This window comes from Trifolium pratense, linkage group LG2 (genome assembly GCF_020283565.1).
Source record: "Trifolium pratense cultivar HEN17-A07 linkage group LG2, ARS_RC_1.1, whole genome shotgun sequence".
NCBI classification, from domain to species: Eukaryota; Viridiplantae; Streptophyta; class Magnoliopsida; order Fabales; family Fabaceae; genus Trifolium; species Trifolium pratense.
This window is the reverse complement of record NC_060060.1, coordinates 8,005,237-8,128,024: the sequence shown is the minus strand read 5'-3', so window position 1 is coordinate 8,128,024 and position 122,788 is coordinate 8,005,237. Positions and strand designations below refer to the sequence as shown.

Genomic DNA, 122,788 nt, shown 5'->3' with positions numbered 1-122,788 from the left:
TTGTGTCAGAAAACCTATGAACCTAGCATATATGACAGTTGAAAATAAAAGAAATTAAACGGAAGATTACCTTAATATTGTGCTTCAAATCGCCTTCCAACCCTTAGCATACGTTCCAAACTTGATTTTAAGCAACGAATTGAGTGAAAAACGGATTGGATTTTCGGATCACTTTTGGTAGTGTGGGGATGAAGTATTGAAAGTGATGAAGAATGTGAGAGGTTGTTTTCTATATAAACAAACTTCGATTCGTAAATCCCGAACTAATAAGCGAGTGGTTTTTAGAACTCGAATTTTTAATTTTTTCGATTCGTAAAGCCCGAATTTGCTAACCGAAAATTTTGACATTTTGGAAGGGCAAACTGGGATTTAAGGGGGGTATAAAAGAAACGTGGGGGGTGGGAAGAGAAAATATCGAATAAAATATGGACTCTATCCAACCCCCCAAAACAGCTTCATCTGATATGGAGAATCCTCCATAAGGCCTTACCTACCAAAACAAATCTGATTACTAAAGGAATTCTTTGTGACTCACTTTGTCCTAGGTGTAATCAAGCACCTGAAACCATAGATCACGTATTCTTACATTGTGATTGGACTCAGCAAGTATGGTTTGCCTCACCTCTCACCATTTCTATCTCTAACTCTCAGACCCAATCCTACTCTGAATGGTTCAACTATATGCTCAACAATACAGATAAACAATGCATGCAAATTATATCAACTATCACCTACAGTATTTGGTTTGCTCGAAATAATAAAATCTTTCAACAAACTGACACACCTGTGACTGTAGCGGTTGAGCGTGCTTTGAAAATCCTCTATGAGTACCAGCATTCCATCACCATCGATCGCCTTGTTCCTTCAGCCACGAGCTCCCAAGTAATCCGTAACAACATCTGCTGGAGTCCGCCCCCTGAGAACTACCTAAAACTTAACGTGGATGCTCATCTTTCGGATGATGGCCGTTGGGGGATAGGTTTGGTCCTCAGAGGGATGGACGGCCGCTGCGTTGGAGCAGAGACGAGGGTGGCTACCGGCTCAAATGATGCGATTTTAGCATAAGCAAGGGGTTTACACGAAGCTTTAAGCATGGTGGATCGAATGAAAATTTCGAAGGTTATCATTGAAATGGACTCCGAACATATTGTAAAAGCTGTGAATTCAAAGTACTTTCCAAGAAAAGAATGGGGAAAAATAGTGCAGCAAAGTGCTAGGGCTATGGAAGGTTTCGCTGAAGTTTCTCTCTCATGGGTGAAACATGACGGCAATACAGTAGCACATTCTCTTGCTAGATGGGCAATGATAGAGCCCAATTGCTTTTGGGCCTCCGATTTCCCCCTTTGTATTATAAGCCTGCTCCAAAACGACATGGCTAGTGTACCCTGATTCTTTATAATATGCTTTGCTTCAAAAAAAAAAGTAAAATAATTCTCAGAAAGATATTGGAAAAGGGTGTTCATTGTTGCGGATTGAATAGTTTTGTCCGAAATTTATATTAAGATGTCTCACATCATTGCGAAATGGCCTAAATATTGTTTGTAAAGTAAAGATAATTCTCATCTTACGAGCCAGTTTTATAAGGATTTATACCCAACACTCAGTTCTAAATGGCATCAGAGTCTATCTACGATCCGCTGATCGCGATGAGGTGTGTTAAGAAGTCTCACACCGGTTGTGAAATGACATGAATATATGTTTATAAAGTAAAGACAATTCTCATCTTACAAACCGGTTTTGTAAGAACGAATTTTGTGAAACTCTCAATTCTAAGAGTTTATTTGATCTAACCAAATTTCAATTATTTGATAAAACGAATCGATGATATCAAATAATTTTATATTGTCTACCAACACCAACCAACCATGTTTTCCTCGAGACTTAAAAAAAAAAAAAAAATTCTGCCACATTACACCAACTTAAAAATAGACACTTCAAGATGATCAAGATAATGTTCGGATTGAAAAGTTGTGGCTAATATAGGTGGCTAGTATTTTCGTCACGTGTTTGTGAATGGCAAATTAAATTTTGTCAAAAACCATATATGTCACTCTCTTCAAAATGGCACACCATGCTAGCTTTTCTTCTTCCCTAATATATATAAAGAGACCTCATGATAATAATAAAAAAAAAATGCAATTAATAAACTTCAACCATAATAGTGGAAGTATGACGTATTTGTTGCAAAAACCACATGTTCACCAATCATTCATAATTAATAGTGCATTATTTAGACCTTCATATACTCCTCACAAGAATAGCAATTGGTTCTTGAAATCTTCTCTAACAAAAAAGGTTCACATAAGAAGGTGTTTAGTGTCTCCACCTTGCATGAGAGTAGTGATGGCAACAAGTACCAATAATTCTCATCATAATGTGAAAGCTTTAGTGACTGTGAAACAAAGTGATGATGGCCTCATCAAGAATATTGTTACTGGTATTGTTGGTAACAATCACTTGGTTTTGGAGCTTGTCAGCGCTGAACTTGATCCAAGTAAGTTTATGAACTCTATATTTCCATGTTTCGCTGCCTGCAACATTGCATCGTACGCCGATGCCTCTCTTCTGATTCCAAGCACTATATTTCTCTTATTCCTGATGACATAATTGGAGGGATTTAGGGATAAATTTCAGATATATTTCGACACATCATGATGAGTGTCTTGTACAACAATGATGCAATTAGCTACAAACGCCGTCATAGCTAATTCCAGATTTTCTTGTAGTGTATAGAGGTGGAAAAATCCAAAGAATTATAACATAGGGGTAAAATTCCGAATTTTAAAATAGAGGGGTAAAATTCCGATTTATTCAAAATAGATGGGATAAAACTGCATTTAAGACAAAATTAAAATATTATTGTGAGTCTTTTGACAATAATAAAGATTGTATATAAACAAATGTATACACATATTGTGTGGAAATATGATTAAAATTAATTTATAAAGTACTTAAATATACATTAATAAATGTTATTTTAATAAAGTTTTCGGGGACATAAGGAGTCTCCGCGGGGCAGGGGATAAAATCTCGTCCCTTTCCCCAAACCTCTCTCTTGGGGGGACTTTCTCCTCCATCTCCATCCCCACGAGGAAAAATATACCATCTTCAGATCCTCAAACAGGACAATCTCCGTGGGGATCTCCATTTACAGATAAAATTGACAACCCTAAATTTACCTTGTTTAGTTTCCTTTTATATATTTATTTATATTTATAAATCAATTTTGATGTCTTTTTATGTGTATTTCTCAATTTTAAGTATTACAATTGAAGTGTTAGATAAGTCACATAAGTGTGTAAGAGTTTAATGTTGTAACTAGGGTGGGATGAATAGTTCAACTAGTTAAGATAATTGAACTAAGGAGTTGGAGGTCCAAGGTTCAAGTCTTGACGATGAGAAAACTAACATAATAATATACTAAGTACTGAACTGTATACCTTCTCAACAATTGTAATGTGATAAATAAATTTTCCCTTCTCAACAATTGTAATGTGATAAATATCTTTTGTTTTAGTTAACTAGTATCCAGACCCGTGCCAAGCACGGGTAAAAATGCGTTTGTAGATTTATTGACTTATAAATAATATATTTTACATAAATATTTACAATTTTATATAATTTAATAATTAAAATAACACTATGTGATAAAAACTTACTATAAAATTAATGTATAGTGTCATAAATTTTCTTAGGGAAGATTCCTATAGTTCGTTTTTTTTTTTTATCAAATTTAAAATGTATCATAATTGTTGTTTCTATTATTCTCCACTAAAAAGAATTAAATAGTTGATGGAAAATAATTTTTCTATGAGATACAATATATGGAAGAGATTTTGAAGTTTCGTAAAAAGTCCTGGAGGTGGATATGAATTACAAAAAAAAAAAAATTGTTTGTGTATCGATATATGAATAGAAATATGCAAAATAAATAATAAAAAAATTATTCCCGTATTAATATTTAAGCATAAATACATGTTCCTATTAAAAAAAAATTTAAAAAAATTCACCCTAATTAGGTCTTCGTATTAATATATATGAGTACAATATAGATCTGAGTAGAAATCATAAATTGATTAAAAAAAAAGTAGAAATTATAAATAAGTAAAAAAAATAGAAATTTTAAAATAAAATAAAACATCCGTATTAATGCATAAGTAGAAATATATGTTCTCATTCTACCAAAAAAAAATATATATGTTCCCGTATAAATTACAATAAAAAATAGGCCCCGTGTTGATGTATGAGTTAAAATATAGATCTCGTTAAAAACAAAAGTAGATCTTCGTATTAACTTGAGTAGAAATATAAATTACAAAAATAAAAGAGATCATGTATTAATGTATGAATAGAAATATAGGTTCTCGATTAAATAGAAAATAATCCTTGTATGAGTTAAATATAGATTCCATAAAAACTACCAAAAAAATAAAACAAAAAGATAGCTTCGGTATTAATAAATGAGTACAAAATATATGTTCTTCTAGAAATCTTTTATTTATATTATAAGCTTGTATACACAAGCAAACCCTAAACCTTAATTTGTTTTCTCTGTTTTCCCTCCATTTTATCTTGCAATTTTTATTAAAAAATAATATAATTTTGTCTTTACTAGGATTCAAACCCGCAACCCTTCGATGCAAGACAATATTTCCAACCACTATGGCAAGTATACCAATTGTGATTAAAATTATGTGCAATAATTGATAAGCACCATCAATTTTAAAACTATATCATATTAAAATTATTGTTGACTATATTATTGGAATTTTTGAACACGATTTCTACGTCGGGACTTTCAAATCACAAGTTGAGACTTAAAGTTGGAGTTCTAGTTATGCTATTAAGGAATTTGAATAAAAAATTAGGATTATGCAATGGAACAAGACTTATTATTACGAGATTGGGAAAACGTGCTCTTGAAGGAAAAAATATTTCAGGAAGTAATATTGGTGATCAGGTTTTCATACCTAGATTTTCTCTGACACCATCTGACGTGAGAATTCCTTTTAAATTTCAACGGAGACAATTTCCTATAATGATTTCTTTTACGATGACTATTAATAAGAGTCAGGGACAATCTTTAAAGCATGTTGGGATATATCTTTCGTCGCCAGTGTTTTCACATGGTCAGTTGTATGTTGCAATTTCAAGAGTTACTTCTAGAAAAGGATTAAAAATATTGATCATCGATGATGACGATGAAGATACGACTAAGACTTCGAATGTGGTCTATAAGGAAGTCTTCCGTAATATAACATAATTTTCGATGTATGAATATTTTTCCAAAATTATTGTTGAACTATCGTTTAATGTTACTCAACTTTTTTCATATACCTTACATTATTAGAATTATCATATCTTATTTAATCATTATATATCTTACAGCTAATGAGACTCGTGCACCGCACGGGTCGATGTTCTAGTTGCAATAAATAGAAATATAAGTCATTTGTTCGATCTTCAGCTCATTGTAAACAAAAAAAAAAAAGAAATATAAGTCGCATATAAATTTTGAAAGAAATACATACAAATTTAATCAATTCAGATCATCTCCTTCCGAAGTCTCTACATCAGTCTATCAACCATATACACATCTCATTAAATATATCTGACGGATGATATAGAAAAGAAAATTCTAAACCATTTAAAATAACACCAAAATCCACATTAATAATTCATCAATAATTGTTGTTTTCTCAACTCCATGACATATCTCAAAGTATTTTTGAGGTTGAAAACGCACCTATAAATCTTCTATCGGTAATTTTATTTATGATCACATGCCTAAAAAATAGAAGAGAAAATAAGAATTAGAATAAAGAAGAAAAACTTTAAGGAATGATAAATTTTATCATACTAATTAATAAACTTGTAATAAATAAATTTTATATGTCAATAAAATTAGCCCTTTAAACAACTTTGTTGCGCCGATAAAATTAGCCTTCAAGTTAGTGGAATCATTTAGGCTTATATGCAGTTTTGGCCCCTCAAGTTTCACAATTGCTTGATTTTGGCCCCCCACATTTCAATTGCTTGATTTTTACCCTCTAAGTTTCACAATTGCTTGATTTTAGCCCTCCAAGTTTCAATTGCTCGATTTTGGCCCCCCAAGTTTACCCCATTTTGTATTTGCTAGCCCCCCGTTGACTTTTTTGACTATAAATTGCTAATGTGACATTTTAAAAAAATTAAAAATATGTTTTAATTAAAAAATAATAATATTTGCTTTTATAAAAATGTATTAAAAATTGTTTTTTTAATAAAAAGTTTAATAATTATTTTTTATTTAAAAAAAAGTTTACTAAGTTTTAAAAAATAATTCATAAAATGTTTTTTTTTACTTTTTTATATAACAAAATTATTTTACAAACTACATATAATAAAAAAAATTATAATTTAGTTTTTAAAAAACAATTTGTAATTTATTTATTTATTTTTAAATACTTATTTAATTTTAAAATGCCACATAACCAATTTTTAATCAAAATATTCAACGGGAGGCTAGAAAATGCAAAAGGGGGTAAACTTGGGGGGCCAAAATCGAGCAATTAAAACTTGGAGGGCTAAAATCAAGCAATTGTGAAACTTAGGGGGTTAAAATCAAGTAATTAAAATATGGGGGACCAAAATCAAGCAATTGTGAAACTTGGGGGCCAAAACTGCATTTAAGCCAATCATATATGAATAAGTGATTCTAAGTTAGCTATCTTATCCTCCAAGTAATTTCACATTATCGCTTGACAATTGAAGATTATTAGATGGATGAGTTGCCTATCTAGTTTAGTCTCCTCTGATTTTACTCCACTTTTATTTTATATATACTATATTATATAGTGTTTATTGTGTAAAAAAAAAAAAAAAAAGCAAAACTTTGTTGTGCCCATAAAGTCATGAGATAAAATAGTTATCTCATTAGATACTATGATGAATAATTTCAATTAAAACTTGAGTAGAAACTTGCACCCAGAAAAAAAATTTGCGTTGAAACATATATATATATATATATATATATATATATATATATAGGACAAAACTTACATGCATTTCCATACATGCATTTCTTACTTTTCCTCTCACAAAGAGGTAGTTTTTTTATTAAAAAATAATTTTCTTTCATTTTTTCAAAATGAAAAAACACAAATAACCACATCTTTGTGAGTGGAAAAGTAAGAAATGCATGTATGGAAATGCATGTAAGTTTTGTCCATATATATATATTACGGGTGTGGTTATGGTGCATAAGCCAAAACTTATGCACCATGCATAAACTTGCTTCCTATATCCAGCATATTTGCTTCCTACACCAAAAGTCAGCCCAAGCATAAAATTAGGCAACTCATTACTCGCGCCCCCCCATATACTACCACATTACTTGCGCGCCCCCCATTTGCTTAGTGCACCCCTCATTTTTTTTTTCCTTTTTCTCCTAGATTTCTTGTGAGCCCCCCAATTTTTTTTCCTCCCCCAGATTTCTAGCGCGCCCCCAATTTTTTTCCCTCCTCCAAACTTTTAGCGCACCCCCCCCCAAATTTCTAGCGCGCCCCTGTTTCCAATTAAATAATAACTTTTGTTCCTTTGAAGTATATATTATAAGGGCTCGTTTGGTGCGCAGGATAGGATAGAGACAGGATATGATAAGGAGCTGGATAGTGATAGGATAGTGGCAGGATAGACACTTATCCTGTCATATGTTTGGTGTATATATGATAAGAAAGGGGATAGTATTATTTTATTTTATCATGTGTTTGGTACACACTTATATTGACATGATAAGATACTTCATCCGGTCCTTAATATTAGAAAAATTTTACTTTTTAGATTCATGGAATGATTGATGTATTTGGTCTAAAAAATGGACCAAATCATTAATCATTCTATGTTTTCTTATGTAAGAACTAGAGGGAGTATATGAACAACAAAGCACCAACAAACAATCCAGTATTTTTTTTTAACAAAACAAACAATCCAGTATTAGAAAAAGTGAAAAGCACAAAATTTTCAAATTTCAATCATAGCAACACCAGGCAAAAAAGAAAATGTTATGATGTGTATTGTATTCTCTTTCAAATCACCACCATAGTAGCAATTTTAATGGGGATTTAAATATCAAAGAAATAAAAAGACGAACGAGTTGTACTGTAGCGATTAGGAATATAAACAACACCATAGCAATTTTAGAAGGAACAAATAGATGCGTAAAGAAAATGATTATGGTAGTAGCAATTCTTTGTAACGATTGAAATAAAACAGAGATTAAGAATTAGGAAAATTATTGAAAGAAGGAGAATGAAATAAACCCAATATATAACTAGCGGCGATTGAAATAGGAACAGAGTATAAAATTTAGGGAAATTATTGAAAGAAAAAAATTAGGAAAATTATTGAAACAAAGGATTTGTTGGGAATCGAAGAAGGGTTGCGTGAGAACAGAAATACACGCCTGATAGTTTTATGCTATCAGGTTGGTAACCCACCAAAAATTAAGGATTAAAATAATAAAGGAGCAATAGGATAGGATTAGAAATAGCTTTAATTTATCCTTTCCTATTGGTGCACCAAACAATGGATTGAAGTGTCTCACTATCCTGCGCACCAAACCGGCCCTAAGAATCCATTTTTAATTAATTTTCGTCATACACCCCCTCGAAGCCCAAAATAATAACCAATGGTTTATGTATATATAAAACATACTTGTCAAACATACAATTTAATTTTAAGTTTTATCAATCATAATCACAATATAAATAAAATCTCATACATTGATTACATATATATATATATGGATTTTTTTCTTTACAATAAAAAAATGATCGAATCAAATATCTCATGCATACTATCCAAATTGTTCTCAACTAAACTAACCATAATTGCTTTATATGATTTTTTGCTATAAGTAGCATGGTTTTGTAAAATGGTTATGTGATGTTTTACTTAATAACAATGGTTTCAGTGTATAACATCTTGACACTAATGCTCATATGAAACCATTTAACTAAAATAATGGTTTTAGTGTATAACGCTATGAAACCATTTAAATAGACTAATGATTTCAGTGTATAACATCTTGAAACCAAATAACAAGACTAATGGTTTCAGTGTATAACGCTATGAAACCATTTAACTAGAATAATGGTTTCAGTGTATAACGCTATGAAACCTTTTAACTAGACTAATGGTTTCAGTGTATAACAGTATGAAACCATTTAACTAGACAAATGGTTTCAGTGTATAACATCTTGAAACCAATTAACAAGACTAATGGTTTCAGTATATAACCAAAATAAGCAAAATAAACGGTTGGAAAAGCTTCAGGACATGATTTGGAACATGAATCAATTTGAAACTTACTTAGTTTGTCTTTAAATCGAGCTAACCAAATAAGTTTTCTCTTAACTATTTTTGAACTTTGGGTATGCTTTTCTATTGGTTTTTCTTCGTGTTTCTTGGTATATTTCGATTTCTGGAAGTGTTTGGAAGCTTTTGGATGAAAGAAATTAAAGGTTTATGGTGTTTGAATGACTTTCAATTTTTCACAAAAATGGTGAAAAAAAATAGTCTTGTTAAATGGTTTCAATATGTTATACACTGAAACCATTAGTCTTTTAAATGGTTTCCGTTTTGTTAACCCATTAATATTGTTAAACGGTTTCAGTTTTGTTAACCCATTAATATTGACTAATGTTATACACTGAAACAATTAGCCTTGTTAAATGGTTTCAATAAGTTATACACTGAAACCATTAGTCTTGTTAAATGGTTTCAGTTTTGTTAACTCATTAATATTGAGTAATGTTATACACTGAAACCATTAATCTTGTTAAATGGTTTCAATAAGTTATACACTGAAATCATTAGTCTTTTAAATGGTTTTCGTTTTGTTAACTCATTAATATTGTTAAACGGTTTTAGTTTTGTTAACCCATTAATATTGACTAATGTTATACACTGAAACCATTAGTCTTGTTAAATTGTTTCAATAAGTTATACACTGAAACCATTAGTCTTGTTAAATGGTTTCAGTTTTGTTAACCCATTAATATCTACTAATGTTATACACTGAAACCATTAAGCTTGTTAAATGGTTTCAATAAGTTATACACTGAAATTATTAGTCTTGTTAAACGGTTTCAGTTTTGTTAACCCATTAATATTGACTAATGTTATATACTGAAACCATTAGTCTTGTTAAATGGTTTCAATATGTTAATTCATTAATATTGACTATGAGGGTAAAATAGATTTTTTGAATCCTTAAATTTCAGCAACAAGAGATGCTTCTTGCCATGTTTCCCTGGACTCAAGTGCTTATAAAAGCACTTGTTCAAGTAAGCACTTATTTGATTAAGCTAAAAATAAAAACATAAAAATTAAGCAAGTAGAGGGGGTGCAGAACGTAAGTCAGGGGGGTGCAGAAAACAAATACAGAAGTCCAGGCCCAAGCCCAGTCCATTTTAAAAAAAAAAGTAGAAAGGAAGAAACGATTCAGTGCGCGCCAGTCCATGGCGCGTGATACAGATCTCAGATGTCGGCCTTCTGATCCATCTGATGGCTAGGATTTAACAAATCAAAATAGATCTGAGCCTTTGAATCATTTTATAATAATCTAACGGTCATGACTTAAAACTGGAGGGAGTCAATGACGCGTCGCCACATCATCGTCTTCAACCTCCACCTTCTTCTTCCTCATGAAGAACATGAAGGGAAGCCATGAAAGCTTCAAAAAACCTTCACGACCACAACAACAACAACACCAAATCTCAACTGAAAATTACGAGTGGGTATACCATTTTACTCAAAATTTAACGCTGATCATGAAGTTAATTATTTTTATCTATATACAAATTTTTAAATTTGCAATAATCTATTATATATATAGATAAATTCAAATTTATCTATATACAATTTTTTTTTTAAGAATTTTAATGTATTATCTTAATATATTATTGCAAGAATCTTCGAATTTGTATTACTAAGAAGTCACATATATAACAGATTATTGCAAGTTTTAATATATATAACAGATTATTGCATATTAGAAAATTTTGTATTACTTTCAATTTATCTATATTCATCTTAATATATCCTCACTCCGTCCCAAATTATAAGGAAAAATAAAAAAAATCACACTTATTAAGAAAAAGTAAAACATGAGAATTTGAAGTATGTTTTCGTGGGTTTTCCTTGGAATAAGTTGCATATGAAGATGTAAAAACAATTTTTATTGGTTGTTGTTTATTGAGAAAATGAGAGAGAGAAGAAATTAAATGCATTTTGCATTTAATTTTATGAAAATAAAGAAAAAAATTTCTTGAAAATGAATTTTTCTCTTATAATTTGGGACAAAAAAAATTTTCCCTTATAATTTGGGACGGAGAGTATATTCATCATTGTTTTCAATTTTTTCATGACCGGTGACTGATTATTAAGAATATATTATATAGTATAGAGATAGAGATTGTTGGTAAATATAAATCAATATAAAAATATTATTAGAGTGTTTATGCTTTAATGTTAAGATGTTATTTATTTTACAGGCATGAATGATCTTCAAAAAAATTATTAGATATATATATTGAATCTAAAATATAAATTAATATTAAAAAATTATTGACTAAGTATATCATTATTTTTATTGTGTTGGATTTTGTTATTGACTAAATATAAAATGGAGAAAATGTAACTGATACAGGAAAGTGTGAAGAGCATGATATGTTATAATAAGCACTTACACACCCAAATCTAAAAGAAAAAAGAAAAGACGCAAATAATAAGTTGCATAAATAATAGGATAATATAAAAAAATAGAAAATTACTTTCGTGTAGAGTAAACTATCAAATATCCCGCTGAAATTTTAAAATTTGTCAAATACCCTATGAAATTTGGAAATAGGCAAATACCCCCTGAAATTTTAAAAAGTCAATCAAATTGCCTACTGGCGTGGACTCTGACTGGTAGTGTCATGAGGTAATTTGATTGACTTTTGAAAATTTCAGAGGATATTTGCCTATTTCCAAATTTCAAGGCATATTTGACAGTTTACTCGAAGAATTTACATAAGATCCAAAATTAATTTTGGATCCAATATTATTATTTTAGAAGAATAACTAACATTTATAGGCATAATTTTGAAGGAGGTACGTCATTGACTCATTGGCGTGTACTTCTTTCTTGTAGTTCTTAACCATGTTTGCCCGATTAATTATGATTGCAAGAAAAATAGAAGAATAAATAATTGCACAAAATAATTATGAATGTTGCATATATTGTTCCATGGATCTCAACTTTATCTCCACAAATCAATCTCCATGGAAATCCATGTAAATCAAAACATGTATATTTACATCAAATTAGCAATAAGAACCATAACAAAAAATCCAACCAACGCAGAACCACATAAAAGATATAAAAGGTATATTTTATAAATTAAAAGTAAAAATATTAAAAAACATATACATAAAAATCAACAAAAGCACAATGTAGGATAATAAATTAGTTCAAATTTCAAACATCTCATCCGTCATCATGTATAGTTTTCCTTCACAAATAATATATAGGAATTTTTCTTCTACTGCCAAGAAAAATACGTATTTTTACCATAATTAGAAATAAATGTATTACTGAATTTATATCACACTTATTGCTCCGTGAAAATTAAGGAAATACTTTTTAAATTCAAAACGTGAGAAAATGAGTATTAAAACTTATAATTGTATTAAATGTCAAATGAACCACAGAGAAGAATGCATGAAAGACAAGTATTTCATAGGAAAGAGAAATCGTTCTGACTTTATTCATGTTATATATATATATATATATATATATATATATATATATATATATATATATATATATATATATATATATATATATATATATATATATATATATATATATATATATATATATCCTAGATAGTTGTCCAATTGTCTATCTAAACCCTAATCCACAAACCAATCAAAACCTTTCATTTAGCCACATCACTTACATCCATTTAATGTGTGGTACTAATTATAATTATAATTATTATTATTATTGTTGTTGTTTTGGGTTATTATCCATTTTAATTTTTTTTAAAATTTTATTATTTTGTGTATTTTATTGTTTTTTTTTAAAATAGTTAATGTTTTTGCTAATAATCTTTTGTCCATTCTTTGTGTATATAAGGAGTTGATCGATTGTTAGGACTACTTCCTAATGTTAGTAAAAAAAAAAATTACTAATGGTTGGTATGCCCCGCATGATTTTTATCATATTCGATTTTGAGTATGAGTTAAGTTGGTTTATCTTTGCTACAATGAGTTTCAAATTAATATAAATGACAAATTCGATAATGAAGTAGTTTATCCAACTCAGAATCATGCATTATTCAACGTCAATTATTTTTCATGGTCAATTATATGTTGTCATTTCCAAAGTTATTTTAAAGAATGAGTTAAAGATATTGCTAACTAATGTTAATGAAGAAAATACCAAAGTAACTTCAAATGTGATGTATAAATAAATAAGTTTTTTAAATGTATAAACACATATTTAACATCTATATCACATTTAGATAACTTTTATTGTTACAATTATTTTGATAATACCTATTATTTCAATTTTAAATTACTACTTATACAAATAATTTTTTGACATTATAATATAAAATAGAGCATAAAACCCGTACATCGCACGGGTAAGCGTCTGGTAGATGTTAAGTATTATTACTAACAAGTAACAATTGAGGCAGGGGCTATTGAAGAGACAGAGGGTTTCAATCCTATATTCTAATCTAAGCTTCTCCACGTGTGTGAATCTAGTAGTTACTGTGTTATTGGACGAAAAACGAAAAAAGAAACAATTGAGTAATTCTGACTATTTTTTTCCTTAACCTTATTTATTGAGGTGTGTTATTTGAACAACAATTTTGGAACAACTTTTGCGATAACTTTCTTTTCACTTATTTTTATTAGACAATAACAATAGAGAGATAGATTTGAGTATCCCTTTATACCCCTTATAATAAAATTTTGATTATAGAAAAAAAAAAACAAACAATAGAGATAGAGAAAAGAAGAGAGAGAATAAGAACGTAAAGTTGTCAAATATTGTTCAAAAATTGTTGTAAAAATATAATTTCTCTATTTATATGTATGAAGGAGCAAACTCCGAAAGAGAAACAATAAAAGGAAAAGCACACGAAACAGAGAAAACAGAGAACAATGTGCAATATGAAGCAACATTTGAGCTACCAACAAATTTTGGAAATGTGGGTGCTGTTTTGGTTGAAAATGAACACAGCAAAGAGATATTTCTAAAGAACATAGTCCTTGATGGTTTCCCTGATGGACCTATCCACCTTAATTGTCAATCATGGATTCAGCCCAAGGATGATACTTCTACAAAGAGAGTCTTTTTCACCAACAAGGTAAAACTTTCAATTAAATATATCACTATCATGCTATATGTAAATTTAATTTGTATTATATTTTGATGCATAGAATTAATTAATATTTAATAGGTGTATTTGCCATTACAAACACCAAGTGGATTAAGAAAGTTTAGAGAAAATGAGCTCATAGAATTAAGAGGGAATGGAGAAGGAGAAAGAAAAAAGTCAGACAGAGTTTATGACTATGATGTCTACAATGATCTGGGTGATCCTGACATCAACATTGAACTCAAAAGATCTGTTCTTGGTGGAACCAAACAATTTCCATATCCACGACGCTGTCGTACCGGTCGGAAGCATTCTGATGCAGGTTATCTATATCTTTCATGGTATAATTTGTTGAGATATGATCAAGATATATATGTGTTTGTGAGTTGTGACACAAATGTTTTTTATGCAGACAAACTGTATGAAGAAAGGAGTACTTTAGATTTCTATGTTCCTCGTGACGAGTCATTTTCTGAAACAAAGCAGACACAATTCAATAAGTCTACCATATCATTAGGCTTGACTACAATTCTTCAATCCTTGGACACACTCCTCACTGATACAAATCTTGGGTTTGCAAACTTTGATGACCTAGATGCAATTTACAAAGAAGGATTTCAAATACCAACTCTTGAATCCAATGACTTAACATTTCTTCAAAAACTCATTCCAAAGTTCTTCAAGGATGCTGACGATAGCCAAAATCTTTTGCGCTTTGATATCCCGGAATCATACAAAAGTAAGTTTAATCATAAAACATGAAATGTGAAAGATTTTCATAGGTTCTTATTGATTTGACAATGTGCTTTTGGAATTGTAGGGGATAGATTCTTTTGGTTTTCAGATGTGGAGTTTGCTAGAGAGACTTTGGCAGGTGCCAACCCATATAGCATCCAATTGGTTAAGGTCTGGAGTTTGCTAGTGATGCTTACTTTATTCCTTTCACAATATTTATATATGTGCAATAACTTTAAATAGTTTTTTTCTTTTTTTGTTCAATTTGATAGGAATGGCCTTTGAAAAGTAAATTGGATGTCCAAATCTATGGTCCATCAGAATCATCAATTTCTAGAGAAATCATTGAGTCACAAATCACATACAGCACAGTTGAAGAGGTACCCAAAGCAACGATTATTTGTTACTAAATTTACAATGTGTAGTACTGAAAAAATTAATTAATTCAATACTACAGGCTATTGAAGAGAAGAAGCTGTTCATGCTAGACTATCATGATTTATACTTACCATATGTAAGTAGAGTGAGAGAGATTAAGGAAACAACACTATATGGATCAAGAACACTATTCTTCCTCAATAGTGAAGGCATATTGAAGCCATTAGCTATTGAGCTCACTAGACCACCTATTGATGGAAAGGCACAATGGACACAAGTTTTCAAACCTGATTCTGATTCCACCAATCTATGGCTTTGGAGGCTTGCCAAAGCTCATGTTCTTGCTCATGATTCTGGTCATCATGAACTTATAAGCCATTGGTGAGTACCATAATGTCATTCTCTTTTGTCAAGCTTAACTAGGACTAACTTAGTAACATGTTAAATGTGTTTGCAGGCTAAGAACTCATTGTGTTGTGGAACCTATTATAATTGCAACGCACAGACAACTCAGTTCCATGCATCCAATTTATAGATTATTGCATCCGCATCTGAGATATACCATGGAGATCAATAAGGTTGCTCGTGAGGTTCTCATTAATGCAGATGGGATCCTCGAAATATCATTCACACCTAAAAAGTATACAATGGAATTAAGCTCTGTGGCATATGATAAGCTTTGGCAATTTGATTTGCAAGCACTTCCAAATGACCTTATCCATAGGTAATGTTTATTGAGATGCCAAATAGTATTCTATAAAGCAATGACACCAGACACCGCAATGATATTTACATGTCAACACTTGTAGTATTTAATTTGAGAAAATAGAAGTAATTGAATGTAATCACATGCGTCGGTGTCGGACACTAACACGTGTCGGGACGCCTTCAATATGAATTGTCAGTGATACTCATATCAATAGATTATGTTTGTTTGTGTTTCTTTTTGAAAACCACATTGAATGATACTTTACTCATGTAAATTGTCATTTTTTAAGAGGAATGGCTGTGGAAGATCTTAATGCACGGCATGGAATAAAGCTAACAATCAAAGACTACCCTTTTGCCAATGATGGCCTTCTCATATGGGAAGCAATCAAACAATGGGTCACAGAGTATGTCAACCATTACTATCCAAGCTCAAGCACTGTCGAATCTGATCAAGAGCTTCAAGCATGGTGGACAGAAATTCGAACAAAGGGTCATGCTGACAAATCCGAAGAACCATGGTGGCCAAAACTCAAAACACAAAATGATCTTATTAACATCATTACCACTATAGCTTGGGTAGCATCTGCTCATCATTCAGCTGTGAACTTTACACAATATACATATGGAGGCTATTTCCCTAATAGACCAACAATTGCTAGAAACAAAATGCCTACAGAAGACCCTACAAAGGAAGAATGGGAAAAATTTATGAACAATCCCGAGCAAACACTTTTGGAGTGCTTTCCATCACAAATTCAAGCAACCTTATTTATGGTGGTTTTAGGCTTATTATCAGAACATTCACCAGATGAAGAGTACATTGGGGAAATAATGGAGCCATCTTGGGGTGAGAATCCAAATATAAAGGAAGCTTTTGAAAGGTTTCAAAAGAGATTGAAGGAGATTGAAGGTATTGTAGACTCAAGGAATGAAGATAGGAATTTGAAGAATAGACATGGAGCTGGAATAGTGCCTTATGAGACACTAAAGCCATTTTCAGGGCCCGGAGTCACCGGAAAAGGAGTCCCATACAGCATATCCATTTAAATTTAGTTTGGTACCTTAAGCCTCAATATGAATACTCAAATGCTGTACTATTCTATGATTAAATTAGAGAAATGATATTTGGACAATGATTTTGTTGTCCGACAACATATTTTATATATAGTGTAGATACAATGTTTCTTTATTAGTTTTTTCTGTCTTTGAGTCAAATCGATAGTTAGAAGTGATATATTTTTATCCGATGTCAAATATATTGTCAAGTTTTAATGTTCAAATGACATCCCTCTAAAATTAACTCATGTCAATTTGTTGTTCATGTTTTTCTTGTGACAAAACCATATCAATTTGTTGTTCATTTAATAAGGAATAAAAATGCAAGCTATATACTAACACTGTTGGGACTGCTGGTAGAAGGGGCTGGATTTTGTAACAGGAAATGTCTCAGATTTTGACAACATGCAAGGCGTACCAAAATTCGAATAGGAGAGCTCTTTCAAACAGCGTATGTCGCTTTTAGTGGACGGGCACACCGTATTCTTTAGTAAAAGGCAAAAGAATAGTTCTCTATGTGCTCATCACACGACTCCATGGTTTGTAACTGAAGACGTACTTTCATTTTATAATATCAACAACTTGCTTTTAGTTATAATCTAATCAATGTGGGCTTTACTCAAGAAACATAGACATATACTATAATATCAACCCTTCTACTTGATGTCTTGATAGTTATTCCCATCACAGTTATTAACAAACCATTCATCATATCACACAACAAAAGTAATTGTGCAAAAGTAATATATAGGACTTATTGTTGTAGTAAAATTAATGAAACATGTGATGCATGATTACTAAATAGATATGCTATATGGAACTCCCTTTCCAGTGACTCCAGGTCCTGAAAATGGTTTCATAAGCTCATATGGCACTATCCCAGCTCCATTCCTATTTTTCAAATCACTATTTGCATTCCTTGAGTCTATTATACCTTCAATTTCCTTCAATCTCCCATTAAACTTTTTAAATGCTACCTTTATTGTTGGATTCTCAGTCCATGATGGTTCAATGAGTTGTCCTAAGTACTCTTCATCTGGTGAATGATATGACAATAAGTTCAAAATTGTCATCACTAAGGTTGCTTGAATTTGTGATGGAAAACATTCCAAAAGTGTTTGCTCAGGTTTGTTCACAAATTTTTCCCATTCTTCCTTTGTAGGGTCTTCTGTAGGCATATTGTTTCTAGCAATTGTAGGTCTATTAGGAAAATAGCCTCCATATGCATATTGTGCAAAGTTTGTAGCTGAATGATGAGCAGATGCTATCCAAGCTATAGTTGTGATGATATCAACAAGATCTTTTTGTGTTTTGAGATTTGGCCACCATGGTTCTTCAGATTTGTCGCTGTGACCCTTTGTTCGAACTTCTGTCCACCATGCTTGAAGCTCTTGATCAGATTCTATGATACTTGGACTTGGATAGTAATGGTTGACATAATCTGTCACCCATTGTTTAATAGCATCCCATATGAGAAGACCATCATTGGCAAAAGGGTAGTCTTCAATTGCTAGCTTAAGGCCATGTTGTGCATTAGAATCTTCCACAGCCATTCCTCTAAAAAAAATGAACATTTTATATGAAGAAGTTAATATTTAATGTGGTTTTAAAGAAAGAAAAAAACACATCAGATTGAAAGTGTGTCTGGTGTCTGACACATGTCAGTGTTTGGCATCAACATGTAAGTATTTGTGTCTGACGTACGTGTATGTATTAGTGCTTCATAGCATAATATTTAGCATACATATAAACATTACCTATGGATAAGATCATTTGGTAGTCCTTGCAAATCAAATTGCCAAAGCTTATCATATGCCACAGAACTTAATTCCATTGAATACTTTTTAGTAAAGAATGTGTCTTCAATGACACCATAAGCACTAGTAAGAATCTGACGACCAAGTGAATTGATCTCCAAGGTATATCTGAGATGTGGATGAAGTAACTTGTAGATTGGATGCATGGTGCTAAGTTGTCTATTTGTTGCAATGACAAAAGGTTCTACAACACAATGAGTTCTTAACCTATAAATATCAATATACAAAGTTAGCACTATGAATTGTCATATCTTAAATGCATGAGAAAAGAGAATATTATGATTGTAATTACCAATGGCTTATAATTTCATGGTAACCGGTATCATGAGCAAGAACATGTGTTTTGGCAAGCCTCCAAAGCCAAAGATTGGTAGAATCAGAAGCAGGTGTGAAAATTTGTTTCCATTGTGGTTTATCACCAATAATTGGTCTAGTGAGCTCAATAACTAGTGGCTTTAATGTGCCTTGTTTTGTGAGGAAGAACAATGTTCTTGATCCATACAGTGTAGTATTCTTCAATTCCCTCACTTTGCTTACATATGGTAAATACAAATCATGGTAGTCTAACATAAACAATTTCTTCTCTTGAATGGCCTGCAAAAACAATTTTTAAACATAAAAATTGAACATAATCTAAATGTAATAAAATCATTAATGATGTTTAGTACCTCTTCAACTGTTGTATAACCAATTATCTGCGACTCGACGACTTCTCTTGTGATAGCTGATTCTGGTGAACCATAAATTTGTGATTCTAGTTTACTTCTTAGAGGCCATTCCTATATAACAAATACACCAAGAAAAAATACATCAAAAAATTTCATAATCATAGATGATATTATTACACAAGTAATACAAAAATAATTGTAAAACAATTATTGCCTTGACTAATTGGATGCTATTTGGGTTGGCCCCTGCCAAAGTCTCCCTTGCAAATTCCTCATCTGATAGCCAAAAGAATTTGTCTCCTGCAATTCAAAAAGTTCCTAACTCAAATAACTTATAAACCAAGTAATAATGTAATAAATATTTGGTTGGTTTTTACAAATTTAAAATAATTTATGAAGTAATTAATCAATCATAAATGTGCTTACTTTTAAGTGCTTCTGGTGTATCGAAGCGCAAAAAGTTTTGGCTATCATTAGTAGCCTTGATCAACTTGGGAATGACTTTTTGGAGCAATGTTAACTTATTGGAGTCTAGAGATGATGGTAATTGAAATCCTTCTTTGTAAAGTGTGTCTATGTCTTCAAAGCTAACAAATCCAAGATCTATGTCAGTTAGAATTGTATCCAAGGATTCCAGAATTGTTTTTACTCCCGAGGACGCTGTGGTTGTGTCAAATTGTATCTCCTTTATCTCGGCAAAAGCCTCATCGCGAGGAACATAAAAACTACTCGAGTCTCGCGTTTCATATGATGGATCTATATATCATTAAAAATAACAAAACACAATGTTATGGTTATATGCTTAGTCTCTTACATGTTCAAAATACAAAAAATTTCTTCTAGTACACAACATGCATACTATGAAAAAATCAGTAGCAATTAAATTAAGTTATTACTAATGAACTAATTAATAACCTGTATTTGAATGTTTTCGACCAGTGCGACAGCGTCTTGGATAAGGATATTGTTTAGAGCCACCAAGAACAGGTCTTTTGAGGGCAATGTTGGTGTCAGGATCACCAAGATCATTATAGACATCATAGTCATAGATTCTGTCTGAACTTTTTCTTTCTCCTTCACCATTTCCTCTTAGTTCTATTAACTCATTTTCTCTCAGCTTTCTTAATCCACTTGGTGTTTGTGATGGCAAATACATCTATTCCATGCATCAAATAAAAATAACATACAAAATATGGTCATATAAATAAAAGTGGATTATTAATTCACCTTTTTATATATAAAAATGATCATGAAACACCATAGTTCGACGTGATAGCATGTAACACGAAGGAAAATATTTATTATTACGAGAGAAATTTGACGAGAAACACCAGAATTCCTCGTGATAACACGTAACACTTAAAAATGATAACCAGCCAAAACCTGATCAGTGAAATATACTGTTTTTTTTTTTTTTCTTGTATAAATCATTCTTAACAAATATCATCGTTTTAAAACTAAAAGCAACTTTTTTTTTTTATTACAAACTAAAAGCAACTTAGTAATTTCCAAAAAATGAATAAAATAAAACAACTTATTATTATATATAACATGATGATGAATTTAATTGTCCTTATTACCTTGTTAGTGAAGAAAACTCTCTTTGTAGGAGTATCATGCTTGGGCTGAATCCATGATTTACAACTAAGGTGGACAGGCCCATCAGGGAAACCATCAAGGACTATGTTCTTTAGAAATATCTCTTTGCTGTGTTCATTTTCAACCAAAACAGCACCCACATTTCCAAAATTTGTTGGTAACTCAAATGTTGCTTCATATTGAACTTCGTTCTCATTTTTCTCTGTTTCATGTGCTTTTCCTTTTATTGTCTCAATCTCCGAGTTCGTTTCTTCATTTATTTATACAAAAAATAAAAGGTTAAGGGTATTAAAAAAGGAATAATTCTTAAGTAAAAACAACAATTTTGACATATATATCTTTTGGTCACACAAAACAAAAGGATAAATATTTTTTTTTTAAATAATTATATATTTTTTAGTTTTTTAAGTGTGCGATCAAAAGAGATGAATAAATACTTGTGTCCACTACTCTTAAAAAAATTAAGGACCGATACAGAGGAAACCTTGTAATCTTTTTATGATTTTTTTTTACTATACCACAAGATCTGCCAAACACATACACATATGACTATTTGACCAACCACTTATATAAGGACAAATCAGCATTCTTATTTTTGTTAAATATTCCTTCGTACTAGTTAAGCATCATTTATTTACTATGGAGGACTACGGTTCGATCCCCACAACTGTAATCGAGAGTGGACTAGTACCATTTGTTGTCAGAACTGACCTTCAAACCAGATTAGAGGGTCCAGTGGGTCGGATACTGATAGTGAAACCCAAAAACAAAAATTTTAAAAAAATATATATAGTTGTTTAACAAAAATAAAAAATTCAGCATACAACCTTAAATTAATTGTAACTCTATATTATAATTTTCTTAGAGGTTTCAATAACAAGCATTATAAAAGCATTATAACCAATTGTTAGTTGGCTCAATGGTGATTGACGCTGAACTTGATAAGGAGGATCACGGTTCGATCCTCATAGCTGCGATTGGGAGGGGCTGCAACCACTTGATGCTTAAACAGACCCTCAAAACTAGATTAAACTGGTGGTAAAAGCCAAAAAAATAAAAATAAATAACAAGCATTATAACTGCGTCGGTCCTATAAGAATAACTCAGTTAATAGCTAAAAATATTATTAGAGGAGTTGAGATTTCAACAACATATTATGGAAGCAATGAAATGAAACTTACTTGGATCAAGTTCAGAGCTGACCAGCTCCAAAACCAAGTGATTATTACCAACAATACCAGTAACAAGATTCTTTAGGAGACCATCATCACTTTTCTTCACACTCACTAAAGCTTTGACATTATGATGAGATTTGGTTGTTGCCATCACAATGCAAGGAGAAATAACTTTCTTACTTAGAGGCAGAGAAGATTTCAAGAACAAATTATAAGTACTATTGTTTTTGTGGAAACTATAGGTGTCTAATTTCCTCCATATATAGGAAGAGGAAGATGCATTGTTAGTGATAAATGATGAATGGACATGTAATGGTTTCTTCAACAAAAATGTCTTCATGGTTTCGTATTTGGTATTCCAATTCCAATATCTTATGGTTGGTAATAAAATTTCAATATATTAAATTGCATTTATCACGAGTTTGGATTGGGTAAGTACATCTAGTGTACAGCTAGCACAATGTTCCCAATTTAGAAGAGAGTTGGTTTCTTGTTTTACTTTGACAATTTTTGTTTTTGGTACAACTTTGACAATTTTTACTTATGACAAAAAAAACTTCACTATCATGCAAGCTACCTAGTTGGCTCAATTATTCAATTTTGTAGTAAGTCATCGAGTTCTTTCAACTTGGGCGGAATCTAAATGACTTCTAAGATGAAAATTATCTTCACTTATAAATAAATATATATTCATGTTATATATATATATATATATATATATATATATATATATATATATATATATATATATATATATATATATATATATATCTCATTTTTAATGTGAAACTTCAATTCCAACAAAAAAAAGTTCACACTCAATATTGAACATCTTTTAACACAAATAGACTCTGATTTTAGGGACGGAGCTAGGAATTAAATTTATGGGGCCAAATTTAAAAATATAATTTAGTAAAGAAAAAACTAAAATTTTAAAAGCATAACATATCCAAAAAATTGTAAAATAAATCTAAAGTTAATATTATGATTATGCATTTTATGCGCCACTTTTTTTAAGTCAATTTTTTTGGCATGGCCGTTCTATTTTCACATTTATTGTCATTTTGGTCTTGCATAAGAAAATGTGAGTTTTAGTCTTAGAATAGATATTTTGTCATTAAATTTAATATTTGTGCAATAAACCCAAAAAGTTAAATTAAAGAATGAGAACCATTTTTATGAATTTAACAGAATAGAGAAAACCAAAAGTAAAATTAAACCGATAATATAAAAGCATATTAATACAAAAAAAAAATAAAAAGTTAGAGGGAATCGTGACCTCTATTAATCCCCGTTTTAAGTTAGTCCCTATCTGATTTGATCTATATCAAATTTTTGTAAACCTAACCAACCGGCCTGTTTGAAAGAGCCAGCTAATTTAACTATTTAAGTTTATCTTACAAATCATTTAATTTCTTTTTTTTTTGTGCATAAATCATTTAATTTCTAATTATGCATTTTGGTACCACACAATATATAAAGTAGTGCATTTATTTTATAGTTGGGGACCTGCCAAGGTGCCGGGACTTTTTTGGTATTCTATTTGAGTTTTACTTACTTACTGATTAAACTTTTTTAAGTTATCGATCATAACTCATTCACATGGAAGCAGAAAGAAAGGGTTAACATAAATAGTTGTATTCAAAAGTAATCATAATTTGGTGAAACCTCATTGTCATATTTAATTTGGAGCTTTCTTACTACAAGAAAATTATTCTTTATTACTCATTAAGGATTCACATCTCTTAAGTAAAAGCCAGCGTTGAGTGTAGGCATGGTAATAGGGCGGGGCGGGGACGGGTTTTGCCCTTCCCAAACCCAAACTCATAAAGTTCGGGTTTCCCCAAACTCATCCCAAATTCGAGCGGGGATAAAAATAATAACATCAAACCCATACCTAAGGGGGAACGGGTATCCCCATCGGGTTTCGGGTATCCCCATTACGCCTCTTTCCACATGAATTTAGATTATATTTTAGTATTTTTTTATTAAAAAAAAGTTAAATGTCCAAAATTATTTTCTCTCAACAATATTTTCTTAAATAAAGAAAAAAAATAGAGAAAATGGTTTGTTTAATACTCAAATTAAAATAAAAAATCAATATATGAACGTAATTTAAGAGATTGTTTAAGCGTTTCTAATTTAAAAGAGGTGAAATCTAATTTTTAGTATAAGCGGGGCGGGTTCGGGGACGGGTTCGGGGTGGATATCAATGTACCCATTACCCGCCCCAAACTCATCTTTTGAAATCGGGGAAAACTTAAACCCGAACTCAAATTCAGTCAACTCGGGTTTTCCCCGTCAAAGCGGGTATGATTTGGGTGGATACCCGCGAGTCTGAGTTTTATTGTCATGCCTAGTTGAGTGTTGCTATTTTGAGGATCGACATTTTTACACGTTGCAGTCAACATGCTTTTGAAAACACGATAGAATGTGAGGTCCGAATTAATGTTTAACATATATTTCATAAAAAGAAAAAGTACAAATCATTTCTATATACACGTATATACGTTAATAAGTTTGAATAAAAGTTCTTACCAAATAAAAAAAATTGAATAAAAGTATTTTTTTACTAAAGTTTGAATAAAAGTTCTTGAACGTGGCTCATTAAATACAAATAATTGAAATATCCATTTATTTAATATGTGGATATCCATTAAACTATTCGTTCCGTGCCCGTGACAGATTTTAACTGCTTATATCCGCAGGTTTGGATATTTTTGTCATCCCTACCTCTCTGACGTGTATCATAATCAATTATCACATGTGACGTGACGTCACGGTTGACATGTGTCACATATGCAGTTAACGGTCATATCATTAAAATAGTCTTCATAAACGGAGCAGCAACAATTTAATTGCCGTTTTACAATTTCGGAATTATTTGTTTTTTTTAAAATTTCATGAGTATATGATGAATTTTAAAATTTGAGAGGTATTTAGCATTTCACTCTAGACTATTTGACCATAAAAAAAATCCAACTGTTAGCAGAACGCGCGCACAGTTTTCTGCCCTAAACCGTTGAAGGAGAAACCGTCTCTCGACGGTCATGAACAGGGGCAGAGCTCCTTATGGGCTAGGCAGGGCCACGGCCCGCCCCAGTTTTTTTTTATTCATAGGTATACTATTTAGCGGCGTTTTTAAACCCCGCTAAATAGTCTGTGTAGTTTGTCATCTTTTTGGTTTCAGGGGTTTCTAACCTCTGTTTTTGGACGACCCACAATTCTGTAACAGCTTTCCAATTTGTGGGTATAAACCCCCTGTATTTGGAAGTGTACATTCTATCTCCTTTCTAATTTACTTTTGTAACGACCCGATTTTTAGTAAATCGATATTTTATATATTTGCATATATTTTGGGTTAGTGTTAAATATTTATTTACGCGACCTATTATTATTTATCGCGAACATAAGTTTGTGAGCGAAACCTTTGTCGTGTTAGTGGGCTTGGGCGTGTGTTTGAGCTTAGTGGGCTTAGGCAATTGGGCTTGAACCAAGAGAATTGGAGAGTAGTATAAGTACCAAGTCAAACCAAGGAATAGTCTCATAACTTGTTTTCATGAGAAGTTGAGGTTTGTAAGCTTAGAGCAAAGCAAGAACCCTAGGAGAGCTTGTAGAAGAACACGAGCAAGGAGAAGAGTTAGAGGCCAAGAATCATCGTTCAATCTAAGGTGAGAGTGGTTAAGCATAAGCTTGGGTGATCCAAGAGAGGGGAGGTGTCTAGCCTCCATTCCTGAACTCTCTCATCCAATTTCTTTGGGTTTTGGGTGGAGTTTCTTTATCATAAACATGTCTTTTCATCTTAGTATGCTTAATGAACATCTAGGAGGGAATATGTTTATGTTTGGTGATGATTTTGCATGTTTTTGCAACTTTGCTTATTTTGCAAGAAATTGACATGATTTTGCATGTGTGATGTGTTTTGGTGTTTTTGATTGTTGATACATGTATATATGTATGGTATATACATGATTGATCACTTGTTATGCATTTATAACATGTCTAGATGTATTTTTGAGTTGATTTGAGGTTAAACCGCCTTAGATAACTCAAGAACAGATATTTATCTGGTGTAGTTCGCTAAGCGACCAAGAGTTCGCTGCAGCGAACAGGTTCGCTGAAGCTCGCCAAAGCTCGCCATGAGCAGGTGACTTCCGGGTATGGTTCGCTATGTCTCGCTAAGCCCTCGCTTAGCGAAGGCCTCTGTGACAGCAATTTTTGCTGATGTTTGTAAAGTGTGTGTATCCATGTATTTGGTTTCGTTTTGGTTTGGAATTATTATATGTTTAATAATTGTGTTGTGTAATGGCATTTATATAAAATGTCAAAGAAGTATATGTATGTTTGTATATCGGATTGTCCGATAAAGAAGAATATCAGTTTGCCTGATAAAGAAGTTTAATGGATTATGTTATCCATGTAGTGAGCAGTAGCTTCGTGCTAAGTGATTATCATATGTTTGGTAAATGCATGGCATTCATAAACTCATGCATTATTTAGGGATATCAGACTTGTCTGATAAAGAAGGATATTGGACTTGTCCAATAAAGAAGAATATCAATGGTAAGTTCCTTGATAAAGAAGATGGTACCACATGCATTAGTCGTGTCTAGGTTGGCATGACATTGAATGTTTGGCATTAGTCGCATTTGAGTAAATGTGCAATTATGTGTTATGTGTTATGTGAGTTCTTGGTGTGGTCCGAAACGACGCGAAACTATCTGGTTGTGTATTTGTGAGTATGTGTTATCTGGTGTGTTGCTTATGGAAGCATGTGTGTGAGTTAGTAATACGTGATAGGTTGAATATAGGTGCGTTTCTATATTCGTATGTATGTGATTATGTTTACTAACTCTCTACCTATTTGTTATGTGCTGGACCTTTGGGGGTTCAGGTATTCAGGTCGAGGTTTTCGATCGAGCTTTAGCTGTAGATCGTTTTGGTGTGGAGCACTTTTGGTGAGGAGCTAGTGTAGGCTACCTTTGTATAGTTTTGTTAAGTTAGTTTGGTTGTGATGTATATTAGTGCTCTGGTATGTTGTAACATCGAGTCGGGGATCGTTTGTATTCCGTCGTATATCGATGTGAACATCTTAACTTATGTTTTATGTAGATGAATTATCTTTTGAACTATTTTGTTCATTGCTTTGAAAATCCTTTATGTTTAATGTTTTCCGCTGCGACGTTTCGTGTCGTGTGCACGATCGTTTTATAAAATGTTTTTCCGTAGCGCTCCGGCTACTTATCTTTAAAAAGTTTTTAAGATCACGTCTTTTAAGGGTAGTTAGTTCGGGGTGTTACAATAGTTGGTATCAGAGCCTGGTCGGTTCATGTGAGCCATTAGGATTTTCTTTCTCTTGTATGAAGCATGTGTTGGGTACACTGTTAATACATTCTAACGTCGAGTTGTGATTCGTTCAGGAATCATGGCTGCTGCTAGGACCAACGCTCAGATTGCACAAGCTTTGACCGCTTTGACTACATTGGTGGTAAGGGATAATGACCCAGGAAGGGATAGTGAGAAAAGATTGGAAAGGTTTATGTCGCATAAACCAACTCTGTTTACCGGAGGCTATAACCCGGAGGGAGCTATCAAGTGGTTAGATGAGGTTGAGATCATCTTTGAAGCAATGTGTTGTTCTGAGGAGAACAAGACTACTTTGGGAACTTATGCCCTTAGAGAGGAGGCAATCGTTTGGTGGAGGAATGTGAGACTCAGGATAGGAGTGGACGGTGTTGCCATTGTTTGGGAAACTTTCAAAAGGGAATTTTTAAGGAAGTACTTTCCGGCTGATGTGAAGAACAAGAAAGTGATCGAGTTCATGGAGCTCAAGCAAGGAAATTTATCGGTCGCCGAGTATACGGCTAAGTTTGAAGCTTTGTGTGTGTTTAGTCCACACTACAACACGGTGGAAGCTGAAGAGGATAAGTGTGTCAAGTTCGAGAGTGGACTTCGTCCGGATATCAAGCTTTTGATTGGATTTTCTGAAATTAGGGATTTTCCGACCCTTATGACCAAGGCAAGGATTTGTGATGAGGATAGCAAAGCCAAGACCAACTACTATAAGGTTCTGAATGATAGGAAAGGAAAAGGTTTGGATCGTGGTAAGCCGTATGAGAACAAGGGTAATGGAAGTGGAAAGAAGAAGCAAGGAAGTGGAAGTTGTTACAAATGTGGAGAGCGGGGTCATATGTCATATGATTGCCCGAGGAAAAGCGACAAGTGTTTCAATTGTGGACAGTTTGGGCACAAGGCCGATGCTTGTCGGGTGAAAGTGTTTTGTTTCAATTGTGGCGAGGAAGGTCACAAGAGTCCGGTATGCAATAAACCGAAGATGCCGCGTTGAGGGTTCGTTCTTCGCTTTATCTCTTAGGTAATTTCGAGGGCGAAATTCTTTTAAGGGGGGTAGAGTTGTAACGACCCGATTTTTAGTAAATCGATATTTTATATATTTGCATATATTTTGGGTTAGTGTTAAATATTTATTTACGCGACCTATTATTATTTATCGCGAACATAAGTTTGTGAGCGAAACCTTTGTCGTGTTAGTGGGCTTGGGCGTGTGTTTGAGCTTAGTGGGCTTAGGCAATTGGGCTTGAACCAAGAGAATTGGAGAGTAGTATAAGTACCAAGTCAAACCAAGGAATAGTCTCATAACTTGTTTTCATGAGAAGTTGAGGTTTGTAAGCTTAGAGCAAAGCAAGAACCCTAGGAGAGCTTGTAGAAGAACACGAGCAAGGAGAAGAGTTAGAGGCCAAGAATCATCGTTCAATCTAAGGTGAGAGTGGTTAAGCATAAGCTTGGGTGATCCAAGAGAGGGGAGGTGTCTAGCCTCCATTCCTGAACTCTCTCATCCAATTTCTTTGGGTTTTGGGTGGAGTTTCTTTATCATAAACATGTCTTTTCATCTTAGTATGCTTAATGAACATCTAGGAGGGAATATGTTTATGTTTGGTGATGATTTTGCATGTTTTTGCAACTTTGCTTATTTTGCAAGAAATTGACATGATTTTGCATGTGTGATGTGTTTTGGTGTTTTTGATTGTTGATACATGTATATATGTATGGTATATACATGATTGATCACTTGTTATGCATTTATAACATGTCTAGATGTATTTTTGAGTTGATTTGAGGTTAAACCGCCTTAGATAACTCAAGAACAGATATTTATCTGGTGTAGTTCGCTAAGCGACCAAGAGTTCGCTGCAGCGAACAGGTTCGCTGAAGCTCGCCAAAGCTCGCCATGAGCAGGTGACTTCCGGGTATGGTTCGCTATGTCTCGCTAAGCCCTCGCTTAGCGAAGGCCTCTGTGACAGCAATTTTTGCTGATGTTTGTAAAGTGTGTGTATCCATGTATTTGGTTTCGTTTTGGTTTGGAATTATTATATGTTTAATAATTGTGTTGTGTAATGGCATTTATATAAAATGTCAAAGAAGTATATGTATGTTTGTATATCGGATTGTCCGATAAAGAAGAATATCAGTTTGCCTGATAAAGAAGTTTAATGGATTATGTTATCCATGTAGTGAGCAGTAGCTTCGTGCTAAGTGATTATCATATGTTTGGTAAATGCATGGCATTCATAAACTCATGCATTATTTAGGGATATCAGACTTGTCTGATAAAGAAGGATATTGGACTTGTCCAATAAAGAAGAATATCAATGGTAAGTTCCTTGATAAAGAAGATGGTACCACATGCATTAGTCGTGTCTAGGTTGGCATGACATTGAATGTTTGGCATTAGTCGCATTTGAGTAAATGTGCAATTATGTGTTATGTGTTATGTGAGTTCTTGGTGTGGTCCGAAACGACGCGAAACTATCTGGTTGTGTATTTGTGAGTATGTGTTATCTGGTGTGTTGCTTATGGAAGCATGTGTGTGAGTTAGTAATACGTGATAGGTTGAATATAGGTGCGTTTCTATATTCGTATGTATGTGATTATGTTTACTAACTCTCTACCTATTTGTTATGTGCTGGACCTTTGGGGGTTCAGGTATTCAGGTCGAGGTTTTCGATCGAGCTTTAGCTGTAGATCGTTTTGGTGTGGAGCACTTTTGGTGAGGAGCTAGTGTAGGCTACCTTTGTATAGTTTTGTTAAGTTAGTTTGGTTGTGATGTATATTAGTGCTCTGGTATGTTGTAACATCGAGTCGGGGATCGTTTGTATTCCGTCGTATATCGATGTGAACATCTTAACTTATGTTTTATGTAGATGAATTATCTTTTGAACTATTTTGTTCATTGCTTTGAAAATCCTTTATGTTTAATGTTTTCCGCTGCGACGTTTCGTGTCGTGTGCACGATCGTTTTATAAAATGTTTTTCCGTAGCGCTCCGGCTACTTATCTTTAAAAAGTTTTTAAGATCACGTCTTTTAAGGGTAGTTAGTTCGGGGTGTTACAACTTTTTTGAAGGTTCCCTTCAAATGTTTTGTTATTTAATAATTTATAGATGTTTTAAAATGTACAATTTATTTTGTCAAAGTATTCAAAAAAAAAACTTTGAGAAAAAAGTACTCAAATTTTTATTGAAAATAGAATTTTAGTGTATAAAAATTCATGTTTGGTCAATTCGTTTGTTAAATAATTTGAATTTTTTGTTAGAGAGGTTCATATATTATAAATATAAATACAAAAACTAATTAAAAAGTATCAAGTTTACACATGAATTGACATAAATTTTATTTTAAAATTTTATTTATTAAAATTGGTAATGTCCATCTTTTAACTATTTTAAGATATTCATATTAGATACCCTCAATGTAACATGCTGTTTTTTTTAGTAATTTCTTTCAGGGTATTTATTTATATTTATAGCGGTCCTCCCCATTTTTTGGCCAGCTCGCCACAAGTCACGAACAAAGCTCCCCACCGTTGCTTATCAACAAAATCTGCTTTCGAGTCATAATTTCAAAATTTTGCACAGAATTCCATTTGGATCCATAATTCACCAAACTGGTACCGAAATGACCGCAATCAGGTTAGTTTTCCACAGAATCAAACTCCACTAAATTTGGAGTTACAGAGAGAGAGCTTAATTATCATTTTAGTGAAGGTCTGTCCAAATCTTAATGTATGGAACCACTACTGGTATTTTTGTCACGTCTCTCACCCTGTAACTCATTTTTCAATAGTATTTACATGTCCGGAAAACTAACAAAATTACCCTTGTTGTCATTTAAATTTCGTCAAATTTGGAGTTACGATGTGTTTGGTAGATGATGTTGAATTTGAAGGTCATAAGTAGATTTCTGCAAAATTAGTAATTAGACAAACCTTCACTAAAACTGTAATTAATCTCTCTTTGTAACTCCAAATTTAGTGGGGTTTGATTATGTGAAAAGCTTACTCGATTATGGTCATTTCGGTATCCTTTTGGTGAATTATTGATCCAAATTGAGTTGTGTGCGAAGCTTTGAAGTTTTGACTCGAAAGCAGATTTTGTGCAGAATTTTAGGGGACATACCTTCACTAAAACGGTAATTAATCTCTCTTTGTCACTCCAAATTTAGTGGGGTTTGATTTTGTGGAAAGATAACTCGATTGGCCATTTCGATATCCTTTTGGTGAATTATTGATCTAAATTGAGTTGTGTGCGAAGCTTTGAAGTTGTGACTCGAAAACTGCATTTAAGCAACAAAAAAAAAAGCTCCTCACCGTCACGAAAAGCAACTTGCACAATCACGAACGACGGAACACGCCACCGTCGTGAACGAACTCTCCCCATCGCTCACCGCTCGCGACTTCTCGTCATTAATTTTTTTTCTTTCCCCTTTCTCCATTGATCACAATCAAGAATTGTGAATTTGTAAATTATCGATTACAGAGTGCGATTGAAATAGTTTTATGTTTTCTGTGATTAGAAATTAGAATGCTTCTAGTTTATTGATTTAGACGTAAAAGAAAACGAAACATAGAAGAGAATTTAGACTAGTTACAATGGTGTTGAATCCATTGTGTTGAATCCCCCATTTAATGTTGAAGCCATTGCAATGGTGTGTTTAATGTGAACTGGCGGAGAGTAGATGAAAGAATTAAACAAAGTTGAAACATGACGGGAAGGACACGTGGCGCGTTTTTATTTGCGCTGCCTGGCGCGTGCGCAACACGCGCGGACATGACGCGTGCAGCAGCTGGACACGCGGAGAGAGAAGACGGTTTGGATAAAAGGCAGCCACGTGGCTGCTGCTGATTGGTCCGGTGGATTTTTATGATTTTTATCCTTTGAACTCAATTATCTCATTGCAAATTAATTTTTTATTTTTTTATTTTTTTACCAAAATTCGTGATTTTTTTTCTCTATAAATAGAGACTTGGTTCATTTCATTTGGACACATAAAAAAAACCAAGTTTTTCACTATCTTAATCTATTATTATCTTTCTAATTAGTCTTTCTAATTAGTCTTTCTTTTGAAGTTTTAATCTTTTTTTAGTGAAATGGATCCCAATAATTCTTCTAATTATCCCAACAATTATCAAAACCCCAACAATTTGAAAAATCCCAACAATTTTCAAAACTCCAACAATTATCAAAATCCAAATCCATTTTTCAACCAATTTCCTCAAAACATGCCTAACTTCCATCCATATTATGGATCTATGATGAGAAATTCATCTCAAACACCCCCGTTTAATGGTTATATGCCGAGTCGTAGTGCACCTGAATTTCCCGAATTTTCAACACAAATAACAATTGCTAATGAAGTCACTCCAAATTTAGAGAATTCAACTCCTAAGAGCAAGAAACACCCGCAACCAACATGGAACACTGAACAAAATTTGGTGTTAATTAGTGGGTGGATTAAATTTTCAACAAGCAGTGTTGTCGGTAGAAACCAGAAACGTGAAACGTATTGGAATAATATTGCTGACTATTGTACCGAGCATTGCAAATTCGATCCTCCTCGTGATGACGTTGCATGCCGAAACCGCTTTAATTATATTAACAAATTACTGGGTAAATGGATTGGCGCTTATGATGGCGCTAAGCGTTTGCAAGGAAGCGGTTGGTCGGAGAATGACGTTTTGGCAAAAGCGCATGAAATATACGCATGTGGTTAGAATGTTAAATTCAATTTAATGGCGGAATGGCATGCTCTCCGTGATCAACCACGTTTTAGAAGTCTAGTTGGAGGAAATATTGACTCAGGAAGTAGTGGATCTAAGAGATCTCACGAGGATGCATGTGGCTCAAACTCTGTAGGATCTAGTGCTCGTCCTATAGGTAGGGATGCAGCCAAAAAGAAGGGAAAAAAGAAAGCTTCCACACCCATAGAGGTGGTGGACAAAGAATGAGATAATTACATGAAAATGAAGGAGAAAGAGATGGAACAATTGACAATCATAGTTTCCAATCAACAAGAGAAAAACAAACTTAAGAAAATGAAAATGTATCTGAAGTTAAGTTCTGATGAGAATCTCGATGACCGGAAGAAAGTCATGTTGGACACATTGGCCCAAGAACTGTTTCCATAATTAATTTCAATCAATGTAGTGTTTGCTTTAAATATTTGTCTGTAGTGTTTGCTTCAATTATTGTGATTGAATAAGTCAGTGTAGTCTTTGCTTTAATTATTGTGATATGTCAGTGTAATGTTTGTTTTAAGTATTTATACTACATGTTTGCTTTAATTATTGTGTCCACCACCCAATTTACTTTAATTATTGTGTCCACCACTCAATCCTTATCTGATAATTAACTCTATACAATAATTATTTGAAATCCGTCAGGGGACCAAATTGAATCTATATATAGGGACTCATCCATTTATGTATCAATATCCTAAATCTCACCCAATCTACTTCCAATATCACAAACAATGGATCCATCAACCGGTGATTTTGATGTCGCAGCCTACTTGCAAAATCGTGAAGTTGAAGAAACTTATGTACTCAACCGATTTAGAGAGCGTAAAAAAAAAATATTGGAAGATGGTGCACCTCGTAGTAGAAAATATGTCAATAGAGATCATACAGCTGCAAACCAAAGACTAATTGACGACTACTTTGCCAATGAGCCTACATATGACGATGCAATGTTTCGTCGTCGGTACCGCATGCAAAAACATCTTTTCCTTCGAATCGTTGGGGACCTTTCAAGTAGTGATAACTACTTCACCCAGCGAGCTGATGCTGCCAAGAAAGAAGGTATATCACCTTTAGCAAAATGTACCACAACAATGCGAATGTTAGCATACAGTATGGCAGCAGATGCGGTCGATGAGTACATCAAAATAGGAGGTACTACTGCATTAGAGTGCTTACGTAGATTTTGTAAAGGAATCATACGATTGTATGAGCAAGTGTATCTCAGAGCACCAACCCAAGATGACCTGCAAAAAATACTACATGTAAGTGAACTACGGGGGTTCCCAGGGATGATTGAGAGTATTGACTGCATGCACTGGGAGTGGAAAAATTGTCCTAAAGCATGGGAAGGTCAATTTACTAGGGGGGATAAGAGAACCACCACAGTTATTCTTGAAGCAGTTGCATCTCATGATCTACGGATCTGGCATGCCTTTTTTGGATGTCCGGGAACGTTGAACGACATAAACGTTCTAGACCGTTCACCTGTTTTTGATGACGTGGAACAAGGAAACACTCCAAGTGTGAATTTCTATGTGAATCAACGTCCCTATGATATGACATACTATCTAGCCGATGGTATCTACCCTTCTTATCCAACTTTCGTCAAATCTATTATACTTCCTCAAAGTGAACCCGATAAGTTATTTGCAAAATATCAGGAGGGATGTCGGAAGGACATCGAACGTGCATTTGGAGTGCTTCAAGCTCGATTTAAAATCATCCGTGAACCAGCTCGCTTGTGGGACATAGCCGATCTGAGTATCATCATGAGGTCTTGCATCATATTACATAATATGATTGTTGAGGATGAACGAGATTCATATGCTCAACGTTGGACCGATTTTGAGCAGTCTGAGGAAAGTGGATCTAGTGCACCGCAACCATATTCAACCGAGGTATTACCCGCTTTTGCAAATCATGTGCGTGCTAGATCCGAGTTCCGTGATAAAAAAGCTCATCACGAATTGCAAGCAGATCTAGTGAAGCACATATGGACAAAATTTGGAATGTTTCAGGATTAAAGATGATTTGTTTCGTACTACACGTTATTTGTGTGTTGTTTCGTATTTTAAGTTAATTTGCATCGTATTAATTACGTAACTTGTGTGTTGTATTGCATTTTAAGTTAATTTGTATCGTACTAATTACGTTATTTGTGTGATGTATTGCATTTTAAATTAAGAAAATAAAAAAATATTTAAATAAATTTTGTTAAGTATTATTTTAATTTAATTTTAATCGATAATTATAATTTTATTTAATCATAAAAACAAAAGTTAAAATTTAAATAAGAATATGAAATAGAAAGTGGTGGGGTAGAGAAAGTGGTGGGGTAGGGTGTTGAATAGAAAAATCATTGGAGAGGGTAAAAGTTGAATGTGTGTTGAATAATTAGGTGGAAGAAAGAGAAAATGATGTAGAGTGAAAAAGTGGGTGTTGAAGGTGTTGAATGCTTAAAACCATTGTAAGTAGTCTTAGAAGTTTTGGCCGTCATTGTCCCCTCATTCAAGTTAATCAAAGATTCAAAGCCAGCCCTATAAAGAATTTCTTGATGACTTTGTAATAATCCCATTTCTCTCAATAATCATAAGCATTATCTTGTAATGGATTAGGTGCATAAGATTCAAGGTAAATTATTGTATTACTTTGACTAATTCAAATGGATTAAAAAAATTGTAAATTTATTGCTTTATATAGGATTATTGAAGTAAATTTGATGGTTTTTGTTTTCAGATACTTGGTTTCATGCTGGGCTGGTGCTCAATCGGTTTGGTTTAATTAGGAATCTTGAAGATGTTATAGTTTTGTCTGAATTGGGAATTTTTTTCTTCAAAAGATAAATCTCAGTAAGGTGCCACTGCTGCTACTCTTGTTGTATTGTTGTTGTTCTTCATATAATCTTGAAGAATATTTTAGTTTGATTTGTATATCCTATAATCAAAGAACAGATCTCCACTGATTTTTTTCTTTCGGAATCTGGTGTTGCAAACTTTGTGATATACAACTTCGATTGTTATAGTTTTATTTTTGTATCTGTGCATGTAAGCTCAACTTCCATCTATATAATTTGCTTTTATTTTCGGCATAGGTCCCAAATCTCAGTCATTGGCCGATTTTATCATTTCAGCAGTAGCATTGTTTGAACCTTAAGTTGGAACTTAGAACTAAAGTAACACTCTTGTTGTTATGTTCACATGCATTCTGAGATATGATGATAACAAATACACAAATTGCTATATGATTGGAGAATTTTGAAGAACTTCCTATAATTATCAAATATTTAGTGTGAATAACTTATATTCTTGTCATAATCCTCAGGAGTGATTCTGAAACAAATGGCATACCTACTTTGAAGTAGTACTTATTTCTTTTCAGCAGTTTGAGATTGGTTTAGAGCTTTCATTAGCGCATCTGAAAGTTCTTGCAAAACATGCCTCTGAATGAGATTGGCTCAGGTATGATGCTTTGGCAGTGAAAATAGGCTTATAAAGGGAATTTCCTAAGTAATTTTGCTCAATTTACTCATTGTGTAACATAAGATGTTTGCTCAATTTACATTAGTGCAGTCCAATCATAGGTGCTCGATAGATCCAAGAAAACTTATTTAAGTGTAATTAACTGGAGGATATGTAACCTTAATTTTTATTTGATTTGCTTTACAACTAATGCATATAAGTTTTACATTATTTTCACTGGATTAGGAATCATTTCAAGAGAAGCTGAACCATACCTTCCCAAGTAGGGGAGGCATCTGCTTGCAGTACCAAGCATTACAGGCCATGTTTCAACTCATTTCTCTGCTAACATAGCTGCATAAATAGAAGCAATTAAGCAGGGAGAAAATGCTGCAAAGGATGATGTATAAGTTACACGGGAGGAAAGTCGTAGAGCAATCAATGCACAAAGCATTTGGAGATCACTGTTGGTAATTTTTACCACGGCCAAAAACTCATTGCCTTAAACTTACAAAAAGTTGAATTGACGGCAACAATTGTTGGAATGACAAATTTTTGGTTGACCAGTCGTTAAATATGTAGCTCACTCAAGGTATGCTACGATGCTTTGTAACTTTTCTTAATTCGACTCTTTAATCACTATTACATCTTTCTCTTTCCATTTTTTGAGAGCCTAAAATGAATGCATAGTCCTTTCAATTTAGCTGATATCATGTACGAATTTGATTTCTTTTAGAGTATCAGTTTTTCATCTCTATATTTTTATTATCGATCGATTTTCGCTAAAAAATAGTGCAATGGTTGAACTGATGCATCGTTAATCTTTAAAACAAGTCCAATGAATTTCCTGATGTGATGTGTCCCGAAATTTAATCCGCAGTTGGACTTTTTATCTAAATGTTGGCTTGATTTTATTCATATGAAATTAGTATGATATGAATGCAAATTGATGGTTTATAATATTGATGTTTAATATAATATTTATTAATTAGTTAAAATGTTTTTCTTGATGTCCTTTTCTGGTATGAGTATTGAAAACTTTATCTTTGAATATAAAGTTGAAATTGATGGTGTTGTGGCTCGATAACTTTTGATGCTATTCTAAATTTGATATACGAGCTTAGATTATCTAAATTTGATAAATTGGGATGAATATATTGTGGCTCAATGACCATGGACAAAATGGGAAAATACGATCACCGTGAATGGTTGTCTTATGTTGAGAAACATTGTTATGGTGACCCTTAATCGAATTAGAATAGAAAGTCTACATGGATTTAAATTCAATAAAATAGTATGACGGAAAATATGATATTTGAACCTATATGGTTCGATAAAATGGGAGTATGATGGTATTGTGTCCGAATGAGATGTTTTTTTTGAACAAGCCAAAATGAGATATATTAACTGAATCAGCCACCCTGGCACAAGACGTACCGAGGTAGACTACAAAAGTTTACAAAAAGAGTCAAAACAATAAAAAATATAACAAAAATCATACAAGGCCCAAACAAAGTAAAGGACTAGACCACTAACTATGGTAGTTTAAAGCTAACGTAATACTCGTCGACTTCAACCACCTAAATGAAAATAGCTTGATCTTGTCCAACAAAATATGGGGCATATCTGCTGAGCCTCTGAACAATCGGTCCAAACAACCCAAACACAAGCTAGCCAAATGAGCTGTAGAAAATATCGACGTGCTCGAGTAACCAGATTCACTCTCGTGGGCAACCTGTCTCACAATAAACGCCACGCAAGGATGGAAACCTTCAAAGGAACCTGAGAGTGCCAAATGAGGTTTTCCGCAGCATTCATAGTAACCAAAGCATCAGATATCAGGAGCTGGTAAGCCCCCCTAACAGTATAACCAGTATCAAGATCAGGATACCACTGCCACCTGTCCAAAGAAAGAGCCTGCAAGGAAATGTTAGAAAGTAAAGACTGACACTCCCCCAACAACTCCTCCTCCCATGCCCTCAACTGCCTCTGCCACTCCCACGCTTCTCCATCCGCACCCCACCCTAACGCAAACATCTCTGCCACCGTACAAGATTTGTTCGCTGACAACTCAAACAGGCGCCCAAACCGCTCACACAAAGGAGTACCATCCACCCAAGGATCGGTCCAGAAAAAAGTCTCTGTCTCGTCCCCCACCCTCCTCACAACATGCTCCCTAAACCACCTACCCCCTGGCTCGCCACCTCCCTCCCTAATACGCACTATCTCCCTCCACCACAAGGACCCCCTCCGACCTCCATCCCGATCTCTACCTCTCTCAACCCCATACCTAGCTTCCAACACTCTATACCACAACCCCCCTCTGTCCACCAACATCCTCCAACACCACTTCCCCAAAAGGACCTGGTTAAACTCTCGCAACCGCCTGACCCCCAAACCTCCATTCTCCTTAGGTAAGCTAACAGATTTCCAACCAACCCAAGAAATTTTCCTAGAATCCTCACACCCCCCCAAAAAAATTTAATGAAAATAGATTCAATAGAGGAAATAATACATGAGGGAGCTTTGAAGAAAGAAAGGGCATAGACAGGTAGAGAAGTCAAAACAGATCTCAACAGAACCAGACGACCACCAAAAGACAGGAAGCGACTCTTCCACCCCGACAATCTATTCTTTATACGATTCAACACCGATTCCCAAAATCTCAGACGCCTCGGATCACCCCCAATCTGAAGACCCAAATAAAGGAAAGGGATCTTTCCCACCTTACAGCACAAGACAGACGCAGCTTCACCCTACCATGAATCAGAAATATTAACCCCAACCAACATGCTTTTATTAAAATTAACTTTCAGACCTGACATAGTCTCAAACAACACAAGAACAACTCTCAAAGCCCGAACATTTGCCCAACTTTTAACCCCTAACAGGAGAGTGTCATCCGCAAACTGAAGGTGCGATACCGAAATCGAACCCTGCGCACTAATGTACCCTGTAAACAAATTTCGCGCTACCATAGCCTCCATTAACACATTGAGACCCTCAGCAGCCAAGAGAAAAGGAGACAACGGGCCGCCTTGCCTAAGACCACGCCTAAGAGGGAATTCATCAGTCGGACTACCGTTGACTAAAACAGACGTCGTAGCCGTACAAACACACTCTCTAATCCACTTCCTCCACAAAGCAGGAAAAGACATTCTCCCCATAACATCATCCAGATATCCCCAGTCCACCGAATCATAAGCTTTCTCAAAATCTACCTTGAACAACATAAGTTCCTTTTTAGACCTCCGTGCCTCATCCACCACCTCATTAGCAACGAGAATACCATCAAGGATTTGCCTATCCTTTATGAACGCAGTCTGAGCCTCTGAAATCACGCTCCCAATTACAAGACGCAACCTATTCGCTAAAACTTTTGCCAAAATTTTATAAAGACAACCCATGTAACGCCCTAAACTATTTACGCGCTATTTATCAAACTAAAATAAATAAACGGCAAACATTTAAAGCATCACATTCAATTAAACACATGAAACATGTCTGCATAAATTTATTTCACAAGCAGCGGAATTAGAAACCTGTCCTAATCATCTAAAACATGTACTTCAATATTTATATTTCACCATTATATATACTTAAAATAGTGTATCATCATAATAACTTAAGTAAGTTTAAGTACCAACCAACATATCCATATCATGATCACATCATTCATGATATGAACAAAACAACATAAGTCTCAACGATAAAAGTCATAACATCAAAATATAACCATTTAGGTAATACAAGCTAGCGAGGTCCTAGACATAGTGGTATATACATCAGAGCACTACTCTAGACTCGAGCTAAACATAAGCAACTGAGATGAAGTAGCATAGCTACACTCCTCACCAAAAAGCTAGATTCGAGCAACAAAAGGCACGCGACTACTCCTGGGATATATGATCCTCAACCTGAGTATCTGGACCCCCCAAAGGTCCAGCACAAACACAAAACAGAGGGTTAGATAACATAATCATAATTAGTGACTAGTATATTGAATATCAGACACTAAATAACATAGAACAGTTGAATAAATTCAATTCATACAACTCACATATGTATTAAGAACATATAGACATTCTCAAACATATTCATTTATTAAGTACTCAATAATTTGAGGAATACAAACATCCACAAATAAGGAAATACACAATGATAAGCATCATTTAACAATTAAGAATATCACATAATTCCTAATTGATTCTAATGTCACATAGATATGATGTCACCTAGACATATCTATATGCATGTGGTACCAATTCATCATAATTTTGGATAACTTAATCCGAATGTTTTTGATAATTTCTCAATAGTTAGTTTTTTTACATTTATTTTAAGTCATTTTTTAGTTATGTTGAATCAATTCAGAGTATTTTTAAAGTCAAACTGAGCAAAAGAAAAGAGGATTTTGAACATATTCAGTTGTGTTGGTCAGTCTTGTAACTCTTGTTTATAATTCTCTCTAACCAAACAAATTCTTGGAGTTTTTGTTAGCTATTCATTTTTGATAGGTTGAGTTGACAAAATAAGCTTATGCATGAGAAACCAAGAACAAGGTTCACGCACAAACCAAAGCAGGGACCTATTTCCATAAGAAAATTGCAAAACAAATTTCTCTACAATAATGCTTTTGGAGAATTCAACTAGCTTAATGTGGTCCCCACACGTTAAATTACAGCCCAAAGTTACTCACCTCTTATTAAATCCAACGTGGCACATCATGAAGGAATTAAAGCACATGATTGGATCAAGGGATATAATTGGATTCTAAAGAGGGTTATATAAGTGGAGAGAGAGGAAGAACAAGGGGGTTGAAAAACGGAGGAGTAAAAGACGATACGGAAAATACACAGTGACGGCTGCAACTTGGGAGACCAATTGGAGGGTGATTCAACTGGCTTTGATCATCATTCAACGGCAATTCTATGTGTAATCCTCAATTCCTTTTTAGTTTTTTGACAAATATTATGAGTAGCTAAATTTCCAATTGTTAGGGATGAGTTATATTGGCAAGAACCTTGTATGATGATTTGATTATTTTAATCTGAATGAATTCTTCCATGTTATTTATTTAATCTCTGTTCTTAATGCTTTTTATTGTTTGACCTACTTTGAATTGATGTATGATTTACAATTTGAAACGAGAGTGGAATTTGTGAATGCTTGAGATTAAATATTCTTGCCTTCGTAGTCTAGAGATAGATGCGAACCCTTGAAATCATTATAATTTCTGATATTTATATGCTTAATTTTGATTTTAAATTCACTAAGAGATTAGGGATTATCTCAAGGTTAAAGGGTTAGTCACTAAGAGATTAGGATTAAACAATCTAAGAAATTGGTAATAACATGAAGAATGAATTTGGTTTATAGAATCAGATTAATAATGCAAAGTTAGTGATCAAATTATACTCATCCCTGACACATTTTTATTATAATTAACTTTTATTCCAATTTTGTAGTTGCTAAAATTATAAACAACAAGCTCGTACCTTTTTGTTCAATTAAGTTTTAAAGATACAGTTCGACAGTATAACGCAGTCCTTGAGTTCGACACTCGGTCTTACCGTTTCAAATATATTACTTGCACGATTTCGTACACTTGCGAAAATCGCCATCAGTTTTAGATCATCGTCTCTAAAACAACAGTAAACTAGATCATCGTCTCTAGAATACTCATCAATAGACACAACTTATGAATGCATGAATGTGCATATATCCATCATATGGTTTTATTTCAACATCAACATAATACGGATATCATAATCCAAATATTCTAAATCATCGTCTTTAGAATATACCTCATCATAATAAATCATCGATTATTATCATCCATAATTCAGTCACAAGACACTAAAATCATACACCATCGTGAGTTTACCAAATTCAAATGAATTAAAACGCGAAAATTAATTTAAAGTTAAAGTAGTGCCAAATATAAGCAAACTCCATTAACTAAGAATAATTTCAGAAAACGGATTCCGGAATCGAAATCTAGGCAAAAAAACTGAGAAAAATAGATTCGGGTGAATAAGTCAACAAAAGTCAAAGTCAACAGTCCACCAAAAGTCAGCAAAAGCTTTGCGACGACTAGCGACAGCAAGGTGCGTCGCTTCGCGCACTGTTCATCCTGCAGAATATATTTTCTGCACTTTTTATCCCAAAAACCCATTTTTTTTCTTCCGAAATTCATCCCAAAAATCCCTGAAAATTCACAATCGTGATTCCTATGTTTATGGTGTAATTAAGACTACTCATAACATCTTAAAGCATCAAAAGAACAACACTAAGTACCATTTATTCATAAACACATCAATATTTTCACCAATTTGATGAAAACTCTCAAACAACAACAACAACACATCAAGAACATATTTTTTTCATATGAATTTCATCTCTAATCATGAATAAACACATAAAGAAACATAATAAACACATTCCCATCAATTTCCACCCAAACCCTTATGAGATGAATGAGAGAAAGGGATGGAGAAAAGGGTTTTCTCCTCTCTCAATGATTTCACTCTAAATCATGAAAACTAACCCCCATACCTTAGCTCAAGTTGAAATCTTTGTTCTTTTTCTTGATTTTGTTCTACCTTCTTAGACCTTCCCCTCTCTTCTTTCCTCTTCTACGTTCTTCTTGTTTTTCTTATTTTTGACCAAAAATGAATTTTTGTTTCTATATATTTTTTTTTATACTCAATGTTACTATTTACTTTCTACACCCCCCTCTTTACTTATTTTTACTTAAGTAATATAACTCAATAACATATTCTACTTAATAGGTATTCTAATTACCAACTTAGTCTAAGTTCCCAATTAAAATTCAATTATAACTATTAATTCCCCATAATAGAAATAAACACAATCAATCGTACAATTAAAATAATAGCATAATTAAATAATTACTAATACTCCAAAACGGATGTTACAACTCTACCCCCCTAAAAGAATTTTCGCCCTCGAAAATTTACCTGAAGGAAACAACTCTGGATATGACTCCTTCATCTTACTCTCCAATTCCCACGTCGCATGCTCTCCAGCTGGTCCTCCCCAAACAACTTTCACTGATACAACTTTCCTTGTTCCTCAAACGTTTCACTTGCTTATCCTCAATCCTCAAAGGCACGGTCTCCACAGTCAGATTCTCTCTCAATTGAATATCATCAGCTTCTATCACATGAGATGGATCCGGTACATACTTTCTCAATTGAGATACATGAAACACATTATGCAGATTCGACAATGACGGTGGTAAGGCAATCCGATATGCAACATTTCCAACTCTTCCAAGAATTTGATATGATCCAATAAAACGCGGTGTCAATTTCTTAGATCTCAAAGCACGTCCAATACCAGTAGTAGGAGAAACTCTCAAGAAAACATGATCTCCCTCTTTAAATTCTACATCTTTCCTTTTCTTGTCATGATAACTCTTTTGTCTACTCTGAGATGCTTTCATTTTCTCTTTAATCATCTTAATCTTCTCAGTCTTTTGCTGAACAATCTCAGGTCCAAGTACCACATTCTCACCCGATTCATACCAACACAACGGTGTCCGACATCTCCTTCCATACAAAGCTTCAAACGGTGCCATACCAATACTTGAGTGAAAACTATTGTTGTAAGTAAACTCAATCAAAGACAACCAAGAGTCCCAATTACCTCCATGTTCTAACACACAAGCCCTTAACAAATCTTCTAAAGACTGAATCGTCCTCTCCGACTGTCCATCTGTCTGCGGGTGGTAGGCAGAACTCATCCTTAACTTGGTTCCAACCGCTTCTTGCAAACTTTCCCAAAATCTCGAAGTAAATCTAGGATCTCTATCTGACACAATACTTGAAGGAATACCATGAAGTCTCATAATCTGATCAACATAAATCTCTGCTAACTTGGGTATCAAGGTTCCCGTCTTAAAAGCAATAAAATGTGCGGACTTAGTTAATCTATCCACAATCACCCAAATACAATCATTCCCTTTTACAGTCTTAGGTAATCCACTGACAAAGTCCATAGAAATACTATCCCACTTCCACTCGGGTACAAACATTGGTTGCAATAAACCAGACGGTTTCTGATGTTCCACTTTAGACTTCTGACAAATCAAACAAGCATATACAAACTCCGCAACCTCTTTCTTCATTCCAGGCCACCAAAATAATTTCTTAAGATCTTGATACATCTTTGTAGCTCCCGGATGAATACTTAAACCACTTCGATGTCCTTCCTCAAGGATTCTCTTCTTAAGTTCAGGTACATTAGGTACACAAACCCTATCCCGAAACCTTATAACTCCATTCTCATCCACTTTGAAATCAACTTCTTTACCTTGATTAATCAATACTAAACGATCCACTAAACTCAAATCTTCCTTTTGAACCTTCTTAACTTCTTCAAGAAAATCATTAGTCAATTTTAACATCCCCAACTTCACACTCCTCGGTGTTATCTCACAAACCAAACTTAAATCTCTAAACTGTTCAATTAACTCCAACTCTCTTGACATAAGAGTCGCCATATGTAGCGATTTTCTACTCAAAGCATCCGCTACAACATTAGCTTTTCCAGGATGATAACTTAACGCAAAGTCATAATCCTTCAAAAATTCTATCCATCTTCTTTGCCTCATGTTCAACTCCTTCTGATCAAACAAATATTTCAAACTCTTGTGATCACTAAACACCTCAAATATCGAACCGTACAAGTAGTGCCTCCAAATTTTCAAAACAAACACAACAGCGGCCAACTCTAAATCATGCGTCGAATAATTCCTTTCATGAACTTTCAACTATCTTGAAGCATAAGCAACCACTTGACCTTTCTGCATAAGCACACCTCCCAAACCCAACTTGGATGCATCACAATACACTACAAAAGATTCACTGGGATTTGGCAAAATTAAAACAGGTGCAGATGTTAACTTTTTCTTGAGTTCTTGGAAACTTGTCTCACACTGAACATCCCACACAAAAGCTTGACCCTTTCTAGTTAATTGAGTTAATGGTAGCGCCAACTTGGAAAAACCTTCAATGAACCTCCGATAATAACCAGCCAATCCAAGAAAACTTCTAATCTCAGTAACTGACTCAGGAGTTTTCCACTGTAACACTGCATCCACCTTTGCAGGATCAACTGCTATTCCTCCACTGGATATCACATGTCCCAAAAAGTTAACTTCCTTCAACCAGAATTCACACTTAGTCAACTTAGCATACAACTTTTTCTCCTTCAAGGTTTGCAAAACAATTCTCAAATGTTCTTCATGTTCTTCTTCTGACTTCGAATACACCAAAATATCATCTATGAATACTACAACAAACCGATCCAAATATGAATGAAAAATTCGATTCATGTACTCCATAAACACACCAGGTGCATTGGTCACACCAAAAGGCATAACAGAATATTCATAATGTCCATAACGTGTTCTGAATGCTGTCTTCGGTATATCCTCTGCCTTAACTCTTATCTGATGATAACCCGACCTCAAATCAATCTTGCTAAACACACAAGCACCAACCAATTGATCCATCAAATCATCTATCCTCGGAAGTGGATACTTATTCTTAATTGTCACTTTGTTCAACTTGCGGTAATCAATACACAACCTCATACTTCCATCCTTCTTCTTGACTAACAACACCGGTGCTCCCCATGGTGAAACACTTGGTCTAATAAACTTCTTTTCCAACAAATCTTCAATCTGTTTCTTCAACTCTTCAAGCTCTGAAGCTGACATCCGATAAGGTGCCATAGATATTGGACTAGTACCTGGTACTAAGTCGATAGTGAACTCCACTTCTCTTTCAGGTGGTAAATTCGAAACATCATCAGGAAATACTTCCGCAAACTCACATACAACAGGCAATTCGCTAACTTCAGATTTTCCTTCTAACTTCAACGAAGCAAACATAACAAACAACTCTGCATGCTCCTTCAAAGATCTTACTACTTCTCCACTATTCATAAGATTCGAACTCATATTCTCTTCCGGTCTCGGAAATGTTATCGTTTTCGCACAACAATTAATGTGAACACGATTATACATCAACCAGTTCATACCAAAAATAACATCTATATTACTTAAGGGAATACAAACAAGATCCATTCCAAAATCTTTACCAAAAGCAGTCACAGGGCAATTAACACAAACTAACTTAGTAATCACAGAATCACTAGCAGGTGTCTCTATGGTCATGCATCCCGACATAACAGTAGTAGCAAGATTAAGACGTTTCACACATTTAAGAGATATAAAGGAATGTGTAGCTCCGGTATCTATAATAGCATTCAAAGGAGTATTGAGAATGAAACATGTACCTCGGATCAAGTTGTCATTCCCTCCCGCATCATCACCACTCAAAGCAAATACTTTACCACTCGTCTTCTTTGGCTTCTTACAAACGGTGCTAATGTGGCCTTCCTCGTTGCAATTAAAGCAAACAATCAGATTCTTACACTCCTCGGATTTGTGTCCAAACCTTCCACACCTGTAGCACTTAAAACCTTCAGCCTTACACTCACCAATCTTATGTCCCACTATTCCACACTTAAAGCATTTCACTTCTTTCTTACCACCACTTCCCTCAGCCTTCTTTTTCCCTTTATTATCATATGGTTTGCCACGGTCTTGTCCTTTTCCTCTTTTATCCTTCATCATCTTATAATGAGCTGACTTAGCTTTTCCATCATCATCACATATCTTACTTTTGTTCACAAGAGTCGCAAAATCCCTAATCTCAGAAAAACCAATCAGTTGTTTGATATCCGGCCTCAAACCACTCTTAAACTTGACACACTTGTCATATTCCGCCTCTATGGTGTTGTAATGAGGACAAAACCTACTGAGCTCTTCAAACTTTACAGAATACTCGGCAACTTATAAATTCCCTTGCTTAAGTTCCATGAATTCGATAGCTTTCCGGTTCCTTACATATGCAGGAAAGTACTTCACCAAAAATTCTCTCTTGAAATTCTCCCAAGTAATCACCACGGTGCCAGCTCCCATCCTCTGATAAGCATTCTTCCACCAATAGCCCGCTTCCTCATGCAGAACATAGGTTCCCAAGACCACCTTTTGTTCCTCGGAACATTTCATAGCATTAAAGATTCTCTCAACTCCTTCAATCCAATTTTGAGCTCCTTCAGGATCATGACCTCCTTTGAAAATTGGTGGTTTGTTGTTCATAAACCTCTGAAGTCTTAGTTCATCATCATTCGCCCTCCGATTCTCTTGTGCTTCTCTTTCCGCAGTCCGGTTGGCGGTATCCTGCGCAAAGGCATTGGCCATAGTAGCCAAGGCATTCGCCATCTTCCTCTTTGACATCTTCCTGTACAATCAACCATCCAATCGACCATTAGAACTAAAAGCATGAACAGTGTTTCCTACACTTGTTACATACGAGGATATTCTAAGCCTATTTGATCCGAGATGGATCGACCTTGCTCTGATACCAACTATGTAACGCCCTAAACTATTTACGCGCTATTTATCAAACTAAAATAAATAAACGGCAAACATTTAAAGCATCACATTCAATTAAACACATGAAACATGTCTGCATAAATTTATTTCACAAGCAGCGGAATTAGAAACCTGTCCTAATCATCTAAAACATGTACTTCAATATTTATATTTCACCATTATACTTAAAATAGTGTATCATCATAATAACTTAAGTAAGTTTAAGTACCAACATATCCATATCATGATCACATCATTCATGATATGAACAAAACAACATAAGTCTCAACGATAAAAGTCATAACATCAAAATATAACCATTTAGGTAATACAAGCTAGCGAGGTCCTAGACATAGTGGTATATACATCAGAGCACTACTCTAGACTCGAGCTAAACATAAGCAACTGAGATGAAGTAGCATAGCTACATTCCTCACCAAAAAGCTAGATTCGAGCAACAAAAGGCACGCGACTACTCCTGGGATATATGATCCTCAACCTGAGTATCTGGACCCCCAAAGATCCAGCACAAACACAAAACAGAGGGTTAGATAACATAATCATAATTAGTGACTAGTATATTGAATATCAGACACTAAATAACATAGAACAGTTGAATAAATTCAATTCATACAACTCACATATGTATTAAGAACATATAGACATTCTCAAACATATTCATTTATTAAGTACTCAATAATTTGAGGAATACAAACATCCACAAATAAGGAAATACACAATGATAAGCATCATTTAACAATTAAGAATATCACATAATTCCTAATTGATTCTAATGTCACATAGATATGATGTCACCTAGACATATCTATATGCATGTGGTACCAATTCATCATAATTTTGGATAACTTAATCCGAATGTTTTAGATCATCGTCTCTAAAACAACAGTAAACTAGATCATCGTCTCTAGAATACTCATCAATAGACACAACTTATGAATGCATGAATGTGCATATATCCATCATATGGTTTTATTTCAACATCAACATAATACGGATATCATAATCCAAATATTCTAAATCATCGTCTTTAGAATATACCTCATCATAATAAATCATCGATTATTATCATCCATAATTCAGTCACAAGACACTAAAATCATACACCATCGTGAGTTTACCAAATTCAAATGAATTAAAACGCGAAAATTAATTTAAAGTTAAAGTAGTGCCAAATATAAGCAAACTCCATTAACTAAGAATAATTTCAGAAAACGGATTCCGGAATCGAAATCTAGGCAAAAAAACTGAGAAAAATAGATTCGGGTGAATAAGTCAACAAAAGTCAAAGTCAACAGTCCACCAAAAGTCAGCAAAAGCTTTGCGACGACTAGCGACAGCATGGTGCGTCGCTTCGCGCACTGTTCATCCTGCAGAATATATTTTCTGCACTTTTTATCCCAAAAACCCATTTTTTTCTTCCGAAATTCATCCCAAAAATCCCTGAAAATTCACAATCGTGATTCCTATGTTTATGGTGTAATTAAGACTACTCATAACATCTTAAAGCATCAAAAGAACAACATTAAGTACCATTTATTCATAAACACATCAATATTTTCACCAATTTGATGAAAACTCTCAAACAACAACAACAACACATCAAGAACATATTTTTTTCATATGAATTTCATCTCTAATCATGAATAAACACATAAAGAAACATAATAAACACATTCCCATCAATTTCCACCCAAACCCTTATGAGATGAATGAGAGAAAGGGATGGAGAAAAGGGTTTTCTCCTCTCTCAATGATTTCACTCTAAATCATGAAAACTAACCCCCATACCTTAGCTCAAGTTGAAATCTTTGTTCTTTTTCTTGATTTTGTTCTACCTTCTTAGACCTTCCCCTCTCTTCTTTCCTCTTCTACGTTCTTCTTGTTTTTCTTATTTTGACCAAAAATGAATTTTTGTTTCTATATATTTTTTTTTTATACTCAATGTTACTATTTACTTTCTACACGCCCCCTCTTTACTTATTTTTACTTAAGTAATATAACTCAATAACATATTCTACTTAATAGGTATTCTAATTACCAACTTAATCTAAGTTCCCAATTAAAATTCAATTATAACTATTAATTCCCCATAATAGAAATAAACACAATCAATCGTACAATTAAAATAATAGCATAATTAAATAATTACTAATACTCCAAAACGGATGTTACAACCCACAAGCGAAATAGGCCGAAAATCATTCAACCTTTGGGGGCTATCGACTTTAGGAATCAGAGCTATGAAAGTGGAATTTATACCCTTAGTAAGCTTTCCATTTCGATGGAATTCGGAGTTAAAACGCATAATGTCACCCCGCAACCCAGTCCAGAAATCTTTAATGAAACCAAAATTAATCCCGTCAGGACCAGGACTTTTAGAACTATCACAATCCCACACAGCAGATTTCACTTCTGCCTCCGTGAAAGGCTTAATTAAACTACCATTCTCCACATGGTTCAATCTTTTAAACTGGAGATCATCCACCCCGGGACGATCCACATTAGAAGCCTTAAAGTGAGACTCGAAATGCGAAAACACTGCCTGCCTTATCGGTTCCACACCCTCAATAGTAACCCCATCCACCTGAATAGCTGACATAGCATTCCTTCGGTGGCGACTCGCCAAAACCGAATGAAAATACTTCGAATTAGCATCTCCATCCTTAAGCCACACCGAACGAGATTGTTGCCAACTGATGCTTGCGTGCAACCGCGAAAGCGAGTGAATATCCAACGAAACCCCATGAAATTCCACTAACTCCTCCCTAGAAAGAGCCTCTTCCTCACCCTTCTCATCGAGGGCCGAAAGCCTAGCTTTCAAACTGTCAATTCGACTATGAAGGTTTTGAGTGTGAACCTTATGCCACTCTTTCAGCCCTGCCTTAATCAACTTAAGTTTTTCTTTAAGCACATAACCACCCCAACCATCAACCTGAAGCGAATTCCACTTCTCTCTTACGAACAAGTGATAGCCAGACACATCCTTCCAACACTTAAGCATCCTAGACGGACGAGGTCCCCACTCTTCCTCATTCGTAGATAAGACCAGGGGACAGTGGTCAGATAACCCTCTCAGCCTAGCTACTTGCCTACAGTTAGGCCAGACCAAGCACCATTCCTTAGAAAGGAGGAATCTATCTAGGCGACTCATTGATAACCCATCCCCTTTGAACCAAGTAAACTTACGACCAATCATGGGAAGATCAACCAAGGTGTTATCTTCGATGAACCGACTAAAAGGAACGTGATCAAGGGAACGATGACCACCCTGAACCGATCGTCGTTCTTCCACATGTTTCACGACATTAAAATCCCCACAAACACACACTCTCTTCCCCGCTAACGAGTGAAGCCGCTCCGAAATAGTCTCCCACGACCGTTGCTTAGCCATATCATCACAAGGGGCATAAATGTTCGCCACACAAAACTCCTCTCCAGACTTAGTGAAACGACCATAACACCACAAGACATATTCACGACTCTCTGTCCACCACATCTCCACCTCAGAAGAATCCCACAGAGTTAAAATCCCACCCGAAGCCCCCACCAACGGGCGAAAGGAAAACCCGTGAGAAGAGCTACCCCAAAGATTAGAACAAAGGAAAACATCGCAGTTTTGTAATTTCGTCTCCTGCAGGCAGAGGATAAAGGGTTTCAGATCCCCCACCAATTTGCCAACTTCCTTCCTCTTCTCTAACCCACCCAACCCTCTTATATTCCAAGAAACGATCTTCATCCACAAACACTCTCCCCCCGGGCATACAGAGATCCACACACTAGTTCCCGCGCATACTCTGAGGTCCTCCCACCGAACCCCGACTTGAGATTGCCTTCTTGCCTTTGCCCGCCCTAGACAAAATATTAAACATGTTTACGTTGTCTCCCTTAAACTTAATCTCAATCGCTTTCCCTATACCCCAAACATCGTCCACCGCCATTTGGTCGTTACCTTGAACGACCACCCAGTTCTTCCAATCATTATTAATGGAACCGGAAGAAGAAGACTCCCCCCGGAGACTTGACGACTCACTGTACAAGAGCGATTAAAATCATCCCCACCCCGTCGCCAACGGACACTCTTTTTTAAAACTTTTAGAACCTCACTCCGATCTTTGGTTGACATCCTAGCGACTTTTTTAATACTATGAAGCGGATGTCGAAGGACCCCGCTAGCCTTCCTTTTCATAGGATCTTGTTGCCCTTTCGCATTAATACTCAGAACAGGATGATTCCCCTTCCTACCTTTTTTGCTCGCTGAAAAAATCACACCAGCATCCCCGTGATTCTGGTCATTTAACCATTCCAAACTCCAAGGCCCCGAGATGACAGAACGTCTCGACACATGCGAGCAAGAATTCGTACATTTATTATGAGGTGCCCGGATAGGGGAACGAACTTGTGCCTCCACTACGACCGATGGCCTGTCTGACCTAACAGCTTGAATCAAAGGCGCTCCCTGAGAGCACGGTCTCGCATTAGACGAAGTCTCGACACTAATAAAGACAGGATTTAGACTTACGGGTCTCTGCTCCAGCTCTACCTCATAATCCTTTTCATTAAGCTTAACTAAAGATTCTTCCTCTCGCAAACCACGGTCAACATCACAAGCCGCCTCCTCTAGCCCTTCTGAGATATTGTTAATCAACATGTCAACTTCGCGGCAGGCTTCCGGATCCACGTGTCCCTCGCCACACTCCGATTGAGCCGCCTCCGACTCGCTTTCCTCCTCAACAAGACAACAGTCTTCTCCCATAGCATACCCCCACTCCTCCACGATCTTAACCTCCACCTGACCACCATCCACCAGAACCCTCTCAACTCTATTAATGATGTTCAGGTCTGGTGTAGCTATCAAAACCCGAGCAAAATCAAGTCTATCCTTTTCAGCTGAACAACAATCCGTTCGCATAAAACGACCACAATAAAAAACACAGAGCTTGAAAAAATCCTCGTTCGAAGCGTGAAGTGGAATCCCATATAAACGAACCCACGCACCTCTCCGATAAGGCTGCGCATCTGTTTCCCAACGAGACCAATTCGAAAAGCATAGTTGAAAAAACTCTTTGGCGTTATTCACCGTCCACATAGCATCTGCACCCGCCGAGCTACGCAAGAAAACTTTGTCAGCCCCCATAGGAATGAGAACCAGATCATTAAAACCTGCATCCACTATTCTATCCTGCACCAAAGGAACCGCCTCTCCGTTGATAATAGTAGCCACTACGCCATTGCTAGCCCACTTCGCATCAGCAGGTTTAGTGCGGTAGCTCTTCATTAAGCATCTGCGATCCTTCACGGTGTCTGCTTGTGGCTCAATCTTCTCAGGAGGCAGTTTGTTCCCCTCTTTTTGGGCTTTCTTTTGGGATGATTTGACCTTCCTTGCCCCGAGCTCAACAATTATGTTCCCCACTCGTACTCCTTCCTTAGGGGCGCTAATTTCCATCTTCACTCTTGGATCACTGACCCCTTCGCGATGAGAGTGTCGCTCCGACAGCTTGATGCCTTCCGCCTTAATTTTGGACATTTCAAGCCTGATGGATTCTTGCTTCCCATCCTTCGAAAAAGGAACATTAAATTGTTCCATTTCGGCCTTTTGTATCTCCATTCTCCTACCCACCCTCGAAACGTTACGATCGAACAAGGCCACGCTTGCTTTAACGCGAAAATTGCCGAACCAGACATTGTTCAAGGCTTTCGTCATTTTAGAAACATTCTTAACATTAGAGAATTTGACGAATCCATAGGGTTGACCATACTTATTCCTCTTTTTAGCGACGTACACATCCTCCAAAATGCCACAAACTTCAAAACTTTTTCTAAGATAAAATTTTGGTAGTTGCGCCGGAAAATTTGAAAAGTAAAAAGAGATGTACCGCTTAAGGTTCGAACCCGGAATGGTTACTTCACAGTGCTTGAGTTCAGCCTGCACTCCATCACCTACCTTTTTCCCCTTGCAACGACCATCATCCACACCACCAACAATGGCCTTGCCGCCTTCATACCTGCCACCACCACCCTCAAGCTTCGCCAAACTGTCATCACTGCATCCACCATGCTGCTGCGCTCGTTCCTTAGCCTTCACATCCTCCATAACCCTTCAATCACCTTGATTACGCTTCCGCCGGCGCCGATGAGAAGAATTAGAGTGATTGAAACACGCAAGATCACGTTGCCCTCTCAGTCTGCGATTTTCCTCCTCAAAGTCACGCTGATTCAGCCGCCGTTCAAGTGAAGAAGAATGTCGCGATCTGAAGCTTCTAATTCCTGAAGCATATCGACTGGTTTTCTGATTTCCATGTCGCGCAAAGCCACGTTGATCATCACTGTAAAAATTCTGAAGCCTCCCAGGAAGGTTGCGATCCTGCGTACTGTAATAAGGAAAAGGGTGTTGATCGTTAAATCTTAGATTTCTAGATGTTGAAGACGATCGTGACCGATAGTATTGTCTGGTCTGCCTTGAAAAGTATCGATCCCTGCCATCCTCTCTACGCCCATTCCGACCTCGCCGTCTCACCTCGGTCCATTCACCGCTATCTATCGAAGCACCCCCCGTTTCTGCCTTACTTCCGGTGAAGGCGATGACCGTGACGGCTGCCCTAGGTAAACCCTAGAGGCAGCGCCTCTCTCTCTCTCTACCTCTCTCTCTCATTGAAAGAATTTCATTGACCGTATAAAATAGATGGATTGTATTGTGTCTCGGTGACCCTACCAGAAACTATGATATTTGAACCTATTTGGTTCTAAATTGGAAAAAAATGAAAGGATTAGAATTGGAAATGAAATTTATATTTGGATCAAGTTGCCTTAAACTTTCAAAAAGTGAATTGACGGTATCGTTTGTTGGAATGATGAATTTTTGGTCGGCCAGTCGTTAAATATGCAGCTCACCTAAGGTATGCTACTATGCTTTGTAACTATTATTAATTTGACTCTTTAATCACTACTACATCTTTCTCTTGTTATGATTGAGAGCTTAAAATTAATGCGTAGTCCTTTCAATTTACCTAATAACATGTGTGAATTTGATTTCTTTTATCAGTTGTTCATCTTTATATTTTTATTGTCGATCGATTGTCCCTAAAAAATAGTGTAAAAGTTGAATGGGTGCATCGTTAATCTTTAAGACAAGTCAATGTTTTCTGATCTGATGTGTCCCGAAATTTAATCCGCAGTTGGAATTTTTATCTAAATGTTGGCTTGATTTTATTCATGTGAAACTAGTATGATATGAATGCAAATTGACGGTTTATATGCATGTTTAATATGAATATTTATTCATTAGTTAAATTGTTTGTCTTGATGTCCCTTTCTGATATGAGAATTGAAAACTTTATCTTTGAATATAAAGTTAAAATTGATGGTGTTGTGACTCGATAACTTTTGATGCTATGCTAATTAATTTGATAAATGAGCTTATATGATCTAAATTTGAAATTTGATAAATTGAGATGAATATATTATGGCTCAATTACTGTTGATGAAATGGGAATAGAAAGCATGTTTTGATGAAATGGTTGTCTGTTGTTGAGAAACATTTTTTGACGACCCTTTAAGCGAATGAGAATAGAAAGCATATATGGTTTTAAATTCAATAAAATAGGATGGCCTTTCGATAAAATGGGAGTATGATGGTACTGTGCCCCCAATGAGATGTTAAATTTGGTAAATTGAATTGACGGTATAAAATAGATGGATTGTATTGTGTCTCGGTGACCCTACCAGAAATTATGATATTTGAACCTATTCGCTTCTAAATTGAGAAGAAAAAAAAAATGAAAGGATGATGGTATTTTGCCGAATAGAACTGGAAATGAAATTTGATATTTGGATTAAGTTGCCTTAAACTTACAAAAAATTGAATTGACGTTATTGGTTATTGGAATGACAAATTTTTGGTCGGTCAGTCGTTAAATATGCAGCTCACTCAAGGAATGCTATTATGCTTTGTAACTATTCTTAAATTGACTCTTTAATCACTACCACATCTTTCTCTTTCCATTTTTTGATATTTTTCTTATGGATTTATAAAATTGTGTTATAGTTGTTCTTGAAGGTTTTCTATTTGTTCTTGCTATTGATTTGATTATTCAATCAATTTGTGTATGATAAGCATGATCATGCGTGAGTAGTCACCCTTATCTTAGGGTGGCAGGAAGTCCCTATGGTTGAGGTAATTCTCTCCCTTACTTTAGTTATGGTTTCCTTTGTATCTAATCTAATTTTGTGATTTAATCGTCTTATGAGTATATAGGCCAATATAATTATATTTATGTAGATAGTGACCGAAGTATCGAAAGGTGAAGGTCACTATCGGGTAAATAGGATTAGAGTAATTACCAAAAGCATGAGAATAACCTAGGTAATTTTGGGGCTTTGGGAGAAAGGATTTAAGAATTTAGGCTTAATAAGGTTCATTATCCCTCTAACTGAAGGATTGATTTAAGATATGCACTACACAGAGCGTTCTGTTAATTGACTCCAGAGGGTACGTATAGTTACAAATCTGTACCCCATTCTTAGATACAATTGAAGTCTTTAGGGTAAGGAAGGGAAATAGAATTATCGACACCTCGGCGACGAACTGTTAATCTAAGGTGCCTTAGTTATTATTATAATCATCAAAACTCTCAATTACATTATTTTCCATCGAAACAAACCAATATTCCTCAAAATCAATCAAACTATGTTTCCGATATAATAAACTTTAGAACTTATAAATTTGATAACTTATAAATTTAATAAACTTTGTGGATTCGATACTCTTTATTACGCCGATATACTCGTGCACTTGCGAGCGTATCAGGTTGTGACCTTCATATCAAATCTCTTAGGTAATGATCTAAGGATTTTTCTGGCCAACTTTTCTTCAGACATCTTTTCTCCCGGAGCAAAAGATGAATTGGCTATGCCTATAAGCCTTGTGATGAACTCTTACATGGACTCATCTTCATCCATCTTTAAGTTCTGAAACTTTGTTGTGAGAAGTTGCAGCTTTGACATACGAACTTTGGATGTCCCTTCATGGGCAATTTGCAAGATTTCCCAAGCTTCTTTGGTCTCTGACTGTACAAGCTTTTGAGTTGCCAAGAGCTTCAACCTTTAAGCTTGTAGTCCCTTCTTCAATTGTAACTATGGGATCGGTCAAACCTTTGATGACTGCCTTCCATGAACTGTTGTCCATGGATTTGAGAAAGGCAATTCCAATAATCATAATTTGACCCATCCAGGACTAGTGGTCTGTTGACTGATCCTCCATCCTTCATGTTGTCCATCTTGGACCAAATTAACCTCCCTGGAGCTCACCCTTACAGAGTAGGGCGTCTGCTCTTATACCGATTGAAATTATGTTCTTCAGAGGACGAACTTCTTACACGTTGTCTGGGACAATTGTGCACTTTGTATGATGTCTGAGACAACGTGTAGAACAATTGTGATGCAGGAATATAACTAGGAAAGGAATAAAGAACACAAGAATTGTTAACTCAGTTCAGAATCCAAGAAAGGAAATCCACTACTTCGAATTCATACTTAGTCTTACAAGTAACAACAAGTCCCTATGTTGTTCCCAACACCTATTGCTAATTCTAGCTTCCTTCTACTTAAGGGGGGTCACTCCCCCTAAATATAAGAGCCCACTCACTTTCTACTAATCACTCACCTGAGTGATTATAAAACAAACTCTGGAGAGATACGCCCATATAAGATAATTTGTTGTACAAGATGTCCTACTAAAGCTGAGTCATCTTGTCCAACATGTTAGTTCTGAGACAAGATGTCCTACATGTTTTTTTTTTTTTTTTTGTTTTTTTTTTTTTGCAGAATACCTTCCTTTTTTTTTTGTATTTGTTTGTTATAACTTAAATGCTTATTAGGTGGGAGCTTGGAGGGAAGTTAGGCAACCCTAATTAGGGTTTAGGAGGAATCAAAACTTTTCTTTTATAATAAAGATAAAGATAAAAAGATATAGTGGATGTGGGATTTATTCAAAAAATATAGACATACACTATAGTATCAATCAACCCTTCTCCTTGATGTCTTGATAGCTATTGCCATCACAATTATTAACGAACCATTCATTAAACAATACAACAAATGTAATTGTGCAAAAGCTATATATAAGAGTTATTGTTGTAGTAAAATTAATGAAACATGTGATGCATGATTACTATATAGATATACTATATGGAACTCCCTTTCCAGTGATTCCAGGTCCTGAAAATGGTTTCATTAGCTCATAAGGCACTATCCCTGCTCCATTCCTATTTTTCAAATTACTATTCGCATTCCTTGAATCTATAATACCTTCAATTTCCTTCAATCTCCCATTAAACTTTTCAAAGGCTACCTTTATAGTTGGATTCTCAGCCCATGATGGCTCAATGAGTTGCCCTAAGTACTCTTCATCTGGTGAATGATATGACAATATGTTCAAAATTGTCATCACTAAGGTTGCTTGAATTTGAGAAGGAAAACACTCCAAAAGTGTTTGCTCAGGTTTGTTCACAAATTTTTCCCATTCTTCCTTTGTAGGGTCTTCTGTAGGCATATTGTTTCTAGCAATTGTTGGTCTATTAGGAAAATAGCCTCCATATGCATATTGTGCAAAGTTTGTAGCTGAATGGTGAGCAGATGCTATCCAAGCTATAGTTGTGATGATATCAACAAGATCTTTTTGTGTTTTGAGATTTGGCCACCATGGTTCTTCAGATTTGTCGCTGTGACCCTTTGTTCGAACTTCTGTCCACCATGCTTGAAGCTCTTGATCAGATTCTATGATACTTGGACTTGGATAGTAATGGTTGACATAATCTGTCACCCATTGTTTAATAGCATCCCATATGAGAAGACCATCATTGGCAAAAGGGTAGTCTTCAATTGCTAGCTTAAGGCCATGTTGTGCATTAGAATCTTCCACAGCCATTCCTCTAAAAAAAATGAACAATTTATATGAACAACTGTTAATATTCAACGTGGTTTTCAAAAAAGAAGGAAACACATCAGATTGAAAGTGTGTTTGGTGTCTCACACCTGTTAACGTCCGACATCGACACATATGATTACATTCAATTACTCCCATTTTCTCAAATTTTTACTAGCATCGACATGTTAGTGTTATATCTCGTATACGTGTATGTATCAGTGCTTAATAGCATAATATTTAGCATACATATAAACATTACCTATTGATAAGATCATTTGGTAGTCCCTGCAAATCAAATTGCCAAAGCTTATCATATGCCACAGAGCTTAATTCCATTGAATACTTTTTAGGAAAGAACGTGTCTTCAATGACACCATTAGCACTAATAAGAATCTCACGTGCTAGTGAATTAATCTCCAAGGTATATCTGAGATGTGGATGAAGTAATTTATAAATTGGATGCATGGTGCTAAGTTGTCTATTTGTGGCAATGACAAAAGGTTCTACAACACAATGAGTCCTTAACCTATAAATATCAATATACAAAGTTAGCACTATGAATAACCATATCTTAAATGCATGACAAAAGAGAATAATATGATTGTAATCACCAATGGTTTATAAGTTCATGGTAACCAATATCATGGGCAAGAACATGTGTTTTGGCAAGCCTCCAAAGCCAAAGATTGGTAGAATCAGAAGCAGCAGGTGTGAAGATTTGTTTCCATTGTGGTTTGTCACCAATAATTGGTCTAGTGAGCTCAATAACTAGTGGCTTTAATGTGCCTTGTTTTGTGAGGAAGAACAATGTTCTTGATCCATACAGTGTAGTATTCTTCAATTCCCTCACTTTGCTTACATATGGTAAATACAAATCATGGTAGTCTAACATAAATAATTTCTTTTCTTGAATGACCTGCATGTACTCAAATTAAAAACTTTTTATATAAACAAAAATTAACATAATCTAAATATAACAAAATCATTAGTGATGCTTAGTACCTCTTCAACTGTTGTATAACCAATTATCTGCGACTCGACGACTTCTCTTGTGATAGCTGATTCTGGTGAACCATAAATTTGTGATTCTAGTTTACTTCTTAGAGGCCATTCCTATATAACAAATACACCAAGAAAAAATACATCAAAAAATTTCATAATCATAGATGATATTATTACACAAGTAATACAAAAATAATTGTAAAACAATTATTGCCTTGACTAATTGGATGCTATTTGGGTTGGCCCCTGCCAAAGTCTCCCTTGCAAATTCCTCATCTGATAGCCAAAAGAATTTGTCTCCTGCAATTCAAAAAGTTTCTAACTCAAATAACTTAAAAAAAAAAAAGTAATATAATAAATATTTAGTCGGTTTTAACAAAGAAGCACCCATAATGTAATTAATCATAAATGTGTTTACTTTTAAGTGCTTCTGGTGTATCGAAGCGCAAAAGGTTTTGGCTGTCATTAGCAACCTTGATCAACATGGGAATGACTTTTTGGAGCAATGTTAAATTATTGGAGTCAAGGGATGATGGTAATTGAAATCCTTCTTTGTAAAGTGTGTCTATGTCTTCAAAGCTAACAAATCCAAGATCTATGTCAGTTAGAATTGTATCCAAGGATTCTAGAATTGTTTTTACTCCCGAGGATGCTGTGGTTGTGTCGAATTGTGTCTCCTTTATCTCAGCAAAAGCCTCATCGCGAGGAACATAGAAACTACTCAACTCTCGCTTTTCATATGATGATTCTATATAACATTAAAAATAACAAAACACGGTGTTATGGTTATATGCTTAGTCTCTTACATGTTCAAAATACAAAAAATTTCTTCTAGTACACAACATACATACTATGAAAAAATCAGTAGCAATTAAATTAAGTTATTACTAATGAACTAATTAATAACCTGTATTTGAATGTTTTCGACCAGTGCGACAGCGTCTTGGATAAGGATATTGTTTAGAGCCACCAAGAACAGGTCTTTTGAGGGCAATGTTGGTGTCAGGATCACCAAGATCATTATAGACATCATAGTCATAGATTCTGTCTGAACTTTTTCTTTCTCCTTCACCATTTCCTCTTAGTTCTATTAACTCATTTTCTCTCAGCTTTCTTAATCCACTTGGTGTTTGTGATGGCAAATACATCTATTCCATGCAACAAATCAAATTTGGTCATGTAAATAGAATTGTATTATTAACTCACTCATGTATATGAAACTAAGGAAAACATTTATTATTACGGAAGAAGTTTAACCAGAAACACCAAAATTTTACATGACAACATGTAACACTTAAAAATGATAATCAGCCAAAATCTGATCCTTCAAATATACTATTTTTACATTTATTTTTTCTTTCTATTATAATTTATTCATGACAAATATTATTGCTCTAAAACTAAAAACAACTTATTAATTTCCACAAAAATAAATTAAAATCAACTTACTAGTATTATATATAACATGATGATGAAAGTTTCCTCATTACCTTATTAGTGAAGAAGACTCTCTTTGTATGAGTATCATGCTTGGGTTGAATCCATGATTGACAATTAAGGTGGACAGGTCCATCAGGGAAACCATCAAGGACTATGTTCTTTAGAAATATCTCTTTATTGTGTTCATTTTCAACCAAAACAGCACCCACGTTTCCGAAATTTGTTGGTAACTCAAATGTTGCTTCATATAGCACATTGTCCTTTGTTTTCTCTATTTCGTGTGCTTTTCCTTTTATTGTTTCTCCCTTTGAGTCTGCTTCTTCATTTATATATATAAATTAATGGTTAGGGGTAGTAAAATTATTTTTAGTATACGACAAGATCACAACAGGAATATTTTCAGCCAATTACCTACACATATGACTATTTGACCAACCTCTTATCTCTATCTCTATAACTACCATAATACCCGTGCGTATGCCCAGGTCGCGGCGTTGCCGCAATATTTTTTATTGTTATAGCGAATATTGTATAGTACGAAATTATTCCCGTTATAAAATTATTTGTCATTAATTTTACCATTACTTTTTTATGGAAAACAAAGGGGCCTAAGCCCAAACAAGGAAACACAAACAAAACAACAATAACTTTAGGGGTATAAATTCCCATAGTATCCGCTATTAACAAGTTATTCAAACTAACAGGACACTGCTCAATGCTCATATACTCAAAGTCCAGGACCATGATCACAAACCATGTTGGCAAGAGCGTCGGCAGAAGCATTTGCTTCTTTTTACCCTTACTTTATTAAGAAAGAGAAAATTAATTCAATTAATGTTTTAGTTTTTACTATGGTACAATAAATGGTAAAATGTCATTAATTGTGCATTTGTTTCTTAAAAGGACTAAAGATTTGGGACAAAACTAAAAAGTTAAAAGGACGAAAGATTTGGGATGGAGTGGGAAATTTTACTAAATATTAAAATCGACAAATTTGATTAAGAAATAGGATAAAATATAGGATAAAATAGACATGTGTATATGATTAGAAATAAATGTCATCATAGAAATTATAAAAAAATAGACATACATATTAATATATGAGTAGAATTATAACTCCGTGTAAAAATTACTACTATAACCGTCTTGAGATTTTTTTTATCCCTTTTTGATTAGAAGACCCCTTTCAAATTTTCAATGATATTAATTTTTGCGAAAAAATTATAAGAAAATAGACACACGTATTACTATATGATTTGAAATATAGGTCCTCATAAAAATTATAAAAAAAAAATAGAAACGCATATTAATATATGAGTAATTTATATTAGGCATTGATAAATATATGTCGCTATTTTTTATATATTTTCTTCGTAAATATTTGTTTCATTGTATTTATCGATGATAAGTAGGCCAGGGGTCAAAAATTCGGCCATAGTAGGAATTACTAATGGGTGAGATTTTTCTTTGTCCATTATTATAAGACATCTTTCAAATTTCTAAGAATATTAATTTCCCCGTAGAAATTATAAGAAAACATACACATGTATTACTATATGATTAGAAATATAGATCCCCATGAAAGTTATAAAAAAAATACACATATATTAATATATGAGTTGAATTATAGGTCGTCCCCATAAAATTACTATTATAACCCTCTTGATATTTTTCTTTGTCCCTCTTTAAAAGATTTCTTTCAAATTTTCAAAGACACATGTATTAATATATGAATAGAAATATAAATTCCCAAAAATTTACTACTCTAAAAAAAATAGGCAATACTTTTTAAAGTAAAATTACTATTTTGTCCATTAAACTAATTAGTTGTATTTTTAAGTGAAATTACTATTTTTAAGTCAAAATTTTAAATGAGGTTAGTATTGATATTTCAATAGTATCTTCTTTTATTAAATTTACATGATAGAGATTTTCACAAGCTATCTCATCCATTCTCAATAGAAATTGTTTAGGCGACAATCAATTAGAAAAAACGCAGCAAACACAAAAAAAAAAAACAACAACACACGCATTCCATCTTCATGTAACAGGGTTTCAAATTTCTTCCATTGTTGCTGGTTTATTCAAGTTGCTTGCATCTATTTCAATTCAATTTCTTGTACTAGAATCAAAGTTTCAATTGAGCTTTTTACTCTATTCAATTTAATTGCAATTTCCAGTTTCAATTTTTTACTTTACTGTTTGTTTCTACTGCATATGTTTTGTTTGTGTTTCCGTCGTTTGTTTTCCCCAATCACTATCATCTCCATCTTTCTCCTCTCCTCTGCAATCGAAGCTTCAATTTTTTTTAGATTGTAAAACCCTTCAATCAACAAATAAAAAACAAAAGGAGCAGAACCACAATCTCGATAAGAATTAACAAGAATCTCAAAAAGCTTCAACGGCGTGGAACAATTTTGTTCGTCGTTTTGATTAAGGGCGGTTCTGATGGTGTTGTAAGCGTGTGAGTAGAGTCGACTGACTACGTGCGAGGATGTGGATCATGGTGGAATATGGATTAAGAAGCGAGATTCTGGTGACAACATTTAATAAAATTACCTATTAACCCTCACTTTTCTAGATAAAATAACTAACTAAATATTAAGGATTTTTTTATCCAAAGTAAAAAGGTGCACCTTGTTAATTTAGACTTTCATGTTTTTAGATGGGGTTTAAATATATATATATATATATATATATATATATATATATATTAGAAACTCTCTAATATTTTTTTTTTAAAAACTCTCCCAAATGTTTTTTTTTTTTTGTAAAAACTCGTTTTTTTAGAATCTCTCAAATATTGTATATATTTTTACCTTACCAACAAAAAAAATTATATATATTTATATTTTTTTAGAAACTCTTCTTTTTTTCTTTTTTTGATAGAAGTTTATTTTGTAGAAACTCTAATATTTTTTATGCGATACACTTATATTTGAATTACTACGAATCAAGATAGCAGTTTGTTAATAATAAACACGATTTTGTTCAATTAGATATGTACTCTTTTTTGTTTCCATCCTAGCTATATATATACAAAACTCATTGTGCTACTTCGTTGCACTCCACATCTTTATAATCTTTATAATATACATTACGAGATTTATACGGAGCTCTATCAATCAAAAGAGTTTTTTTTTTTAAGAAGCTAAATTATTCTATCCAAATTCGCATTAGAGAGAATCGAACCTAAAACCTAATAAAGGAGGAGCACACTCTCAGGTCCCAAGTCAATACCACCAGACCAACTCAAGTGGGTTTCAACCATAAGAGTTATATTTTCTTTTGACATAAAAGCATTTTATTATATTTTGAAGAAACAATTATGTTCATTAGGGACAAAAAAGTGAAAAAAACAAAATAGAAGATTTTGATAGGACGAAAACATCTCATTTTTATTATAAGGGAATCAATTCAAAATTCCTAATATTTTTAAGGACGACAAACTTATTTGATAAGTAATTAAATAATATATTTTCTATATAAAAATTAGGTAAATATTTCGGCTAAAATTTGTTTGGACATCTATCTATTATCCAATCATTCAATTACTACCTTTGTTCCTTTTTAAGCGTCGAATTTAGCGTTCCTATTTAACTGTTGTTTTGATATTTTAAAGGTATCATTTGCCAATTATACTCTTTGTCAATTACTCTTATCTTTTTTAATAAAACTAACTATATATTTGGAAAAGTAAAGTTTTTTTTTATTTTTTTTAAAAATTGTTACATAACATATTAATTGTTTTTTTTTAAAAAATACATATTAATTGTTTTTTTGTGTATAATAATATATTAAATTTATTGGAAAGAGAAAGTACGTGCAAAACAATATAAATTTATTGGTGGATTAAAAGAAAAAGTACATGTCATATTTTCATTGTTGATTTATTGAAAAATAAATTCACTTCATATATTTCATCATGAGGATCACTTGTTCAAAATTTTATCTAGCACGATGAAAAGTGATCCCCATGATGAAAATGGTTAGTAGATGATAGTGAGAACTAATCACGAGAATTTTATTGATATTCATTAAAAAATAATAAAGTTAATAACTATTTTTTGTTCATGGAGCAATTAAGAGTCCTGTAACATAGACAAAAGAGAGATAGAAATTGATATATATATATATATATATATATATATATATATATATATATATATATATATAGAGAGAGAGAGAGAGAGAGAGAGAGAGAGAGAGAGAGAGAGAGAGAGAGAGAGAGAGAGAGAGAGAGAGAGAGAGAGAGAGAGAGTGTCAATGATGTAAAATGGAAAATTGAGAGCATTTTCCACCCCACTATTAAAAAAAATACACATTGAATAATATTAAAATTTGAATTTCGACCGCGAGAATTATTCATATTTTCATTTTTTATCATCGGGATCACTTATTCAAAATTTTATCTAGCACAATGGAAGCAACATATTATACTGTATGGAAGCAATGAAATGAAACTTACTTGGATCAAGTTCAGAGCTGACCAGCTCCAAAACCAAGTGATTGTTACCAACAATACCAGTAACAAGATTCTTTAGGAGACCATCATCACTTTTCTTCACACTCACTAAAGCTTTCACATTATGATGAGATTTGGTTGTTGCCATCACAATGCAAGGAGAAATAACTTTCTTACTTAGAGGCAGAGAAGATTTCAAGAACAAATTATAAGTACTATTGTTTTTGTGGAAACTATAGGTGTCTAATTTCCTCCATATATAGGAAGAGGAAGATGCATTGTTAGTGATGAATAATGAATGGACATCTAGTGGTTTCTTTAATAATAATGTCTTCATAGTCACTAAAGCTTTCACATTATGATGAGATTTGGTTGTTGTCATCACAATGCAAGGAGAAACCACTTTTGTACTAATTAGAGGCAGAGAAGATTTCATGAACAAGTACTATTGTTATTGTGGAAACTATACGTGTCTAATTTCCTCTATATATAGGAAGATAAGTTGCACTGTTAATGATGAATAATGACGGAACATGTAGTGGTTTCTTTAATAATAACGTCTTCATAGTTTCGCATTTTTACTCCAATTCCAATATCTTGCTCCGACTTTAATTATAAGCAAATTTCCATTTTTTAATTCATTAGATAACTAATGTATCTAGTATATAATTAAGGTCAGATATACATTAGTTATCCAATTAATTTGAAAAGTGAAAATTTGCATATAACTAATTGCACATTTGATCTTTTATGTTGTAAAAGTTTCAAGTTAGTCCTTTAAAACATGTTTCAAGTTGGTCTCTTAAGTTTCTAAAATTTGAATTAGCTCGTCTCTATTTAATCATCTTTATATCATTAACTAATTCAAATTTTAGAAACTTGAGCGACCAACGTGAAACTTTTAAAATATAAGCGATCAACTGAAAATAAAATAAATATAATAGATCAACTTAAAACCTAAAATAAACATATGAAAATAAATATGCAATTAAGTAGAAAAAAAAACTATCAATATAAATTGCATGTATCACGAGTTTCTTATTGGGTAAGTACAATGTGCCCAATTTTGAAATGAGTTGTTTCCTTAAAGGACATAGTGTGGTTTTGATTTGACGATTCTTCCTCAAGACAAAATTAACTTCACTGTCATGCAAGCTAGTTGGCTCAATTATTCAATTTTGTAGTAAGTCATTGAGGTTCTTTCAATTTGAGGTGGGTGTAACAATATTTTTTTCCACGGTTCTAGATTGGACTAAAACACATAATATTAAAAACCTTAACGAATCTAAGGTTCAATACAGTTGTCATACACAAATTGAGAATGTATCTGACCTATTTTAATAACGGTCTTATCGAACACCTAGTTTTTATAAAAAGGTCGTGAAATTTGACTAAAATTACCAATTTTGATCAAAGATTACAGATTTTATCAAACTGATATCACATAATATTGGACTCACAAACAAATGAAAATAAATTTTTTTACAATTGAACTTTGAAAATATAGGATAAATATGTTTAAGATACATATATTAAAATAAAAATTAATGAGTAATTGAAAATATAAGATACAATATGTTTAAGATACATATATTTAAAATAAAAATTAATGAGTAATTGAAAATGTCACTAATGTACATATCAGACACATGTCGACGCTATATTGCAGCGAGTCGTCACCGTATTAGATGTTTTTAATTATTTATTTAAAAAATAAAATCGAACATCGTTTTATACGTATCGACGACGTTCCAAAGGGTATCGGCGAATCGATACTTTAGAACTCAAAGTAACCTCCAAAATTCTCATGAGTATTTTTTGCGTAAGAAAATTAAAAAAATTGTGTAACGTTTTCTTTTTTTAATTAATAGAAGGATTTTTTCTTATAAGGATTTTTTTTATTGCAGAGAAGGATTAATTAACTGAACAAGTTATATTAAACATGGAAGGATTGATTTTTTTTTGTCAAAAAAAATAAAACTGAACAAGTTTTTTTTTGGTCAAGAAAAAAAAACTGAACAAGTTATAATTATATTAAACATTTATAGCAAAATGTCTCAAAAAAAAAACAGTTATAGCAAAATAATATCTTCCCTTCAGTATTTTATTTGGGCTCAAAAAAATATTTGGCCCAAACATCCAGCCCAAAACACACAAATAAATAACATAAACTTATATGATTTAAAATATTCATTTGGTGGGGTCACGGTTTTATTTTTTATGTATGACCAATAAGTCATAAAAAGTTAACAAGTCAACGATCAAAATTAATCTCAACCACTACAATATTATATATTATATCCAATGACTCACATTGAAACAAACAAATTTGTGCACCCATGCACAAATTCTACAATTTGTGCATACTAAACCCCACCCTTATCCTATCATGAGCCACCTATGACCCCGCATAGAAGCGCGGGCTCTAGCTAAGAAGATGTTGCGTGCATGATGTTCACTACTAGAAAAAAGATATTTGGTTAAAGGATTTCACTATTGTTTTTGATATATAACTAAAGTGAAATACAATTAGGCAAAGTATTCTACTACTGTTTTTTGCATACCAGAAGTGAAAAACAAAAACTTATGGGCAATGAATTTTACTACTGATTTTGCTAAAATTGAAGTGAAAAATCAACGCGGTGGTATTATTGTAATTATGTTGAAGTTTAATTTTTAATTGAGGGTCCGTTTGTTACTGATTAAAAAAATAATGATTTTGATATAAAATAATTTAGAGATTAGTTTTTAGAGATTTTTAGAAAAGTTGAATTTACTTTGTGTTTGTTTATTATAATAAAAATCACTTTTTTTTAAATAAAATAATCTTTAGTTTGTTTGGATACAACTTATTAAAGTGATTTTTTAATTACAAATAACTTTCTTCTTTTAACATTTATTTTCTCTCTCCTCTAAAAAAAATTATTATTTTATAAGCTACTCTTAGTAACTTATCATTTTTAACTGTTTTCTGATTATTTTTACCTTCTGATTATTTTAAAAATCTATAACAAATAAATAAAAAATAATTAAAAGTGATTATTTTTATAAAAAAAAAAAATGATTCATTTCTAAAATAAGCTATAACAAACGGCCTCTGAATTTAGAAAGGTTTTCTTTCCCTCTGATTTCCTTGAAAATTTAGAAAGGTTTTCTTTCCCTCTCCCACATACATTCGCGCAGAACACACATTAAACCCTAACTCTCCAAATCTTGTCTTCCTTATTCGATGAAACCCTAACTCATTGAATCCAATCGTGTTATTCATTCTTCGTTGAAACCCTAACTCACTGAATCCAATCGTGTTATTCCTTCTTCGTTGAAACCCTAACTCACTGAATCTAATCGTGTTCTACAATTTCATTCTTCTTCGTTCTGCAATTTCGTTCTTTTTCATTCTGCAATTTCGGTTTGGTTCTTCGTTGACCAGTAGAAGGTTTGGTTCTTCGTTGGTTGCAATTTCGGTTTGGATCTTCGTTGTTGCCAGGGGCGGAGCCCCTCATGGGCTGGACAGGGCCATGGCCCGCCCCAACATTTTTAATTTTTTTTTTCATATACATGTGTTCTAGCGGCGGTTTTCAACCCCCGCTAAATAGTACTTGTAGTTTGTTTTCCTCCAGTTTTGAGGGAGTTTCTATCTCCATTTATGGACAACCCAAAATTATTTAACAGTTTGCGGGGGGTTATAAACCCCCTCTATTTGGAATTGTTAGATAATTTATATATGTTTTAAAAAATGTGTAATTTATTTTGTAATAAAGTTCTTAAATTTTTATTTAAAATAGAGTTTTAGTGTATAAAAATTCATGTTTGATCAATTTTTTGTTAAACTTTTTTTTAAAGAGATTCATATAATACTATAAACATAAATACAAGAATTAATTAAAAAGAATCAATTTTACACATGAATTGACATAAAATATATTTCATAATATATTTTTAAAATTTATTTATTAAAAATTGTAATGGTTCATCTTTTGACTATGTTTAGATATTCAAATTAGATACACCCTTAAATATGATTATATATATATATATATATATATATATATATATATATATATATATATATATATATATATATATATATATACTGTTTTTTTTAGTAATTTTTTTTTGGATATTCGATTTATATTTATAGCGGCCCGCCCCGATTTTTTAAGCTAGCTCCGCCACTGGTTGTTGCATCAATTTTGGTTTGCAATTTCGATTCCCTTCTTGGATTTATTAAATCTTAAACTAGGGTTAATGAAGGGTTCTTAGGGTTATGGTATTGTGTGTTCTGTTCCATTTTTCTCATGTTAATTCTTTTGCTTTGTTACGCTGTGTGAAATATGTTTGATTTTGAAGGCGATTAGAAGAAGAAAAGATGAGGCCTGTTTTTCGGTGGGAATTTGGAGTATGATACTCGCGAATCAAACGGTGAAAAGATGATGTAGAGCCCTGGTATTGCTTTCGAAGAGAATATACAGGTATAAGTGTTACCTTGTTTATGGCTTAGACTAATAGACTATTAAGATTTTGAATTCTTTGTTTTGAGTTTCATGCATCACTCCCAATCTTATCTTATGAATAAAGCAATGGATTGTGGATGTTGAACTCTGAAAGTTCTGTTTCTAACTTGTTGGATCAGGCTACTATCCGGGAGCTTGAAGAAGAAGTTAAGCTTCTCAAGAATCTTAAGCATCCAAATATTGTTGTGAGTTTGTGGATTCTTATTATGTTAGTTTGACTGAGTGGTTTTGTGATCGCGATATTTATCAACTTAACTGCAAGTATACAGTTGTGTCGCGTAGTTTTAAAAGATTATCGAACCCAAAGGACCAAAAATCGACCTACCGTTATCTAGTGTTGCTTTGTAAATCTAAGGCTAATGATTTAAAGGGTTTTGAATGATTGAATAATTAAAATAAGAAAAATAAATATATTTTTTTTAGATTTTTAATATGTAAATAAAATATTGCTAGGACGTGCTATTAGTTGTTTCATAGGGTTCAATGCTTAATTCGAGCTAGACAAACTGTTAAATTTTTGAAACTATATTGATTTAAAAATACCAATCTCAGCTCTCGCAAATCTTGACCAGCATTATATAATATAAAGGTGATGCTTAACTCTCGTTCTCACATCCGCTAATAAAATACTCTTTGAAAAGCAATATAATTTAATTAACTCTAATCTCAACTCTCGTTGCGAATTAGAGTTAATGTTCAGTTTTTACTATCTAGTAGAAATCTCACGCTCTCGCTCTATTGATTTTTACTTTAATTAATTCTCACTCTCGTGACGAATTATAATCAATGTTTAATTAAAAACTGCTTAAGAAAATAAAACAGTCGCCAGTTTTCAAGAATTATATTTGATTTAAAAACACTAATCTCAGCTCTCGCAAATCTTGACTAGCGTTATACGTAGATAAAATAAATGCTCTGCTCTCACGCGCTCACTTACCTATATAAGTACCTTTGAAAATCAATATAAAACTCATCAATCCTAAATAGCTCTCGCGGACTTTAGAACTAACGGTCAGTTTTAACTATCCGGCCCTAAACCTCAACTCTCGTCAATGTTGGTTTATTGCCTTTAAAACAATCCTCACTCTCGTGACAAATTATTTGAAAACGTATTATTTAAAACTGGTGGTTGAAAAACTAATAGCACGAATTAACTACTAAACCCCTATTATCTACTAATTGCACATCCTAGCAATGCTAAATTTAGCTAGACATAACAAAAAATAAAGACATAAAATAAATAAATAAAAATAAAGACATTAAATAAAAACAGAAAAATAAAATAAATAAAATAAACATAAAAATAAAGAAAAGAAAATAAAATAAAGAACCTGAATTAATAAAAGAAATCTTGAGTACGGACACCGACAGCGCAACAGCAGGAAATAAAAATATTAAACTAAGAGAAGAAACCAAGAATAAATCTAGTCTCAATTCTCTTCCTCAACTGTTACAAGTTGGTGTGTGTCTAAAGTGTAAGAAAGGACACATATTTATACTAGTAGCTAGGGGAACAAAACAACAAAAATAACCGATGTGGGACTTGAGTTAAAATCGCGCCTGGCCGTGTGATCAAATGGATGGCCATGTGGGACTTAAAGATGTGTGGCGAAAGCCACACGATTGAAATTATTTGGACGGCCAGGATGAAGAAAGTGGCGACCGCCACTTGGAACAGATTGGCGAGGGGCATCAAGGCATGGCTGGCGAGCGGCATGTTGGGCTGCTGGGCTGGGCTGCACGTGGCTTTGGCTGCACTTGTGTGGCTTGGCTGCACTTGTGTGGCCCATTTTGTCCATTCTTGCTCCTTTTTAGTCCATTTTCGCTCCTTTCTTCAACTTGTACACTTTTTATCTGTTTATTTAAAATATTAGAAATAAGTAACTATTTATATAGTAAAACTTCGGAATCGAAATAAAAACATATAAAATATAATAGTAAATTAACTAAATAAATAACATCTTTTTAGGTGTATCAAACTCCCCTAAACTTGAACCATTGCTTGTCCTCAAGCAATTTAGCTTGTATATAGAAAACATTTGAAATGCGAAGCAACTCACACGCACAGACTCAGAGAAAAATAACATCACAAATACTCATACGTGGTCAGAAATTCAGATCGGCTAAGATTAATTAGTTAGGTTCTTACACAATCAAGAAGGGTATTTCAACGACACACAAAGTTCTCCCTCTTATACATACCGAATTTGGATCATGCCATTGTACTAAAATCTAAATCTTCTCCTTTGTTTCATCCTTTTTCATTCTAGACAGTCACATTAAGACCCTTTATCTATGTCACACACATGGTAAGAAAGCCGGTTAGCGTCTTTATTCATCTTTTTCAACTCGCAATTAGCTTGATGATACAAATTTTTGTATGAGCAATCATATAAATATTTTTTTCCAAGGTTTAACCGTATTACCACAGTATGACCTTATATTATTATTTTTTTCTTTAAGGTTTAACCGTATTACCACAGTATGACCTTAAGAATTTGCTTAGATGATTCGCTTCGACAAACCTACTTAATGTGTGACTTTATAGATGGTGTCCGACTGGATAGATAAACTACTAAAGGATTCCACAAATTTAAATCAGGAGATTTTGGCACAATGGTTATTCAAATTGATATCTATACTAGGGAGACTTCTGGGTGTTGGAAAAATACCGATTTTGTTGTAAAATTCCCTAATTTCCTTAACTTAGCCTCTCCTCTTTTCTTAACCTATATACTTTCTAAGTGAGCTATTATCCTAAGACTTTGGAAAAATTTTAATTTGGCTCAAGAAAAGGAAAAATTTTAATTTGGCTCAAGAAAAGGAAAAATTTAGAAAACCAAAGAATATACTATAAATTCAATTTTTTTATTATGCGGAAGGAAAAATAAACTAATAAAAATTCAAATAACTAAAAACTAAAAATAAATAAAGATAGTAGAATACTCCCCTAAACTTAAATCCAACAGTGTCCTCACTGTTGTGACTCAAGAGTAGAATTGGAGCGTAAAACCTGTGGTAGATCATGGGGGAGGCTGTTGATAATTTTGGAAATTGTTGAACTGAAGCCTCAAACCGCCTAGCTCTTGTATGACGATGTCGAGCTGTTGCTGACGGTGCTCTTCTAAGCTCTCCCATCTATGATAATAGCCCTGCATCTCCTGTTGGTTTTGAAGAATTTGGTTTTGTTGGGCTTGCATGAATGTCATTTGTTCCATCATCTCCTCTTGTTGTTGGTGCATGGCATAAAATAATCCATCGTGCTCTTGATTTAATGCATTTTGGGCGCGTATCTCATGGAGTACATCATTGATGGTGCTTTGCCTTGATGAGGAGGAACTACCTGCAAAAGTGTTAGAAAAAATGTGTAGTGTGTGCAGGTGGAACAATGCTTGCGCCCCCACCAGCAGCAACATTTGGAGAAATGTGCGTGGGAGCTCTATTAGTCGTAGAATTATTAGTATAGCAAAGATTTCTTGGGTCACGTACATCCGTTAGCCATTGGTTAGGAAGGGTGATATTATTAAAAACACGATTTTGAATCATTAAGTCATATCTACCATCTTCTCTTAACCTTACTAGGTTCATACTCCTTACCATATCCTCATTGATTAACCGAGGTGGAGTATGTTCTAAATTTTCTAATCGAGGTCCTAGTCCTATGGCTTTAGCTATGGTCGTCATTAGGCCTCAAAAAATTATCGCTCCTCCCCGACTTGTATTAACTTGTGAAAGCATATGTGAAAATAAAAACGGGACGGTGTTAATTTTCATTTTTCTAATTGCAGCAAACATGTAAAACATTTCTTTGGAGTTAACTTTGCTTAAATAGGCTCGGCCAAAGATGGTATGTGCCAATAAGTGGCGAAAATAGCGTAAGGCCGGATTATGGATGGATGAGGCCTTATTTCCTTCATGACTATTAATTGGTTTACCGGTGATAGTCATCCAAAAGTGGCTAAAACTGTTTTTCCACTGTTCATTATCATGGACTTCACATGTTACATTTTGTCCATGGGGGAAATGCAAAAGGTCAGCCATATCATTCAAAGAAAATTCATACTCAGTATTAAACATTCTAAAATAAACAGCGCCATGCGAACTCCTAGTTTCAGGAACAGTGTTAACAATTAAAGAGCTTAGGAATTCTAGCGTTAGTTGAGTATAAACGGGATTTTGTTGAGATAGGAAATGTCGAAGATTTAAATTATCAAGCAAATAATTTACGCTATCTAACAATCCTAATTTTCTCAAGATAGAATTGTCGGCATACCTTGTAGCTTGTATTTCCCTTCTTCTCAAATCCTCATAAATTTGAGATTGATTTGAACTTTTTCTAAAAACTAACTCATAAACCATTTTGTGATTTGGAAATAGATAGAGAATGTATGCTTTAGAAAGAATGTTGTAGAAATGGTGAGTTTAGTTTGTGTTGGAAAGACATGTATTTATAACCATGAAAAAGAATCTCCTTATGAAACACAAGGTCCTGCCAATTAATTTTCATTGATTGTTTTGTAAAGTGAAAAGGAAATTGTGTAAGGGAATCAAAATTTGCATGCCATGAACTTCCAAAAACATTTTCCCTATGGAATCTATAGCATGGTCACGCCATGCTTCATTTTAAGAGTGTGGGAAATTGAATTTTGTTTGCTTTGAAAAATGCTTTTTGACCAAAGACTACTCTTTTGATTGAATGCACATTTAATTTATGTTTGAGCAATTAAATAGACATTTGTAAATGCATATACTAATCGACTAATAGACGGTTACGAAAATCATTGAAAATAATTTCGCAATAATGACTAAAATAAATACTAATGAAAATATTTAAGAACGTATTGAAATGGAAAAGAAAACGTCTGAATGAAAATACTAAAATATGCAGAAATAAAATCACACGGAAAAACAGGGAAATAACTAAAAGAAAAAGAAAGCAAAAATAAAAGAAAGTGATTAAAAGTCATGGGTTGCCTCCCACGTAGCGCTTTTGTTTAACGTCGTTGGCTCGACTGTTTAGAAGTGTAAGCACTAAGTGTGTTTTAAAAATGAATCTCCAATTAAACTTCTAATTAATCTTGGTTTCCATCGCCACCTTTCAACCCATCTCCCATACCCTTCACTCTTTATTTTCTTTTTCCTATAGGGAGATTCAGAGGTCTGAACGTGTGGTGGTGGTTCTGGATCAATTTTTATTATTAGTTTTTCGGGTCTGAGTTTAGTTTCTTCATTCGCCACCTCAAAGTCTACTCTCCCCTTTTTAACACTAATAATTTCCCTATTGTCCTCTAAATTTCTCTTTTTATACGGGATTTCATACAAAGGGGCATTAGTGTTTATGTTTTTCAACTCTTCTACATCCCTTTTAGATTGGGATTCTCCCTTGGCTTCCACAAGCCTTTGGGTGAAAGGGGTCGGTGGATTGTAAGGGGGAGGGAGGATGTAAGTTGGTTTCTTCTCTACCTCTTTGACAACCTCCTCTTTAGGTGGCGTCGGTGGAACCTTCGTAATCTCTACTCTTTTCTCATTAGATTTCTCATTGATTTCATTATCACTCTCTTTACGATTTTCAATTTGACTTTCATTAGTTGTTATGACGTCTACATGACTCTTAGTGAACGTTCCTAGAGATGTTTGTGCAAGCAAGGAGATTTGAGTCTCTATTGCATTGTTACCAGCCTCGAGGGACTCGACTTTAGTGTTTATCTGTATGAATGCTTCATTTACTTCTTTATTTATGCGAGTTTGTGCTTCCACAAACCCGTCCATCATAAACTTTAGCCTAGAGAGTGTTTGAGTCTCAGTGAAATCCTCCATTAATATTTCGAGATTGGATTTATAGTGATTTTGTGGTTCCTCATAATATTGGGGGTGGTGGTCGTAGAGGAAATATGAGTAATCCATTTTAAAAATTTAAAATAAAAATGCCTTAGTCTCTACGGTGCAACATTGGAGTTACGATATCAACTAAATTGGTCCCCGGCAACGGCGCCAAAAACTTGATCGCGATATTTATTGATGAAAAAATTAACAAGTGTACTAACTTATCGTTAAGTAATAAAATTTATAAAGTTCGTATCCGCAGGGATTGTTCCAATCTCGACAAAACAATTGTATCGTATTTAGGACGTAAATAAAAAGGGGGTATGCTGGGCATATATTTGGTTTTCAAATAATAAACTAAAGAGATGATTTTTAATAAAGATTAACGGATGATTAGAATTTTCGATTCACTTCCTCTTCATGATTTGGTAAATGCGGTCCTAAGCTACCTTTTCACTCTTATTGTCACGATGAATTAACTAAATAGTTCAGACCGGTGTTAATGACTAAGAACCCTTTTCCATAAAAATAATTCCCTAATGTCTTAGGTCAATTCAAATTCATAGAAAGATTTATGCACGTTAATTCTATTTATCATAGTTCAATAATCCGATATTTCTAAAACGACTATTGACCAAACAATTATTTCATATTCATGTTTCAAAAGTTATGGTTAGTAATCATTCGATTCCTAAATTCAATTCATAAATTCGTCAATTCATAAAAAGCATTACACACAGAAATAACTGAATAACAATAATATTAAAAAGATCCCAAGAATCCTCAACAATTTACATGGTTCAAATCAATTCAAGGAAGATCATCTACTAGTTCTAATCAAATAGAGATTTAGCTACTCATAATTAAATTAATAAGCAACAAATAGTAATAAAATAGAGAAGAAATAAAACCAGGAGGCTATGTGATGTACCACTGCCGTCAATCGCTTCTCTGCCCTTTTTTCTCAAGTCTGCGTTATGTCCTTAGGTTAAAAGAAAGTTGCTATTTATATGCTTTGCTTCCTCCAACGTGTTACTCCTATTTTCCTCCAAAGATTGTGTGACACATCATTCAAGTGGAAAGGCCAAGCTCAGCATGTTTTGTTGTCAACGTGGCTGATGTCATGATCTTGTAAGTGGCAAATCGCGCCACTATGGAGCATGTATCGCGTTGCGAGAAATACAGACAATGGAGGCTTGTTTGAGCTTCAAACTTGGAATTTTTTCTAAGTACCTTTTTTTTCTCCATTTTGCCTTTAGTCTTCAAACTTCTTGCTATTGTAATTTCTTCAAATAATCTCCTTTTTGACCATGTATTACTCCTAAAAATCACTAAAATACTATAAAATAATAATTAAAAATACTCAAATGACTGACTGTCATCACAACCCCAAGTTTGAACTGTTACTTGTCCTCAAGTGATATGCCTATCAAAACAAAACTGTCAGGGAATTAACAAATTAATTTGAATGATAAAAATCTCATAAACCTTATTCTCTTCATCCGGCAATAGAACCACCGGTCTTAACTTCAGTGATTCTGCTCAATTAGCACTCTGGCTTCTAAGACTTCAATCAGATTTAGTCCAATGACTGTTCCACACGATGTTCAAGGTTCAACCTTATCTCTCACTCTCCAATTCACTCAATTTGACAGGGTATTCACTCCATCAACATGCAAATGCTATTTTACCATAAGCTTGAAAAAATTCTAAACGTCAATCAAAGTAAATACATCACACACATTTTTGAGGTCTTGAGGGTTATAACTTGGCTTGGGTAAATGGTGGGATAATTTTGGGAAAAGTAGGCTAAATTGGAGTTAGGTATCTACTACTATTCCTTATTGACAAATTACCATTATTGGGACTCAATTCATTGTTAATTAGGTACTTAGAGAACTTATCCTTCAATTTTTTTTTCTTTCTTTTTGAAGATGCCAATATTTTTCATGTTTAATGGCTCTTTGTTTTTTTTTTTCTAAGAAACTTCATTATTTTTGTGAGTCTTTATTATTCTCTTTTTTTTTTCTTTTTTTTTTTCAAGTTCTCTAGTACCTCTACCCCAAACTTAAGATGTTGCTAATTTCAGAAGCAACCCCAAACTTAAAATGATGCCATGACAAGAAAATTTAAAGCTTCTACCTAACTCCAAGGAGGGCAAACAGATAAAAAAATTTCAAGTCTAAAAGGCTTATAATTTGGTATGTCACCGAAAGAAAAGGGATTTTTTTTAGGCTCAAAATGGTTTAGCAACGGATAAATAATAAACAGGGTAGCTTGAAAAAGGCTCAAAGTACCAAACAATTGTGCCTCTATGTGTGAAAATGTAAAACCAATCAACAGTAGAGAATAGTTGCAAGTTCTAGAAAATATACAAAGCATGGATACACTCATAAGATGTGAAAGAAATAGTATACCGTGGAATTTATTTGGCTCAATATGCTCACCAGCTGAGGTATCTGAAAGTTGAACTAGTACACCGTGCAAAACTCCATCTTTCCAATTCATCTCTTTGTCTCTTTAACCATCGCACTTTCATGAGCAGTCACACATCTGTTATTCTTTTATGTGCAAGTCTAAGAGATTTTCATCATGCAAATTCAGGTATTAACACACTGACAATTCTGAAAAGACATAAAAACATTAAACTTGATAATAAACAAAGTAACATAAGGATGAAACATAGGGGATTGTCAGCAAACAACAACCATGACTGACTCTTTTTTTTTTTTTTTGAAAAATTAAAGACTGAAAAAAAATAAAAACATATCTGATGGGTTGCCTCCCATTAAGCGCTTATTTACAGTCATTAGCTTGACTCATCACCAATCGTTAGGGTGGCATATATGACAAAAATAACACATCATCCTTCTTCTTCCTCTTGTTTGGTAGGAATTCCATGAACTTGACATAAAGAGTCAAGTGCTCCCATCCTCTAACAGCCAAGCCTTGGTAATATGTGCTCTTCCACTTTAGAGAAGAATAATGCTCCTTTTTCAAGTGACATTTCTTTTTACTTTCCACTGGTGGAGACTCATATGTCGCATAGAGATCAACATTCTTCACTCTTGAATTCTCTTTCATGCCATTGTTTTTGTTTTTCGAATTTTCTTCTTCTACCACAATGGCATCATGTTTCATCTCCATCTCAACCAACTTCTCACACTTATTTGCCTTTTCAACAAGATTACCACATTCAACTTCAAATCCATCAAATGAACCTTGATTTGACCTCAAAAATTCATCCAAAATATTTTCGAGTTGAGAGTTGAAATCAACCTTAATCTCTTGATGTTCTTTTTCCTTTAAACAAGTTTTCTCACAATAGTCATTGTGATTATTCTCCCCGCAAAAGTCACTTCTCGCCTTCAATCTTGAAATCCTTGCATCCAGTCTCTCTTGCTCATAAGATAGTAAACATAGTTGATAACAAATGATACCTATTTCTTCACTATCAACCAATCTATTATCAATCCATTTCATTGCTACAAAACTTGGAGAAAATTTTCAGTAGCAAAACAAAAAAACTAAAGAAGACATAAAGAGAAAATTTTATATATACAAGAATAAAATGAAAATAACAAGAAAAAAAAAACCTAAGTAAAATAAATTGCCTTGTCAAAATTAATCAACAATCCCCGACAACGGCGCCAAAAACTTGATGACAAAATTAGCAAGTGTACTAACTTATCGTTAAGTAATAAAATTTATAAAGTTCGTCTCCGCAGGGATTGTTCCAATCTCGCCAACACAATTGTATCGTATTTAGGACGTAAATAAAAAGGGGTATGCTGGGCATATATTTGGTTTTCAAATAGTAAACTAAAGAGATAATTTTTAATAAAGATTAACGGATGATTAGAATTTTCGATTCACTTCCTCTTCATGATTTGGTAAATGCGGTCCTAAGCTACCTTTTCACTCTTATTGTCACGATGAATTAACTAAATAGTTCAGACCGGTGTTAATGACTAAGAACCCTTTTCCATAAAAATAATTCCCTAATATCTTAGGTCAATTCAAATTCATAGAAAGATTTATGCACGTTAATTCTATTTATCATAGTTCAATAATCCGATATTTCTAAAACGACTATTGACCAAACAATTATTTCATATTCATGTTTCAAAAGTTATGGTTAGTAATCATTCGATTCCTAAATTCAATTCATAAATTCGTCAATTCATAAAAAGCATTACACACAGAAATAACTGAATAACAATAATATTAAAAAGGTCCCAAGAATCCTCAACAATTTACATGGTTCAAATTAATTCAAGGAAGATCATCTACTAGTTCTAATCAAATAGAGATTTAGCTACTCATAATTAAATTAATAAGCAACATAGAGTAATAAAAAAGAGAAGAAATAAAACCAGGAGGCTATGTGATGTACCACTGCCGTCAATCGCTTCTCTGCCCTTTTTTCTCAAGTCTGCGTTATGTCCTTAGGTTAAAAGAAAGTTGCTATTTATATGCTTTGCTTCCTCCAACGTGTTACTCCTATTTTCCTCCAAAGATTGTGTGACACATCATTCAAGTGGAAAGGCCAAGCTCAGCATGTTTTGTTGTCAACGTGGCTGATGTCATGATCTTGTTGACAATGGAGGCTTGTTTGAGCTTCAAACTTGGAATTTTTTCTAAGTACCTTTTTTTTCTCCATTTTGCCTTTAGTCTTCAAACTTCTTGCTATTGTAATTTCTTCAAATAATTTCCTTTTTGACCATGTATTACTCCTAAAAATCACTAAAATACTATAAAATAATAATTAAAAATACTCAAATGACTGACTGTCATCATTTATCAACTTAACTGCAAGTATACAGTTGTGTCGCGTAGGTTTAAAAGATTATCGAACCCAAAGGACCAAAAATCGACCTACCGTTATCTAGTGTTGCTTTGTAAATCTAAGGCTAATGATTTAAAGGGTTTTGAATGATTGAATAATTAAAATAAGAAAAATAAATATATTTTTTTTAGATTTTTAATATGTAAATAAAATATTGCTAGGACGTGCTATTAGTTGCTTCAGAGGGTTCAATGCTTAATTCGTGCTAGACAAACTGTTAAATTTTCGAAACTATATTGATTTAAAAATACCAATCTCAGCTCTCGCAAATCTTGACCAGCATTATATAATATAAAGGTGATGCTTAACTCACGTTCTCACATCCGCTAATAAAATACTCTTTGAAAAACAATATAATTTAATTAACTCTAATCCCATCACTCGTTGCGAATTAGAGTTAATGTTCAGTTTTTACTATCTAGTAGAAATCTCACGCTCTCGCTCTATTGATTTTTACTTTAATTAATTCTCACTCTCGTGACGAATTATAATCAATGTTTAATTAAAAACTGCTTAAGAAAATAAAACAATCGCTAGTTTTCAAGAATTATATTTGATTTAAAAACACTAATCTCAGCTCTCGCAAATCTTGACTAGCGTTATACTTAGATAAAATAAATGCTCTGCTCTCACGCGCTCACTTACCTATATAAGTACCTTTGAAAATCAATATAAAACTCATCAATCCTAAATAACTCTCGCGGACTTTAGAACTAACGGTCAGTTTTAACTATCCGGCCCTAAACCTCAACTCTCGTCAATGTTGGTTTATTGCCTTTAAAACAATCCTCACTCTCGTGACAAATTATTTGAAAACGTATTATTTAAAACTGGTGGTTGAAAAACTAATAGCACGAATTAACTACTAAACCCCTATTATCTACTAATTGCACATCCTAGCAATGCTAAATTTAGCTAGACATAACAAAAAATAAAGACATAAAATAAATAAATAAAAATAAAGACATTAAATAAAAACAGAAAAATAAAATAAATAAAATAAACATAAAAATAAAGAAAAGAAAATAAAATAAAGAACCTGAATTAATAAAAGAAATCTTGAGTACAGACACCGACAGCGAAACAGCAGGAAATAAAGATATTAAACTAAGAGAAGAAACCAAGAATAAATCTAGTCTCAATTCTCTTCCTCAACTGTTACAAGTTGGTGTGTGTCTAAAGTGTAAGAAAGGACACATATTTATACTAGTAGCTAGGGGAACAAAACAACAAAAATAACCGATGTGGGACTTGAGTTAAAATCGCGCCTGGCCGTGTGATCAAATGGATGGCCATGTGGGACTTAAAGATGTGTGGCGAAAGCCACACGATTGAAATTATTTGGACGGCCAGGATGAAGAAAGTGGCGACCGCCACTTGGAACAGGCTGGCGAGGGGCATCAAGGCATGGCTGGCGAGCGGCATGTTTGGCTGTTGGGCTGGGCTGCACGTGGTTTGGGCTGCACTTGTGTGGCGTGGCTGTACTTGTGTGGCTTGGCTGCACTTGTGTGGCCCATTTTGTCCATTTCTTGCTCTTTTTTAGTCCATTTTCGCTCCTTTCTTCAACTCGTACACTTTTTATCTGTTTATTTAAAATATGAGAAATAAGTAACTATTTATATAGTAAAACTTCGGAATCGAAATAAAAACATATAAAATATAATAGTAAATTAACTAAATAAATAACATCTTTTTAGGTGTATCATTTTGATTGCTTGATGTGGAATATGGTAATTTTATTTTATCCTTTTTGGTTATTTTTTATAATAGAGATACTTAGGAACTGCTAGAGAGGAAGATTCCTTAAATATTCTGCTTGAGTTTGTACCTGTTGGATCTATCTCATCACTATTGGGGAAATTCGGATCCTTTCCTGAGTCAGTGAGTGGTTTATACTTTATCAACTGCGTAGAGAATATGATAGGTTGTGCTTTGTTGTTGCTTCACAATAAAGGAATTAACGTGGAACTGTATGGACTGTGAAATGAGAGACATGATTGTGTATTCTTGGTGCTTTTCTGAGAGAATCAGCTTAGTTTTTATCTATTTGTAGATTTTGAAGTTGTAAAGTCTATGGAATAATTTTGATTCAAATGTCATTTGTGGGGACATATTGTGGATGAAGAACAATAATTTGTGGGGGCATGGATAAGACTATTCTTGCCAAACTCAGCAAAAAAAAGACCTCAAATCTGTCCAATGACGCCCGTTATTCCTTGAAATAATGAGGTCTCCTCCTGCTATATATTGAAGCTTACTATTCTTTTGATCTTCACAAGATGTTTATTTGTAAATCCAATTGACCCACTTATACATGCTTTAAATTTAGGGAGGATTATCCAATTGACCCACTTATACGTGCTTTAAATTTAGTTTGTGCAATGTTCCATTTTTTTGACAGGTTATAAGAGTGTATACAAAGCAGCTTTTACTGGGGCTTGAATACCTTCATAATAACGGAATTATTCACAGGGATATTAAGGTACATGGTCCATGCTTTTAATTTTAGACGACTCTTCCATGTTTCCTCTCTCTCTCTCTCTCTCTCTCTCTCTCTCTCTCTCTCTCTCTCTCTCTCTCTCTCTCTCTCTCATATTTTGTAGATATGTTGGAATTGGATATAGGGTGAAACATTCTAGTTGATAACAAAGGGTGTATTAAACTCGCAGACTTTGGTGCATCCAGGAAAGTCGTGGAATTGGTATGACAGTTGATATTATTAATTCATTATGCTATTACAAGCTTCTTGTGTAACTTTGTGGCCATGACATCTGAAGTTTGTGAATTTTGTTTGATATAGGCTACCATGAATGGAACAAAGTCTATGAAGGGTACCCCACACTTTGCTTCTGAATAAGATGAGGTCGAGGTTTCAGCTATGGTAACCTCTGCTTGAAACTTGCTAAAACTAGTATGGAAAAGGGTGTTGACTATCCGAAGAACGAGATTCAACGTCTTGAGGGCATGCTTTGAAAGGTAATTTATTAATATTATAAATATAGCCGTAACAACTCATATGAATATCATATTATGCAGTCTTTAATTTTGCTTCCGACTTGCAATAACTAACATCAAACTGATGAAGGGAAGATACAATGGAAATAACATTGATACAATGGAAATATCATATTAGGTTTTGTTTTTCCTTGTAAACGTGTTTATTTTTTTCTCTCTATATCTATCTATTATGTTATTTTAGCTTGTCATTCTTCCATTTGTTGCACGTGAAAATCATGATATTAATAAGCGTAAAGCTCTAAGTTTGGATAAGTGACTGGAGTTAACTAGGAAGTAAAAATTGCTTGGCTTAAAGGTGATATATGAAAAAATTATTGATTTTGCTGATTTTAGCTTTATGGATATATACTGACTAACAAGTTGTCAGACTCGAGAGTCTACTCAGACTCGAAAAGGGTCGTAGACTCGATTCGTACGAGTTTATGGAAACTTAAAAATGAGTTTAAAAAGGCTATAAGTTACTCATAAATGACATATATAAAGAGAAAGAATGAGAGATGCAGTGAGAAAACGAGAGAGGAAGAAGCGATAAAATGGGTAAAAAAAAATTAAAAAATAGATAGGCTGTCACTCACTTAATCCATGTATTTTAATCCAATGGTTAAGATTCATTCTCATATTCTCATATAATTATATCATTCTCATAGTATACATCCTCATATATATATATATATATATATATATATATATATATATATATATATATATATATATATATATATATATATATATATATAATGGAACACCAATTAACATAAAATTCAATTTTCAAATAAAAATTCAAATGTTAAACTCCAAACAAACTTGTCGACAAAAAAGCTCCATAATAAAACAAACAAAATAGCAAAATGGCTTCAAAGATCAAAAGCTCCGGTGACATCATCACCACCAATATAATCATCACCATTATCTTCACCATCATCATCAAACTCTGCCCCAGATAACACAACTTCTTCGTCGTTAATCAAGGTTGGATTGCTTGAACTTCCACTTAATTCAACATTGCGGCCACCATTGCACAACATTGGTAATAATAACATCAGGTTCCTCAACATTGTTAGCAGTAATATCAACTTGCTCAACATTAACTTCAGTTTGCTCATTATTTTCTTCATTAAGGGTTTTCAATTTTTTTTATTTTTTTTTTTAATTTTGTGTTTTGGATGGGGATTTTTTAATAAAAAAATTAATTTTTTTTAGAAAGATTTATAGACTCGTAAACTCGCCATAAACTCACGAGTTTATACGAGTCTATGCGAGTCTATTCGAATCTAATCGAGTTTATCAAAATCGATTCTATGAGCGATTCAATTCGTTTTTGCTTCCTAGATACGTAAACTCGTACGAGTTTAAGAGTCTACTCGCGAGTTTGACAACCATGCTGACTAATGCCAGCCCCTTCATGTAATAGTATAGCAGGAAAAAAAAACATTTTTTTTTAAAAAAAAGTAATACATTCCACGTCGGGTTTAATAAAAAACAGACGTGAAATCCCTACTTTTCACTTCGGGGTATACAAAACACGGATGTGGAATCCCTTTTTATTTAATAAAAATTAATTGAAAAATCAGGATACCACTTCGGTTAAAAACCGAACCGACGTGGAATCTCCAGATTTACAACGACGATAGTCTTTACGTCGGGTCCGAAACTGACGTGAAAAGTGGTTTCTGCCCGACATGGAATCTTCATTCTGTACTAGTGATTATTGGCCATAACTTGTCTAGAACACCAAGGAGTTTTTCAAAAAATGTGTGAAGTGGCAAAAGCATGGAGATGTACATAGCACCACCTACAGAGCTAAACACCAATACAACCCCTTGGCCATTTTCCAAGTGAGTGATGGACCTCTTAGGACCACTCAAAACTACTCCAAGACAATTGAAGTACCTGACAGTGGCAGTGAATTATTTTAGAAAATGGGTCGAAGCGGAAGCCCTAGCTAACATTACAGAAGCTAGCCAATGATAAAGTTCTTTAAAATAAATGTTGTAGCTCGTTTTGGGATTTTAATGGACTCAATTCACAGATAAAAAGATGCAAAAGCTTTTGAAAGATTTCAATATCATACAACACTTCGCTTCAATAGAACACTCCCAAACAAATGGGCAAGTCGAAGCAGCCAACAAGGTCATCCTTAAAGGACTGAAAAGGAGGAGGCTAGATGACACCAAAGGAAACTGGACCGAAGAACCACACCCCAAAAAGTTGTGATTCAGTGGAGATTGGTGAACTCGGTTGAAGGACAGCACACCGTCTCTAGTAGGGACAAAACTCCCAATCCATCTGGGAAAAGCTAGACTTCCTAGACGAGACAAGAAACTTAGATTCACTTACTGAAGTGGTAGTAAAAAATCGACAACAAAGTGCAATATATAAAAAGGTCAAACCAAGGGACTTCCTTTCAAGAGATCTAGTTCTTCGCTGAGCATACATAGTAGGCAAAAACTATAGAGATGGGAAACTAGCTACGAATTGAGAAGGACCATACAGAGTCACTGCCTCAACATGCCAAGGAGCCTACACTCTCCAAACGCGAACAAATCCCTAGAACGTGGAATGTTGCAAAACTCAAAAAATATTATATCTAAACAAAATGTAAAGTACCAAAGCATTTATCAAAAAGTTTTCAATCCAATATTGTGTGCCTTCTTCGTAAACTATGCAGGGACTACGGAGCCATTTGACACGCTCGCAAGTGCACGAGTATGTCGTCGTAATAAAGAGTATCGAATCCACATTGACTAATGAGTAATAGGGTATGTATAGTTTGATTCAAGAAAACTTATATGAAAATATTAGAGAAATAGTGATGATGATAATGATGATTTTGAAGAATAGTGATGGTGATTATTTTTTTGTTTTTAGTGAGCAAAACAAACTAGTAACTTATAACAAATTTTACTTATAATTTAAAGACCCTCAAGATCATGGATTTCATCTATAACACAAGTTTTTAACCATTTCCCAAACATACATTTGCCATGTGAAAACATCCTTTTTAAAAGTAAGCTATAGGTTGTGAAATTCTCTCCTCCATGTCGTCAATCGCTATAGGTAACCATAGATTCAATCACCCACACATCCCCAAACGCACAGTTTGGGCAATACTCCGACCATAGATGATAGAGGATGGGTACTGACTTTGCCTATCGGTTCTTCATCAGCACCTTGGAATATTCAACAAGAACATCTATCTTTTATGATATACTTGCTAGTAATGACAATCAACCACAATACATAGGAAAAGGATCACCAACCTACATTATAAACTACTCTTCATGATCTCAAGGTGTGGGTGGACTACTCACACCTAGACATGGTGACACTAAAACAAACTAAATAATGTATGAACAAGAGCAACAACAAACAGAAAATAAACTGAAGATTTTTTATTATATGAAGTGATTTTGTCACAAGCTTGGATTGGTGAGTTTTACAAAGGGAGGACAGCTATATATAACCTCCAATATGAGCCAAATTCGTCCACCAAAGGATAAGTATGAAATAAGTGCTAATTAGTGTTAGTAAGGTTGGAATATTACAAAGAGCCAAAACTGCCAAATTATGACTGCAAGAGCTGTCACGGCTAGAAATGCCATAATGCACGAAATTATCACCTTGATCTTTGGTTTTCCACTTCTTAAATCAAAATGTAAAGGCTAGGAATACCATAATGCACGAAAGTATCATCCTTGACTTCATTTTCCATTATCCCTTCATGAAGGAAGTGTCCCTTTAGAGCACATATGATGTCATGATTAAATATCCATCAATTTACCCTAAAAAATACACTCATTTCCACTTGTTCAGGTGTTTGAACCTACAAAATGCAAAACAAGGAAAATGTAGTAAAATGTTTCAATAACTTGAACAATAAGCAAAGTTTATTAAGTAAAATAACTTCTAAAACCATGCATATTTTAGAGGTATCAAATACCCCATGCTATAACTATTGCTTGTCCTCAAGCAATTAAGCTAAGATAGAAAGAATTATGACAAGTTTTAAAAGTGGAGAACTAAGACTGTTGGATATTTATCTTAAAAATTATTTTTGTTATGAATAATATAGATGTGGATGTCCATTTGTCTAGGCCCATATTCTTGGCCCATGTAATCTCCTATACATATGACTATCTCACAATGTAAAACACACACCTTAAATAGAACAATACAATAGTCTATTACTTTCTCTTCTCCCTTTCTCTTCTTCTTCTCTATTCTAGTTATTCTCTAGAAATAGTTTATAACACGTTATCAGCACGATAGTCTCTCTCCCCTCTCTAGAAAGGTATAGCAACCATGAGAGGTGATAATTTTATTTCTTGTATTTTTTTATTCTATTTTTTTCGTTTTTTTTCATATTGATTCACAGTCTACGATCCAGAAGTATCGTAGTAAAATTTTTAAAATATGAATCCTGAAGATTCATAGTATGATGAAATTTTAAAATATGAATCCTGAAGATTCATAAACCTACGCTTCTAAAATATCAATCCCTGAAGGATTGAAAAAAAATAACTGATTTGATCTATTATATAGTTCTTAAAGAACTTAAAAATCCAAATTTTGTTCTCCATGAAATCTTGATGAATTCAATTGGGACACATCCCTGAAGGATGTACAAAATAATTGATAAGATCTATTATATTTATAGAGTTTTTGAAGAACTCATGAATAATTCAATATATTTATGCATCCCTGAAGGATTGCACCAATATATGTATTCCTATTACATTATAATATATGTTATACAGTTCCTGAAGAACTCGATGTTGTATGCATTCCTGAAGAATTGCATAAATGATTAATTTTACATTATAATGATGTTATATAGTTCTTGAAGAACTTCTTATAAATTATTTCTTATGAATTCCAGAAGAATTCAAAATACATATACATGCATCCCTGAAGGATAGCTTTATCAATTTTTTTAGAGTTTTGGCTATTTATAATTTTTATTGAATTTATTTTTATTTATTGTTATAATAATAATAATAAATAATAGGCTTAAATGCAGTTTTACCCCCCCCCTATTTTGAAAAATGCGGAATTTTACCCCCCCTATTTTAAAATGCGGAATTTTACCCCCCCTATTTTATAATTTGTTGGATTTTGCCCCCCACCAAAATTTTGCATAAAATCTGCTTCTGAGCCTCAAGTTCAAAGCTTCGCACAGAACTCAATTTGGATCAATAATTCACCAAACTGGTACCGAAACGACCGCAATCGAGTTAGTTTTCCACAGAATCAAACTCCACTAAATTTGGAGTTACAGAGAGAGATTAATTACCGTTTTAGTGAAGGTCTATTCAAATTAATTATCGTATGAAACTACTACTGGTATTTTTGTCATTCCTCTCACCCTGTAGCTCATTTTTTAATAATATTTACATGTATGGAAATCTAACGAAATTACCCTTGTTGGCATTTCAATTTCGTCGAATTTGGAGTTACGATGTGTTCAGTAGACGATGTTGAATTTGAAGATCACAATTAGATTTCTGCAGAATTAGTAATTGGACATACCTTCACTAAAACGGTAATTAATCTCTCTCTGTAACTCCAAATTTAGTGAGGTTTGATTCTGTGGAAATCTAACTCGATTACGGTCATTTCGGTAGCCGTTTGGTGAATTATGGATCCAAATTGAGTTGTATGCGAAGCTTTGAAGTTGTGACTCGAAAGCAGATTGTTTGCAGAATTTTGAGGGACATACCTTCACTAAAACGGTAATTAATCTCTCTTTGTAACTCCAAATTCAGTGGGGTTTGATTATGTGGAAAGATAACTCGATTACGGTCATTTCGGTATCCTTTTGGTGAATTATTGATTAAAATTGAGTTGTGTGCGAAGCTTTAAAGTTGTGACTCGAAAGCAGAATTTTAGGGGGGGCAAAATCCAAAAAATTATAAAACAGGGGGGGTAAAAGTCCGCGTTTTAAAACAGGGGGGGTAAAATTCCGATTTAATCAAAACAGGGGGGGCAAAACTGCATTTAAGCCTAAATAATAATAATAATAATAATTTAATATGTATCATCATATTGTAAAGCTAAAGCATAAAAATATTCTAATTTATTTTCAATAAGTTACTAATTAATCTCATTCATAGCATATGTTACATTATAATTATTATTAATTTCATTATGTTACTATTTAATTTGCATTATAAAATTTTAGTACGTTACATTATATTAGTATTAATAAAAATAATTGGAATTATCTTTTATTAGACTGTGTTTACTATGTTTATCTAATTATTTGCTTAATTTTATTATTTGATGATAGTATATATCAATGATAAATGAATGAAAAAGCATTCCCAGAAGTGAATGAAACCTAACCCACTGATGTTACTTCATTCCCATAAGTGAATGTAGTAACACACGATTACCATGAAAAAAAATTTGTGGTCATGGTCGTGGTAATAGTCATGACTGTGTTAACTTTAAAATTTCGGCTTCTCACTAGAAGTGAAAGAAAAAATAATGAAAAAAAAGAGTAAAAAGTGGGCAAATTAGTTCCTGAAGAACTAAAGAAGAAAAAAGGAAAATTCAATTGAATGCACAAGGAATAAATTATTCTTAATCATTATGAAGATCACTTGTGATATAGTTCTTGAAGAACTAATACTTTAATAATAATGATCTCCGATGGATTACTCAAAGAATATGAATTTCCCGAACCATTGTTAATGAAAAATTATTTGTATAGTTCTTGAAGAACTTAAAATTCAATATTAAAGCATTTCTTGTAGTATCGCTCAAGAACAATTTTTCATAATCAATGTTTATAAATATTGGTGGTATAATTCTTGAAGAACTAATATTTTAATTTCCCTAAAGATATAGTTCTTGAATAAGCAAAAGTTTAATATCAAGTATTCCAAAAGGATTGGAAAATTGTAATTTTTCCATAGCCATTGTTGATAGAGATATATTGTTAAGTTCCTAAAGAACTTACAAAATTTTACAACATGATTACAATCTATATGATATATTTGATCTTGGTATAATGTGAACCAAAATTAAAAGGAAATCAATAGAAGAATTATTTATGTCTCTTGAATATGCTCTTGAAGTAGCAACTTTGAAAAATAAAAAAAAAAGTTCAAGAATATTTTGTATATCCATTGTTGTACATACATTGGATGGATATTATTGATATATTAAACTCGTGATTGAATGCATATGGTTCAAACGTTTTTTTTCTTCCTCTCATAATAATAATTATTCTTTGCTCTTAAAAAAAAAAAAAATATTATTCCTTGCAAACATAAATTGATTTTAATTATTCGGTTACATATTTAAATCAATTGATTGATTTTAATTTTAAAATCTTTTAATTGTTACTATATTTTAATTATTCGGTTACTATATTTTTACTCTTTTAATTCTCATACAAATAAATTATTACTTTTTTTTTATTGTGTTCCACCGAAAAGATTTTTTTGTAGAAACATATTTGTTTAGCTTGAAAATATTCATTGATACTACTATTCATGAAAAATTAAATTTTATATTTGGTAGTACGAAAATTATTGAAGGCTCCAGAAGAGACAATGCATTGTTATATCGAGAAACAAAGTTGCACTTTGCTAATGTATTTTATATTTTAAGTCTTAAAGAAATTTGTTACCGAAGGATATTCACATAAATGAATATCATATTGAAACAAGAAACGACGGAAATAATTGGCAAGATCAGTTGGGTCATTTCTGGTCTATTATGAAGCGAAAAATTTCTATGAATATGTATTGAATGGCCAGAAGTTCATTCAATCTAACACTTTTTGTGTATTACTAGTTCCCGAAGAAAATTGATAAATTTAGTAAACGAGCGTCTCTTATTTTATATATAAGGTGATATTTATAAATCAATACACCGATCATGTGGACCAATTAAATTTCTATAATTTTAATTGATGCATCAACTAAATGGTCACATGTATGTTAGTTATCAACTCACAACCAAAAGTTTGTGAGATTATTTTTGAGAGCTCATTATGTATATATTATTCTAGAAAGTATTTGATAAGTATCATATGTTAATTGAAATTTATACCGAACATCTTGTAGAATATGTTCATACAAACAAAAATAATAATGGACTTGAAGATCCATTCTTTAGACGTCTAAAGTTAATTACATGATCGATACTTATGAGATCAATACTTCTATGTTCTATTTTATATTTTGGGAACATTTAAATATATATGTTGAGATATTGATTCGCTCAAGCCAATAACTTATTATACGAAAGTCTTCCCCTTAACTTACAATTAAGTTTAGTTTTATACTCTAATATTTTTCATATAAGCATTCTTGGATGTGTTGGTATGTTCCAATTGCTCCAATATAATGCAATACGATGAATTATTAAAGAATATTGGGAAAATATATTTGATACAACTCTTCATCCCTTATAAATTATATTGAGCCAATAGGGACTTGTTTGTAGCCTAGAAGGATAATTTTCAAGTGATGATGAATTAGTTTTCCCAATATTAGGGGGAGGGAATAAGCAGCTGAAAAATATGAACCTGAAGTTCAAATGAATCACTTGAAATAAATAGTTATTATTATCTCATCTTGATCCTCATATAAAATAGATTGAACCAGATGTTCAAAAGATGTATCATTTGCAAAGTTTATGAAATCAACTATCAGCTGCTAATGCTCCAATCAAAATGGATATCCCTGTTGGACAATCTTATATTACAAATGAATTTTAACCACCCTGTAGCGTGGTAGGTCAGTCGGTTCCAAAGATTAAAATCCTCAAATAAGAAAAGGAGCTAAAAAGAAAGATGACCCAAGTGAGGATATGAAAAGATTATTTGACATAATTAATTCTCTAGTTCCATAAGAACTTATCAGGTACCTGAAATTTATGAAAATAAAGAGATCTCGACGAATTATGTCATGAATGGAATACGATGAAACCGAAAGAAAAATCAACGTTGACGATGTTTATTTATATAATATAGCGCTATATATGATAAGAAATAATGAGGATCATAAATCAAAGTCTATTAAGGATTATAGACAATGAAATGATTGACTAAATAGATAGACGCAATTGATACAAAATTAAACTAGCTTTGCAAAGCGGAATGTTTTTGGACCAATAGTCCATTCCATCTGCAGATGGAAATAATTCGATATGAATAAATTTTCAAGAGAAAAATAATGAAAATCAAATATTTAGAGTTTGAATTGTTATTCAAGTATATTGATAAATGTCTATCATTGATTTTCAAGAAGCCTATTCACCTAAAGTGAATTCCAAAACTTCTTTGTAATTAATTAAGTTGAGTAGCATATGAAATACTCAATTTATGTGAAATATGTGTTTTAACGTATTTGACAAGCTCACTTGATAATGATGATTATATGAAAATCTCAGAAGGATTTAATTTTCGTAAGACACATATATATTGGAGAGATGACTTAATAAAGATGAATAAGTCTCCTTATATACTCAAGCAACATCTATATGCATGTTGAATATTTCCAAGTGAGAAATATGAAAATGACAATTTGTTCATTTTAAGAAAATATTTGGCAATAAATTTGTTTAAGATTGTATCATCAAGAGACTCCCAAAGAGCTTGAGATATTGTCATTTATTACAAAATAAGTATTTGAAGAATATTTTGTGAATCATGAAGCTTATATACAAAAGGTTCTAAAATGATTCTATAAGATCAATTACATACCCTAATTTTTGTAAGATCGTCGATGTAAACAAATGTCATTTTAGAGTTCGAGTAAATGGTGAAGAACTAATTGGTCCTGAAGCACCACATTTTGGTTCTAATGGGGACAAATACATTGTTAACCTATTATTTGTTGTCAATATATCATCAAGTATATACTTTGCTATTTTAGATATGCAGGTAATTTGTTTAATCCTCGTAAAGGTATAAATCACAAACAAACTATATGTTCACATGAAGAAGTACAATTACTCATGGAGATCTATGAAACAAACAACAATAACAATCTCATGAAACAAAATGATGAGGAAAGATGAGCACTATAGAAGATAAATCAAGAATGTGATTTGGTTGAAGTATATGATTCATCAGATACAAGAATTTGTGAGTTTTCTTCTAAAGGGTTCTTGCAACGATTCAACATGAAGATAATGTCGCACAAACTACATATTTGGATAAGAGTATATGATCAAGAAGATAAGACAGGTCTTTCTACAAAGTCAACTTCAAGTAAAACTTTTGAGCAACTACTACAACTACATAAGATTATTTGAGTTTCTTCGTCTCATATACAATTGTCTTTATGAGGGGGAGATATAAATATGTTCTGCACTCTTTTTCCCTTCACCGTGGTTTTGTCCCACTGGGTTTTCCTGGTAAGGTTTTTAACGAGGCAGTTCACACACAAAAGATGTTGTACTCTTTTTCCTTCACTATGATTTTTCCCACTGGGTTTTTAATAGTAAGGTTTTAATGAGGCATATCATCGATGGACATCCAAGGGGGAGTGTTATGAATAATATAGATGTGGATGTCCATTTGTCTAGGCCCATATTCTTGGCCCATGTAATCTCCTATATATATGACTATCTCACAATGTAAAACACACACCTTGAATAGAACAATACAATAGTCTATTCCTTTCTCTTCTCCCTTTCTCTTCTTCTTCTCTATTCTAGTTATTCTCTAGAAATAGTTTATAACAATTTTAAAGTTAATTTATATATAATTATTATTAACCATTTGATGCACTTATTGTTCCTTGGTCATATTGTTGCCGTTAAACATCTTTTAATTGTGCTTCAATTTCATTTCATGGTACCTAATTAAAAGGATTGATTAACAATAAAACTTGGAGGGGTACGTTGCACTATTGGGATATATATAAAATGGTAGGAAGATCGTGTATTTAGGGGGATATACAAGAATAATATAACATACTCACCAACATATATGATAACTAAGTTCCTTTGAGCATCCAAAAGTAGTTCTATGAGACCTTGCTAATTCACGTGCAGTGCTAGCAAGAAGTGACTGTTGTATCCTGGAGGGTATTAGCTATGAGACCAACTGCACCGGGTAACTTACCTGTGGTGGCGAAATACTCTTAAGCCCAGTGCATTTGCACGCCTCAGTCAAATTCGATAAGTTCTTCTCATTCTATATTTTATTTTATTATGTATCATATTTATTTGTTGTAATATTTCTTTGATTTATTGTAATGAAATAATTCTATGTCATATTTTTCCAACAATCTTAAGAGTAATTCATTTTGAATTGGCATAGAATTATTATTATTATAAAGTATATTTGTTACTAATTCTATTTTGTGATTTGTTTATACTGTTGTTAATGCAATGATTGGTGTGACATGTTGTGGGCAATATACCTGGAGCTTGGTGAACTTTTTCTATAGGAAAATGGTGAATAAGTTTCTGAAAGTTGTACCTACTTATATATTTTATTCAGGTTCTATCTATTCTACCTTATTTAATTTTCTTTGTTCAAGGATGATTTATTTGTGTTACCATGTCTTGATATTTGAGTGCTATTAATATTTCCACCGAAAACCATTTCATGTCATGTCTTTGCTTAAGAGAATGTTATGGATGCAAGCATGAGTATAGTTGAAAAGTGATAAAATTTATTGATATTTGCACACACTTGTGGTTTTGAATATCTCTGTCGTCTTTCAATAAAATAGAGAGCTATGGTTTTGTTAAACATGGTTTGTTAATTTTAAAAGCTGTGTAGCTATAGATTGATGTATGTTCATCTTGTTGATTGCATATTATAATATGGTGATAAATTTTTCATTGGTATTCTTTACCGTTTTAATATTATTTACTTTCGATAGTTTAATTAATTTAATTGTGCAAAATTGATAATAAATTTACGGTTGAAATTTTATTGAGTAGAAATTAAATTGATGTTCACTTGAATTTGTGTAAAATATATTTTAATGTCGAGGCATATTCATATTGCAGAATTTAATTTAATGTGTATATATCAAAAGCATTGTTTGATAAATTTTTATTTTATCGTGAAAGATTATTTTGCTTATTTATTATGTGAAAATTGATATATGACTTTTATAACTGGAAAAGTGAAATTTTGTGGGTATAAAATTTATTGATACGTGTATTTTAATTTGTGTAAAATGGTTTTTGATGTGGGGGTTTATGCCATATTGTCAAAATTTATTTTGTACTTATAATTGAGAAGTTTAATGGATAAGTTTTTCTAGTGTATGTTCGAGTCAATATAAATTGATGTAAAAGTTTATATATCTTTATGGCACTTGGTAGTTCACTGTTTATATTGTTCGCTAATTGTTATTCAAGTGATGCAGTAGTATTTGTTGCCACCGGAGATGTAAATTTGTATAGGTGTTGGAACTTGAAACCAAATTGAGGAGATATTTTACTGAGAAATTTCATGACCTGAATATGTGATAGAAAAGATGTCGTTGAAAAATATTCTAAGTAGACTTGAATATGATTGTGACTCATAAAATATTTGAGAAATACCATAAACTATAATATGGTATATTGTGGATTATCCATTGTATTAAAATAATACAATGATGTTTAGTGAAATCTGTTGATATGAAAAATATTTGTGTGAATTAATTTCTCCAATGTGGGGGTTTGTCGCTTGGAATTCTTTCAAGTAGACTTGGATAAATAATTCGCTTGGAAAAATTAATTCTACCAAATGTGGGGGTGTTGTCACTTGGAAATTCTCAAGTAGACTGGTACTAATAAATTTAAATATAGATTGAATTTTTGTGAGAATATTGTTGCTTAAAATTTATCTAAGTAAACCTATGATAATATATCATGGATGTATATTCGAAAATAAATGAGATACTGACTAAGAGACGTCTTAGTCAATGTATAATTGAAATTTGTGAAACAGCTGTTGATTGATATAAATAAAGGATCCTGTGATAATCTCACTAAGAAATAAACTAGTGGATGATATATACATCGAGGGGGGTGGATCTATATATGTCCAATACAAAAATTGAGAGTGATGGTAACCCAACATAGATTGTGAAAATTTGCAAGGCTATGTTCATATGGGTAAGAACAAGTCACTTGTCAATTTGAGGAGACACTATTCAATTTCTATTTGAGTTCATCTCTATGGTGTAGTATGGTGTAGGATAGTGTATACTACAGCGATGGAGGTTGAGTTTTTCTCTTAATGAATCTATAGCTCATAAAATGAGTGGTGTGCTTGACTGTGGTGTACACTTGATAGATTCACCTATATGAGTGTTGAGGTGGGGCCGCCTCTATGAAAGCTTGGGCAGACTTTCTAGAGTCACTCATGAAATCCAGGAATAGGTGCAAGGCCAAAATGCACCACACCGCGTTGAACAACTTTGGACGAGAGATCAATGTGAGTGATGAAGTCACTGTTTCACATACGGAATGAGGTTCATAGAGGTTATAATCTCACCGACATTCTAGTGGATCAAATTTCATTTGCTCTATGTGCTAGTTCATAGTCCAAAAGACACTAGTGCTTATGCATTGATGTCTCACGCTCTTGGGAACACTTAAAACTTAAAATCTTAAAACTTTAAAATAAATTGTGGGGGATTGTTGGATATTTATCTTATAAATTATTTTAAAGTTAATTTATATATAATTATTATTAACCATTTGATGCACTTATTGTTCCTTGGTCATATTGTTGCCGTTAAACATCTTTAAATTGTGCTTCAATTTCATTTCATGGTACCTAATTAAAAGGATTGATTAACAATAAAACTTGGAGGGGTACGTTGCACTATTGGGATATATATAAAATGGTAGGAAGATCGTGTATTTAGGGGGATATACAAGAATAATATAACATACTCACCAACATATATGATAACTAAGTTCCTTTAAGCATCCAAAAGTAGTTCTATGAGACCTTGTTAATTCACGTGCAGTGTTAGCAAAAAGTGACTGTTGTATCCTGGAGGGTATTAGCTATGAGACCAACTGCACCGGGTAACTTACCTGTGGTGGCGAAATACTCTTAAGCCCAGTGCATTTGCACGCCTCAGTCAAATTCGATAAGTTCTTCTCATTCTATATTTTATTTTATTATGTATCATATTTATTTGTTGTAATATTTCTTTGATTTATTGTAATGAAATAATTCTATGTCATATTTTTCCAACAAAGACTAATGACTTAATCAAAACATGCACAAGAGTGGAGTTTAGGCAATAGTCAAAGTTGGTGAAAGCCTTAAATAGGTTTCAAGTTAGAGCCTTAAGTAGGAGGATTTCTTCCACATCCTACCTCCTACAACCTTTTCAAAAAGTTTTAACTCAATCACCTTTCTTTTTATGTTCAAACCTTCCAAGAACTCTCTCTTTTTAGACCTAGTTATCTTACTCCTCTTCTTATGACACCATAACTGACTTTAAGGGCACACTTTATAGAGATTTGGTCCTCTATGAATTCGATTACATGAACAAATTCCATACATTACATTCATAAGGTTCAACCATTTGAAAATTTTCCCATTTGATGCATTTGGTTACCTTTTATTCATTCATTTTTCTTAGGGTAAGGGTACTTGTTAACACATAACATGATTCATATAATAATTCAATCCTAATATAAGTTCTTCAAACTAGTCAGACAAGCATTTATATTGTAAAATAATTTCAAATGAGATTTCTCAAAATTCCCCTAAATTATCTATCATTTCGATGTATTATAAGAAAGATACCATGGACAACTTTATGTAATGTTATCAATTCCATGCATCACAAATAACTGCCAAAAAAGTGTTCTGTTCATGTTATTTGAAGATCAACTGTGATATTTATATTTCATATATAATTTGTTTCTAAGAATTTCAAGAATGCATAATACAAAGAACACCAAATTAAGTTTTGCATAATAATAGATTAACAACAAGTGGAAGGAATATTTTGATTCTCTTAAAAATTGATTCTCCTTCATGCTTGTGTTTGTTGGCCATTGCTAAATTCAAGTTCAACCATGATCTCGTCTCTCACAGCTGATCCTTTCCCTTTGTGAAATTTTGCCACCATCAAATAAACCAAGAAATTGATAGCATTGATACCTGCCAAAATCCAAAAGAACAAATCCAACTTGCTATTATTAAGGTTATTCCTTAACCACCCTTTCTCTTGTCCCCCAGTTGTAGCTATAATAATCTTCACCAAAGCAGTACTCAACCAACTTCCGATTCCGATCTCAGACAAAAACAAAGCACTACTAATACTTTTTGTCCCGTCCGTTGCCTCGTCATAGAAAAATTCCAATTGTCCCACATAAGTAAAAACTTCAGCAGCACCTATTAGAAAGAATTGAGGCAACAACCAAAATACACTCATACTATTTTTTTTGGGGTAATGTTCGCGTCTTATCTTTTCAATCAATGCAGCCGAAGCCATAGCGAAGATTGAGATGAAAAGTCCAACTCCCATTCGTTGTAACGATGTGATGCCGCGGTGGTGGCCGGTGAACTTTCGGAGAAATGGTATTATGAATTTTTCGTAGAAGGGTACAAGTATGAGGCCGTTGATGGCACCGAAGACAGGAATTGAGCCTACTGGGATTTCGAAGTTGTTTCCTAGTTTTCGGTTCATGACATTGGCTTGAGTTAGAAAAAAGGTTGACATTTGAGAAAAAGAAATAGCAAGAGCTATGGTTGATGCCCATATTGGAAGAACTTTAATGAAGGATTTGAATTCTTCGACCTGTGTAACTGTGCATAAACACCATCTGTTGCTAATTGTGTCCTTTTCAGCGATAACTGCTGCTTTGTCGAAAAACCTACAAAATTAATTTGCTCCAATCTCATATACCAAGATAAAAAATTAAGGCTTAGTTAACACTTTAGTCCTTTCTCTTGTCGAATGTGAGGAAGTTTGCGAAATTGATTAACTAACCTGTATTGTCGAGTGTGAGGAAGCTTGCGAGCGCCAATAATATCCGAGTATGTGGTTTCAACTTCATAGAGAGAAGTTTCATTTTGTACTAAAACTCCTCTTCGATGTTTCTTGATAGAAACTACGATAACTTGAAGAAACCTGGTAAAAGGGCTTCCCATTGGCTTTTGAAAACGATAGTACCGAACACCAGCGGCTAGAACAACAATAGATAAAATTGTTGTAACTGTGGGAATTCCAAAACCCCAACTCCACCCTAGTTTGTCTTGTATATAAACCAATAGTGTAATTCCAAGAATTGCACCCATGTTAATGGCAAAGTAAAACCAATTGAAAAATGAATATTTCATTTGGACTTCTTTCTCATCTCCCTCATCAAATTGGTCAGCTCCAAAGGAAGACACACAAGGTTTAATTCCTCCGGTACCTAAGGCGATGAGGCCAAGTGCACCGTATAAGAATGAGACTTGGTAATTGCTTGCTTTCTTGCCCGTTTGTGGGCGCAATGTGTCAAAGGAGGCCGAAACTGTCAGTAAAACCATTCCCTGAAACAAAATTCGTGAAATAGTGAACATCAATTTTTGCATTTAGAATTTTAATTAAATTAATGAGTTGTTACATTTTATCTTAATTTGAAATTTAGTTACTACCACAGCATATATGGCAGAGAAAACGACGATGGTTCTGAATCGACCAAGGTAAGCATCAGCTAGAAAAGCTCCAAGAAGAGTGAGGACATAAGCAGCTCCAATCCAGTCAGTGACATGAGTAACAGCATCCGGAATTGATTGGTGCATTTCAGCTACCAAATAAGTAGTTATGTTCACTGCAATCGCGAAGAACGCCAACCTCTCTATCACCTCATTCACTGAAAAATATCGATATCATCGATCAAACCGCACAAAGTTATATAGTTAGTAGATAAATGGAGCAAACCAAAACTCATTTCGTACGTACCTATGATAAAGGGAGTTGCCTTCCATCCTCCGGTTGTTCGTTTATCGGCAATCTTACCATGCCTATCCACGCGATCATTGCTTACCAAGTAAGTCATATCCATTTCCTCCTGTTTTATAAGATTCAAAAAATAAATAAAAATGCATAATTATAAGGTAAATGACATGTATCCATTCAAATGAAGTAAACAGGTATTACCTTGTAGTATTGCTTGCTATTAGGAGTATCCATGGCTTGAAGGGCTAAGTTTGATTGAAGGTGTAATGTAATGTTAGTCACAGAATAAAAGTAACACCATTTTTGCAATTTATATATGTCAGAAGATTATATAATAAAATGCAAAATTATATGGCTGTAACAAATTAACAATGCCGGCACAAAGTTGTGTAACAAATGGCAGTGCTAGAAGCATATAGTGATTAATATTAAATGTGGCAATGAATTTGATGGTGACATGATTAGTTTTGTTGCGCAATCATGGTCAGATTGCCGATTGACTAATCATTTTTCTAATTAGTATGTGTGTGTACTGAATGATGTCACATATGATATACGACTGAGCTCATCAATTTCAAGAAAAAAACATTTGAACCCGGGATAATATAAGTACTATATGGCATTTGAAAACATTTTATTCGATAAATCTTCAGAGTACATCTGTCTTTGCTGGTACTTGTACGTGCTAAAATTCTTTCCTTTATCAAGGAAGCCAGACCAGTTAACAATGTCAAATTAACTTCTTTTTTTTTCTTTTCACCGCCGATTTAATCTGATTGGGGTCGGGTTTTTTTTTTTTCTTTTTTGAGAACTTGGTATCCGAACTTAGAACCGATTGATCTATAGTTTTTGTGTGTGACTATTTTTTAAATCATGATATGAATATAAAATTTATACAAATGTTATTGATGATTAATTTATGCCGAAAAACCTACGAGTTCTCTCTTTCCAATCAAATTTTTCTATAGACAAAGCTAGAAATCAACTCTATGCTTAAGAGACCCAAAATTTTTACTAGTTGAACCAATTAATTATTGATTTTGTGTGACTATTTTTAGTACTCCTACTTATTATTAATAAATAAATAGAAAGAAAAAAAATATGGAAATCAATAAATGAATTTCCTATAGTATATGGCTTCTTCTTTAATGTGAACCCCTCACCAATTTGTGTCAGTAAGAGGGACTCTCAATCAAATAAAAACAATCACAAAGTTTGATATGGGTTTGCTCGTTGAAAATTTCAGTCTCACAATAATCATTGATTCATTTCCAATGACCGCTTTTGTTTTGTGAGTAAATGAGCTCCTCTCAAAATCCCTCTCAAATGTGTGTGTTTCTGTTTCCTAGACCTGCATTCACTATTGTCAATAAATTAAGCAATTTTATGTTGTAATCGATCATGACCGTTAATTTGAGATCAAATAGTTCATATTTAAAATACAGTTTTATAAAGCAAAACGATCTTAAGCGCCGATCAGAGATCGGACGGCCCAAATCAGTTACAGCATGAATGTTGTAACAATGGGAAATCTGATTCCGTGACTTCTAGGGATGTTTTTTTCGATTTTTCGGGAGTTCTGCCCATGTGAAAACAACTTTTTCCTCATAGCTAGCTATGGTTGTTAATTTTGTGCCATTTAATAATATTAAAATTAATAAATACTTATATTACATTTTTGCGACAAAATATAATCATTATTCTTCAGCTTCATTGTCAAAAAATTAAAAATATAATCATTACTAAAATAATAATATAAATAGAATTTGACATTATAATATACAACAATCTATATTTTTATTATGAATAATTAATACTTGGCACAAATCGTTTACACTTGTAGATACTAGAACCCACACAATACATCATACAATATATGCCACAACAGACCAAACTATACATACACAACTAACAAAGATACAACAATGATCATTACTTAGAAATACAAGACAATGGATCACATGCCTTTGTAGAAGACATGTATTATTTGATACACAACACAAAGTGCCAAATTAGAGCCAATTATCCTTTTACCTCTAGAATGACACCAAACAACATAAAATAGAAATTAAATTAAACATAGTGTGGCATATCCCAACCTTATCATTAGACATCTCAATTAATTAATTTCACCATGAAAAGCATCCTTTATCAACCTATAGAAATCATTGTAAGATGAACCTCCAGGCTCACTAGCTTCAATTACTTTCTTTTTCCATTCAAGACTTGTTTTTCTCATTTCTTTTCCTTTTTCACCCTTGATCATTTCCTTCACAAGTGTAGTTACCTCTTCTCTTTTCACATCATCCTTAATATCCATTCCTATTGGCCCCCAAGTTGTAGATATATACCTACAATTTGTTTGTTGCTCAGCAAAGAAAGGCCAACCGATCATAGGCACACCTTCACTTATACTTTCAAGTGACGAATTCCAACCACAGTGAGTTAAAAAAACTCCGACCGATGGATGAGCAAGGACTTGACTTTGAGGACACCAAGTTATTATGTACCCTCTATCCTTAACTTCATCTAAAAACTCCTGCGACAATGAATTAGGTTTTCCCTTAACCAAATCCGGCCTTTTTATCCATAAAAATGGTAATTTACTATTTGCTAATCCCCAAGCAAATTCATTCAAATGTTCCTCACTCATCACAGCTATACTTCCATAATTAACATATATAACCGAAGAAGGTTCCCATTGATCTAACCATTTGAGACATGTTAAATCATTTTTCCAAAGACTTGAACCATTGGATTTGAATCCATTTTCTTTTTCAGGAAATTGCTTAGCTAGAAATTGAAGTGGACCAATGTTATATATGTTAGGATTTATCTCCATAAGAGCATCAAGAACTTCACTTTCTAATTCTTGGATAGTGTTAATTATGAGTGCTGATGATTTCATACATGTGTGAGCTTCAGCACCAAAACAAACAAAATTTGTTTCATCTAATGTAGTTGTTCTAACGAAGCTTGGAAGGTCCCTCATTCGGATACCTTTCATTCCTGGAGTCCAGTCTAGATGAGCATCCAAGGACCCATCAGTGATATAACTTTCATCTGAAAAAGAAATATGAAAAAATACTAACTTGATTGGATAGGATAAACAAAAATCAATTTTTTAAAAATCAAAATTGGCATGCAAAAGGAAAAAGATTAATTAAATTTTCCTTTTTATAATTCATTACTACCTCTATCCCTGATTATAAGACACATTTAAAAGAAAAAAATATTCCCCATAAATATATATTCAACGCAAATCAATACATGTGTTTATTAATATTATTTTTATAATAGATACGTTTATTAATATTTATTTTTTGGTACAGATACGTTTATTAATATTACTACTTTTAAAATGTTTTCTAGTTAATACTTTTTTTAACAATACTAATAATTATACTAACAGCATAATTAAAGAATGGGTTTTTCTATCATGTGCAACTTTGCACATGTTAAGAAATTCAAAATAGTAAGTTTGCATTGGAATTTGTGCATTTCATATTAAATGTTTGATTTTTTAATAAATAATTTTTGTTTTTCATTAAATAATTACTATTTTCAGTTACTTTAACATGTGCAATATGAATAATGCTAGCAACACACTCTTTAACAAACACACTCCAACACACTCTTTTTTATTGGTTGAAATTCACATGGGTCCCATAAAAAAATGTGGACCCATATAACGTTTATGAGACCCATATAAATTTTAACCAATAGAAGAGAGTGTGTTAGAGTGTATTTGTTAAAGAGTGTGTTGCTAACACTCCTCGTGCAATATTGCACATGTTAGACAAACCCTAAAGAATAGGTCCAATGAAATTTTGTTTATTAATAAACAATACTTTTTACATTTATTTTTATTTTACTATTATTTATGGAAATTAAGAAATTTTGTTTATGTCGTAAGATTTAGAATAGGTCCAATGATTGTAGGCCAAAAAAAAATAGGTCCAATGATTGATAGCCTTATATGAAAGGGTTTAGTACTCAATCAAAAACTAGTTTTATGTCATCAAGAAAGTACTAGTTTTATGTCATTTTTGGGGCCATTTTTGGTAAGACTAGTTTTATGTAGGGGTGATTGTATCCGAACCAATTTAAAAATAAAATCGTAAATCGAACCAATTCAAACCGAAATCGCAAAAAATTGCATTTAGTTTTAACAGCACGTACGGATCATTTTTCTTCCAAACTGCACGGTTTTGTTTGGTTTACGGTTTTCATTTCAGAAAACCAAACCAAACCACAATACTTAACTTAGCTCTATCAACTATTAGCAATCAACCCAAATTGAGTCCATAAAACAATAGGCGGTCAAAACATATCATTTCACGCGATCGAGAACTATACTGTTGGTATTAAAAAAAAAGTTATTATGTATATGCAATTTCTGTATATGCATATTGTATCATATAAACAATAAAATAAATTAAAATTTCCGATGTTTATTTTGTAATAAGTTGGAAATATTGTCATATTTTTTATATCGTGATAAACTGCACAACCCGAACCAACCCTAACCGCAATGGTTTGGATTTGGTTTGGATGACTTTTTAAAAACCAACCGAACCAAATCGAACCGCATGCATTTTTATTTCGCAGTTAGGATGACTTTTATGCTCAAAATCAAACCAAACGACACCGCGAACACCCTAGTGTTATGTCATGTTCTTAAGAAAGTGCTGGTAATTTTGAGGATTTTTCTTGGTTATATTGATGTGATAGTTAGACTTTAAAGTGAATTATTAATTTAGGGCTCCTTTGGCCCAACTTTTTTAGAGCTTATGCAATATAAATTAGGTTTTATGCTATTTTATAAGTTCAACTAGTGAAAATTATAATTTTATAAGCTATTTCATCATAAACTACCTTGACAAACTTATAATAATATATAAAAATTATATAAGCTGTTTGCATAAGCTATAAAAAAAGTTGGGCCAAACGAGCCTTTGGTCTTTGAAACGGTAGCGGCCGTTAATTTAATATTAGAATTACTAATTAATATTTTAAAATAGTCATGGAAAAATTAATAAATTTTGATTATATTATACTCCCTCCGATCTTTTTTATGGTGAACATTTTGGAAAAAAAAAATTGATTATTTTTTATAAGAAACACTCTTTTAATTTATTCCAATGTTAGTGCGTTTTTTTTTTTATAAGCTCCAATGTTAGTGCGTTAATTAGAGAGACCTATTTTTCATGCTAGACCAAAGTTCGTTTTAGAATAAAACATCAAATTTTAAAATTATTAATGAGAAAAATTAACTTCATTAATCTATTTGATATTTTTAAAGTGTTCCTTATTAAAAAAATCGGAAGGAGTAGTATCATAAATTCTTTAATGCCCCGGAGTTTGTTAGATACTTTATCTTGTAAGTGAATTAATTCAAAATTTAGAAGAAAAAAAGGAATTAATTCAAAATTTAAATTTATTTTTAAATAATAATTAAATATCTAAAAAAAGGTAGACAACATTAAATGATTGTTAGGTATTGAACCAAATTTCAGGTACTAGAAAATTGACCTATATTATATTGCTATTTTACAACTTAATTTAGTTTTTAGAATTTTTAGGTAATAATTAACATGATAGAGAATTTTCAAATTCATGATTAGTTAATTAATTAGAAATATCAGATTAATAGTAAGAGCTTGATCTTGTTACCTATCCACTTGAAATTATTGTAAAATAATCATTAGTATGATTTTTTTTTTTTTTGGGTGATGTAATCTTGTTGCTAGCAATTTCACTTTAAAAACGGAGTGTCTGAGGTTCAAACTCGATTTCCCTACCAATTGAGTTAAATTATATTATTCAATAAAAATATACTCCTTCGTCTTAAATTTAAAATAACTTTACCGTCCTTCAATCTTATTATAGTTATGTATAAAGAAAATCAAAAATTGTTTAGAAAATCAAATTTTAACCTTTGTATGGAAGAATATTTCTTTTGACAAGCTCATCAAATTGCAAATATCCCATCAAGCCACAAGCAGAGGCAGTCCAAAACTGTTGCTCTCCAATACCCAAATCCTTAGCAACTTTTCTAGCAAACCCCATAAGTCCATCATATATAATAGAAGTAACTTGAGGAACTTCTGAAGAATTATTAAGATTCTTCACAAGCTCTTTCAATGGACCATAACAATGTTTCCTAGTTCCTTCACACAATGCAGCAATGCTTTGTGTTGCATTTTTATCAGATGGTGGTAAACCATCTGGTATAGTCTCAAATCTAAAATCTGGTTGACCCTTTACAAACTCTTCACCAAGTGAGTTAATCAAACGGTTGTGATTGAACTCAGTGTTCACAAAGGTTATGTGGAAATCAAGGCTATTAAGGATTTTGGCTAATTGGATGAAAGGGTTTACATGACCTTGTGCTGGGAATGGTACACAAACTACATGAGGCTTTTGTTTGTATGACAACACTGACACCACCATTTTTCTTGAGAGATATGACTTAGTGTAGAATGGCTCTCAAGATGAAGGGATTATTGTGGGATTTGGTTGTGGTGTTGTGGTGTTCGAGCTCTCTATAGCTTCTCTTATATAATGCTAAGAATCAACTGTTGCAACTAATTGACAGTTGGTCGTGAAGTACACGTGGAAATAGGCTAGACCGAGCTAGATTTTTTAAGATTCAAGTTTGGTCTGATAAAAAATTTAAACACTTGATTTGACATATGTTATATGACATGTCGGCCGCCTACTTAAAGATTTGTTTCAATATTTTAGTGGATGTTTGATAACTTGGCGGATTTGTCAGAATTATGGTGATTGCCGTAATTTTATAAAAGCTATAAAGTGTAGTTTTTTTTAAAAATTATGGTGATTCATCATGATACCAAACATATACTTAAGTGTTAAAATAAATAACTTGATTTAATTAAAACTAACGAACTAAAATATTAATAAGATGAAATTCCATTTCGATATTCAGCATAATATTATAAATAATTATATGATATCTCCCACTTGAGGGATCTTTTAACAGACACTATAAATAATTATATGATATTTTTTTTCCTGTGCCAGGTTTATGCTCTCTTAAAAAAAATGATTTTTTCTTTATTAAATAATAATATTTGTAGTTTTTATATTTTACTTGTAATAATTTGTAAGCATGACGCGTGTAGACGATTAAACAGAATTAGTAGAAGATTAAAAAAAATTAGTGAGACTTCAAAAATAAAATAAAAGGTTTATAAAAAATTAAAAATAATAAATTTTATAGATTTCAAAAAATTGAACTTTCGTCAAAAAGGATATGACACGACACCCATAAACCGAACAAATATAGTAATAAATTACTGTATCTTATTATTATATGTTGATATGGGGAACTCTTCAATACACATATTATGTGGATGTGTACCGGTACATCGCTGAGGTGGTTAACAAGTGGCAAACATTTAATGCAGATTTTATTTCTTGATTAAGATTTCTATATTAAACACTACTTTTTAATATTTGCAAATATATCATCCGCATAAATATAATCATCAATCATGTTGAATAATAAATCAAAGGATGCATCAAATATTCCAACCAAGATTTTCACTTTTTTTTTAAGCAAACAATTTTTTTTAGCAAAACTCAAATAAATTAATATTATCATAATATCCTATAAAATAATAAAATCATATTATTTTATAGCATATATTAGAATGAAAAATACTTAAGAATTTAAATGTTGTCAATCTAACAGTTCAACATCAACTAATTAGATTAACTATGATTAAAGAAACGTAGTTCATATGAAATGAGGTCTCAACTAATTTTCTCAATTATGACTATGACAATCAATTGATCTTAGTCAATCTGTTCAACTTGGCCTAATTAGAATAAATTAAGAAGTTGAATTTCAAAAATCTAACGGTTCAATTTCATATTGTTGGACTAACTATTGCGCAAGAAACCTATTACAAAAGGGACTAAGGAGATCAAATATTCTAAATCTGACTGTTCAACTTGACTAAATTGAAATGGAAAAACTTAAGAATTCAAATTTTGACAATCACGAGTTAGTTTTTACCTAAGAATTCAAACCTTGACAAAATTAAAATATTAAAATTAAGTTTAATAATATTAAAGAAAATAATTGAAATATTAAAATCATAGTTGGATCCAATAATAATAATAATTTGTTAAAATCATACTCTCTTTTTTTTAGAAAATACCAATATATTGTTAAAATACTAAAATAATATTATTAATATTTTATACAATATTTAGAATATATTAATATTTGAATCTTGTAAAACAATATGTTTTCTTAAAAAAAAAATTTGAAAATCTAGGTTGAAAGATTTGATGCATGCTTTGATTTACATTACGGTAGTACATGAGTGATAATTATATTTATGTGAATGATACATTTGCAAATATTAAAAAGTAGTATTTTAATATATAGAAAACTTAATAAAGAAACAAAATCTGCATTAAATAATTGTCACTTGCTAACCACCTTAGCAATGTAGCGGTACACATCCACATAATATGTGTACTGAAGAATAAATTATTATTTTTTAAACTATTGGTTTAAAACCTCTGCATGAGATGCTTAACCCTAGCCGGCCCTATTGGTAAGATTGGTTTAATAGTGTTAAGTGCCAACTTAATTGGATGACTAATCTTCTCTTACCCTGCTTGCTTTTGATGACTTAATGTACTATATTTTTAGTGATATCATTATCATGTACAATGTTGCCAGACCCTAATTTGGCGTTATGTTTTGGAATAATGCATATATTTGCATATTGTGATGGGCCATTTGTCAGCCTTTGATTTGGTATATATGTTTTGGAAGAGTGCCTATATTGGCAATATGGGAGTATTAGAGAAGAGAGCAAAATATTTTTTACTCTTTGGGGAATTTTAATGAAAAAATTACCCAACAAATACTAATACTAATAATATAACAACAACAATAAAATGAAAAAATTTATAATAAATGATACACATCAAATTTTAATATAGAAATCACATATATTAATTAATTAATATAAAAGAACAAAATTCATGAGATCTAGTCCAGACTATATAAAATAACATGTACAGTAAAGTCTTCCTAGTAGCACCCTCCACCAGCAAAGTCTTTCTAGTTGCACCTCCACAAATAATGTGGTTCACTATATCAAACAATCATCATGGAACGGTTTTAACCGATCTAAACAGAAAGTACTTCATAAAAGTGGATATCCTAACTCCATCTAAACAGAAAGTAAAACTACTAAAAATATACTTTACAAAAATTTCACGTATATTAGAGATATTTTTACAATTTATTTATTTACTATTGAAATTTTTTTTCTCTCTTTTATGATATTAATTATTAAAATAATAATAAATATGTAAAACTAAGACATATTTAAAACTAAACAGTGCCTCCAAAATACTTATTAAGCATACCAAAAAATAAAATAAAATTAATAGTGATAAAATAACTTCTTACACTTTTAAAATATTGAATGCATAAATACAAATACATAATTTTTTTATTAATATACTTAATTAATATCACAGAAACAGAGTTAGTATTTTCCGCATGAAAGTATATACTAGCACTAGATTTTCATAGTGAGAGACAGGATGAGTAAATCAAAATAAACTCATGACGTGAACATAAATAGTATATACTACTAGTGTACTAGATTTTCAGCAATAACAAACATATTTACTGTGCAATCATGAATGATCTACATCAAAACAACTTTTTTCTTGTCATGTCGGCTGCTCCCTCTTTTTCCTGTGTGCATGTATGTTGTAATGTGCACCACTGTTGTTGTTTTAACTCTTAGCAACTACGGAATCAGATATCCTACGGTTACAGCAAAGGTACCGTAATTGATATCAACCGTCAGATATATCATCAGTGGTTTATATTGTTTTGTTTTGTAAAATTATATTTTAAATTTAAATCGTCTAATTACAAATTAATGGTCAGGATTAATTATAGCATAAAACATCAATAATTGACCACAGTAAATCCGAATCCTAACAACTACTATATGGATTTTAATCCCCATTTCGTTCTGACACACATGGGCTAAGCCTAATATAATGCTATAATAATACACACACTCACGTTCTGTTTTTTTTGTTTTAATTGGTGTGGACTCCCGTGGAGTGTGGACTGCGGAGTACCACATAAGAAAAGCGGATTCTAGGATGGAAGATATTAATAGGTCTCTCACCAATTTATCATATCTTTTATTCATTTGATGAAATGGATTGAATGAGATGCATGATATTATGGTGTACTGTCAGTATTATATAATTTTCATAAAAAATAAAATAAAATTTTCGAAAAAAGTTTTCGATATTTTTTCTGGAAAAATTTTTTGATTTTTTTTTTTTGGAAAAAAAGTTCCTGATTTTTCTGGAAAAAAGTTTTTGATCTTTTTCGAAAAAAAAATTCGATTTTTTTTCGGAAAAAAGTTCCCGGCTTTTGGGGGAAATTTTTTCGATTTCAAATAAAAACAATTCCAGAGTTTTTTCCTGGAAAAAAGCTCCGATATTTTATTCGGAAAAAATTTTGGATATTTTCCAGGAAAATTTTTTTGATCTTTTTTTCTGGGAAAAGTTCCGATATTTTATTCGGAAATTTTTTTTGGAAAAAATGTTCTCGATTTTTTCAGGAAAAATTAATTTAAATTTGGACCCTGAAGAATTTGGACATAAAATTTGGTTGCGATAATCCACCAATATTGGTAATACAAAATAGAGTGAAAAAAAAATTATATAATAGTAACAGTATACCATAATATCATAATATCATGCATCTCATTCAATCCACTCCATCAAATTCATAAGTGATATGGTGCACTGGTGAGAGACCTATTAAAGTCTCCCACCCTAAAATATGCCATAAAAAAATACCCATCCAACAATTTGGGACACAGATTAAATTTAATCACTGACTTGGTCCGACTTATGGAGTTAGCTAGATGCAGTTATTATTCATAAACCGTCTGATTAATATTGTACGGTTTAAATTTTAAATTTTTAAAATTTTTTATTTGATATAAAATCTGTTATTGAATTTTAAACTGACTAGTCTTGAATGAATGGTTTTAAGAGCATTGATCGCATGATTGCGTGAATTTTTAACTTTACTGAATTTAATCCAACAATTTGCATGTGCTAGTGTACCCTCAAGATCTTTGAACATATATACTCTTAATTTTTATCTACAGTAGGATTTTGAAAAAGGCGGATTTTAGGGTGGGAGATCATGATAGGTCTCTTATCGATGCATTACGTATTTTGTTGATCAAATTGAATGTGTACATGATATTATGGTGTATTGTCAGTATTATATTTTTTTTATTTATTTTTTTGAAAAATAATTCCCGATTTTTTCGGAAAAAAGTTTTCAGAAAAAAAAAATTGATTTTTTACGAAAATAGGTTCTTGATTTTTGGGGGAAAACGTTTCGATTTTAGATAAAAACAATTCCGGAGATTTTGTCTGAACAAAAAAGTTTCTGTTCTTTTTTCGGGAAAAAGTTCCGATATTTTAGTCGGAAAAAAGTTTCGGATATTTTCCGGAAAAAAAAAGTTTCCGATATTTTTCTGGAAAAGTTCCAATATTTTATTCGGAAAAAAAGTTTCAAATATTTTCTGTTTTTTCACTCTTTTTTGTAGCAGCAATATTTTTTTCAGGTGAACATTTTGAAATTATTTTCCCCAAAAAATCGGGAACTTTTTCCATAAAAAAATCGAAAACTTTTTTCCGAAAAATATCTGAAACTTTTTTCCCGAAAAAAATAACGGAAACTTTTTTTTCAGAAAAACTCCGGAATTGTTTTTATCTGAAATCGAAACTTTTTTTCCCAAAAATCGGGAACTTTTATTCCGAAGAAAAAATAGAAAATTTTTCCAGAGAAAATATTGAAAACTTTTTTCCGGAAAAATCAAAAACTTTTTTTTCAAAAAAAATAAAATAATAATATAATACTGACAGCACATCATATTATGATGTACACATTCAATCCAATCCATAAAACTTGTGGTATATTGGTGAGAGACCTATCATGGTCTCCCACCCTAAAATCCCTGAAAAATGGTTGTCAAATTAACCATTCACCTGCCGAAGTATAGATTGGCACAACTTGCGGGTGGCCTTTAGGGCGGATTCTAGTGTGGGATAATGAATCATATCTCCCACAGGTGAGTGATCAAAGAAAAATCATTTTCAACCATCAGATATAATCAATGATCAAGATCTACTAAAATCAAAAGGACAACATGTAAAATTGTCCACACAAGATATTATTGTACCTTTCTTCTTCACGCCTCATCAACTTCAACATTTTCATTCGGCGGTGGACACAAATTCCGGCGAATTCTCAGACCACTGCCACCGACGGCAACCACCACCATCGGAGAATCTCTTTTCTTATAAGAGATTTCTTATTTGTTCATCTGTTTACTTCCTTTCCTTTTTCATCTTCCCTTCTTCTACAAAAATAAAAATTATTGGATCTATAATTTCTATAAAAATGGTTGATTATTTTCAAAATTACTCGGGTTTTGTGTTTTAGTTGAGTTTCATATAAATTAAAATATGAATCTGCATAATACACATTAGGGATTTTGAATTTTGTTTTGCATCCATGAATGAATAACAGATCTTGACCCATTTCAAGCACATTCATGACAACGTACATGGCAATATCTCCATCGATTTTGTTTTGAATTTTATTTTGCATCCATGAATATGAATCTAAATTTTGTTTTAATAATTTACAAATTTAAAACTCATTTCACAGATCTGCCGCCGTTCCCATCCATCACCGCCATTGAAAAATGCACTGTAATAGATCTTTACAGATTAATGAAAATTAATGTTTACAGAAAAAAAACTCCCACCAATTCGGTTGTTGTTGTTAAATTGAAGAGGAGACTTTTTTGTACTTCAATAGAGTTGGTATGGTGAAGAGGAATGTTGCAGTGAAGACTGAAGAAGTAGAAGATGGATTCTAGAGATGGTGATGAAGGCACAGTGATGATATACAATTAGATCTTGTGTGAATAATTTTAAATGTTCTCTTTTTAATTTTAGTAGATCTTGGCCATTGATTATATCTGATGGTTGAAAATGATTTTTCATTGGTCCCTCACCTGTGAGAGATATGATTCACTATCCCACACTAGAATCCGCCGGCGTTTAGCCTACACAAATGCTAAAATTTGTGTTCCATATCTCAACTATAACATTAGCCATTGATTTAACATTTAATATTTCAATGGTAATGATTTTATAAGGGTAGTTTGGTGTGAGAAGCATGCAATATGTTTTTCCAACAAAGTTCATGTATGGACATAGCACGTGGCTACAGTGTTTTATTGAACTATTCATACGATATAAATAAAGTATATAAATATGAAAAATATTAACATATGTACCAAAGGCGAATTTCTCTATATTAATAATATAAATGTAGTAATATTCTCTTGTAACTTGTGATTATACTTTTTAAACATTAAACTTTTTTATGTTATTAAATGCAAATTTCTACTTTTAGATACTTTAACATGTGTAGTTGGTGCACATGTTAACATAACCCTATAAATATTTACCAATCGTTCGTTTATTGGCGATTAGCACTGAACTTGGTAGGAAGGATCACGGTTCGATCTCCACAACTGCGTTGAAAGGAGGTTGGAACCACTTTATGTCAGAATTGACCCCCGAACCAGATTAAACTGGTAGTGAAAGCAAAATATATATATATATATATATATATATATATATATATATATATATATATATATATATATATATATATATATATATATATATATATGTTTATCGGTTGAACTAACTTATATTTAATTAATATTATCGGTTGAACTAACTTATAAATATAAAATTACATAAAAAGGATATGTTTAATTAATATTAATTTTTTTTAAGTAAGATGACAAGTGTAAAATTGAAAGAAAAAATGATAAGCTATATAAGTTATAAACTCATAAGCTACTTGAAATAACGTTTGAAAAATAAGCTATAATTTTTTTTTGAAAAATGTTTACCAAACAAGCTTTTGTTTGTCATATGAGCTTATATGTGCATAGGACAAAAAAATCGTGTTTGGTGACAGTTTTGCATTATGAACTTATAGTTTTATTAACGGTGTTATATTAACACAATGAAGTGGTATTTTTGCACTCCAATATAATGAATCCAACGGACAATCTAGGACTTGGATTAAATCCTTTGTGACTTCTCAGTTAATAGGATTATGATCGTGTTCGAAAATTAAGATAACGTTTCGTAAAAAAAAAAAATTAATATAAAGTAGTTCATGCATATAGTTGATAGAGAATGTCGTCTTTTATGTTATTTTACGTTTTTTAGTTGGTTGAACCACTATTTTTATCAAAAAATTCAATTAGTTTATCGGCTATCAGTTATAAGCCATCGACTATAAGCTATCAGTCATCAACTATAAGCTATTATCAACCACCAGTCATTTTTACCAAACAGAATATATATCTTCTTCCTCAAATAATATTACTGTTACGATCTTACGTCAACAAAAATTGATTTTTTAGATTCATTGAAAAGAAAAAATATATATCTAATGTATAATATAAACTAAATACGTCACTTCTTCAATGAATCTAAAATATCAATTTTTATTTATACACCGGAGAAAATACTTAAATAAATTAATATACATAATTACCAAACATGTACATGTAGTACATTAGTACTCCTTTCGTTTCTTTCGGGGCCGTTTCTATGATTTGGTGAGCTATGAGCAACTTATAATTTGAACCTAACTACTAAATAATATAAGAAAAATTGAATTTATTAAAAAACATTGATTGATCCCGAGATTGATCCAATATTAACACTATATTTTGGTACTAGATTAAGATTAAGCATGATTGTTCAATTATCAATTACTTTAGACTTATTGAATTGTTAATTGTGATTTTAAGAATCAACTTGCTTGAAAATCTTGTTTAATTATGAACTCACCTAAAACATCAGGGAGTTATATATGAATAGAGAGCGTTATGAGCCAAAAAATTGGTCATTGAAGTAACAAAGTTTGTCACAAGAAAGGGGGGTTTGAATTGTGACCCTTTAAAAATTTAACTGCAAAACAATTTAAGCACAATAACACACTACGATAGTAAATGGTTAGATTAACTGGAGAACGTTCTCCTCGAATGTAAATGCAATATAGTGATTAGTGTGAGTTAGTGTTTGCACAAATAAAATAGTAAGGGAAGAGAAGATCACACAAAGAATTTATCCTGGTTCACCCCTTAATAGTATGGGCTACTCCAGTCCCCACTTGCGTGAGATTATCCACTATAATCTAGACCAAGATTACAGAAAACTTCCCTTTGATCTAAGCCCAGATCAAAGAACCCTTTATGACCTAAATCCAGATCACAAAGTATCCAGCTATAACCAGCTGCTCTACCTCAATCAATTATACCCAATTGACTTGAGATAATCCTAAGGTTTTTTTCAACAATTTCTTTGGATCTAAGCTTATACACCTAACCGGATGTGAAGCTTACAAATTGATACACTCAAAGTACTCTACAAATATATGATCCTAGATTTCAAAAGAGCTTTAGAGTAAGAGTGAAAAGGAGAGCTTGTTTGAATGTATTAGATTGCTTTGTGTGCTTGAAGTTCTTGCTCTTCCAATTAAACCAACGTGCTATTTATAGATGGAGATGCTCCTTTGTTGCTTGGACATCACACATATCCGTTGTGAGTGGAGAAATAGCCGTTGAGAGACAAACAAACCAGCCCATGTGATTCTGTCCTTCAGATGCTTCAGGAGACCGTTCTTCTCATGGTCTCTGACAGTTACTTGTACTTGTTGGTCAGAAATATTCTTTGGCCAACTGTAAATGGGTTGTCTCTGAGTGTATATCCGTTGCAAATGTATTTCCCATGTGGGAAAATAAGATTTGAATTCATTTGGATAAGATTGCCACCTAAGTGCAGAAACTGGGAGATCATTCTCCAGGACGTTGGAGACCATTCTCTGAGATGGTGTGGATAAGGTCCAACGAAAATATAGCTGTTGCAAGTTGTTGCAAGTTGTCAACCAGCTGTAAACTCTTCATCAAAGGCATAGAGTAGCCACTGTTCACTTGTCCTTCAAAGGACACATGAATAGTGAGATAAGTACTATTTTATGGGAGAGTGTAGCCACCCATGTCATAAGCTTGTACTTTGGATCAGATATGAACCTTCATTGCAAGCTGTATGTACTTGTTGCTGAGTTCTCATTGGTCTAGATTAACTTCTTTAATGATGTCCTTGGAGAACATAAAGCCTTGTTGCAAGATGTGAAGTTATTATTCCTTAAAGAAGCTTATTCGAGTAAGCTCAAGAACCAAAATCAATTCCTTGCCTTAAATGACTTATTTGCACTGTTATGATCCTTTAATAAGTCCAACTTAAAAGTTCTTTCTTGTCTTGTACCAGTTGACTTGAATAAGTGCTTATGCTTTAGAACACATAAGTCTGGAGACCAATCTGAGATCATTCTCTTGAGGCAGATTTGTCTAAAACGTGCTTGATTCTTTTCTTATGAGTGAAACAAGGTTAATTTAATCCATTGCATCTGTTCTTAAATTAAATCACTCAAGAGCACTTGTTAGATCACAAAATGATCAGAATCAAATTAAAATTTAATTAAGGGTTGTTATCTTTAAAACATCAAAATAGGATTTTGTCTCAACAATCTCCCCCTTTTTGATGATGACAAAACCTTTAATTAATTTTTGATTGTGATTCTGATTAAACCATATTCAGTAATAATACTTGTGATTTAATCATATAAAGCTCCCCCTCAATTTTAGCATTCTTTATGAATTTATAAAATATGCAAATGCAAATTGAGCAAAAATATGTAAAGACATAAATTTGAATCAAACATAACATTCATTAATCAAACTCATAATCAGAGAATATGACATTGTTTAGGTACATGATTAATGATCAAAACAAAGTGATTCAAAACATAAAAGTAATTTAAAACATAATCTAATTCTTAGAATTCAAACAACATACAATTAGAAGTTGAAACCAAAACAACTTCCAACTATATCTACAAATTCTAAGACTGATAATACATAATTAGAAACAAACATAGCAATTCAAAAGAGTCTAAAAACTTCACAATCTCCCCCTAATTACTACAGAGTTCATTCTCCCCCTTTTGTCAACAGCAAAAAGAGGTGGGAGGCATTAGAAAACGCTTCTAAGGATCAGCTGGTGGAGAGTTATCAGGGCTGGAATCCTGGTCAAGTTCTGGAAAATCAGGAACTTGTGGAGGAGGATTGTATGGAGGTGGATTGATACGCATTGCTGGGCAAAATTCTTCTGTGAGCCAAGTTCTGAAGAGTTGGTGTTCATGGATGGTGTAGTTCATCAGAGTGTTGTTGATTTTGATGGCTTGGAAGAGCTTAGTCATATCTTTTTCAACTTTTGATTTTTTGGAAGACTTGTTAGTGAAGGAATGAATGTTGGCAGAACTTTGATATGCAGCGGAATCATGTGGGATATTTGTGCAAAAAGAGCTAAGTGAAGCAAAATTTGGAGGAAAAGAAGGTAGTGATGGTCCAGCATCAGTAAACACAGGTTGATGCATCTGAGCATACTCAGGAGGGGTTTGAATGAAATTTCTCAGAAAATCTGAAGTGGTGGTGTTGAAAGAGGTTTGAGGTGATGTCATCAAAGGTGAGAAAATTGATGTATTCACTGGATTGTTTGAAAAACCATCAGTTAAGACAGTGGTGAATTGATTTTCAGAGTTATGTCCTAAGTTGTCAAATTCTAAGGATACAAAGGGATTAAACTGAATGGAGGTGGTTTTCTCACTTACATTTTCCTTGCTTTTTTCACTAGCTGAGACAGGGAGAACGGTCTCTGGATGGTCTTCCTGTTGTGTAGTCATGACTTCAGCTAGAAGGTCCAGATTGTTGTCCTTTTCAAATTCTTCTCTTTTCCTTTTCTGGCCTTGTTCACTAATGGTGTGGTCTTCAATATCTCCTATGAACTTCATTCTTCCAATATTCTTTAGAGAGAATGTGGTAGATGAATTCTTTCCTTCTTCTCCTTCAAAGCTTACTTTGAACTTGTTGAAGACTCTTGTTAGAAACATACCATAAGGAAGAGTGACTTTTCTAGATTCATTTTCAATGACAGAAACCATATGTTTGAGCATGACAAAGGGTAGGTTGAGAGGAATTTTGTTGAACATATGATACATTATCAACATATCATTGTCAGTGACTTTATCCTTGCTACCTTTTCTGGGAAAGATGGCATGAAGACACATGTTGTGGAACATTTTGAACACAAGTTTAAGTTTGGAAGAGGATGGATTTTTGAGAGAGGTTCCGGGTTCATAGATTTCAGACATGAATAATTCCTTGTTCACTCCTGCTATGGAGAACCAGCTTTCTCCATACAGTTTGTGACCAGATGAGGGTACATCTAAGAGTTCACTGAGGAGTTGTTCAGTGACCTTGAATTTGATTCCTTTGAGTTCAGAGGCAATGTAGGTTTGTTCAGATGAAATAACAGCATTGAAGTAAAAAGCTGAGATAAGGTTAGGATAATGAGTTTCTCTAATGTTGAACAAGTTTGTCCATCCAAGAGGGTTGGTATATTGAGTTAGGTCATGATCTGTGTTGATAAGATCATCAAAGTTATATACTCTACCAGGAAGAACAGGTTTTTTCTTTGAAAAGATTTCGAAGCTTTGTTGACAATCCTCATGAATAAGAGGAGCAGGTTTTTTGAGTTTTCTAATCATGATATCTTCTCCAGAAGATTCAGATTTTGAGGGTTTGGAGTGGTGTTTGGACGATGAAGGTCTTTTTGAGTAGGTTTTAATTTCAGGAACGGATTTGGCTTTTGGAGAGCCTGAGTGTGTATTTTCTGAATCATCATCAGAGAGAGAATACACAGTTTTATCTATTGCTGGTCTTCTCCCAGCACCTGAGGCTAATCTACTTGATTTTCTGACTTTTGAAACATCAAGTGATTTGGATTTTTTGGTTTTGTTCGAAGTTGAAGTCTTCTTAGAGATAGGGTTAGTTTTGATTTTTGGAGTGGTGGTTTTGATTTCAGCAGCGGTTTGAGAACATTGAATGGGTTCAATGACGGTTTTACAAGTAATTGGAATGGTTCCAATTAAAACTTCAGAGGTTTGAACCAATGATGGTGGTGGTGATGCCGGTGTGGTTTCTAAAGTGGGTTGGTTTGTTTGAGGAATATTTGAGGGATTTGATTGAACTTCAATCTCATTTTCACGATTTGAAAGGGATTTAGACGAGGTAGAGGAGGATGATTTGGTACCTGACTTTTGAGAAGAGGATGAACAACTTTCCATTTTGTTCTTGTTGGCTGGTCTCTTCAATCGAGCCATTGAAATCAAATTGATTTTGGGAAGATGAACAGTGAGGGTTTGATGAATAGTGGAGAAGAGATAAGGATTACGGAAGTGATGATGAAAGAGTGTAGAGTTTGTTTGGATTAAATAAACCACTAATGAGAGAGTGTCTAGAGAATAGGAAAGGATTTGATAGATAGGTTAGGTGTAGCTTAGTACAATTATGAATAGTTGTAAATTGTACTTAGGAAAACTAAAAGGAGAGAGAGAGAGAGTTAAGGCGTGAGAAAGAGAGAGACAAATGTCATGGGAAGAGTAAAAGATTTAAAAGTTATAATTAATTGGAGAAATAAACACTCAAGAGTTTTCAGACATAGCTTATATCATTTTTAAGACATGATCTTTTTCGTTCAGGGAAAGAATGTTCTCCTGACGTTCTCCAGGAAGAGGAATTTTGTTCAACAATGTTCAGCTGGAATTTTTATAATTCTTAAATTTTCTTTAATAAAATTAAAACGATCTTCAACTAGAGGTTTTGTAAAAATATCAGCTAGTTGAGACTCAGTGTCAACAAATATTAATTCAATATCCTTTTTGCAAACATGATCACGTATGAAATGATGTTTAATTTCAATATGTTTAGATCTAGAATGCTGAATGGGATTCTTTGATAAATTAATGGCACTAGTATTATCACACAGAATTTTAATATTTGTGTACCTTAGAGAAAAGTCCTCAAGCTGGTTTTTGATCCATATCACTTGTGAACAACAATTTGCAGCTGATACATATTCTGCTTCAGTTGTTGAGAGTGCTATGGTGTTTTGCTTTCTACAGCACCAACTTACAAGCGCTTCACCAAGAAATTGACAAGCACCACTTGTGCTTTTTCTTTCAAGCTTATCACCAGCATAGTCAGCATCACAATAGGCCTTTAGGTCAAAATGAGATCCTTTCTTGTACCATAGCCCAACATCTGGTGTTCCCACCAAATATCTAAAAATTCTTTTGACTGCTGTAAGGTGAGATTCTCTTGGAGATGTTTGAAATCTTGCACAAAGACCAACTGAGAATACAATGTCTGGTCTACTTGCAGTTAAATATAGAAGTGATCCAATCATTCCTCTATATTCCTTTTCAGACACAGTTTTACCATTTTCATCTTTGTCTAAATTTGTTGATGGATGCATTGGAGTAGTCATGATCTTTGCTTCATTCATGTTGTATTTTTTGAGAAGATCTTTGATGTATTTTTCTTGACTAATAAAAATTCCATCATCTTGTTGCTTGATTTGCAAGCCAAGAAAGAATCTGAGTTCTCCCATCATGCTCATCTCAAATTCACTTTGCATAAGGTTTGAAAAATCCTCGCACATTTTTTCATTAGTAGCACCAAATATAATATCGTCAACATACACTTGTACAATTAATAAATCATTTTCATTTGTTTTTCTAAAAAGTGTTGTATCAATTTTTCCTCTAGAAAAACCATTTTCAATTAGAAAAGAGCTTAGTCTATCATACCATGCTCTTGGTGCTTGTTTAAGTCCATATAGAGCTTTGGTAAGTTTAAAAACATGATTAGGTTTTTGTTCATTTTTAAAACCAGGAGGTTGATGGACATAAACCTCTTCATTTAAAAATCCATTTAGAAAAGCACTTTTTACGTCCATTTGAAAAAGTTTAAAACATTTATGAGATGCATATGCAAGTAAGATTCTTATTGCTTCTAACCTTGCTACTGGTGCAAATGTTTCATCATAGTCTATACCTTCTTGTTGATTATAACCTTGAGCAACAAGTCTTGCTTTGTTGCGAATTACCTTACCATTTTCATCCATTTTGT

At 33.0% G+C, this 122,788-nt stretch overlaps 4 protein-coding genes, 1 long non-coding RNA gene and 1 other non-coding gene across 13 annotated transcripts; 2 read left to right on the top strand and 4 right to left on the bottom strand.

The window, feature by feature from the left end:
- Window positions 1-2,009: 2,009 nt before the first annotated feature.
- On the top strand, window positions 2,010-17,439 carry LOC123908099 (linoleate 13S-lipoxygenase 2-1, chloroplastic-like). Its single transcript, XM_045958619.1, has 9 exons — window positions 2,010-2,494; window positions 14,143-14,411; window positions 14,505-14,745; window positions 14,836-15,162; window positions 15,244-15,329; window positions 15,431-15,538; window positions 15,616-15,917; window positions 15,994-16,260; window positions 16,535-17,439. The coding sequence occupies exons 1-9, from the start codon at window positions 2,062-2,064 to the stop codon at window positions 17,292-17,294; spliced, it is 2,793 nt and encodes a 930-aa protein (XP_045814575.1). The 5' UTR covers window positions 2,010-2,061; the 3' UTR covers window positions 17,295-17,439.
- Window positions 17,440-17,722: 283 nt separating this feature from the next.
- LOC123911963 lies at window positions 17,723-17,837 on the bottom strand. Its single transcript, XR_006810823.1, has one exon. It is a non-coding gene; the product is annotated as a U5 spliceosomal RNA (small nuclear RNA).
- A 103-nt stretch (window positions 17,838-17,940) lies between these two features.
- Window positions 17,941-66,897, bottom strand: LOC123908098 (linoleate 13S-lipoxygenase 2-1, chloroplastic-like). 8 transcript variants are annotated; one of them, XM_045958611.1, is made up of 10 exons: window positions 66,544-66,868; window positions 22,569-22,904; window positions 21,369-21,637; window positions 20,704-20,944; window positions 20,215-20,544; window positions 20,003-20,088; window positions 19,789-19,899; window positions 19,413-19,714; window positions 19,061-19,327; window positions 17,941-18,860 (listed from the first exon to the last, which is right to left on the bottom strand). In XM_045958611.1, the coding sequence occupies exons 1-10, from the start codon at window positions 66,818-66,820 to the stop codon at window positions 18,101-18,103; spliced, it is 2,979 nt and encodes a 992-aa protein (XP_045814567.1). In that variant the 5' UTR covers window positions 66,821-66,868; the 3' UTR covers window positions 17,941-18,100. The 8 variants fall into 8 exon arrangements, with proteins under 8 accessions (XP_045814567.1, XP_045814569.1, XP_045814568.1 ...); XM_045958613.1 differs by lacking the exon at window positions 20,215-20,544; XM_045958612.1 differs by lacking the exon at window positions 66,544-66,868 and having other exon boundaries at window positions 22,569-23,137.
- A 16,307-nt stretch (window positions 66,898-83,204) lies between these two features.
- On the top strand, window positions 83,205-84,737 carry LOC123909988. Its single transcript, XR_006810107.1, has 4 exons — window positions 83,205-83,853; window positions 84,026-84,106; window positions 84,249-84,325; window positions 84,425-84,737. It is a non-coding gene; the product is annotated as an uncharacterized LOC123909988 (long non-coding RNA).
- Window positions 84,738-99,620: 14,883 nt separating this feature from the next.
- LOC123904098 (protein NRT1/ PTR FAMILY 8.2-like) lies at window positions 99,621-101,768 on the bottom strand. The gene is made up of 5 exons (XM_045953786.1): window positions 101,736-101,768; window positions 101,538-101,646; window positions 101,231-101,448; window positions 100,581-101,125; window positions 99,621-100,464 (listed from the first exon to the last, which is right to left on the bottom strand). The coding sequence occupies exons 1-5, from the start codon at window positions 101,766-101,768 to the stop codon at window positions 99,621-99,623; spliced, it is 1,749 nt and encodes a 582-aa protein (XP_045809742.1).
- A 1,546-nt stretch (window positions 101,769-103,314) lies between these two features.
- LOC123909987 (7-deoxyloganetin glucosyltransferase-like) lies at window positions 103,315-108,205 on the bottom strand. The gene is made up of 2 exons (XM_045960967.1): window positions 107,474-108,205; window positions 103,315-104,597 (listed from the first exon to the last, which is right to left on the bottom strand). Exons 1-2 carry the CDS (start codon window positions 107,988-107,990, stop codon window positions 103,654-103,656), a joined length of 1,461 nt encoding a protein of 486 aa, XP_045816923.1. The 5' UTR covers window positions 107,991-108,205; the 3' UTR covers window positions 103,315-103,653.
- Window positions 108,206-122,788: the final 14,583 nt, after the last annotated feature.

Coding starts and splice junctions, on each gene's coding strand:
- LOC123909987 (XM_045960967.1), bottom strand. CDS start 107,990: ATGGTGGTGTCAGTGTTGTCATACAAACAAAAGCCTCATGTAGTTTGT. Junction 104,598..107,473: donor AAATATTCTTCCATACAAAG/GTTAAAATTTGA, acceptor TTTCTTTTTCAG/ATGAAAGTTATATCACTGAT.
- LOC123904098 (XM_045953786.1), bottom strand. CDS start 101,768: ATGGATACTCCTAATAGCAAGCAATACTACAAG. Junction 101,449..101,537: donor GGCAACTCCCTTTATCATAG/GTACGTACGAAA, acceptor GATATTTTTCAG/TGAATGAGGTGATAGAGAGG. Junction 101,126..101,230: donor TCTCTGCCATATATGCTGTG/GTAGTAACTAAA, acceptor ATTTTGTTTCAG/GGAATGGTTTTACTGACAGT.
- LOC123908099 (XM_045958619.1), top strand. CDS start 2,062: ATGGCACACCATGCTAGCTTTTCTTCTTCCCTAATATATATAAAGAGA. Junction 2,495..14,142: donor CAGCGCTGAACTTGATCCAA/GTAAGTTTATGA, acceptor ATATGTATGAAG/GAGCAAACTCCGAAAGAGAA. Junction 15,539..15,615: donor CATACAGCACAGTTGAAGAG/GTACCCAAAGCA, acceptor TCAATACTACAG/GCTATTGAAGAGAAGAAGCT.
- LOC123908098 (XM_045958611.1), bottom strand. CDS start 66,820: ATGACAACAACCAAATCTCATCATAATGTGAAAGCTTTAGTGACTATG. Junction 22,905..66,543: donor TAATGTGAAAGCTTTAGTGA/GTGTGAAGAAAA, acceptor CCAAATACGAAA/CCATGAAGACATTTTTGTTG. Junction 19,900..20,002: donor ATAGCATCCAATTAGTCAAG/GCAATAATTGTT, acceptor TTTGTTATATAG/GAATGGCCTCTAAGAAGTAA.